At 36.9% G+C, this 137,348-nt stretch overlaps 8 protein-coding genes, 4 long non-coding RNA genes, 1 other non-coding gene and 5 pseudogenes across 13 annotated transcripts; 15 read left to right on the forward strand and 3 right to left on the reverse strand.

Moving 5' to 3' along the window:
- The first annotated feature begins 4,554 nt into the window (after positions 1–4,554).
- Positions 4,555–4,832, forward strand: LOC115228815. The gene is made up of 3 exons (XR_003883263.1): positions 4,555–4,653; positions 4,689–4,741; positions 4,774–4,832. It is a non-coding gene; the product is annotated as an uncharacterized LOC115228815 (long non-coding RNA).
- An 18,842-nt stretch (positions 4,833–23,674) lies between these two features.
- On the reverse strand, positions 23,675–24,141 carry LOC115228819. Its single transcript, XR_003883267.1, has 3 exons — positions 24,098–24,141; positions 23,964–24,063; positions 23,675–23,932 (listed from the first exon to the last, which is right to left on the reverse strand). It is a non-coding gene; the product is annotated as an uncharacterized LOC115228819 (long non-coding RNA).
- A 4,237-nt stretch (positions 24,142–28,378) lies between these two features.
- Positions 28,379–29,246, forward strand: LOC115228782 (60S ribosomal protein L12-A-like). Its single transcript, XM_029799271.1, has 2 exons — positions 28,379–28,681; positions 29,172–29,246. The coding sequence occupies exons 1-2, from the start codon at positions 28,379–28,381 to the stop codon at positions 29,244–29,246; spliced, it is 378 nt and encodes a 125-aa protein (XP_029655131.1).
- A 2,042-nt stretch (positions 29,247–31,288) lies between these two features.
- On the forward strand, positions 31,289–31,360 carry Trnaa-ugc. Its single transcript has one exon. It is a non-coding gene; the product is annotated as a tRNA-Ala (tRNA).
- A 14,131-nt stretch (positions 31,361–45,491) lies between these two features.
- On the forward strand, positions 45,492–46,008 carry LOC115228774. The gene is made up of 3 exons (XR_003883256.1): positions 45,492–45,691; positions 45,722–45,872; positions 45,904–46,008. It is a non-coding gene; the product is annotated as an uncharacterized LOC115228774 (long non-coding RNA).
- A 120-nt stretch (positions 46,009–46,128) lies between these two features.
- LOC115228773 lies at positions 46,129–46,440 on the forward strand. The gene is made up of 3 exons (XR_003883255.1): positions 46,129–46,228; positions 46,260–46,324; positions 46,358–46,440. It is a non-coding gene; the product is annotated as an uncharacterized LOC115228773 (long non-coding RNA).
- Positions 46,441–46,666: 226 nt separating this feature from the next.
- On the forward strand, positions 46,667–47,466 carry LOC118761254 (annotated as a pseudogene).
- A 4,992-nt stretch (positions 47,467–52,458) lies between these two features.
- LOC115228786 (innexin-11-like) lies at positions 52,459–54,559 on the forward strand. Its single transcript, XM_029799274.1, has 3 exons — positions 52,459–52,683; positions 52,840–52,859; positions 53,764–54,559. The coding sequence occupies exons 1-3, from the start codon at positions 52,459–52,461 to the stop codon at positions 54,557–54,559; spliced, it is 1,041 nt and encodes a 346-aa protein (XP_029655134.1).
- Positions 54,560–55,976: 1,417 nt separating this feature from the next.
- LOC118761255 lies at positions 55,977–56,507 on the forward strand. Its single transcript, XM_036499021.1, has 2 exons — positions 55,977–56,099; positions 56,130–56,507. The coding sequence occupies exons 1-2, from the start codon at positions 56,016–56,018 to the stop codon at positions 56,505–56,507; spliced, it is 462 nt and encodes a 153-aa protein (XP_036354914.1). The 5' UTR covers positions 55,977–56,015.
- Positions 56,508–62,949: 6,442 nt separating this feature from the next.
- LOC115228787 lies at positions 62,950–68,609 on the forward strand (annotated as a pseudogene).
- An 8,556-nt stretch (positions 68,610–77,165) lies between these two features.
- On the forward strand, positions 77,166–77,459 carry LOC115228789 (TBC1 domain family member 22A-like). The gene has a single exon (XM_029799277.1). The coding sequence runs from the start codon at positions 77,166–77,168 to the stop codon at positions 77,457–77,459; it is 294 nt and encodes a 97-aa protein (XP_029655137.1).
- Positions 77,460–77,907: 448 nt separating this feature from the next.
- LOC115228790 (mitochondrial potassium channel ATP-binding subunit-like) lies at positions 77,908–79,641 on the reverse strand. Its single transcript, XM_029799278.2, has 3 exons — positions 79,496–79,641; positions 78,447–78,755; positions 77,908–78,411 (listed from the first exon to the last, which is right to left on the reverse strand). Exons 1-3 carry the CDS (start codon positions 79,619–79,621, stop codon positions 78,094–78,096), a joined length of 753 nt encoding a protein of 250 aa, XP_029655138.1. The 5' UTR covers positions 79,622–79,641; the 3' UTR covers positions 77,908–78,093.
- Positions 79,642–94,535: 14,894 nt separating this feature from the next.
- LOC115228791 lies at positions 94,536–96,993 on the forward strand (annotated as a pseudogene).
- Positions 96,994–97,119: 126 nt separating this feature from the next.
- Positions 97,120–101,158, forward strand: LOC118760846 (annotated as a pseudogene).
- A 190-nt stretch (positions 101,159–101,348) lies between these two features.
- On the forward strand, positions 101,349–101,802 carry LOC115228820 (6-phosphogluconate dehydrogenase, decarboxylating-like). Its single transcript, XM_029799298.2, has one exon. It carries the CDS (start codon positions 101,374–101,376, stop codon positions 101,686–101,688), a length of 315 nt encoding a protein of 104 aa, XP_029655158.1. The 5' UTR covers positions 101,349–101,373; the 3' UTR covers positions 101,689–101,802.
- A 250-nt stretch (positions 101,803–102,052) lies between these two features.
- LOC115228792 lies at positions 102,053–103,003 on the forward strand (annotated as a pseudogene).
- A 3,911-nt stretch (positions 103,004–106,914) lies between these two features.
- On the forward strand, positions 106,915–113,814 carry LOC115228793 (39S ribosomal protein L3, mitochondrial-like). Its single transcript, XM_029799279.1, has 5 exons — positions 106,915–106,980; positions 107,982–108,202; positions 112,840–112,995; positions 113,369–113,465; positions 113,506–113,814. The coding sequence occupies exons 1-5, from the start codon at positions 106,915–106,917 to the stop codon at positions 113,812–113,814; spliced, it is 849 nt and encodes a 282-aa protein (XP_029655139.1).
- Positions 113,815–127,608: 13,794 nt separating this feature from the next.
- LOC115228794 (tyrosine--tRNA ligase-like) lies at positions 127,609–132,309 on the reverse strand. Its single transcript, XM_029799281.1, has 4 exons — positions 132,276–132,309; positions 129,905–130,153; positions 128,403–128,794; positions 127,609–128,304 (listed from the first exon to the last, which is right to left on the reverse strand). Exons 1-4 carry the CDS (start codon positions 132,307–132,309, stop codon positions 127,609–127,611), a joined length of 1,371 nt encoding a protein of 456 aa, XP_029655141.1.
- Positions 132,310–137,348: the final 5,039 nt, after the last annotated feature.

Below are 137,348 nucleotides of genomic sequence, written 5' to 3' on the forward strand. Positions count from 1 at the left end.
AATTAAGCAAATACTCGTTTTTCTTTTTATTTATGAGAAATAAATTCTAGTCAACAAAAATACCTCAAACTTAAAATATAGATTTGCTGGTCGTTTTAATTTAGAGAGCTTTTGACAAAATCCAAAAACCATTTTTAGTACTCAGAACAAGGTAAAAACAAAAAAAATAATTACATGATCCCGAGTCACTTCACAAGCAAAAAATTCATTTATTCTTTCAAGCAAAAACCTCTCCAAAATTTTTGTCATGGGCAAAAAGAGACAGTTTTAAAATACGAGGGGTTATTTTTAGGTCTTCCAGGTTGCTGCATCGACCTTATCTGTTTTCACAATGAAGGTATCACAGTTTGGTTGATAGAGTAGTTGAAAATAGCTGTTAGAAAAATATATCTTTCGTCACCAAGATTTTTAATAGAATAACTGAGAGTATGTCGTTTTGTGAAATGCAAAATATCCAACACCTCTTTCTCCGACAAAAAGAAAAATGCTGACTATTTTTCGAGTTTTCTGTTTGAGAGTAGTGTGTCAAATTTCTTGCGCTCCTTATGTGATATTTTCGCATAGAAATTGATCAAGTTATCACATTCTTTCAAACATACTTCTCTGCTCATGAGTTTCATTGCCTTTTGTCACGCGCCAAATAGCTTTATACACTTCTCCTGTTTTCCGATCTAATAACAGATTAATGGTTAGTTGTCTTTCCTAACATTTAGATCGAATTACGAAATGAAACCAAGATAGTTACTATGAATAGAGTTAAAAAATGTTAAGTTTTTTGAATTTTTAGCAATTATCTTGAGTGAGTAATTAGTGTCAGACTATGTAGGTCACGCTGGTCGCCAGCGTAGTTCGCGACATATTTAAAAAATCTAATTTAATAACACATCTGGACTAATTTCCTTAATGATGCACAAGTTTTTTCAAGTTTAAAAATATGTTACATTTAAAAATCAACAAATTAAACAAGCACCCAAACAAAAATGTAAATTTATTAAATAAAATAATTTTAAAAATGAGTAATTTAGAAGATATCTGGACACATGGACCAATCCTGTTTTGCCTTGGCAGTCCAATACCCGCCGATATATCGATACATTGAAAGTCCAGTCCACTCATCTGTCATCAATTTAAACCAAAGTGGACAATGTGTGTTCAAAGCTGCTAAATGCCAGAAAAGACTTACAATGATTGTTTCTCTTATCTCGTTGCTTTTGTTCAAGACTCAGTTTAATCTGACTGGCCAAATCCCAGTTTCCTTCCTCCATACTTCGCTGATCTGGCCTCAGTCGAGAGTCCGTCGGGGCCACTCCATTTTCGTGGGCGTTCAACTGCAAAGCAAAACGACCAAAACGGTATTTATTCTCATTTTCCGGCCTAACACTAACCAACAGTCACTCACGGATATCCGACAGCACTCCACAAATCAACAAACACTCCATTCCCCTGCTCCACCCTCAAATAACTGTCCCACTCCCCCTTTAGACGCATCTGCACCACTCCACTGGCATCTTTAATATCTCCCGTCACCTACCAATCAAAAACACACAAAATGACCAGTCGGGTTATTCGGGTAGAAAAATAACTGGAGGCATGGAAGGTCAGTTTGCATGAATGTCCAGTCGTGTGATTCACCACGGTCAATTCCCCGTGATTATCAACCCACATTTTCCCCACAATAATATTATTCACGTTGATTGGCAGTCTTTTCCACGAATATGAATTGCCGCTCATCCGAAAGTGGACAACCGAATGACCTGCCATGAACAACACAAACAACCAAGGGGGATCATCCTCAAATACTTGCCTCTAAATTTATTGGAGACAGTCATTTCATGGTAGTACAGCCACTCGGCTGACTGGGTGTGTTGGGCCATGGTTGGGGGGTGGTGGGAGACTTGTTCGGCAATTGTCCTCCACCCAAGATCAGCCAGACGGTCGAATTCGTAGGTCTCGGAAAGAAGGGGGTTGAATGGTTTGTAGAAACGGTGTTTGGTGGTGGAGTAGGAGGAGACCACAAAAGCACACAAATTGGCCATTTCCATTACGGGATCAGTCGGAAATGAGGCAGCCTTGTCCAGAAGGTGGCTATATTCTAACAGTTCTGTTATTCGCTGGAGGAGGGATATTGGCTCGTTGAAGTTTATTGGGAAGGGAATTTTGGTGAGGTCCAATTCGATGAATTTTGAGATTATTGGCCACAGTTTGACCGACATTTCCAGTCGATCAGGAATTGTGGACCTCCATTTTCTATTTTCAGTGGCCGGTTTTTCGTTGTAGAAAGAAATACCGTCATCACTGGAAGTAAGTTGAGATATGATACCCAGTCTTTAATTGACAGTCCATGTCTTTAGCTACCTGCGACATTTACTCAACAATAAAATTTTGGTCACAGGAAATAAAACTTTGGAAATACATTTTTGTACTATTTTTAATTTATTTTTTATATCAAAAATATTAATTAATTATTTTTAAAATATAATAGGTTCCTCCTGTACAGCGGAGTAAAGACGCCTGTGCTTGTTTTGTTCATTCTGTATTTTGACCTGAATTAAAAAATTGTCTTTATCCTTATCTATTATTCCATCTTTTTAATTGATTTTAATATTTTCAAAATAATTTTGAGCAATATTACAATTTAGTAATTAAATAAAATAATAAACAATCTCTGTTTCGTGATGCCTGGTGGTTCCGACGTGACACAAAACAGTGAAGAAGTTGAAATAAGCGTAGAAGAACTCGTCAGACGACTTTACATCGTAAAACTATATTGACCAATAAGCAACAAGTAAAAAGGCTTTCCAGAATGAGAAGTTAGCGCCTGAATTGTTGCCACACAACGAGGAACTTGTCGCAGCCCTGATCTCCCAAATAACCCTTATTGACCAGAATATAAAATCTGTAAGAACACGTGACCTACGAGTGAGTCTTCACCAACTGGAGGCAATCCCCACCCAATAATATCGTAGAATGAGCGCCTCAAGTATTTGGTGTCGTCATATCTGCGTTGTCGCCTCAAAAAAGTATTAATATGGCTGAGAGTGCAGATCGAGGACTGCATGGAACACTACCAACAACTCGGCAACTACCATGTGCTGTCTTCCTACGAATTGGACTTTCTGAAAGGGTAGTGTTTGTGTGGAGGGCAGTTTCAACGACTTGATAAAGGGGTATATTCGGTATCATGGACTGGCCCACTTGCCGATAAACATGCGGCACTTTAAGGAATGTGAGAAGGGTGGTGAGTAGTCCTGACTGTGCAGAGTCCAATTTCCCTAAGCCGTATTTGCACAGATTTGTGTATATTCGGTGTTTGGAGAATATGGGGCAGGTGGTGTTGGGAGATCAGACAACTGGGAGGTGTGGTGTGTGCTCTTATTATCAGGAATAATATCGTCAATCTTAGTAAGGACGACCAGTTCATTATTCGTTATGACCTCATCAGAGATCTTGTCCTATCCAACCGTGTTGAACTTATTTGATTGTTTTTAATTGCTACACTCAATGTCTAATTATGTCATATTGTGTGATTAGTTGGTTTAGTCAGGCTGAGAAAATGGCTAGGGATTGTGGAGATGACTGAGTGGGACTGTTCCTGTGCTAACGTAATAATCGCTTTAACACACGTTTATTGAGTGTAGTCTGGCAAAGGAGTAAATTGTCGAGGGAAATGTTCTTTTTATTGAAAGGCGATTTTAAAATATTTGACTTTTCCTGGAAATGCTTTTTTATTGTTAAATTTAGGTTTATAATATTTTGCCTATCTTTAAAATTCATAATTTATAGGCAATTATTATTTGTAAAAGTACAACTTCTACTCCTGGAATTGATCATTAAAATTTCATCTCAGAATTTTTTTATTGAGCCATTTTTTCAAGTTAATCAATTATTGTTATAAAATTAAATTCTAATTAATCCACGCTAATTCGTTGATTGAGAGGACGAGCGAATAGACAGGCAGTTTCTCAGAATTGAAGTGAAAATTGGTATTCATAAATCGATTTACTAATTCGAAATTTGCATTTAACTCAATCGCATAGCATTTTTTAAACAAAATAAGATTTTTTAAAAATCCTTTGATTGAAGGCAATCTTTGACATAGTGAGGTAGCGATAATTGACAAAGAAAAACATTTTTTTTAATTTTTAGCGTTATTTAAGGGTCAATAAGTGTTGTCAATATTTTAAGGATTTAAAATTATTTTCAGAATCTTTTGAATTTTTCAAAAAAAATAATTAAAAGTCAAAATACTTCATATTTTATGGGTAAAAACGTAAAATACTAAAATTTATTAAGTGGTGCCATGACTTTTTGGGCCCACTGTACCTAGCTTAAATTCACTATATAATTCACTATATAAATTTAGTTTGAAAAAAGTAGCTAAGGGTCCGCAAATAAAATTCATCGGGCTGCGGTTGAGGACCTCTGCTCTAGTCTATTGGATCTACTTTAAAAATAACAATTAAAATGGTATTTTATGAAATTAACATTATTTTTGATTCATTCAAATTGAAATAAGTTTTAATTTTAACTTTAGGTTTTTTGATTGAAAAGAATTGATTAGTTTGGTTAAATAAGGAATATTTGTTGGTTAACCTATAACATTGAATAAAATATTAATTATTCGACTATATCAGAAAATGCTTTCAATACTAGGTTTGACATTAACTTGTAATATTCTATATTATAAGGATTTCTATTTTTCATGAATTTGTCACAGAGTGCAATTACAGCCATTCAAGAAGTTAGTAATAGTTTAAATTGAATATATTTAAGGAATCAGATGATACATGCGCATCCTGCATAAATGGTCTTGCGATTGGATTGCAGTTTTACGTTTGTTCAACATGTAAAATCCTTAATAGAGTCAATACTCTCCTGATCACTTTGATCCAGTAATGCGGGCGACTCAATTTTGCATGGATAGTGGACGCTGCCCAGCAGATTATGTTTCTGCTTAATCAGCACAAATTAACCTTCTCTTTCCTCAATCTTAATTATTCTCGAATAATCAATTATCTTTTTAACCAATAAAAAAATTATTTTTACTTATATTTTGTGTTTGTCCAACTTTCGTATTAGTAAAAGTGAAAATTTTAATTTTGCTGTTTCAAAAAAACAATTTTTTGTGAATTGTAATTTTCTTATTGAATCTTAATTTCACATTAAATACTTATGTTTTTCGTGAGAACAGTTAAAGACAGATTTGGAGATATTTTGAGGTTACATTTTTTGTAGGCATTCAATAATTAATATTTTACATTTGATTTATTAATGTGGTTGGAAATTTTTATTCGATTTAAATAATGTCGGGTTTGTATCAAAATTTCTTGGTTATTTTCGTTTTTTAGAGTGCAAGGAAGATTACATTTTTTTGTATTTATGGCCCCTGATTAAAAAAGTTTGAGAATAACTAGTTTATACATTTGAGTTAATTATATATATTTTGGTCTAAGACTTTTTAGATAATGTAGATTACATCCGTGTGAACCATTATATTATTTTTTCGACTTCCTTATAATGAATTGAATTAAATTTTTTTTCTCTTTTCATTGAAGCTTTCAAAACAGACCAGCATTTTTCTATTGAGTTTAGCGCTGCACTATATGGACTTGCACGTAGTATTTCAATCCCATTAAATTCTTCTTCAATTGCTATTAATTCCAGAAAATATTTGAAAATTGATCATTTAGTGATCCAAGCATTCTTTTAACCCAATTTTGACAATCTTCTTTTTAGCTTCCTCTCTGTTTCTCCCAATATAAAAATCCATTTTGTGAAATGGCACCAATAATATTAATGTACTTCCCTTTACTTGTAGGAAATTTTAAAATGCAGCGCGACCCTTTTAGAGTACGACCTTGAGTCCTTATCAGAAAGGTTCACATTTGTTTCATCAATGTAAATTATGTGTTTTGCTTGACAAATTTTTTCATTTAATTTTTTAGCATAAACACGACGTTTATGTTTATTGTCTTCGGAATTTGCAGCCACGGTTTCTTGAATTATTTTTTAACCGTAAATAGTTTTTCATTTAAATGACAATGTACCGTATTAGTTGATATCTTTATATTTGTTTGGCGGAAAAATTTATTCATAATTTCGTTTAAAGTTATTGAAAAGTTTTCTTCGAAATCATAATTTTTACATGATCGTCAGTTATTTTCGATTTCCTATATCCACCTCTTTGTTTAGATTTATCTTCGCTTCGTCTGATCCATTGTTTGGCAACAATTTAGGCGCTAACTCATTTTGAAAAGCCTTTTTTATTTGTTGCTATTAATCAATATAGTTTTACGATGTAAAGTCGTCTGACGAGTTTTTCTACTGTTATTTTAACTTCTTCACTGTTTTCTATATCCACCCCTTTATTTAGGTTTATCTTCGCTTCGACTGATCCATCCATAAGCTGTCGATTTCTTAATTCCATTTGCCTCCGCAACGGCTGCCCAATCCATGTCTTTGATAGCCTGGGATATAATTTGTTGTTTTAGTTTTACGTTAACTCTTTTTTATAATATGATTGTCATGTTGTTCCTTTTTTACACCTCTTTTAACTGAAGATTCCATTGTTCCAGAAACAAGTTAAATACTGAAATTGAACCTCAGCATTTTTCAAAACCCACATTAAGATTTCTTTTGACAGCGGAAGTGGCGCTCATTATAACTTAAATTGACATATTTTAAATATAACTTGACATATTTTAAACTCATGTACATAAATTTTAAATCCAAATTAGTAAATTCGTTGAAGTGGAAAAAATATCTTATGAGAATTTTGGTTCCAACTTCTTTCTCTTTGGTATCGATCCGCCTCCTTCCGCCAGATTCATGGGCCGGAATACAACGTCTGTATCCTTGACAGGTTCCTCTGGTGTTTCGTGGTGACTGCTGCCTTCACTTAGTCGTTCATTGATTGCATGATTCACTGTTGTAGGTAAGAGTTCGTACTCCGGGCGCATGCTCTCCAGTGTTATTTTGATCACGATTTTTCAAACATATTCACACATTGAGTCATGGACTTGTAGGGAGTTTTGGTATTGCTTGTAAAATTTGGATCTTAACTTATTTTAAAAATAATTTGAGTTATTTTAATTTGAAAGTAAAAGGGTGTAGATTAACGTTACTTTTGCAGTTGAAATCATTAAGAATGGACCCATACAAACTTCATAAAGAATATAAGCTCCCCTTTCTTATCATATACAATATCAGTTTGAATATTATCTTCCAAATAACTGAACTGTAATAATAAATTAGCACAAATATGATGAGTGATGAATATCTTGGAATTCTTGCCAGCGACTTCGGGTTTATAAAGCTTGAAAAAAATCTCATTCTTCCGGAGAATGAGAAAAGTTGGGGCAACACTTGATGAACTTATTTCTGCTGTTAAAAGTAGAATCATATTTATCAAATCACATCTTTAGATTCCTATTTCCTTATTTTTGACTCGACCCAAACAAAAGTCAAAAAAATAATCTCCACAAGAGTCATCGAAGTAAACGGAATATTAACAGTATTGAAATGAGTACTGAAAAAGTGTTGTCGTGATATATGACAGTTACTTCAGGACCATTTGCTCACCCCCAATGGAATCACCAAGAGCTACTTGAGTGGATAGCAAATGTTCATCAGCATTTTTCGAAACATACATTAAGATTTCTTTTGATTTTCTTTTCAATTTTATTCCTTTCCAGCCTGTCTATTCTTTTATTTCACGAAATGATTTTCAATCATAAAACAGTACAAGAAAGTTGAAATCAAATCGCAAAAACGACTGTACCTGAAATACGAACCACGACCTTGTTAATAATTCTTAACTAGCAGTGTATTTTTGTTTTTGCCTATTGCGTGTTAATATATGCCTACTTGAATTAAATTTCTTTGGAAAATAAAACAAACCAATTATTAGCAAATAATAACCATTGAAGGAATTGCAGTCCATTGTCAGTGACCTCGAACATCGTCTTTGGGGTAGAAAATCCTTGTTAAAAATAATTTCAAAATCAAAATATCAAAGATTCAAATGAATTTGATAAATATTAGGATTATATCCTCTTAAATGTTGTGACAATAAGGATGACAAATAAAATAACAGTGTTGAGAAATTTTAAAATATAAAAATCAGATTATAGGAATAAACTCAAAAAATATCACATGATGAATTTTCAGGTAATTTAATCATTAAAAAAATTACATCACAGATTTTTACTTCTAAATCCATATAAATAAAAAATAAGAAGCGAATTAGACACAATCAGTTCCAATTTATATAAAAATATAATTTATAAAATTTATAAAAGATTTATAAAGGATTATTCAAACTACTCCCAAAGATTGGTTCTTTTCGAGGATATCGTTCGCGATATTGCGTGGGAAGTGCCTGTCTTTCTTTTCGGCGACCAATAGTAAGTGTATCCCGGTATGGTTATTCTAACCTGATTAGTCTCTTCTATTTATATTAAAATGCTATTACATAATCGTTGTTGCTTAATAGTTATTACACTTTTTATTATTTCAAACAAAAAAATGTCTATTTAGACCAGGGGTTCTCAATCTTTTTAGCTCAAGGGCCAAATCGATAATTAAGGTTAGCTTCGTCGGCCGCACAAAAAATATTTTATATATTTTTATATTTTCCATTTTACTAAATATTGATTCGCATAAATATGTAGATTCATATATGCATTGTGTGTTATATTTTTGAATTTGTCTTGAGGAATTAATTCGTAAAAATTAATAATGACGCATTTTTGAACAATGCCGCCAGTTCTATATCATGTTGTAAATTAATGAGTTCTAGTTGAAACTTTGCAGGCGCATCCTTAATTTCCACGCTGAATGGAGTTGCGAATATTTTCATTAAAGGAAGGAATTCTTTAAAATTCTAAAAATTAAATTTATATAAATGTACCCCAAAACGTGCTTCAAATTGATTAATGAAATCACCAATTATGGATATGTTTAACCTTAAGAATGAATAATTAAATTTAAACATTATTAAAAAATTAATAAAGTTAGTTACTCTAGAGGGGCCGCAAAAAAATCCTGGGGGCCACATGCGGTCCCGGGGGGCGCATTTGAGAACCGCTGATTTAGAAAAACCAAGCAGATTTGCCGTTTAATGGACACACCTAGTTACTACCACTGAGAGGTCTTAACTAAGCACTGAGGGGTCCAAATAATGAAATTAGTGATAAATCCAATGTTAATAGCTCAGAGCGCATATCATGACCACTCCCCGCATTATCCAGTAATCTGGCTTCTCCTAATTACTTAGATCTATCGAGAAAACAAAGTTGATGGATGTGGATAGAGTTCCTACACATTTCTCCACCACATGACTCACCAGCTCTCGTCAATGTCTTATAAACTGGATATACGTATAAGAAGTCGTCATAATTTTTATTTTCTGTAGGAATCAGCCAGATTAGAGACATTTCCACATACAGTTCCTTCGGTCTCGACTTCACCAAACGTCCCCCGTCTCATCAACTCCTCTCCATAAATAATCCCGTAATGTAACACCCGCTTGAAGGAGGACTGGATATATCCTCTACTTCCAACACCTACATGTGGTTCCGGTCATACTTTGAAGGAGAAACTTGTTTTATCGATTGAAATCACGTGTTTTTTAACATAGTTTTGGAGAGTTTGCGGAAAGAAACCAGAAATTTAAAACAACTAAGCATATTGCCTTTATGAGACCTTGAGAATTCCGCTGTTTATCCAATCGCCAATGAACCTCCTCTGGTCCACCAAGTCCGTCATCCAGGCAGAAAGTGGTTTGAGTGAGGGATATTCCTAAAAACTAAAAAACAGAGAATACATATTTTTCTCACATCAAACAGTGTTCATTGACTTTTCTTAAAGCACGGGGTACTTTGAGAATATTTTTACTATACTGAATTCTAGGGGGAGAATGGTGAGGATATCTCTGGCAAGTTTGTCCATAACCTCAATCATGAACTAATAAACAAATATTTTCAGAAGAGTTTTCTCCGCTGGATGAGCTTTGTGATTGTATTGTGATGAGGCGGTTGAGACTTCTAGCAGTTTCGTTTTGTGCGAAGATGATATCTGCATTCTCGTGCAGTCCGAATATCTCCTGACTATCATTGATAGGCAGGTCTCTTATTTCAGTCAGATAGCCCTGCCAACTGAGATCAGTAACCTCACTCTGTGGTCTGTCAATGTGTGAAGTTGAAAAAATATTTCTGTTTTGGAAAAAGTGTATTCTTCTACATAGCACTGTCGTTGCTAAAGTCCGCCAGCAAGTAGGCGACTGTCCTTCTTTCTCAGTCGTCGGTGACAAAATACATTAGGATGAATTGACTTAATGGAATTCAGGGGAGCATTGCTAAATGACAATATCATATTATCAAAAGCTAAAATGATTGTGGAAATGGAGGCATTATCTAGTTTTAGAGCAAGTGAGGTTGTTTTATTTTTCGTTTCATTTGAAGGCTGGTTAGAAAATTTTAAACAACAGAATGGTCTAAAATTTAGAAAATTGCAAGTGAAATTTCATCATTCAATGAACTCAATGAAAAATTTATTAATGATTTCTTTTTATGTTGAAAGATAAATTCTTAAAATACGGAATTGAAAATGTATAAAACGCTGATGAAATGTATACAAATTCCTTCAAAAAGTGTATACAAAGCCAAAAAATGTTAACGGATCGGTTACGCGCTAATTCAGACGGATCCGGCAAAAAGTGTCACTAATGATCGGGAAATACCAAAACCCAGATGTTTCAAAGAAAATAATATTGAAAATTATCTCACATACACAAATTCAAATAGAGCCTGGATGGATACAAAAGTTTTTAGTCAGTGGCTAATGAAATGAAAACTCAAATTAGATAAGAAAAATAAAACATTTTGTTAGTTATTGATCGTTGCCCGTCACATAAAATAACATTAAGAGAGTTGAAGTTTTATTTTTACCCGCGGGATCAACTTTACTTTTGCAGCCACTAAACCAAGAAATCATTAAATGTTTTAAAAGCACTTTTAACAACATAAAGTTCAATTACATCATTGACAAAATTGAAGCTGGCGTCGACTCTTTTAGTGCATATAAGTCTGTTATATTAATTGATTCAATATTTTTCATGGAAAAATGTAGAACCAAAATGTTGAATGTTTTAAGCATGCAAAATGGATTCCAAACTAAATAGATTGCCCAACTATAATTTCAAACAAAATAGAACACTTGGATACTCTTATACAAAAATTACAAATAAACGACCCATTGCTGAAAAAGACGAATTAATAAAAATGTCTCAACATGATGCATCTGAAAATTTCGAAACAGTTCCTCGCGATAAGGTTATTAAGAAAATTTAATTGAGACCAACAAAAATGAAAATGTGGATATTGTAAACTCTTTCGGTCAGGAAACAAAAATAGCGGATTCGAGAGAGGTTATTGTATATTTATTGCGAGTCTCTTATTTGAAGACTGAGCCAGTAAGATAAAAAACAGATATTGGAATGCGCGTATGATAAACAAAAGTGTCATTTTGTGAAATAAAAATTGTTAAAATCGAGTCGAAAACCAAGGAATTTGAGGTCATCGGTATCATTCGTCAAAAGCGAACACAAAAAAAACTTAACTTTCTCCTACCAATGACCAGAAGGCAACGCAACCTTGAATGTAAGGGAATACACGTCAAATCTGGACTTATAATCCGCCACGTGAATGCTAAACCTTCTCGCGTCAAAACCACATTCGCCCGTCTGCCCGAATAATAAAATCCCCAACCTTTTCACATCGGGAATACTCACCAAATGCCTCGGCAATAAGCAAGTTTAAATGGTGCTCAAACTGGACTACAATGTCGAATATACTTCTCAGTTCTCCCAACAACTCCTACAATCGGGACAACCAGGCACACCAGGGAAGAATCGTCAATGAAGGATCCAACCAGGATGGTCTTCAGAAACACATTATGAGCAGCTGCCAAGTCATTCAAGTCAACAACAGTCTCCAAACTCTGAAGAAAGGCATCCCAAGCACATTCCAAGACCTGCGAATTAGTGATTCCAACCCACCTCAAAGTTAAGATAATACTGAATCTGTGCCACAAATTGAATCATACTGGAGAGAAGAGTGAAACACACGTGCAGAACAGGTCTCAACTCTAACCCATCCCTCATCACTAAATCAACCCACAAGTTTCCTCAAACGACGGGAATTGTGGATTAGACTGAGCCAGGCTGCAGACAGAGTATACTCCAGTCGTTTGGACCTCCACAGAAAGTTAAAAGCACGCAAATACATCAGCATTGCGTCATGTCCTATCACCTACACCTCAGCACACATCAATCAACAGTGTTCAGAGCCAGAGGGAGCTCATAGTTTAGGGTAAAGACATCCCAGCCGACCTCATCATTGGCCAGCTGAAGAAGTCGAACAGAAAGTCTCTCAATTACACAATCGGACTCATATTGGGCACTTGTACTCCTGATTGCTGAGTCGAGAATTGAATTGAGTGTGTGTCTTTGCTGGAGACTGGCAGACTTGCTCAGTTCAGGTCTAAACCTTACCAATCACAAAACAACTCCAGCAAATCCATCAAATGCCGAACAAAGTCCCCTTGTGAGAGCAGCAGGTATCGGCGGATCGCACTTATGTGTTCCACAAAGCGATGAATCCTCGAAAAGGCCTTCAAAACGTGGCTATTCGCCATTTTGTGTATTTTGAACAGTCGTAGTTCAAATTCCTCGTTGTCTGAGCACATAAAATAGCCTGATTGCAATAATATTGTGATTGTACCGTCTGAGAATAATTTGGAGGTGAGTTGAATGAATTGTGAGGACTTGACCAACGTGGGGTCCTCGATGTAGCCCAGAAATGCGACACAACGACCAATCGACAAAATCTAGGCTAGTTCAGTCCACTTTACCATTTCTGCTTGTTTAATGCTCAGAAAAGTCGGAATCATTGACTTGCGAATTATATATTTGCATGTCCAAATCTCGTGGTCCCCGACTCCGGGATTCAACGACACAAAAAACTATAAAAGCAAAAGGAGAGCACAAACCTCTAAATAAGGGTCGTGAATGACACCAGATTGCACGAAAGTAAGAATGAAGCGCATCAGTGGTTCCAAAGTCAGTCTAAGCAATCTCTCCACCAACTCCCGAATGAAGGGATCACCACTACACGACCAATATTGGTAGATGTGGGATATCAGTTCTCCCCCCTTCTTGTCTAGTGGAGTCAGACACACTCCCCACCCAGACAACTCTCACTGATCATTCCCAGTGCTTTCAATGTCTTTTTCATATCGTAGAAGGACACCTCAATTCGAGTCAAACTCAGACTTTGTGTGACATTCTTTTGTGATATTTGTTGGTTTATATGTGAGGCCATGGTCGACACAAGTCCATAATAATCCACAAGCTCTTGTTTGAGGGAGTATTGGAATGCCTACTCAACTAAGCCAGTCAAATAACCTTCATAACTAAGTATGGAGTGCCTGATTCCTCTCGATTGCCCGACATTGCCTCCACTTTGCCAAACAGCCAGCCAATTTCCCTCAGTCGGGAGGCCCGGTCTGCCAATGGCTGGGACAACTACACCTAATTTAACCCAAATTCCTTCTCTGCAGGGCTGTACCCCAAATCAATGTCCTGGATTAGGTTTAAGGCGTCGCTGATTACGAAATCTTGTTCCTGTCTGTACTTTTCGACCACTAAATGATCATTTCCACACAACTGCTAGTTTTTGGAACAATTTGTCGTCCGACCGGGAGAATTCTGTTTCCCGAGACAGAATTTTGAGAGTTTTGGAGGAAAGTGTGTGTTTGTGGGAAGGGAGACCACATTTTTTGACAAAGTGGTAAATAAAGGCGACAAATCTTCCCGAATCATTCCTCGATTGGCGAATTCGTCTCAATAGTTCAAAGAGTCGAGTGATTTGGCGTCCTGGCCCATTTTGTTTCCTTAAAAGGTCAACAATTCTCATTTCGTCGACTCTTTCAAAATCAGAATTGCGATTTCTATATATATAAAGGAATTTAATGAATTGTGACTGATATAATGTATGCTTACTGCATGAGATGGCCAAGGCTGAATTTTATAAGGCTCTGTTCTGATCCTAAAAGCGTTGTTAACTAAAATAAAGACCATCATGTTGTTTGACAATTTTTTTGCATAGGGATTTACAAAGTTGTTCAAATTCCATGTATTTTGACTTTTCGTTGAGTCAATTTCCTATTTGTTAATATATACTATGATATACACACAACAACAAAAACAGATCAATGCCGCCTCAGTTTAAAATAATTTATTAATTATACAATAAAGATGATAATAAAATTTATTTTTTGATTTATTCATATTATTTTTCATTTTTACTAAAATTCTATAATTGTCTGTTTCTATAGACACTAAGTCTACTGAACTTGTAATGTCGACAGGAGATTTGAAAAATGTCATTTTACAGCTCGAAAAAATGCTCAAACGAGTCCAATACCCATATGATCCCGACTACGAATCGTTATTAGCATTGAATATATGTATAGCATTCTCATTGGAAACCCCAGCGCTTTTCTGAAAATATATAATTATGCTTTTTTGGAATACAGCAAGGATGTGTGGAACGAGTTGCTGATGCGAGATTATGAATTGTCGGGAAAGTCGGATTTTCGTTTTATGGAAACAGTATACAAGGTTTTGACAAAAATACACAATATCACATATTATTTCTAGAATGTCTATTTTTAAAAATTGTAGATTTTGATGCAAATGTTTGGCTACAAACCGTTAATAACACGGCAACAGTTTTTTTCAAAAATGTTTTCTGAACACAAAATAATTATGTGCTCGGAAATCCTCAGACTTGTCGACCAACTCGAGCAAAAACTCACTTTTGCAAAGTCAAAGTCAATCAACGACACTTTTAAAGTTAAAATTTGTATTTATCTGGTAGAAAAAATTATCCTCAGCACAAAAAATCAAAAAACTGTCCAAAAAAAGTTTCGATGTCATTCCTACCACTGGAAATGTGGAAATGAACAAATCAAATTGTGGCCGAGTAGACAAAAACCATATTCATGTTTAAGGTCGATGGAAATGAACTTGAATCTCGAATTTTGTGGCTGGAAAATCGTATCTCATCCATAAACACAAATCCATCAAAGTTGACTCTGGATCGTATCGAGGCCAGACTTTCAGTTCTCGAAAGTCGTGTCAAAATCCTGGAAGAAAGCAAAAATCTTGTAAAATCAACAATTCGTGACACTTGTTAGCCTTCGTCAAGTTCTATTGAAGATTTCTCCTGTAAAAACGCACCAAAAGTCCAACATGAATACGACTATGAAAGTCAGAATTTTATGGACGAAGAAATGGAGGTTGGACGTGAGGAAAACAATTCTGAGGTTGTGAGTAATACTGTTGAAAGATACAAAAATATTGATAAATTGTACTTTTTGAAATATTTTCACATTTAGGTTGGATGCGATTGAAGCTGACATTGGTCGTCATTAGTTATTGGTTAATTACCTGTTAAATTGTGACTTTATATGAAAGCTGATTAGTTTTCTGATGTTCTCAATCAGTTGACTCTTAAAACAAAATACTGCTATTCATTAGCTGACCGCATTACACTAATAAAACTATTTTTCACTACAACACATCTAACAACCTTAACTCAATTTATCGCTGAGGATTAAACAATTTTAAACCTGTCAAAGAACTTACTAAAGTCTTTGATCGCACTTTGAGACATGTTTTGAGTCAGGGGTCTCAAATTCACTTCTTTCGAGGGTCCGCGGGACAGACTATTAATTTTGCGATTTAACGGGATATTTGTTTCCTACTATGATTTGTGTAATATTCTGAAACTTTATTATTTGAAAGCATTTAACAGCAGATTGATTAATTTTTATAAATAAAATATGTTCCAGAAACTCGACATTTTTTTTTCTTGATAATAGCGTCAATGTCTGAGGTGAAATCCTGAGTCACCGTCAATATTAGAATCTCACTTAGATGAGTGTCGGTGAGTCTCAATCGAAATCTTTTTTTGTTATGTTCATTAAAGAAAAAAGTTTTCACATGTCCCTCCAAAAATTGACAAAATCTTCGCAGCTAAAACTGTACAAAGACTCATATGGGAAAAAATATACATTAATACAAATCGTCATTGGAAATGATTAATTAGTTGTTAATTTTAATAAAATCTGTTTAGGTTTAAATAATAAAGCGTGAAAGTATGCGGATAGTGAGACTAACTAAAGAAATTTTCAATATTTTACGAACTATCATAGAAAAAAATTCAGAAATTGAATTTCCAGGAAGCACAAGTCGTTTAGAGAGGTTCTGAATGAAGAAACTATTTGAAACATTTATATTTGAAAATGGAGTTTTATTCTACAATAGAACAGGTCTAAAATTGCGCTTTCTTGCGAGGATGAACTGGAACTGAAGCTAAAATTTATTGAAGTAGAATTTATCCTAATGTAATTTAGGCGGAACATAATCTTAATCACCTTGGATGTGACCGCTTATTCTCAAAGTGGGAAGATTAATTTATGGAGTCATGAGGGAAGAGATACAGCTTGTAATTTCTCGTTGTGCACCATGCAAAGTAAATTTGAATTTTCACAGTTAAAAAATTGTTAATCTAAAAAATTGTTATGCTCAAAGGCAACGATAACTCCGATAATTGCGAGTAGTCGAGACAGATACATTGCAATTAGACCCGCGAAAAAGCATACCTGAATATAATAAATTCCGGAGAAAATGATACAACGAATAAGGTGGAGATTGTATGAGGATGCCATTGAAATTGGGCCCAAAACTTTTAAGGTAAATATTTTTTAAAATTAATTTCAAGACAAAATAACGATACTAATATTCGAAAGCTTCTTTATTCGATGGAGTCGAAATAAGAAAATTCAGAGTTTTAGATAAATAAAACAATATATATAAGATCCATAGTGAAGATGGGGAAATAATCGAGGAAGTTCATCTTTGACACTTATCTTCTGAGTAATAAAATTGAATGATATGAGTGATATTCCAACAACTCTGAAACGTTGGCTAACAACTTTTTATTGGGTAGCATAGGGCAAAGAGGTCAGGAGATACAAGTCTCGCTTTCGATACCTACTGAATGGAGTCTTGCAAGGCTGACTGCTATTGCCAGCTTCCTTTAACCTGCAGTAAAATTATTTTTTACCACTCTTATTTATTTTGATCAAAAGGAAAATAGCATCTTAAAAAATAAACTTACATTGGAAATTGTATTTAATTTCCTAAATTTTCTTGGCGATTAAAATCCAAATTTGGTAATATTCCCATTTATTTATTAAAACGGCGAGAAAATATTTTTTAAAAACTTTCCTATTAGTTATATACAAATGACTGAAATAACTGATTTGGGGTATACTTAATTCTAAATTTATTATAAATATTTGTTAAATTAGTATTTAGAGTAACAAAGACAACTATTTTAATTATTTTAAATCATTTAGACAATCTCATATACGAGAAATAGTGCTTGAACGTTCGAGCACAGGAATTTTTGGTTTTTCTTTTATCGGAGGAACTGACAAACACGCTGGAATTTTTGTGTCCTATATTGTTCCCGGGGGTTCCGCTGATACAAATGGACAAATTCAGAGTGGTGATAAAATAGTAAAAGTATGGAACATATTGAAATATGTATTTTTAGGTAAATGAGTACAATCTTACCAATTTAATGCATTCCCAAGTCGCAAAAATCCTTAAAAATGTGTCTGAGCCAACAATTTTTTATGTGAGACATGAGCCCGAAGGTTCATTCGTTAAGTTAATTTTAGAATTTGAAGTCTTTCAAACACTAAAAAAATATGAGAATCCATGTTTAACTATAAAGACAACAGACAAATCCTCCACATATATGAAGGCAGAATTTTCATTCTCCTCTGAATCAGAACCAAGAATTCCAGGCGCTGGACTTTCATTTATTTGTGGAGATATTTTATTTGTGGTTAATGTGGGTGACGCCGACTGGTGGCAGGCAATTAAAATATCCCATTCTTCAAGGGAACAGGTATCAAATGCCGGATTAATTCCAAGTAAATCGAGGTTTTAAATTTTATTACTTTTTAGAGTCGAAAAAATATATTTAAACCGATTTAGAAAAGTTGATTTTCAATTTAATACTTTAAAAGGATACAATGTTAATTATTATTGTTTATTTTTAGAGCTTAGGACGCGCTACTAATACAAATATGTTTCATTCTTTAAAATCAAAAGGATCAAAGACAAACAAAGAGTCGTCATTTGACACTTTTCTTGATTACGTCATACCCTCATACCACGCTACCGTACTCACTACATGTAAGAAACAATTTTATATTTATAGTCAATTACTCACGACCTGTTTATATAATGGGAGTTGAATATGAAAAAATAACAAATGATTTGGGCAAAGAAAACCCTGAAAAGTACACAACAGCAGTTTTATGTAATATTTTTTGTTTTATAATTCTTTAGCCACAAGTCGTAATCCAAGACCAAATGAAATAGAAGGAAAATCATTTTATTTTTTATCAAAAAAGAAAATTTTGGAAATGTTTAGAGAAGGAGAATTCGTAGAGATCGGAGTATACAAAGACAACCTTTATGGAACCACCTTCAATGAAATCAGTTTGAGAACTACAAAACCGGTTTCTTATTCTAAAATAATATATTTTTTTGTAGGGAACGTATTGTTTACTTGATTTGAATCCGAGCTCAGTCTATCGTTTGATCTCTCTGGGAATTCATCCGATTGTTATTTTCGTAAAGCTGACATCACTCGAAAATACCAGGTTATAACAAAGTCTATCTAAAATTTAGTGCAATATATACAAATTGCAAAAGATCTAAGCATATTGAATTGTACGAAAAAATGAAAGGAATAGAAGAGAAATCTTGTCGACTTTTTACGAGTTTAAAATTTTTTGTAATATTATTTATAGCTGTTGTGAGTGGATCTTGTTACTCGGAGATATTTGATAGAGTCAAAGAGACTATTGACGTGATTGGTCATTCTAAGCAAGGATGGATTCCAGACGATTTCAGCATTTTTAATTGATTCTTATTAAAATAATGTTAATTTTTAAAACCAAAAGAGTTTTTCGATGGTCATATCTAAATTTTCTCAACGATTTTTCGTGTTTCATTAAACAGAGATCAACAAACGATAAAATAAACCGTTAAGCGACAAGTCTCCTGTAGGCAAAGACACACCGAAGTAGTGAAGAGTATATATCTCCATTTATGCACAAAATATGGAATTAAGAAATCTAGGAGATTGAAAACTTATTCTGTCTAGTCAGTAGTCGCAAATAAATGTGGAAATTCGTGTTGACACGACAATAAGTACGGATCTGAAGGTCGAGAATAACAACCCGGACATCTTCGTATTCGACAAATGAGGAACACAATCATGTTTATTGAGATTGGGATCACCTCTCAAAAAAACCTAAAGCAAGTTGAGGTGGAAAAGCTTTATAAGTACAACTTAGCCTCCACTGATACTAAAGTGGGACGGTGATGTGAGTAAATTCTACATACATCACTGCGTTCAATTGATCTCGAAGGACCCACACGAGCTTACATCCAGTCTGTGGTCATCTGGAAAACATTGAAGAGCATGCGTGCAGATTATAAGTTTGGGATTTACCCACCTGAGATCGTAAAATGACCCGGTTTGCAAAGGCAACGATGGAGGAAGTTTCCTCAAGTGAGATCATAAAATCCAAATAGAGAAACCACAAAAGTGGCCTTCGATAACATTGATTCGGACTCGAAGAAGAGGATCGACTGAAAGCAGACGTACTAATTAAAAACTAATTTTATCTGGACTTTTCAATTTTAGAATTTTCTTAAACTTCGCGTGCTAGTTTAAGAAAGATATGGCAACAAATACACTCTGAATTAATTACTAATTGTTGGAATAATTGATGAATGTCGTTTTCAAACTCTCTTATTAGTGAATAATGAATTGAAGAGTTTAAGTCAGTGGTTCTCAAACTTTTTTTCCTTGCGTACCCCTTGCCATCTAAATAATTTTTCGCGTACCCCTTATCGATTTTAAAAAATTAAGGAAAAAAAATATTTAATTAATGAGATGGATGGTGTTGTTTATCAATCACTAATCTATCGATTTCTGGATCCTTTGACGAAGACACACCCGAATATCATGAACAACATTCAGCCTCGCACGATGAACTGATTTTAAATTAAACAACGATGAAAATCCTTGTTCGCAGAGATATGTAGTCGGAAACAAAAGCAAAAAATCGATTATATAAAATCCAATATTGTGATATTTTGATGTCATTTTACACCAAAATTCAATTAATGGTGCAGATTCAAATAAGATTTTTGACTCGTAAGAATTATTAATTCAATAACTTCTTCTTGAATATTTGAAGGCAAAACATTAACTTTTACGGAAAAAGGATTGACAAAAAACTTAAGATCTACTTCATTAATTTCAGGTATATATTTTTCAATTTCATTCTTCAATCCAAGTAAATGGGAAGTTATTTGATGTTTTAAATTTTTATTTCATTTAATTTAGATGGAAAATGTTTTCATTCAACTTATCAAACATAGTAAAATTAGAATTTGTTGTATTATCTATCCACAGTTGGAGCTTCATACGAAAAGACCTACAATATTGCATTATTTCGTAAAAAACCTTGTTTTTTCTAAAAAGTCAACAATGGTAACTCCCCAAGCATAGCTGGTGCTCCATCTGTGGTGCATGCACTAAGATTTTGCCACAATAGGCCTATCATAAGTAAAAAATCAAAAATGTACCTTCTGTTTCAAAAAAACAATTAACTGCATCGAAAATATCAGAACCTTTGTGTTTAAAGGTAAGGAATAGTTGAACAAAAATTCTTCCTTAATATTTTCCATATAAATATATCGCACATAAACGAGTAACTGAGAGCAATTTGCTACATCTGTTGATTCATCCAATTGAATTGAAAATTTTTAAAGGCAGCACTTTTTATTTCAGTAATGACCTAATAATAATTAACCAGAAAATAACTTGTTCTTTTATGTTTTCGGATAGATCTCGTATTCTTCTATTGACGGTATCATTTGAACATGGAATTTTTCGAACAATATGCTCCAATTTATTGCCAGGGAAACATTCAAACATGTCCTTAATGCACGGTATAATAAGATTCTCGGCAATTGTATGTGGTTTTTTGGCTTTTGCGATCCGATATGAAATCATGTAAGAGAGTTTTGATAGTAAAAAATTAATGTCAAAATTGAAAGAATCGTCTATTTTCCGAATATTATCTTTTTTGTTCTTAAAAAAGTCATTTGGTTTTCCGATAGTTTCGAAATGATTAGAAACTTGATGCCGAGAAAGTAATGAAGGTTTCATGGATTCAGGGCAAAGAATCTTTTGGCAAATAAAACACTGCGGATGTGCACACCGTTTTAATCACAAAATAAAATCCATAGTTGAGATAACTATCGTTGTATTTTCGAATCTTGTTAACAGGTAAACTCATAAGAAAACTAGTAGCGTGGAGATTTATTTATTATTAATTATTTAATTTAATTATGATTTTTATTATAATTAGAATTAATAAACTTTTTATGTTGAAACGAAAATTAAATAGATTTTCAAAAAAATTTTCGCGTACCCCCTACAGAATTTCGCGTACCCCTAGGGGTACAGCGTACCCCAGTTGAGAACCACTGGTTTAAGTAAACCAAAATAAAAAACGAACACTACATTTTTCCTAAAATTTCCAAGAAACGAATCAAAAAAAATACTAAATAGAATTTTAACAATATATAAACAATAACTAATATTTTTATTTTGCAAAAAAATATATTTACCGCTTTTTGCGGCAAAAGTATAATCTGAACCAAAATAAAAAACGAACAAAATTTTTTATTTGTAAATGTTATTAAATATATGATTTTTTTAAAAAATTATTAATATTTTGCACGCTATAATAACTTATTATGGCCAGACAATTGAGTTTTGAAGAAAAGGGAACAATTATCGGTATTTACAAATGCGGAAAGACGTATTGCGAAATACAACGTATAACTAAAAGATCACTTGATACCATATCGAAAACAATTCGAAAATATAAACAAAATATTTCATGCACAAGAAAATATGGTTCTGGTCGTCCCCGGCTCCTAAATGAAGAAGATTTTAAAAAAATCAATAAGGCAAGGATTGAAGATCCAAATTTTAATTGCGTAAAATATGCGAAGGCACTGAAAGAAGAAAAACTGGGAAAATGCAACACCTGAAACAATCAGAAATACACTAAAACAAAGAGGTTTCAAAGCATTTCCGCCTACTAAAAGACCACATCTTACTAAAAAACACAAAGAACGAAGAATGGAAATCTGTCAAAGATGGAATATGCTATTGGAATCACGTTATATTCAGCGACGAATGCAAATTCAACTTAGTAAACAACGACGGACGAAGATTTGTATAAAGACAACAATCCGAAAAGTTTGTTTCACGTAATATTACTGAAACCGTAAAATTTGGAAAAGGAAGTGTGATGATATGGGGTGCATTTACGTCTGAATATTTTACTAATCTGGTTTGGATAAAAAAAATAATGAATGGATCATTGTATGTTAACATTTTGGCAAACAATTTGTTGCCATTTCTGGAAAAAATAGGATTATTGATCCAATTTTTCAACAGGACAACGACCCAAAACACACATGTGTGCTTGCAAAAATATTCTTTGAGACTAATAATATCGAATTGCTACCTTGGCCAGCGCAAAGCCCGGATCTTAACCCCATTGAACACGTATGGAGCTATATGAAGGCAAAAATAAGGGGGAAATCGTATTCCAAAAAAGAGGAACTTTTTGAAGAATTACAAACAATTTGGAATGAGATAGGAGTGGATTATGCAAAATCATTGGTAGAGTGAACGAATATTGTCTGTAATTGCGACACGTGGTGGGCATATAAATTTTAATTTGTAAATAAAATTTTGTTCGTTTTTTATTTTTGTTCAGATTATACTTGGCCGTAAAAGGCGGTAAATATTTTTTTTGCAAAAATAAAAACATAGTTATTGTTTATATATTGTTAAAATTTTATTTAGATATTTTTTTGATTCGTTTCTTGGAAATTTTAGGAAAAATGTAGTGTTCGTTTTTTATTTTGGTTTACTGTAGTTGCTGAAAATGAAATACAAAATGATGACAAGAATATATACGACAGATTAAAATGTATCTATTCTTATTTGCAACAGCGATGAATACACTTGAAGAGAACATTTTCATTTTGTTTCTTGAAGCTATGAAAGATTATTATAATTTCAGAATAATATTAGGAATGGAAATGAAAAAATCCGCAACCGGAGGGAAATTTCAAGTTTTTTATAGATTTTTTATTATAAATAATTTAACTCAGAATAAATCACCGCTTAGAATGGAGTGGATTAAATTGACTATTATAAGGTCTCTTCCGATCATCAATGACAGCAGTATCCACACTTGGCATTGGAGCACCACTTCGCTGAGCCAACAACTTTTGTACTCTCAGACTCTCCTGTCTTTCCCTTTTAAGTCTATACAACTAAAACAAACACAACTAACCGTTCATTCCGCAAAGTATCAATTGACTTACGACTTTGTTCTTGTTTCTTTATAGAATCATCCTTTCTTACAATCGACTGGTCCTTCGAGGTCGCTCTTTTTACGTCATTCAGAGGATCATAATAAGACTTCCCTTTTTTTCTTGCTCAGTTTCGGCGTTTTTTAAATACGAGGCTTTAAGCCCCTTTTCTTCGTCCATAAAAAAGTTGACGTGTTCCATCAGTTCAGTTTTTTTAACAATTTTTGAGTTTTCTGTCACGATTGAGGAATCTTTGGCGGCACGGGAACGAAGGAGTCTTAAACGATACTCAGAATCCTATTTTATTGATTGTAGGAATGAGCAATACAGCCAGGTCGATCTTTCGCTGCTCTTCCATTTTTTCTGCGAGAGCCTTGGCCTCATCTTCTCTCACAATGGCAACGTTGTGTTTATTTCGAACATGCCAGCTAATATAATTAATATTATTAACTAATAAATTACCTTTTCTTTGGATTAATATTCATCAACAACAACACAACAAAAACAACAACTGTTAATCGATATTAAACCTTTATTTATTATAATAAAATAATATTATAATTTAAATTAATAAATATCATAAGTATTAGTATAATATTTTTGGTCAAGAATTTGCACAATGTCTTTTTTACTCTTTTTAAACTGTTTACGCTGGCCTCTAAAGTCATAGAACTAACTAATCTCAAACTAAATGGGAAAGTGCAAGCCTGGAGCCCAAATGTATGCAGCGGTAGAGATGCTAGCGAGAAATAAGAAATCCGAGAATCTAACAATTCATGACAAACTCAGAAGAACCATTTATAACAATCAGGAATGCATCATAGCTGATCACTTTGAAAAAATATTTCAATTTTGAAAAAGAGGAAGCGCTTCATCCATTTGATGATGTCCCGAGAAAACTATCAAAAGAAATAACTTCATTCCACGTTATAAAGGCTGAGTGCAGACAACTCACAGCACCAGGCCCAGACAATGTTAATTCAGAACTCATAATATACGCTCCTGAAAATTTTCATAAACTCATTACTCATTTTCTGAACAAAATTTTTGAGAAACACTCTAGAATTAACATCGAATCGGAAAATTATTCCCTCTACATAAAACGGGAAAGGAAAGATGAAAGCTAAATAGCGTAATATCAATCATACTACTAAAATCACTGCGCAATATCTTGCTGCTAATCGCTCTGAAAAGTTGGAACAAACAAGGGCACCCCTCAGAGAGACGCCATATCCCCGGTTTTCAAATATCCCCAGACATATAACAGAAGTCGTCTACTCAGATGATATAGTTCTAACGACAACAGTCCACAAATTAGAAGGTATTGTCGATAAACTGGGAACACATTTAAAAAATCATTCCTAAAAATTAACCCTGAGAAAACAGAATATGCAATAGTTCGGCGATGAAAACAACGACACGAGGAAAAATGAAGGCATAAAAAGAAGCTTGGCCCTCTCTTAGGAGATACAGAGGACACAGTACGAAGAAAATCACTAGCAACATTTGCTCTTAGCTATCAACGTTTGCTTTTAAAAGACTAACCAATATATGGTTACGAGGTAAACACATTATACAACATGTTTGTGAAACCGGTCCTATTTTACAATTCTTCTACCCAATCTCTCATAATGTAAGAAATGGAAAGTCTCAACTCTTTCCAGCTCAGATAAATCTTAAGAATATTCCACTCAAAGCACATTCAAAACAAATACATCTACTCCTATTACAATACACATCCACTAGACGGAGAACTAAAGTAAAATACGGGGCCTCGCGATGGAACACTTTTACGCTTCCCATCCTGGACCGATCTTCAGAGGAAGACAAAATCTGTTTTACATCAAGACCTAGCCTTGATTAGAAAAGGGCTGACATTTATAGACGACCTTGAGTTTCTGAAAGAACTATCGAGGAACAGAGGGATCTAAAAGCGATTAACAAAACAGATCCAGGAGAGGGTGGGACAAGCGAGATAACTTTAATAAAGCTGTTTTGCAGTCTGCTTATTAATAAAAAATCGTAGAGGAAAATGACTGTAAGCATAGGTTTCACATACGAAAACGGATTTATTTTGTTACCATTATAAGAATTGATCACAAGGACTCTGTTTTGTGATTTCATACCAGTTCAATTCTGTTATCTAACTAAAAGAGACATTTTGAATTTATAAGTTTACAGAACATAAATCCAAGTCCTTATGAAACTTATGGAAGTGAAATTAAAAGGCATTACAAAATGAGTCCCTTCCCAATGATATCAATGTTTTTCATTCCAGACAAAATTCAATTCTTATACCCATTCTTATGCTAGGTCAAAAATACATATTATATTCCATTAAATAGAACTGTCCCCAAGACAGACTTTTGTAAAGGGAAGCCAAAGTTAAGATATTATGAATGGGCGCCTTTTATTTTTCTCTTGTTTGCTTTTTTTATCAAGTGCCTTCTTTCTTGAATGTCAAATAATGAGACCTCTGATTTCAACCTTCAAAATATTTTGAGATTTGCAAATCCATAGTATCGGCTGAAGACCAATGACCGGAGAAGGACGAGCTGGCTCTTTCAGCGCGTCTCGGTCTCAATTCTCCACAGCCCTTCTTTGTCGGACTGACCCTCAAGTTTATGACACTCTAGTTATTTCCTTTTCTTTTCATTAAATAAACTAATTTTTTTTTTTTTTTTGGCCTTCCAGATCCTGGTTTCCGATGGATTGTGCCATTCTTTTTGTATCGTTGGATAAAATTAGACACTGTGGCCTCATGTACCCCAACTTTCAAAGAAATTGCCCGAAATGTCATTTTGTTTCATATAAAGCAATAATTTTTCCTTTTGTAAAGTCATCCATATGCTTTTTCCTAAAATAGAGATATTAAATCGTATAAAAAAGATATTTGTATAGATAATATTTTTGAATCATTTTTTTTGTCACTGACATATACTAACATATTGTGTGTTGTGCTTTTAATTTTTCCAAATTAATGTAATTAGCAAATATTTTATTAAAATTAAATCATAATAATTACAACTAATCTACTAAGTTTTTGAAATTAGAATATTTATAAGATTTTCAAAGAAAAACTAAATATGAATTTTGAATCATTTTTTTTGGCGATTTGAATCATATCAACGCCTTACCAGAAATGATGCCAAAGGATTTGAAATTTCACTAAAAGAACCAGACGGGAAATATATCTTTTCTGATCGTATCCCGGAAGTACTCAGGAACCAACTCAGTCAGGTTCAAGAGGTCGAATCTACCGTTCCACGAGGGACTTATGACCGAATTGTGAAGAAGCTTGGCTCTTCGCAATTATCGGAGGGACCATTATGTGGGGCGATAACACAGGAAGAGGTTAAAAAGGCAATTGCTGGGTTGAAGAACAAGGCGCCTGGCTTCGACTGCATCCCTCAGATGTTGTTAAAGAAGGCCTCCGAAATCTTGATACGAGCATTGACTATGTTGTTTCACGCCAGCTGGACGTTCGGAAACCTTCCATCGGCGTGGAAGCATACGATTGTTCGAATGATTCCAAAATCTGGTAAATCGGCACTGCTAGCAGAGAACTACCGGCCAATTAGCCTCATTTGTACTTTCTCTAAGACAATGGAAAAGATTGTCTTAACAGACTCTCTGGTCATATAGAATCACAAAATTTGCTTTTACCCGAACAATGGGGATTTCGCGAAGGAAGATCCACAGGGACCTGCCTCAGGGAGTTAGAGCACCAATTATCCCGTGCTGACAGAAATGAAGCATGGCTAACTTTGGTGTGTCTAGACCTGGCCAAAGCCTTCGATAGCGTGTGGCACCTGGGCCTACTCTCCAGAGTCCATGACACCGGAGCCGGGATAAAGACCTATCGATGGCTGGAGAGCTTCTTGTCAGGAAGACAATCATTTGTCCGCTGTGGAAACCGCCTATCGGGGTGTGTGGAACTTAGAAGGGGAGTCCCGCAGGGATCTATCTTGAGTCCACTTCTGTTCAACCTCTTCTTGGCGGACATTCCTCTGCCGTCGACACGTACTGGCAAGCTCGTCATCTATGCTGACGATATCCTGGTCATGGATACCTCGAAAAGAATATCCCAGTCTTGGAGACGACTTAAATCATACATTGCAACGCTAAAGATGTGGACTATAGAGAAGGGTTTGACCCTAGCACCGGAGAAGAGCACCATTTCATGGTTGCGGAGAGGGAGTCGCTGTGCGGAGTCTTGTGCATATGCGATGAGTAGTTATGTGATGGATCTCCCGAAAAGGAAAAATCTTTCTTACCTGGGAGCAACCATCAACTGTCGTGGCTCGTACGCAGATCATATAGCAAATCAGAGAAAGAGGAGTGTGAGGATCCTCAAAAGCTTAACCAGGTTCCATCTGGATCCGGAAACGTACATCTACGTATACAAAACGTGTGTGCAGCCAGTCCTCACATATGGCTACGAGGGCTGGTACGGTACGGAGGAGAGTGACTACCTGATCGAACAGTTGGAAAAGACAAGACGTTTCGCTATGAAATTTGCTTACGGAGTACAACTTGACCGAAGGTTAAAAGACTCACATGAATCCTCTGTGTTCACGATCCGGATGGTCTTGGAGAATTGTTGTCAACTATGACTACAATTAGGGATACTCATGGAAAGAGACACTTCGGTGCCTTGTTTTTATCTCCCCGTTAATGATTTCTTCCTTGTTTTTCTTTTCGGTCAATAAATACTATTCTATTCTAAAAAATACAAAAATTATGGAACTATCAGACACGTGTGTTTGTTGTGATGTCCAAGTTCGATCCAACTGCAGTTCATATTGGTATATTTCACTCCGTGATAGTCAAGTCAAACTACGAGTAGTCGGTGGTGAAATTGGCGCAAGCTCTACAATTGCCCCAAGAATAGCCCCTCTGGGACTTCCAGCCAAGAAAGTGGCTGAAGACATTGCAAAGTCGACAACTGACTGGAAAGGAATAAAAATAGCAGTCCAACTGCGAATTCAGAACCGTCAGTACACCATGACGATCATCCCCTCCTCTTCTGCACTAATAATGAAGGTCCCTCATACAAAAAATGTGGCTAGGCTCTGAAGGAAACCCCCCGAGACCGGAAGAAAGTCAAGAATATAAAACACAACGGGAATATCACGTTCGATGACGTAATAGAAATCGCTCGTTCAATGCGTTTCAAGAGTTTGTCGAATTCTCTGTTTTGTGTAGTCAAGGAAATTTTGGGTATCAGTTTGAGTAATTGGAAGGCACGTGCATGTCCATTGGTTGCACTGTCGATAACAAGCCTCCCAAGGAAGTCACCAGATTGTTGGTTGAAGGGGAGTATTACGTCCCTGTTTGATATTCTAGTTATAATGCTTAGGAATGAGTCTACGTTTAATTTCTTTGTCTTTTTAATAAATTAATTTTTTCGTGATTGTTTACTTTTTTGTAGTTTTTTTTGGGAATAAGTAAGACTATATTTAAAGTGTAGTGGTTTTTGGCTGACCAACAAGTTTTCTTCATTTATTTGAGACAATTTTTGCTATATCGACAGATTGTTAACACGACCAGATTACAGGCCAAACTCGAAAGTGGAAATTCTTTGAACGTGAAAATGGAATCGATATAACCAGGACTTACTATATTTGGGACATGCTGTGAATCTGTGGTTATTAAGGGCATTCCAAAAACGAGGACATGAAGGTGACTGATTGTGTTATTTTTTTTATTATTTTATATGTTATATAATCATGAGACAAATTCTGCCAAGCTCCACTGTGGAACTTAATTAGTACAAAACAAGGCAATACGTATTATACTGTGAACAAAAATAAAAACTGAACATGCTTTTCTTATAAATTTACAATGGGACAATATTGAAAATATGTCTCAAATTTATTCTTAACATAGTTTAAAGTATTTTACATTTTTTAGTTTTTTTGATAAATATATATTTATGCCCTTTTTATGAAATCGAAAAATCAAAACCAAAAAAAACTGAACAAATTTAAATTATTAAATATATCAAAGAAAAAGTTTTATTTTTTAAAATTTGTTCAAATTCAATCATTTGTAATCTCTCTACATGGCTAGTCATTGAACATCTGAAGAAAAAAGCAAAATAATTGGCATGTATAAATCTGGAAAAACATACAGAGAAATACAAGATATCACCATAAGATTGCTCGGACGATATCGCAAATTATCAGAAGCTATTTAAATAAGCGCTAGACGGACAAAAAAGTCGGGTCTGGTCGACCATCGTTGCTCAATGGTCAAGAAATATTTTAAATTAAACTCAATTTCAACTGTTTTAAATTTGCCAAAACACTTACATAAAAAGCAGGGAAATCAGTAACCACGAAATAAGAAATACCACGAAAAATTTTGTCTGAATGCTTATCCGCCCACGAAAAGACCACTTTTTACCAAAAACCGTAAACTTCAATGATTGACGTTCAAAATATTTTAGGAGCGAATTATTTTAAGTGATGAAAGTAAATTTAATATGTACGATAGTGATTCAGTAATTTGGTTTTAATAAAAGAAAAGATGAGTGGAGGTTTATATGTTAACATATTAACAAATAATATTATTTCATTTCTGAACAAAATCGAACTTAAAGATCCTAGTTACCAAAAAGACAATGATCAGAAACATACTTCGGCAATAGAAAGGCACTTTTTTCAAGTAAATAATATCGAATTGCTACCATGACTTGCACAAATCCCAGATTTAAACCCTATAGAGAATGTTTGGGTTTTTATTAAAGAAAAAATCAAAGGAAGAGAATTTTTTGAAAAAGGAACATTTATTTGCAGAAATATCATCCATTTAGAATGAACTCAAAATAGAATACGCAAAAAGTCTTATTAATAGCATGCCAGGCCGAATACTAGATGTAATTAGAGCTAATGGAGAACATACTAGACAGTAAATAAATTTGTTCAGTTTTTTTGGGTTCTGTATTATCAATGAATGAAAAACCATATAAATATAATATTTTTTAGAAAAACAAAAAAATAAACAATACTTTATTTAATGTTTTAAATCAGTAGAAGTTATTTTTAGATATTGTTTCATAGTGCATCGGATCACGTGACGTTTGCTCGGTTTTTAGCGTGGTCTTGCTGATTTAATAAATAAATAGTAAATTCGTGAGAAAATGCTTGTTCAGTTTTTATTTTTCTTCACTCTATCTAGTTGCTTGAAATTTCCTACCACCTTTGCACTGGTATAAATGTGCTAAATAGAGTTTACTAAAGAATACCCCTGCAAAACAATAGTCTCCGGTCTTTGCTACCAAGACAGAAAAAACTCTTTATTTTGATTTTTTCAAATATGGCGAGTTTTTGGGCTTTCATGATATTATACATTTCTATTCTATCTGAACGCTTATTACTATATCACGAATGTCCGTTTAAAATTCCAACCTAGTTTAAGCTCAATAGGATAGGAACTCAACAGTCCGAGTTTTCCACGTTGATTGTACTTTGTCTGTAGTTTTGCTAGAGTAGTGATAGAGACTGTAGAAATCTTGTTAATTTATTTGTGCGTGTTATTAATTTAATTGTTAAACATTGGGTTACCTTAAAAAATCACACTGCTTCAAAACCATTTACGTTTATTATAAAGTTTTGTACATTCAGATATTCCTTTATTTTGAACTTCGGGGATGTGGTCTAATGGTATGACGTCTGCTTTGCATGCTGAAGGTCCTGGGTTCGATTCCCAGCATCTCCATTTATTGTTTATTTCAATTTTTGCTATCGGGAAATATTTCCAGTGTCGTCAAATCAGAGCGTTCTCAAACCATATGTGTTCTCGAAAAACACACTTCTCATCACATAGTTTTAGAATTTGGCTATTGGTGGGAGGCATCATTTCAAGCCCTTGAAAAATTCTTCAACTTTTGTCATAATTTTTCATATGTCGCTGTCAAACTCGACCATAAAACGGTTTTATTACCGTAAAGAAAGACAGAATTATTGAGGCCTCCATTAAAATAGGCTCTGAAATCACTCAGTTGTGGATCTCTACTTTTGCTGGCGAGCTTGCCTATTTGAACCAGTCCCCATTGATTCGGTCATCAATAACACATCTCGGCTAATCCTTTTTCACTATTTTTTAGACTAATCTCTCAGATCCAAAACACTCGGAGTTACCTGAGCTTCAAAAACTGCGACTTGCCTAACCTGCAACTTGCGATAAATTAAAAAAACGAAATTTACAAAACTCATTTGTAGGTTTATAGCTCTTTTGCCGTGTAAAATAGTGATAATTGTCATTATTTTAAAGAAATTATTGTATATTTATTAAAGAAAATATTCATCATAGACTATAAATAGTATAAGATCTCCTCATCCATCTGCTAAAATATGTATAAATATTTTTGAAAGAAATTCTCTTTTTAGGGTCGGGATGCCAGCATTTGATCATGACGTCGTCATACCATTCCGACGGGATTTGAATTGGTGTTTTTTTAGGAATGACGAGTCGTTTCCCCGACGTCACAAATGAAATAACTTCATTTCCCTTCATTCCTAACATGGGTATAAACTGCTTAAATACCTGAATAGGGTTCCTCTCCAAAAGTAGACAGTTCCCATAAAAAGACCCCATAAGACCAAACATCAGAACTGGAAGAAAAAATCTTTCGCTTAATAGCTTCTATTGCAGTCCATTTGACAGGAAATTTTGAATCTAAAAAATTTTATCAAATTGAACCTTGTCTATCAGGGACGTTAAAATTTGCCTTGATGGCCAATCCGAAATCGGCGATTTTACAAATCCATTCGTCGTTTATCAGAACGTTGTCAGCTCTTAAATCTCTATGAACCAAATTCTGCTGTGAAATGTAGTGCATTCCACTTGCGACCTAACAAAGACATTATTTTGGCTACAGAAATCAACTTGTAGAGCCATATGTGCTAACATATTGACTTTGATTGTTTTTCCTTTATCTCTCCGGATTACCCTTCCAACGTGTCCTCTCTTCATAAACTCCATAACCAATATAGTTTTATTGTTATTGAAGCTGAGACCAAGCATTTTTATGAGGTTTTTATGATTCAGTCCGTGAAGAATTTTAGCCTCTTCCATAAACTCGCGATCGTTTATTTTTTCGGGTTTAATCATCTTGAGTGCCACAAGTCCGTTCTTCCATTTGGCTAAAATAATATTCACTTTGGATACCCATATAAACTTTCCCAAAGTATCCCTCGCCAATTTCTCTTTTTTCGGATAATTGGTTGTAAGGAATTATTAAATCTTGTGAGCAAATGGAAGGGGCACATTTTTTCAATGGTGTACTAAGCGGACATCCGAGATTTCCAAAAACTGTATTAAAAATTAAAAAAACTTTTATAATTATTGACCAGAGATTCTATTGAAGGAAATATTTCATTTTCTTTAATGTAATAATTATTGACTTCTTTGTTGTAAGCAGTACAAATTTTAAAATGTTTGACGGCCATGTTAGGTCCCAACATGGAGAGGCTCAACTCCCCACCTGAAGAAGGTCTTATGACAAATGTCCCCGGAACGCCTTCTTTGGCAAAAAGGAGCCTCATTTCTACTTCCATTCTGCTGCTATTAATAAAATAACTAAATTTAATAAGTTGGAAATGGAAAACTCGTTAATTTCGGATTCATTAACTAATTCTACGTAGTTTGAGGGAATATATCCCCACTCTTCTGTTCCTTCTCGTGTAACGAATATCCAATTTTTATCTTCACTGAAGCAATTTTTTAATGGAAGATATACCTTGCAAATTCAATTATAAATCTTTCGCCGACATTAAACGATAAATCTCCGTTCATAGTGGAATTATATGGAAAAAGAGTTTGTACAATTTGCTGTTTTTTGAAACCGTCTAAATATTAGTTGCATCTTCTCAACTGGATTTTTCGGAGATTGTTAATTCGGAAAATTGCTGGTCAATATCTATATGGTTGGTTACCATAAAACAGACATACCCATTGCCAATTAATTGCAGGACATTTGTTTTATTGTTTATATACAATTTTCTATTTTAGGAAATGAATGTAATTCTATATTAAGAAATTTTTTTGATTTAGCAATTGGTTAGATTTTTGAGAAAAAAATAACAAAAAAACCGTTATTTTCATTTTAATAAATAATATAAAAAGCCATATACCCTTCTTATTCAGAGAGAAATCTTTTTTTGGTAACTATTTTTCATATTTATTTTTAAGCAGTTTTCCAGCTCGGAGTTGCGTTAGAATTTATAAAAATGAACATTTTAAAATTAATTTTTGTGATTAGCTAATGAATTCTTTGACATATTAGCTATGTATGGTTTTCGGTCTTTGTAAAGATAATTTTAAAATTACCGACTTGAAAAAATTTCATGTTCGTTTTCATCAAACTTTTTAAAGAATTAAAATTTGAATCTATTTAACTATTTTTTGAACGATTGATATTACAAATATAAATATTTAGTTCCTTAATATCTTTTAATATTAAAGAAATTATTTCTAAAAGAGGCTGGGATCACCTGAAATAGTTAATTATATTTATGACGGTGTTTTTGGTCCTAATAAATTATTATTATTATTAACGCAATCTCGCGGAATCAAAAAGTTAATTAAGATTCCACTTTTGCCATCCGACTCAGGATACGCTCTGTTAGTCGTATCCACGCTCCCCTGTTACGTGCGAGGCATCTCAGTTCGTCCAGATCATCGGCCGATTTCAGTTTCCTTTCAATCGACGTGAGTTCATGGTCGAGCGTAGTCGGTAATGTTGTTCTTTGTCGGCCCCTATATGCCGTTTTATTTAATGAGCAGAAGTAGGATTCCATGCTCTGATTGGCCGGCGTCATTTCCGAGGCTCTTAGGACATGTCCAAACAGCATCCACTTCGCGAACATCACTTTCTTTGCAATCTCGGATGTATGGGTGATTCTGTAGAGTTCATTATTGGTCATCTTTTTTGGCCAGTGAATTCCCAGGAGTAGTCGTAGTTGTTTTCTGTGGAAAGAGTTGAGCTGCTCCAGTTCTTTAGCGGTTAGGCCCCAGGTCCCCGCGTTGTAAAGCAAGATTGGTTCGACAAAGGAGTTGTACAGCTGAATTCGAAGGCGGGTTCCTATGTACTTGCGCCTCATCCAGATCGTCCACATTTTTTTGAAGGATGCAACAGCCAGCACTTTCCTTCGAATAACGTTCTCCGAGTCCCCAAGGAGAGATCCAACTTTCTTGCATGTTCTCCACTTCTCCTCGTTTCTCGTCCCCAGGCGGGATATGGTAGTTCTTTCCGTTTTGTCCGGGTTTATTACAAGGGACCAGTCCTCCAACGAATGAGGGATCACTTTTAATAAGTTTTCCAGTGAGTCCTGATCTCGGGAAACGTAAATTACTTCCATCACGTTGGTAAAGCATTTATTCCTCCGAAGAGGTCTTAGGGCTGCCTCCAGGTAGATTATGAATAGAACCGGAGATAACGAGTCGCCCTGAGGTACGCCAGTGTCGGTTTTAAACTTCATCGAGGTATAGTTTCCCACACGCACAAATAGCGATGTGTTGGCGAGTACGAATCTGATCATACGTAATGCATCCTCATCTAGGATGCCTTCCAATACATGCATCAGCTTTTTGCGGTTGATTGTATCGAAAACACGGGATAGATCAATTCCAAGGATTGAGATTTCTTCTTTGTGTTTCTGGCACATTGCACACAGCCATCTGTGGCTCCATACTACGTCTGCTGTCGACCTTCCAGGTCTGAATCCACTTTGACTCGGGTTTAGGAACTTATTTACAGGTCCTGAAATACGATCCAGCACAACAAGGGAAAGTATTTTCCTTAGCGTATTCATTAGCGTAACCGGGCGTAGGCTGTTTAGATTTCCTTTCTCCTTTCCAGGTTTCTGGATTGGGATTAAAGTGGCATTCCCCGCATTAAATGGGCTGTGACATTTGAACGTCCTGTTCAGGACTGTGCAGATCAACTCAACCACTCTGTCCGGCGCGTATTTTAATAACTCTGCAGTCACGTTGTCTGGTCCCGAAGCTCTGCCATTTTTCAGCTTGCTCAAGGCTGAAAGGACTTCATAGCGGGTGATGTTTTTATTAAGTCCTCTGGGTGTTCCTTCGAATGGTTCCAGGTGGTCATTGATATTTAGTCGTCCTTTGTAACAGGCTGCAATTTTGTTTGCTGATTCTTGGTCATCGATAATGATCTTTCCCGCATCATCGAAGATTACAATTCTTTCCGGTTTGGTATTCCGGGATAGTTTCTTGGCTGCAGCGAACATTTTTGCTCCATTTTTGTATCGGTCGATGTCCTTTGCCAGGTTATCTAATGTAAGCCTAGCTAGCTCTTTGACCCTTTTCTTTATTCTGTATTTAATTTCGTTGCGTTTTCTTTTAAGAGAATCAACGAGGCCGGTCGAGTTTGACGATTCAATTAGGAGGCGGAGTTTCCTTTGTTCTTTTGCAAGTTTGTCTATTTTTTGTCAAAAGTCCCCTTGAATCCCCTTGGACGATTTCCCAGTACCGTCTGTGCGGTCTTCTTAACTCTGATCGAAATATGCTAATAAATAAATAAAAATAAAGAAATTGTTCGATCATTACTATCATTTGATATTAGCCTTTATTATGCAAAGGTGAATGTCGTACCTTTGGTTATTACGTGGGATGAAATAACATCTAAATTCTCAAACACTACCAGAACTCCTTACAAGTCCAGGAATCTACGCGAGCTTATATCCATTCAATCGTGATCAAAAGAACATTGGAAAGCATGCGCCCGGAGTATAAACTCCTTCCTACAGCGGCGAAGCATGCAATTAAATCGAACTCGAGAACAACCACAAAAGTGGCCTGCCCTGTAAAATGGATAAGTGTACCCGTCGAAGACATTTGCTCGGGCTCGAAGAGGAGGAGAATTGACTGAAAGCAGACGCAATAATAAAAATCAATTTTATCTGGACTTTTCAAATAAATAAATTTTACTTAACCTTTATTAATAAAAAGAAACTAATAACTTTTTTTTTTTTTTTTTTTTTTTTTTTTTTTTTAATTTATACAAACAAGACAAAAATTACAGATAGCTAAGTTAGTTAAAGGCCTCACGAGACACCCGACCAGCCGCGCGAATGGCGAAGACGTTCCCTCGGATCACAGCAATCGACAGACGTTCCAGGAGCCAAGAAAACTCTCTTGGATCGTGACTAGTCCTTGAAATCCGTCGACCGAGCGAGCGAAGGAAGCGGAGTGTCTTGGGACCGAAGATCCGGAGGACTCCAAGGCAATTGGAGTAAAGAGCAGCGAGTTGGACAGGTGGCCGTACTTGAGAATCTTTCGCTCCTCGGCCTGCCTGGAAGCGTGCCCAGGATTGGCGGCGGACAGCGCGAGATTTCCCAGCGAGAACGTGTCCGAGCAGGTAGAATCCCAAATAAGGGATTTCCCCTGCTCGTAGGGGAAGGTGGACATGCCGTCAGGGCGTTTGCCATCCCCTCTATCCAATCCAACAGGTTCAAGGATAGACGGGATGCCTGCTGAGGCGAGGGCTCTCTGTACGACTGAGTTGAGTTCACTGTGACGGGGGGCACGACCGGCACTCCGCCGGCAAGCGAGGGGATGCAAACCGTACTCGTCAACAGTTCCCCACAACGGCATTTGTGCGACTGGCAGATTTTCAGCCCGACACGGAGGGAGATTGCAATTCTTAGGCATTCCTTGTCCAACAGGTTCCCGATGGAAGGGAGAGGGAGAGCCTTTAACCAGACACCGCTGCTTTCACAGCGACCTGCACGGAGGCAAGCGACACGGTGTTGATTGGAGACAGGAAGCAGGCCTTCGAAGATTGCCTGACAAGAGATTTCGTCCCATTGGCGCTGTACAGATTGAGAGTTGGGCAGCTTCGAACCAAACCGAGCCTCCCACCGACCACACGCTGCAGAGTAAACTTCAGACAATTTCCGTTCGGGGAGGTTTCTAAGAACGATGTCTGAGAGAGTACGAGAAGCGTGATGAGCGGATAGGAATGCCGGGAGGGCAAGATCGGAATAGGATCTCAAGCCAAGGCCACCCCAGCGCACAGGCAGGGATGCCTGAGTCCAGCCTGGATCGTCGAAAGCCAGATTGCAAAGAGAGCTCGTACCGAGCCTGAGGATATTGTCAAGGTCGGAAAGAAGGTCGCCTCTTTGAAAGCAGGGTGCACATCTTAGGGTGTAAAGGATCTTAGGGACGGAGAAGTGGTTTCGGAGGAGGAAAAAAGCCACATGAGGCTCGATGACTTTAAGCTTGTCGATCATTTGGATAAGTGGGAAATTTTTCCAGCGAGTGAGCATTCGAGGGCAGAAGGCCCCATGGGGGCACCGAGAATCGTAAGATTTGATTTGTCCGTAATCCGGACGTCTGAGAGAATGCCTCGGCACGTGGAAATTGAAGCAGTGAAGTCACTCGGATTTAAGGCAATGTTCACGATTTCGGATTTATTGGCGTTTATAGATAGGCCGATGTCCGAGAGGGAAGGGAGGATAGAACGAAGGTCGTCGAAAACAGCGTCGGGGGGACCGCAAATGGTTGCGTCATCCAGATACCATATGTTAACTGGGGATCGAACAGAGTGAGCGATACTGTTAACGCCCAAGGCAAAAAGGACAGGACCCAGGGGATCTCCCTGTTGGACCCCGGTGGCCGAAGAGATGGGAACATCGTCAAACATGAGGATACTCGGAGAAGCGTATGAGAGATGTACAAGGGGATAAGCGAACGGAACCAGTTCGCGACAGCACTCCAGCAGGTGGTCACGTCTGATGGAGTTGAAAGCGTTTGAGACGTCTAGTTTGACCATGATAGCCGACTGGGAAGATTCGATGAGTTCACGGAGAGAATGAACGGCCGCTTCGCAGCCGTTTGGGACACCGACCCCGAGTTGGGCGGGGAGAAACACTTGAGACAAAAAGGGGACAATTGCGTGGCACAGAAGTTTGGCAGAGAGCCTCCGAAAGATATTCCCAACGGCAATGGGTCTCACGCCGTTGTCCTTTTTCCCAAGGGCAGTAAGGTTGGCGGAAAAGAAAATATCACGAGCAAAATCGGGGAGGGAACCGGAGATGAAGCGGTTGCAACTAATTAACTAAGTAATTTTTCCAAGTTCAGAGCCTTCGAAGTGAGCAGAGGATTGCACTCCACGCACATCCTCCCCTTCTTCCTTCTCTTCTTTGGCAATGTAGACCTTCGAGAAGATGCAGTCCAGCCCCTCGCGGACTAAACGTCAGGAAAGGGCTGGATCGGCGAGCATCAAACAAGACACTCTCCAGAGTCCTCTTAAGAACAGCTGTCTTAAGTACCGCTTGTGGTATTTGGTGACCAGTCCTAGCTCGTTTGCAAGGAGGTCATACTTCCTCCTTTTCTCCACTTCCAATGTCTGCAAACGGTCTAGGCACGATCATTTGATATAAGAATCGAATAAATCATATTTTTGATGTTGGGACCAATTAAAACTTAGAAAAGTACAAAAAGTAAATTTGTTTTATAAAATAAGTTCGTAGTTTTAAAAAATAATTTTACTGCATTTAAAAGCAATAAAAAATCAGTTTCCTCATTTTTAGAAACAAAAATTCTAGTCATTTTTGAAGTTTTTAAAAATAAAATATTTTAATATTAAAAAAATATAATTATTTGAATAATTATTAAGGTTATGGGGAACTCAAGGCTTGTGCAGGTTTCAAATGTATCACCAATGGTCGATAAAGACCAACTAAGATCATTTTTTTCTTACATAGGAAGAGTATCCAGAATAAAAATATATCCAGAAAAGTATTTTCTGTTACTTTAAATATTCTGTTAGACCAACCAAAAAACAAGCCTTCAAAGTTGCCTATGTAAAGTTCATGGACGAATCTGAGGCTGTGATGGCTCTCCGACTGACCAAAACAATTCTTTACGACCACTCTATGCGGATTAACCTCATGGCTGACAGTATATCCCCCCTCTAACCAAGATTCGATCCCCACCGAACAAGATGCCTTCAAACTCGCAACTTTGGTCGATCCAACCGCCCGTTGGCCCAACTTTGTCAAAAACACTGTATTTTTACCTCAGTGATTTTCAGGTGATCAAAACAGGTGATTCAATATCCTTGGTGAAGACCCATGACCCACAGCTTGTCAAACTTAGACTCCCTGAATATCCAACTCTCTCCGCCCTCACCGACACTTCCGTGGTGGAGGAAATACGGAGGACTGTCCGTGTGTCCAATTTTAAAGTCCCGGTTTGTAAATTCCGTTTTTTATCGAAAAGGTCGATCGGGATTTGTTTTTGCAGTTTTTTATAAGGGCTGGAGACATTTTCTATGTTAAATTCCAAGAGAAGCCTCAAGTGAGTGCTCTTGTGGAATATCTCCACCAATCTTCTGTTCCGCTGGCTCTTAGTTACAACAAAGTAATATTCGAAGGTCTCCCGATCAGGTTTGTCTTTGTCACCAAAATAGCGTCACTCATTCTAAAATCGCAATTTATAAGAAACCGTCTGATTTTTCTCTGGCAAATTCAAATTCTGAACGTGAATTGTGGTGATGATTTGTAGATTCCAATTCCCCGAGTAATTCCAGTCCAATTCACAAGCACAGTAAACATAGGAAACGTTCACCCAGTCATTCAAAGTTAATTTTGTTTGTGATTGGTAGAAGGCGTCGATCGTCGAGTGGAGGCAGGTCGGGAAAACGGTCGAGTTGTGTGTTTATTGGTAGACACAAGTCATCGAATCACAACAAAGATGTGGATGTATTATAGAAAGACTGTCTTGACAATTTATTGCTCATTTCTTTTATTCTCTTGTTTATTTTTCTCAAGTTGATGTGGGTTAATTACAGATCCACATGATTAGTTAGGCAAAAGTGACTTTCGTTGTTTTTAATTTGGACAAAATTTTGTTTTTTGTTTGTGTTTTAAAGTCAGGTATGAACCATGATGATAACTTGCTGACTCTATCATGTCCAGGAGGGCAGATATTTTGATGTATTAGAAGACCTAATAACACGGAATGAATGTGTCTCGGTAGATTGGAATTCTCAAATAGGACTCGTGATCTTTTGGATTACGGATTCCTAACGGCCAATCAAGTTCTAAGATAATCTGAAAATAATCTGAAATCAGTGGAAATCTAATATTTCGAAAGTTTAGTTAATGTTCAGAGTATGAACAGGAAATCTGAGGACTATCAAATTTGACAAATGGAATGAACTATAGTCTACTGGGATAAATTTTCCGCCTCACATCCAACTTAGTGTGCTCAGAAGGCTAAATCCGCCGCAAAGAAGGCTGAAGATACAAAACTGACAAACTACTTCGGTTTTTCGGATACGTTTTGCGTGTAAACCAGGGGTTCTCAACTTTTTTTATTCGTCGAATTGTCATTACATGCAATTTATTTTTATTTATTTATTGAACCAGAAAACCACTGTCATAGCCAAAAGAAAGAAGAATTCAGGTGATCCCAGCCTCCCTCAGCAGTTCGCGCAGCCTCTCCCGATGTTCCGCCGTTGTCCCGACGCATTTTCGGTACGGACGGGGATTTTCAGGACGAACCTCTCGTAGATGGATTGCAGATGACTTTATGATGTTGTTCCAGGCTTTTGGGATAATCTCTTTATCGGAAAAAGTATTTAGCAGGTTTGCCGCTTTCAACCGAATTTTGTCGATTTTTGATTGATTGTTTGCACTTAAGTTTGTTCCCCAGATTCCGCACGCATAGCCAATCGTAGGTTCCAAGTATTGATTATATATGTTGTTTAGGCCATATAGGCCTTTGCATTCTCCTGCGTTCTTCAGGAAGGCATTCAGGAAGTTAATCTTTCTTGCACCCGCCATAACTACATTTTCGACGTGGGTTGAAAAGGTTAGAAAGGTGTCGAATGTAACTCCAAGTATAATTTCCCCGTCTAACTTAGCTTCAATTGAGACTTTCCCAAGCCTTCTGTTTTTCGTAAACAGAGTCAAAATAGATTTTTCCGGACTTGCCTCCAGTTCGTTTTTATATTGCCATGAAATCAGATTGTTGAGGACAACGATCTGTTATTAATATATGCAGACGATATTCCTGTATTCTATCCGTTGCTTTTATTATGCTCACATCCCTTGATGCGACGATAATATCGTCTGCATATATTAATAACAGATCGTTGTCCCCTTCTGGCTGTGGAATGTCGTTCATCATGAGATTGAATAAAAGTGGAGATAATGGAGAACCCTGAGGGACCCCATTTGGTAATAGTCTCGATATGGAAGATCTGTTTCCACAGCAAGCCCTTCCCCGACGGCCGCTCAGGAAATTCCCAAGCCATAGTTTTAGATTCGTATCAATATTTGAGGAATAGATCTTTTGTGTGAGTATTTTCCTTGGCACCGAATCGAAAGCCTTCTTTATGTCGATCGAGCAGACAATGGATTTTTCCTGTTTAGGTTTCTTGTTTAGACCGTCTGATATAAACTTCATTAAAGCATTTAGGTGTGTACAGTTGATCGCCCCTCTTTGAATCCATGTTGGAAACTGACTTCTGGGAGGAGGGAGCGAATCAAAGTCATCACCATTCTCTCTGAATGCACGACAGTTTCCATAATGTTGGAATGCAATGAATATCTGCTTTTTAGTTTTAGGAGGTACACAGATTACAACTCGGTTTGAACACCCACAAAACACTAATTATTTATTCAAAATATTATTTCTTAGTTCATTCATCTCTTCACTGACTTCAAGTTCTCCGCTTCTAAGCTGCTGACAAGCACTCTCTACAAATAAAAAAAAGTTACCCTAACACATAAGAGCACATTCGTGGGGTGTAATACACTTGCTGACATACGATACACCACCCCTTTATACCGCCCTGAAATCAGCAAAGTCATCTCATTCACAATATTAACAGGAGAGACACTTCTCCCACAAACACGGCAGCCTCACTTTACCTTGTCTCTAGTAATTATCTCGGCTCTATTCTTTAGGACGACTTCTTTATATACAAATACATTCAGACAACCTTTCTATCTCATCGTTCAACTTTGAGGTATCCAGTCCGAACTGGTTGTGAAGCAACTTCCTGACAACTCAATCAAAGTCCTCCTAGGTGTTTTACACTACTCTACAAACCTTCTTTTCAGTGTAGTATATCGAAACAAAGTCATTTCTCAGTGATAATCGGAGAAGTCATAATGGATAGAAGAATACTTCACGGTGATTCCTTATCACCCCAAATCTTTGTCGATATTGCTGAATCCTCCTATATTTTACCGCACGGAAATAACTCACCGAGAACCGAGGAGTTTGTGTTTCTCATACAAGACCGTAATCTATCTTCGACAATGCTGGAACATTGTCACTGTAACTCAGTCAGGAAGACAGTTGATCACTCTGCAACAAGGTGTGGTAAATGCTAAATAGTGACTACTTACGAAGACACAACGAGGTAGTAAAGTGTATACATTCTATTTATGCAGGGAGTATGTAATCCAAGAGGTTGAAAACCCTCTCTGTTCAGTTAGTGGCTCGAATAACTCTTTGGAGATTCGCGTTGAACGAAAATAAGTACGAATATGAAGGTCGAGAATAACAAGCCGGACATCTTCATACTCAACAAAATGAGGGACACAATCACGATTATGGAGATTGGGATCGCCTCTCAAAAAGGCCTGAGACAACCTGAGGTGAAAAAGATCCATAAGTACGATTTTCTGCTAGTGAACTAAGAGTAATCTACAACCATGGGAAAATGTTGTGAGTAAATTTTATAAACATCACTGCGACTTAATCTTCCTCTAAGGACCCATACATGCCTACATTCAGTCGGTGTTAATCCAGAAAACATTGAACATAAGTTTGGAATAATCCCACCGGAAGAATGTCAAAGGCCTCGGTTTACAAAATAAACAACGGAGTTTGTCAAATGTGGCCATTGAGTCGGACTTGAAATCGGCAACCGAAGAGGCCGCCCCTGTGAGATGGATACCCTGATTGGCTTTGACTCGAAAAGGAGAATTTACTAAAAACAGACGCATTAATTAAAAACAAAAACTAATTTTATTGTGACTTTAATTTTATATTATTATCACAAACCAATGTGTGCTTTTACTGCTTGTTTAGGGCAATTAAATTTAATTTTATGGAGAAGATTATCCTCGACATTATACAGACGAGAGTTGATAAACAACAATCCCAGGTACATCATGCACACCCCGATTATAAGAAACCTAGAAATGATGGGAATTGCTCACAAAGCAGGAGGTTGGGAACTGCAGGCGGATAGCAAAGGCTACTGGCATAAGTAAAAAATGCATGTTTAAGCATTCGTAGAATCCGATTAACTATTTCCAGACGAGACACAGTCGCCGAAGTACTCCACCACGGTCGGTGTGTGATATCAGCCTCCACTCAAGAGAGTGCCATTAGTTCGCAGATTGAAAGTCGCACGAACATCCACGCAGTATCCGTTATTGCCCAAGTGCTTGTACTCCGTTGTCTACAAAGTGGACTGTACTGTGCGCATGCCTCTATTCGCCCCAAAACTCCCAAAGTTAGTATCAGACTGAATATGTAGAATGTCATGTTTATGAACGAACTTAAAAAAGGAGGACTTTTATTGTCAGAGCCTAAGCCGTTTGTTCCTGACAGAATTCCTGGCATTGACTCGACTAAATCTCCTACTACTCCACCTGTCGACGGGCCGTACAGTCGGTGGGGTACTCTGATCTCCGAGAGCATGCAGAACCGAATGAGGAAATCCAAATTCCGTAGAACAAAAAGAACTCGTTCCATTCTGGAGAATCGGAATGTGGCCGATATTCAGGCAGTTCCATATCCTACTTTTATTGCTCAACATAATAAAAGTCTTTAATGGCGATTAGAATGCGTGAAACTATGTTTTAATAAAATAAATAAACTATTTCTGGCGAATATTTTTTCTTGTCACTGGTCAGGGAAAGGTGACTATCACTGGGACCAGCTTTTCTCCATGACAATATTTTCGTGAATCTACAGACTGATGAGCATAAGTAACTCTCGTCGATAATCTATTTCGATAACCAAAATGCAAATCGTGGTATTTACTAATATAAATAGTCACAACTTGAAATGAAAATTGTAAAATAAATTAGTTAAAATGATATCTGAATAGACAACGAATCAAAATAGTTGTTTTGTCATAGTAAAACTATTGCCATAGTATTTAAATTATTTGAGTGACATTTATTAAGGAATTGAATGCCTTCCGCAGGAGGAATTGCACCACCCACAATCATAGCGATGAATTCGAGAGGAGTAGTCTCCGGAAATAAAATAACTTCGAGTACTTACATAGAAATAACAACAGGCATATTCTCAATTGCATTAGCACACAGAGAGTTATGGATGCAGAATCTACTTCACTACAGATGGAACTAAACCACAGCCTTTATACTCGACTGCAGGTGTCAAAAATACTACTCACAAATACACTGCTCCTTTCACAATGAGGATGGGAAATAGGATTCTAAAAGCTGTCGCTGTAAACAAGTAATTGATGAATTAAATTCTCAAGAAAAGACAAGCGGGAGAGCTCGATAGTGACTCGAAATTACAAAGTCGTGGAATCAAAATCTGAAGAAAACTCGTCGAATTCTGATTTGAGCATCTCAGATTCGGACGATTATATGTTTATTCATAAAAGACAGCCTTACAAAAAAGTAGTATCGTGTTTTTGTATTATCAAATAAACTTTAATGATTTATCATGATAACTAATTCAAGTACTTGGAGCGAGACAAAGAAAATGCCAAATTGAGTGACGTCAATCCTCAAAGCAAACAAATGGCCAATTATACAACCCATCGACCTGAAAAATGTATTCTTCAATTAGTTTGTACTTCTAGTTAACAAAACATTTACAAATCCAGACGTTCCCTACAATTCAATCAACTACAGCGGGACCCAAATAAATATATGGGGGTCAACTCCTCAAAGTGCCATTGAAGAACTTTCACGTGGTTTATCAAGAAACTTAAATAAAAATCAGCAAATGTTTGGGCCTAATCAATCGGGGAATTACAATGGATATTTAACTGAGGAGATGCTGAAGGTATCCATTGCATAGTTAACAAATTGATAGAAAGCTGAAAATAGACAACTTCTGACAGTTGGAGACTTGAAGAATGCAATAAGACAGTGTTCTCCCAGAATTGAAGAAGTTCAGGAAACAATTCCCATTGAATATAAAAAAATATCCGATCCAATTATTTCCAACAAAAGTCCGGGAAACGGTAGAAAATAACTATAAAACACGTTTTGTAGGCGATTGGAGAGGCCAGCTCACGCACATATATGCACATTTGACGACACGTGCAAAAAAAGATCACGAATTTTTGCAAGATCTTAGTTATTCCAAATTTGGGAAGGTTCGATAAATCCGCTCACATAAAGGTCACCGATGCTGAACTGGTAAGCACAGAAGATGGTTATCACCTTCTGTTTATCTTGAAAATGCCGGTTAATCAAACTAGTTGATAATTATGAGTAGACATTAAAAAAACAACGGACAAAAAACCTGTCGAAAAGGATATACCCCGAAAAAAGTCACAAAAAATAACAGAAGCAAATTCTCCAATAAAACCTACAGGTTACAAAAATGCATAATTCTGAACTTTCAGCTACACAACCTAAAAAACAAGTTCCCAAAAATGTGGACCCTTACTACATGAATGAAAATTACGAGGTGATAGGACTTTGTTTTACTGAGTGTTAATAGCAATCAGGGACTGTGGTAGGTGTCGACGACTTTGACGCGGATCTGGATGCCTCAATATTGCGAAAGGCGATGAAAGGAATCGGTTTGATGACATTCTCATAAACAAAGGAACCGACGAGAAAAGTTTAATAAACATTTTATGCACTCGTACAAATATTCAGCGACAAAAAATAGCTTTCGCCTACAAATCAAGTTACGGTCGGGTAATTGTCGACTTGTTATTAAAGGATCTGAAAAATGATGTTCAGGGAGAGACTAGTGGGAACTTCCGAGTTGTTTTGCTGGCCTTATTAGAAGAACCAGTTGATTATGACGCCAAGCAGCTCAATAAGGCGATTAAAGTCTAAAACTGTAAAGAATGTTTTGACAGGGACTGGGAACAGACGAGGATGTTCTGATAGAGATTATATGCACGCGGACTTGTCAGCAACTTGAGGCTATCAAGAAGGCATATGAAAACTGTACAACGACATATTCTCACTTCGCAGTGTACAAAAGGACATTGGAAAAAGATGTCATGGATGACACGAGCGGAGACTTTAGAAGAATTATGGTCTCACTCTTACAAAATTCTCGGGATACAGGAGATACTTACGATTTGTAGTGAATGTCTATATTTTCCCAGAAATAAAGTCAAGGAAGACGTGACGGTTCTTCAAAAAGCAGGGACAGGGAAGTGGGGGACAGACGAATCTGTCTTTAACAAAATCATTGCGAACCGATCCTTTGCATATTTGCGAGCACTGTTTCAGGAATATCTTAAACAAACTGGGCAAGAATTTGAAGATGTTCTGAAAAAGGAAATGAGTGGAGATTTACTCCAAGCATTTCTTGCCATTGGTCCAAAATAGTATTTATTCGCAGTTCGGTGTATAAACGACAAGCCAGGATATTATGCAAAAAAGTTGTCTGATTCGATGAAGGGACTTGGGACCAAAGACGAGACTCTGATTCGGAGCATAGTATCGCGATGTGAAGTGGATTTAGTACAAATTAAGGAAAAGTACCACACACTAACAAATAAAACACTTTTGTTGTCTGTCAAAGTTATTTTTATATTTTATTGGACCAGAGCGAGACGAGTGGGGATTACCAGACTGCTCTCTTGACATTGATAGGAAAGTAATATTTTCGATAATTCAACTAACACTTTGAATTAATAAATATTATTTACACCCTCCTCTACTTTCGATTAAAGGATTAGTATTATTGGAAAAAGTAACTTATATGCCACAATTATCTTTTTTCATAATATAATGAGCAAATGTTGTCCTGGACTTGTCATCCCCACGACTGCATTTACACAACTTTCCACTGTTAGCACAGGACACGTGTAAAGGGTGGTGACAATTTTTACACTTTTTCACTAACCGATGACACGGCGAGTACTTGGGATTCTGACGAGGCAGTAAGAGAAATCCGTTCCCTTGCATTCAAGCAGATTCCGCAAATAAATCCACGCTGAGCACACACATGACACTGACTTACGTGGGATGAGCACATTTTGACAGCCTGTCGTATCCTGGAAAGAATTCTCCCACTTTTGACGTCATTGAAATCCTAATTAATAACAAGTTAAACCAACATTCACGGAAAATGTGTAAGGATTATAAAAGTAATACTCGGCAGGTCCCATCATTGACTTAATCCGGGAGGTTGTCTTTTCGTCACAGGCAGACACACATTGATACAAACCAGACAGTTTCACTCGAAGAGACTACAATTAAGCAACTGAATACCACGACTTTTCGCAGCTCGTCCACATGTTCGATTAACAGTGGGTTTAACTCGTTTATAATATAAACTGGGTCGGAGGCGTTTTCCTGGAGATATTTTGCTGCGTATTTGGAGACTAGATAGTCAGCAGCTCCCAATGAACCAGTGTAGAGACTCAAATCCCAATTGTAGACAATTCTGGCTGGAATCGAATATTTTTTGTGAGAAATGCATTCCGAACAGTAATAATGGGCGTCAAAAGCACATTTGATAAGATTGTGGAATGCAGACTCTACTTTATCAGAGACAAAACAAACCGATGTACTGACATTTCTTACACCCGCGACAACAAACATTCGGATAGCCAAAGCCCATTTCCTGTGCGATTGCAAACCTCAAAAAATCAAAGTGCGTATTCACCGTCTAGCAATGTTAATTTATCGAATAACTTACAAAAGGTCCACTAAGATATCTAAAATAGTTAAAATGTAAAAATACGTCGAATTGTCAGGACTCGGCCGGCCTCCCGCTTCACTCACCTCCTCCTTCTTGTCAGAAATTACATCGACACATTTCTCCAGATCAAAAGTCGAGTCCTGATTTGTTTCCGTAAAAATGTCCTCCTGAGTGAGGTTTTCATTTTTTAAATAAAGTTGAAGTTCGTCAGATTTCACAGAAATCGACTTTTCTATTAGCGAATGAGACGTCGAAGGAGAGACCAGTTCCGGCTCCGTTCTGAAATATTCCTCAGTCGTGTCATTAACAGTGACTGAACTCTCAAACTCGGTGGGGTGATATTCTTTACTAGTAGAATCTTCGTGACTTGTATCACTTGGTATTTCCTTTTCCTCTATCTCGAAATGCGATTCCGACTGTTTTTCAAAACTAGTCTTTTGAGAGGAAGCAGTTTTCATTGAACTGTGCTCCTCAAATGATAAGGAATCTTCATTTTTTGTCGGAATTATTTTCATTAAACTGTGCTCCTCAAAGGATAAAGAATCCTCATTTTTTGTCGGAACTGTTTTCACTGAACTATGGTCCTTGGAGGATAAGGAATCCTCTATTTTTGTCGGAATTGTTTTCATTAAACTGTGCTTCTCAAAGGATGAGGAATCATCTATATTTGTCGGAATTGTTTTCATTAAACTGTGTTCCTCGGAGGATAAGAAATCCTCATTTTTCGTTGGAATTGTTTTCAGTAAACTATGTTCCTCGGAGGATAAGAAATCCTCATTTTTCGTTGGAATTGTTTTCAGTAAACTGTGTTCCTCGGAGGATAAGGAATCCTCATTTTTTGTCGGAATTGTTTTCATTGAACTATGCTCCTTGGAGGATAAAGAATCCTCATTTTTCGTCGGAATTGTTTTCATTGAACTGTGTTCCTCGGAGGATAAAGGATCCTCATTTTTCGTCGGAATTGTTTTTATTGAACTATGCTCCTCAAAGGATAAGAAATTTTCATTTTTTGTCGGAATTGTTTTCATTGAACTGTGTTCCTCGGAGGATAAGGAATCCTCATGTATTGTCGGAATTGTTTTCAGTAAATTATGTTCCTCGGAGGATAAAGAATCCTCATTTTTTGTCGGAATTGTTTTCATTAAACTGTGTTCCTCAAACGATAAGGAATCCTCACTTTTTGTCGGGTTTGCATCAAAAATAGACATACCAGTAGCCTTTTCCACAACCCCGTAATTTGCGTGACTCAATAAATCTTCATGCCTCGTCTGCTCGAAAGAATTAAGCAGCTCCTGAGATTTGAAAATTGAATTTCTAAACAACCCCTTCTATCACTTTTTGAAACCTTTCTATTTGAAAAGTTTCATGCAAACACACAGAATGTCTTCTAATGAAGTCTCTTGTGGGTAATTTTTCCGTTCTCGGCACTGCCACGGACTTGGTCAGATTAATCAGACTTTCTTCAGACTCTTCGCAAAGATCAATGACACGACTAGTCGGAGTTCCCGTGAGTGACTGGCTGCTTTCCGGAGACCCCATTTCTTCCACGTGAGGCGAGGCATGTTCCAACTCGGGTTCACTTTTATTAGGCAAATCGGAAGTTATGAGTGACTGATGGGACTGGGAGTGAAGGGCCTTCACCTCACAATCTGCGATTAGACAGGACGACCGAACTTTGAGAGTCGAATATGCCAAATCGCAGAAAATCAGTAATAAAGTTGTCCCACACGTCAAACATGGAGTTGTTGACGGAAAGAGAGAACCTGATTTGATTTAATGCTAGCGATTAAATTAGACTGGTCACATATCAGGTGTTCCATCATCGTGTTAGAATAGTCGGGATTTGCCATGAGGGCCGTCGAGTTGTAGAATTCTCTTGGAATGTACACGAATAATACCTTAATAATCTTTCGTCGAGAATAATGTGCTGGATGTAGCAGTTCGTGGTCTGCTCGTTTAGGGAAAGACGAATAAAGGCCTGCATGTTTATTTGGACTCACCTGGCATTTCCCCACGGGAGTTTGAATGAAGGACAGATTGTTGATTTCGGTTATAAACGATTCTGGAAGAATTCTCAAAAGGCATTTCCAAAAACTCTGAATGTCAATATAAGTACAACTAGGGATTCCATTCTGCTGCAATTCTAAAAATAAAATATGCAGGTTAACCAGAGTCTTGAGTCCATCTAAGAGAAAAAGTGAAATACACCAGCAAACTCTTTCAGAAATAAAATCACTAAAGTTGGTGAGCTGTAATATACTCTGCCAATTCAGTGAACGATTCTGAGTACTTTTGTGAGCAGAGGCGCACCAGCTCCCCCAATTTCGTACAGATTTGTCCATTCATCGACACAACCAAATTAGTTTACCTAATTAGGAAATATTATTAACAGTTTAAATTTTTTATAAAATAAAATCCAATTAGGGTCTCAGAAGTTTGAATCACTTTCCAGGACTGTTTGAAGCAGGTCGAGATTAAGAAATGTCATAAATACGACAAGGAAACAAAACGAACGAAGAAAATGAGCTAACGATGTCAATGTATTCCATTTTGGTGCACCCCTAGTCCTTTGCTAAAGATACTTTTCTTCCCGTTTGGGCATTAAGATTGGTTTCACAAATCTGGAGATTCAGTGAGTTAAGAAGCCTGGGACGAGATGCTTCTGGTGTCTTGTTACGTACACATTTCTAGGTTTTGTAAAAATCCTGTGAGATGTGTTTTTTGTGGAAATTGAAGTGCAGACAGAAGAGACAATTGGAAAACTTGAATCATTTTCAGAAAGAAAGCCGGGTATTCTATCCTCTCTGACCGTAAAAATAAAAGTTGGGATGACCCGTTTTTATAATTGAGAAAGAAGATTGAAACTCATGGAGAGAATAAGAAACTTTTTAAAAAGTCCGAGAATTTAGTACAATTTTAGTGCTCAAAAAAATGGTTGTGATCTTACTTAGTATTGACGAATGTAATCACACTGATTATGGTCGCTCTTCAGAAACATGCCCAGTTTTTATCAACATGGTCAACAACCAGTCTATGATTGTTATTGTGCTCAATGAAACTAAATTGAGATATAATCAGTACATTGAATTGGAAGGATATCATTCTGTTTGCAAAAGAGTTTCTTGAAGCGGTAATAAAATAGGACCTCAATTATAACTCTTACACTTAATCATAATTTATCTCTTAACTCTTACCATATTTTTTTAGATTTAGAAAAGACCATCGAATTAAGTACGCTGAAACTAACAAGTCGATAGGCTGCATTGAGATTTTAAAATTCCGGGAAGTGGTCTAAGATCTTATTCTAGCAATTTTTTCAAATTTTTAAAATACCATTGAATACAAAATATTGAAACTAATTACTCTTTTTTTAGAATCAGTTCGATTGTACACATAGTAAGATTTCGAACTTGATTATTGTCGAGTTTCGATTACTTACGACGGCATAATGAAGTAGTGAGATGTATTCACTTACATCTCTGCAGACAGTATGGAATAAGAAGGTCAAAAAGATTGAAGACCCATTCAATCCAGTCTATATTTGCAAATGAAGCAGTTGAGATCAGAGTCGATACTACTATAAGTACTGACACACACGTTCATAACAACAAGCCCGACATTTTCGTGTGGGATAAAATTAAGAATACGATTACACTAATCGAAATTGGAATAACTTCGCAGCAAATTCTTAAAAAGTCGAAGTCGAAAAATCCCACAAGTATGATCTCTTAGCAAGTGAATTGGCTTTAATCCACAAAGCAAAAGTGAATATAGTACCCATAGTATTAACGTGGGATGCCATTGTCAGTAAATACTACAAACAATACCAGAATGGTCTGAAAATTGAGTACCCTGTAAGAGCATACATCCAAACTATTATCATAAAGAAGACTCTTGAAAGTATGTGCATCGATTATAAACATGGAATGATGTCCCAAGAGGACGACGGTTTTGAAGAAAATATAACTTTCCTTGATAACAACATAAATCAGAAACTCGACGAAACCGACTTAATGACGGGAACATTTGAAAAAGAGTCCTACTCCTATAATAACATTAATCGAGAGGAAGAGCGATGGAACTATGAATTGGAACCTGATGAAAGTCGTCTCATCCGGGAAAAGAAGAATGATCCTTTAGATTGCCTAAAAGAAGTTTGGAGACCGGTCAAGGTTGTCCGTGTTGGGGCAAAGAGGAGGATGATCTATTGAGCTCGAAATTCGTTTAATTAGTTTAATATTACTTTTAAACCTTTAATAACTGTCATTGTCGAGTTTGATCTATGATCTTATTTTTGTAATTTTTTCCAGATTTTTTTACATAGAAAATTGTAAATTCTTAGTAGGCAGCCTAATATGACTTTTCGGGTTTTTTTCTTTCGGGACTTTAAAATTTCGTTTGTCAGATTACAAAGACGGGTATTATGTTGACTTTAAACTTTGGCTGCCTCAGCCAATCTCAAAAACATTGGGAAACGATCGTTTCGGAGTAGATCGTAGCCAATTTAATATTATCTCTAGACCAACATTGTTTCGCATAGCATTTTATGTCTATTAACATTGATAACATAACCTTGATCTTAATGTAACTGAAGTTAAACCTTGTTAATTGATTTTTTAAAATGCTTTCAGTAATTTTATCTATTATCAAAATTCAAAAGGCTAAATTTGTTTATTTGATAGAGGGGCAAAAAATATATAAAATAATGTTTTCCTAATGCTTTATTTTTATCCAAAAATGTAAAAATTAAAATGGCGAAACATGAAGTTCAATTTTCATACTTATGAAAATCAAGCAAACTCGTCAAGACGGCATTAATAATAAGCAAAACACGTAGAAACCATTGCTCGTGATGGACTTGGTTGATATCATAAAAGGAAATGTTAACCAAAGAAAAGATGATGATTTTAATGACCGTTTCAATCATTCCTACACAACCACAGTCCTCATTTTGTTTGCAGTAATTGTGACTACAGAAAACTATGTCGGGCATCCAATAAAATGTTGGACGCCTCCCCAATTCACGGGTACTTGTTTTATTGATGTGTAGACAACTTCAATTCTTATACCCATTCTATATGCTGGGTCAAAAATACATACCATATTCCATTAAATAAGACTATCCCCGAAACAGACTTTTATAAAGGGAAGCCACAGTTGCGATATTATCAATGGGCGCCCTTTATTTTCCTCTCGTTTGCTTTTTTCTATCAACTGCCTTGTCTTTTTTGGAGGTCAAATAATGAGACTTCTGGCCTCAACCTTCAAAAGATTGTCGAGATTTGCGAAAAGTATCACGATGCCGAGGATCACTCTAAAAAGGATGAGCAAATCAAGCTCATTACAGCACATTTCAATCGTTATTTCGAAATAAAGCAGCATTGGAAGAGTCGGTCAAAAATTTTTCTTCAAAAATCTCTGACGTTAACATATCTAACAACAAAAGTGTTGTATCTTCTGAACGCAGCGACACAGTTTTTACTCACAGATCTCCTGCTATCTAACGGAAAGTTGGGACTCTACGGCATTTCCTTGCTTACAAATTTTGTTTTCGGGACTCCGACGGACTTGGGTTTTTTTCCGAGACAGACCTTATGCGACTTTTATGTACGAGAAATAGGAATGGAAATGACTGGAATCAGATATACTGTCCAGTGCGTTCTGTCCATCAATCTATTTTTGCAAGCTATGTTCTCATTTTATTGGTTTTGGCTGGTTATCGTTGTTTTCTATAATTGTTCGAACACGTTTCATTGGATGTCACAACTCCTTTCCAACAAGAATTCAGAGTATTATGTTCTTAAACACATCCGTCCAGAACTACAATCCGATTCCAATGAACATGGAAACTTTGAAACGAGGGACTCACTAATTAGTAAATTCATCAAGCAGTACCTCCAAACTGACGGAATCTTTGTACTGAGACTGATTTCTATGAACGTGGGTGATTTTGTCTTGTCTGATCTCACAAGCGCCCTCTATGAGAATTTTAAAATCATAGAAAGTGCCTATGACTTCCAAGGCAGTTGAAAATGTTTGAATTCTTGGTTTTTCTTACTTTTTGAGGTCAAATTAAATAAATGTTTTTTGTTACTTTTACAAACCTACTGTTGGTTTAAATTCCAATGACTCGCGAGTGTCAGTTAAACGTCAATAAGTGACAAGACATTTGTTATATGATACAATGACGTGATATACTTTACTAAATAGCGTATATTACTTGACGAATACTATATATTAAATTAACGGATACCTAAATTAATTTTTCAATGAGAATTAAGATTGACGGATTATATTATGAACCTTTAATTGAATACACCCTACCAGTTATAAATGAATGTACAAAATGCAAACAAACTATAAGGTTTTCTAAATGAAAATCAGCTTTAGTAATCTACAAAATAGCGTCATATTAGAGAAAAGGAAATACCATTCACATTGCTTCAAATGTGTCAAATGCGGAGTAAATCTGGTAAAATCAGGTTTCAATTCTTAATTAAATATTAAATTGGATACTTTGTTGTGAAGGGAGAAATAATGTGTAAAACTCATGCAGTAATTTCGACAAGACCCATTGGTGTCGGGAAGCACAGATATTTTGTTTCTTAATGTTATCCGTAGTCACTAACCATTTTGTTTATTAATCGAATTTTACAGAACCGTAACAAGCAAATATTTTTCCATAGTTTCTCTAAGTTAGACAAGTTATAAGTAATAAATGAGTTGTTAAATGAATCTAATTTCAGAAAATTGACAAATGCGTCATCAATCATCTTCTCGATAGCCTACACTTTCGAGCTGGTAACTCACGTAGGCATTGCTGGTCACTTCGTCTGGGTTTCGAAAGGCTTTTTAACATATCCAAATCGACGTCAATTACAAAACAATTAGTTTATTGAATCCTAATTAGTTTATTGTGCAAAAGAATTGGTTATCAAAGAATGCCAATCGAATTTTGTTGTTTCTACTTTGCATCAGCACATAAATGATTCTTTGCTTTTCTTTAATACAGTAAGCACATTGCTAATTCAAAAACACGAAAGTACCCAAGGTTTTGCTTGTGCTAGTCACACAATTTTTCAAGTGCAAGAGAGAGAAAAAGTTAGTTATTCTAATTAATTCTGAATTAAGACGTGAATTAGTTTTTCTTGAAGTTTTTTATTGGAGTGCAATTGTAGAATACTAAGAAGCTCATGACATCTTATCGGGAAATCCATCGTATGTGATGAGATGTCTATGACGACGTTTTTTTAATAAAAAACCAAATTATCAAAAAATAGAGTTTATTGTTTATCTTATACAACAAGTTTTTTTTATCTACTCCAATAAGATTCGAATTGTCGAACCGTAGTGTCAGTATATAATTTGTTCTTTTATTTGTAACAATATGACTGAACTCGAAGCATTGTTGACGCACACTTTAAATGCGCCATTACCATGGGAACATGTTTATTAGTGTGGTTTACGTAAATAATTTCATCTTTTAATGGCACCAAATAGTAATTGCAGATATCCTTGCAACTGGGTTTCCAGACCAATTCTGAAAAACGGTGTTTATGTCGGTTGTTGGGTAATTTTATAGATGTTTAATTTTATTTAGTATGTTTCTGCCTATTCTCCTCAAGTGAGCCAAGTAAAAATATTGTACGGAAGTGCGACTTTGTCCAATCATATCAGAAATAATAAAGTATTACTTAAAACAGGCATTCAGACCCCTTCAAATAAAATAAGCAAAAAAATTGTGTCTCAAGGGACACAGACTTCTATTAGACGAGAAGTCGAAACAGGTACTTCGAAGAATGATGTCACTCCTGTCAAAAACAATGACGAATTCAAGTTAAACTCGAACAGTGCAAAAAAACACAAATGGGAATTTAAAGGAGTCCAAGTTCCTGTGTTCAGAGAATCTACCCATTCTTGTCTGCAGTGGGTTAAAATACCACTTCCAAGGACAGCGACAAAACACTTGGCTTTTTGAGATATTTAGTTATTTATGAAAAGTAATATTTTTAATTCTTTTTAATTTTTTCACTTGCTTATTGCACGATTGACAGGAGAAAAATGTACCAATGAACTGAATTTAATCAAAAAAGAATTTTATTATTCTTAACCAATTAAATAAATTTACAGATTTTATGCACTCAGCGAGGCTTATAGAATGAAAATCGCTCCGTTTTTAGTAATTAATTTACATTTTGTTTAAATTTGAAAGGTTCCATTGAACCTAAAAAGCTTTCAACCGTCTTATGTCAATTTTTTGGAGAACTGATTTCCTCAAAAAAACCAAATTCAGAATAATCTCCAAGTTAATCAAATCACAGAAAACTTTTAAAACTTTTGATAAACATTTACATAAACATGTCCTCACATATAATTGTGTGTGACTTGGAGAATTGCCAAGGCAAACTTAAAAATGCGTGCTTGGAACTTAGTTGAGTTTTGTCATTTTCTTGATATTTTTAATTCTAGATGTTTTGTTTGGAAATCTAACAAATAATAGTATCGCTTGTTTTTTCTTAAATCAGATATTATTCGAGTTAAATCAGGCTAATCTATTCAATTTACATTTGTCCCGATCTGATAATTCTCGAAATAAAACTTGAAGAAATTGATAAAACACAGAAATTCAAGCAAAAACTTTATTACATGTTCGAAATCATATTATTAAGCCTATGAGAAAATTCTGAAAAAGAAAAATTGTTGATAATGTGGGAGCGTGCATTATTTTTCATAATATTTAACAATTCTTCATTGCATGCTAGTTTAAACATACATTGGGCAAAGGAATCGGCAGTTGGCTCGCACAGAAACCCAGTTTCACCATCAACAACAGTCTCGACTGGCCCCCCCGAATTAACCGCCACGACGGGACAACGGGAGTACATTGCCTCGAGCGGAACTATACCAAAATGTTCCCTCGAAGGAGTATAAAGCAGGCAAGTTGCATTTTGCAAATAATGTCGCTTTGTCGAATCGGATCCGTTCTTTATAAAAACCACCGAATCCTGTATTTTCAGCCTTCGCACTAAATTGCAGATCTCCGAGTGATAGGCCACGTTGTCCTGCAGTCTCTCGTCATACCCTCCCATGAGAACCAGCTTGTAGGAAGTACATTTATATCGACTTGAGAAAATGGCTGAAATTGTCAGCCTCAAATATAACCAAATGCCTCGACAGCGAGAGTAATATTCTTTTTTCTCTCAAATCTGTTGATTGAAAGAAAAAATTGGCCAGTCTTAATTTCACCGTCGTTTTCTCCAGGAAGGTCAAGTCCGTCAGTGTTGGGGACAGGATAGAGGACCGCCATATCTCTCCGTGCGAGGGAGAGGAAGGTCTTTTGAACAACACTCCCTACAATGTTGTGACTGACCAGATTACTAGTAAATTTGGAATTGACGAGTATTTTGTCGGCCATTCCAGTGGACAACTCCTCCAGCTTATTTAATGGAAATCGATAGACTTTTTTAAAGAAAGCAACAACGGGAGAGTGATTGTGTTGGCCAGTCAGTAGCATGTCGGGGAAATGGCAGTAGAAGACCACTCGGTGGAGTCCGAAGAGTTTGACAAGTAGCACAATTAGTGAAATTTGATCACAAAAAACAATGTCGAATTGTGCTCCATAAAACCATAGAAAATAAAAGGTCACGACGCTTATTTTTATCATTGCACATAACGCACAAAATATTCCCAGAATATGACGGGGGAGGTACTCTCCGATTTTATGTATTGTCAGAGATCCGTCATTCGTCTCTGGAAATGAGTTTCGGGGGTCGTGGTATCCGGTGAAAAAGTCGACAGTGTGACCCGACAGTTTCAAAGCCATGGCTGCGTCGATTACAGCCCTTTCTGCTCCTCCAATTCCTAGATCCGGGTGTATGAACGCGACCCTCATGACGTTTTGTAATCGTCACAAGACTGCATAAATTTTATTCATTAAAATTGAATAGTCACTATTTATAGTAAATTGTTAAAATTATTAAGAAACAACATTTAATTCGCCCACAATGACGGATATTCTTTATGCTGGATAAAAAACTTGTGAGGCTTTTTCTAAGTGATTGGATATAGAAACTCAACGACTTAATTTTCAAGTTAGATGACGATACGAAAGAAATATTGTGTCGGTATGTACATAAGAAGGGTGAGGATTATTATGTTTGTGCTCAGTGAATAAAAGAGCATAGAATGTACATTTTCGACAAATAAACGAGTAGCGAAGGCGAAGGATATAGGCGCCGCAAATATTCATGGTAATATTCCCATGAATTCCTTACATGCACAACTAATCATTTATTGATTATGGAGATCAAAAAATGCTAAAAATTAGCCGAAAAAGCACAGCTACTTGATTGAATGGACGATTATCAATATCTGGCGACAGATGAATTAGTTTGTCTAAAAACCAAGTAACTTGAAGGGACGTAAAGAAGAGAATCAGCAATCTGGTAATTACTAAATCGAGCAGCCTCTATCAAGCAATAATTAAACATTCCCTGCGTAACTCAATTAGGAAGAGGATTAATGACCGTTGTCCAGAAAGGTAAAAAATCTCTTCAGTTGGTTAACGACTTTGAAGAGAAGTCGTTTCATGTCTAAGAAAAGGGGATATTTTATGTGGGTAAAATCAATAAAAACATGCTCAAAACCGTCGAATATCTTAACTGTACATAATTGAAGATACAGTCAAATTCGTCTAAACCAACTCCTTGGTATACCGTAATTCTATCAAAACCGAACTAAACTTCTGGTCCCAATTCACCTCATAGACCATCACCTCTATTTTATTTTCGATATACCGGATTTCCTCTATTCCAAATCCCGCCCGTATTTGTGGTCCCAATTTCAATTTTCTTGTAGTATAAACAAGCTTGATGACATCAATTTTTGAATTAATCCTACTAATTTTCTTTAACCTTGAATTGAAAAAAATGATAGAGATATACTCGACAGAAAATCATAAACTAAAAATCATACAGCCTCGGGATCAGAAGACTACTAATGACTCAACTCCTTGCCAAAATGGACACAGAAATCAATGCGACACTGCTTTCAAAAAATGTATCTCGTAGATGCAATTTGGTGGATTAGCACAGCTTGGGTGGACGTGAAATCAAACAAAATCTTTCTCTGCTTTAATAAGTGTGGCATTCCAGACAAAATATATCTTATAAACGACAACCCTGAAAAAATTTACTGTTTATACCCTTCATGAATAGACGAGTCGATATTCTAATGACAGAAGAATTTATAAATTTAGATTTGGATTTACATGCTGAACTACCCAATGATTCGGGTTCGAACAGAATCAAAACATATAAAGAACTTAACACGTACAAATGTTCAACATTTCTGGAACTCAAGACCCTCCGTTACTCGTCAACAGAATGATTTATCAGAACAACAAATCGATTGCTGAATCGAGGCTAATTCTTATTGACAAATTTTTATTAATTTTACTGTTTCACTTTTCGTTATAAGTAAATTAAATGACTTGTTCAATATACCGGCCTCCTCTCTATGTCGGACAATTCTGTAAAACAAAAATTCCATCGCTATGGTCTGGAATCACTTAGTTAGCTAGGATTTTTCTCTTTTCCTTATCACCCGGTGATCCTGGGACAATTCTGTCGTTCCAAAGAGATGTCGGTTTAGAGTGGTTTGACTTTAGTTATAATTTATCGACAAGTGTTTTATAAAAGAACGAGAAAAAACGCCTTATTAAAATTAGTAAAAGAATATTCTTTAACAAAGAGGACCCTATTGAGTCTTCAGAGTAACATAATTCTCCCCTAAGTAAACAAATGCTATTATTTAATCAAATCGGATTAATGAATAATTGTATTTAAGAAGCAATAAACTAGCACTTTATTGAGTCAGCTTCCATTCCTTCGTTATATTCGTGGCTCGACGTTTTTTAAGTTTACTCTCTTTTTATGTCAGACTTTATAAATTGTAAAATATTTCCGGGAAATTGATCAAAAATGATTTTTTGAATATTCTAATTAAAAATCATCCCACTTGATTCCTAGCCGACCAATCTATTGTTTGTAATGTCACTCCACTCTACAAATCGGGCTGTGAAATGTCTATAGATTTATCACTCAAATAAGAAACATAGAAAAGTACAACTAGGACATATTACTAAATATAGCATAATCAAAAATTTATGGCGTAAAAATGTTGGTGAACTAGGGATTTGACTTGACATCGAATGTGCGCAAGGACTTTCTAGTAAATGACAAAATAAATTAAACAGAATCTTGTGAACCCAAGACTTAGTTTCGGTGGCATTGAACGCCCTCAGTTGATATGATTTGCGACGAGATTTGACTACCAAGTAAGGCGAACCCTCAACCTTTGACGACCGTGCCGTCCAGAAGTATTTTATACAAATTGATGAGAAGTGATCTGGTGGACACGATGAGAAAACAATTGGTAATTGAAGGATGGAATTTGACAGTCATGTCCCTCAGTTGAATAATCTTGGCTGCATCGCGGTCCTTGAATAGTGAGGACACTTACAGTAGAGTTGTAGAAATAGTAGAGAAATCCCCCAGCAAGGACAAACCAACGGGAAACGGGGAATGGGTAGAATGTATTAGCTAAGATTGTAAGTATGAGGGGACACTCGCCATATTTTAACAGCCACCCCTCCTTCTCCCGCTCGAGTGGGCTGTGGATTGGGAATTCTACGTCGGGGTATCGGAAAGGTTCCCGTTTGATTGACTTGAAGAGAGACTGCCCAATCAACACAACCCCCAACTGACAGATATGCAGAACTGAAATGCCCAGACTCATCAATTCGCTGAATACTCTCGACGAATTGGTCAGAAGTCGGCTTGACTTTGACATTGTGGTTGTGGAGAGACGTGTTGAGGATCACAAGGGAAAACACAAGCGAATAACACAACTCTGCATTCCCTCACACATTTAACCTTCGTCGGGGAAATCTCCTTCGTTCTGTGAGTAGTAGTGCTTCGAAAAACTGGCCAGAATCCGGTCGATTTGCTGGCTCTCCGGCGGCAGGACGAATGATTGGAGATAATGTCTACGTCGACAACCATCCTACCTCAGGCCGACCAGCAAGTCCACCCGCTGCAGGTCAAACAGGCGACTAAATTCGTCCAAAACTGCCATATTGAACGAATTCCTGGACTAAGAATATTCGAATACATTTCCCCGAGGTATTTCCCAATGTTCCGTTTTGAGAGACGTTGGGATTGGTCAACAAGGAAGGAGGCAACTGACTTGGAGTCACTCAACACACGTCGGTTGATCATGTAGGCAATTCCCTGAATTGTCAGGGGAGTTGTCACCCTGTTGCAGTTCCGGTTGAATTTGCGTATTCCCGTCGTTAGTTTCTTGGTTGCTCTGTCGAATTAATTACTCCAATACATTGAATCAGTTCTCATATCTTGATTGTCATTATTTAATTGTTTCTGAGGAATATGACTGAGAATAACCAACTGATTCACGTCGAATGTTTTCTTCGTCGGTATTCGACTTTATTGGGACTTTTACTCGGCCAGGGGAGTCATTTTTTGTTGATCGGGCGTTCATTTGAGGTTTAATTGTATACTATAATTGACATAAAAACAACCAACATAAATGACGACTGTATTTGTAATATAATAATGACTTTATGTTTTATAACAATTCTTAATCGGATAATAAATTTTTTAACGTATTAATTTGTGAACTATAAGTGGGCAGCACCAAAATGCTGACAAATTCTTCTAATACTTTCTGTATGCGAGATCTACCCTTAATGAACAAACTTATTAGAAAACACACTTTAGAAATTAAATCGAATTTATTTGAGTGAGTGAATTAAAAAGAGTTATTACGCAATTGTTAAGCGTGTTTTTTATTATATGCTGAATATTCCAAAAAGTCTGAGTCTGACACGCGAGAGGTCACAGAAACGTTATAAAATGATAATTCTAAACTTATTGTCACGAGAAAAATAGTGGCCAGTTGTTGTTCTAAAAGACAACGGGCAGCTCAAGTCTTAAATGTTTTGAATATTGGTTCAAACTGAATATAGGATGCTTTATGTGAAATAGGGAATCAGAAAAAACCAAAGAATCTTTCTTGCATGAAATTTTTTTAATTTTCCAAATGGAACACAAAAAACGGAACAAATAAAGTCACGTGATCCCGACTTGCCTCTAGTTCACCCCTCCGTGACCGTAAAGACTCTTTTCAGGCTCGCCAGGAAGTTAATTGATTCCATTCCGTACAAGGAACAAGACAGAAACATTCAATTACGGGGTGTTTTCCAATAGACATTTCCAGACTTTACTGTTAAGTGAATCAATATTTATTGAATAAATCTATAATTATATTTTAAATGGTTAACGTCAACCAAGTCTAGTACAATAATTGGAATAGGCACGCATTTGTTAAATTTGTTTACGATGGATGCAATTACTTTACTGAGTGGCTCTTCTTGCAACAACTTTGCTACACGGGTGTGCAAGTATCTGAATGTGTCTCTGGGAAAAGCAACATTGGACAAGTTCATGAACGGGGAAACGAGGTGTGATACATTACAACGACTGGGTAGAGTGGAATTGCATGAATGTTTGCGGGGGAAACATATTTTCATAATCCAGAGCGGCAGTGGAGATATAAATGGAAATATTTTGGAAATGTTAATAATGATTCACTCCTGCAAGATTTCCTCCTCCAGAAGGATAACGGCCGTCATCCCCTGCTTCCCCTACGCCCGACAAGACAAGAAGGACAGAGTACAGTCGGCTACTAAGAATGTAGAGCCGAGCCCCCATCACTGCTAAACTGATAGCCAACATGCTCACAGTAGCGGGAGCCGATCACATTATTACTATGGACTTGCATGCCTCACAACTACAAGTACACATTCAGTCACATGTATAGGGATTCTTCGATATTCCTGTCGACAATCTGTACGCTCATCCCACTTTTATTGACTACGTGAAAAGTCACGTCTTCGGAGATTTGGTAATCGTCTCCCCGGACGCAGGGGGGGCCAAAAGGTGTTTTGTGTGGTGGATGGTTAGAGCCTCTTTCTATGCCGACTCACTCAATGCAGACCTCGCCATCATCCACAAAGAACGTACAGTCGTCAATCGTGTCTCCAACATGGTCCTCGTCGGAGATGTCCGCAATAAGGTTGCCGTGGTCGTCGATGATATTGCCGATACGTGTGGCACTCTCACTATGGCTGCAGAAAAGTCTTTTTCTGTTTTATTCTCAGGCTTGAGGAAGCGGGGGCTTCAGAGGTGTACGCACTTATTACTCATGGAATATTTTCTGGTCCTGCCGTCAGCAGAATAGAACAGTCTTTCATCAAAAAAGTCGTTGTGGTCGACACCATTGAGTTGCCTCCAAACGTGCTTGCCTGTCCAAAGATTGAGGTCCCCTTTTTTCCGTTAATATTAGCTTCTCTCTGTGAGTAATGTCTTTGCTGAAGCCATTCGCAGAATTGTTACCAATAAATCTCTCAGTCCGCTATTTACAGAGTTGCCTCCTATCCAAAACGGGGCGAATTAATTAATCATTCTTTTCTAATTCTTATTCATTCTAGTTTTTAACTAATTATTTTGACTAGGGGGGTCTGTTTAAGTAATAATTTATGCACTCCTTATTTGTTGATTTAACTAAGATTATTTTAATTATCACTCGAAGGTCCTGGACGATAATTCAGAAACAGGAATTAAATTTTTAACCAGTTGACGTAATCCAGACAAATTAAATAAATCCCATTTTGTGGTTTTGCGTCATTTGACCATGAAAAATAACTAAACCACTTTTTTGAAACGAAAATCAGTTAATCGGTGACAGGTCACTCATTTTCCTCAAAAAGCTGGGTCGTCTGATTTCTCGCAAGAGAAACGACAGTCAACGCAAGTCGCATTCAAACTAAACCACTTAAAATTTCATCTTTCTAATCTAATGATAATCATTTGGAAGAAAAGTAAAGTTAAAAAATCAATTAAGTACTCAAGGCATTTCTCAAAATTAGTTTCTAGTCACTCTGCTAGTTACTTTCATTCATTCCAGAAGTGGAAAATCGTATTAGGAATGGAGAATTAGTAAAGTATGACTGAAGAAATAGTCTACGCGTAATAATATTTTATTTAGTTGACCAAAGAACAGGGTAAACCAGCTAATTATAATCCCCGTGATCCCCGATACAATTCGCAAGTGACGGAGATCCTTCAGGAAGCTTCGACCATGCGCAAAGTGATGGTCCTGGGAGGACGATATCTCCGATGTCAGTATTCTAGATGTCCTTTTTTGGAAGGCATTAGGTCCTCCCTGTGCGTTTCTAAATCGAATTGAACGTTCCGAAAGTTCCAACTGACTTATAGGACCTCATAACATTACGCTACGGTCCGGACAGATAGAAGATCCCATTCAACAAATGTGTTGTAACTTGTCGTCTCACGGGCAAAAAGGAACGTCGACAAGACTTGACCTTCAACCTTCTTGAATTCAAACCCACAACGGCCGTACCCAACATCTATTGCAATCTTTTCAGCCATTAGTCTTTTTTCGCAAAGATCAATTCTTTTTTCGTTATTTTTCACTAGAATAGATTCCATGTCTAAGGAAATTACTCCTTTTGTCTTCAAACGCGGATCCTTCTTAGAATTGCTTTTAGTTGCCAATATTTACAGTTCGGGCAGACCACACTTTGTCACTTTTTGGAATCACAATGGGAGAATCTTCGTCAGCCATGACCGCCTCTGATTAGTTGTAACAGTATAACCTCCATTTGGGGCATCAATTTTGAAAAATTGCCCCAAAATAGAGGTTTCCCAAAAATGGAGGTCTGAAATTTTCTTTATTTTTATAAAAATTTTAATAGTTTTAGCATATTTTTCATTAATTTATAAATAAATAAAGTATTTTTAAGAACATTTAAACATGTTTTCCACTAATTTTATGATAATTAGAGTATTTTTCAAGTAGAAAAAATTTTATTCTATTATACACGAAAAAATCTGTTATTTTGTTTCCTGTTGCAGATTCTTCATATGTATGCCCAATATTTTTCTGAAATTGTAATAGTCTTTTAACGCACGGGAAACAAACGGTGAATATTCTCTTCAAGGTTATTCATTGCTGTTATCGTGTCCAAGTGTGAACAGTTGCATTCAGTGGTCATATATTGACTCATCATTATTTTCTTCTTCATTTTCAGCAATTACGTCTGCAATTATCGTGTCCAAATTTCTTTTCTCACTGTTAACTAAAAAATTTGAACTAGGAATCTGTTGCCGACAGTTATTAATTGTTCCCAACAATTCGTTATTGTTTCAGGATTTAAATTTTGCCATGTTTTTCCAACATTATTATGACATGACGAGATTTTATTTTTTTTTAAATTAACAATTTGTAACTCAACGTCCTCAAACTCAACGTCCGTCCTCAGTAAGATGTTTATTTTCACTTAATTCCTTGGCAATTTTGATCTTTAACTCAGACTAAGCTTACGAGCCATAACAACAAGAATACAAAAATTACAACGAGGCTTCCAAATGAAATTTTTATATAATTAATTTTAATTTTAATAGCAAATATGTATATAAATTAAAAATCCTGTGCCCCACTTAGAGGTTCCGGTAATTTCTAATTTGGAAATTACCGCATAAAAATTATATCTTTTCAAACTACCCCAAAATAGAGGGTTTTCCCAAAAATAGAGGTTCCCAAGCAGAGGTCTGCCCCAAATGGAGGTTATACTGTATTCAGTTTCTGTATTTTTGCCTGAGGAAGCTTTATCATTTAACCCAGAGGAGTATCATTTTATGGATGTGATTAACACCCATCTAACGCACGCAGAAAATAGCCACTACACTAGACCATTCAAAAAGAAACAGAACATTAAATATATTATTAAAAATATCATTTTTGTCGTGCAAACCGACCAGACTTGTGATCTCGCACTAAAATGAACGCAGAACAAACCATTGTTGTCCTTCCCAGCAGTATTCGATATCAAATTATGAAAAAAAGCAGAAAGATGTGCCTCAGAATTCGAGTATTCGGGACTCTACAAACTCTCACCACCACTACAACCTGTTTCCGCACAGAGCCAGTCTCCAAAAACGAAGAGATTCCAGCCCGCATCTAAAATGACTGAACGAACTACATTCTCCGATGGAACACGACACTTTTGTTTCTCCGACAAAAAAGACTGGAAATCCCGCGTCCTCACCACTTCTGGCACTTTCGACGGAATCTAAATAAAAAACAACTCCCAACACAATGCCCAGTCAGCGGGGGAAAGTCCTTTCCAGAAATATCAATTTTATCGAGAGTGTCCCATCCAGGCGGACTAGACTATTTAATTGACAGTACATGAATGTGGACTTGTCCTCCACAACTTGCGGCTTGGGGTAATCCCCGCCTTCCAACAGACACAAAAGTGACTGTTTTAGCAAATCAAATCCTCCGTGAGCCTCCGTCGTGGAAACACACACCACCGCGGCCTCATCTGGAATAACAGAAAAAATGACATTTCAGGGCTGCGAGTCTGACATGGCGAATGAGCTGTCGAGAAGTGTCCCCCAAACAGTCACTCTACCCTCCAAATATCCCCCAACCTTCGAAATCACAAAAACAAGAGGAATGGCTGTCCCCGTTCGGTCAGTGAGTTCTTCTACCACGGCCAGTTGGTTTTGGAGTTGTTGAGGGACATTCCACGGGGTTTCCGCGGATATGAGGACCACACAAATACATCGACCAGATCTGAGAATTCTTGGGAGTACACTTGTGTAGAAAACATTCCCGTTGTACACCCACATTTGGACACCACATTCTGTATTGATTGCACAGATGTTACTTTCGCTGAGTGTGACTGAGGAATGTTCGAGAATTGAGCCCAATCCTGTCTCCGAGTTGGACCCCAGTGATTTGGCCAACGTTGACTTGCCTGTCCTGGAATCGCCTGGATGTCAATGTTGAGTGGAGTACCAAGGACGAGGAGTTTGTTGTCAGAGTGGGGATCAGCGGATGGGTGTTTGAGTGAGGTCATTAATTCATTCCTGTACAGTTATTATTAGTACTCTGCCATATGTCTGAGTTCTGCTCGAATTGCATTCGGACAACACGTCGGATATATTTGTTTAATATTTTATTTAAAATAGTCTCATTTAATTCGTTAAAGCAATTTAATTGGCAATCAATTTTTGAGAATTTTATGTCAACTCTCTCAGAATACTTTCCGAGCTACTCGCAATTTGTGATGAAACTAAGTTTTTTGACAATTTTTATTTTTTTGTTTTTCTAATAAGACTTTCCGGAAGATCGAATGTTTCAACGAGCCTGGGATCGAATTAGATGCAAGCAAACTTTCAATCTGCTGCTCGAGTCGTCCAACCAGCACCGCCGCGCTTGCCTTCTGTCGGCAGCATCCCCGGCTAGCGGAGCTTGGCTTTGTGCATTCCCGAACGCCCCATCTGGCACTCTCCTTGACGATGAAGCGGTAAGGATCGGAGTCTCTCTGCGACTCGGACTAAGGCAATGTGTCCCGCACACGTGCCGCTGTGGCTGCACTGTTGACCCTTTCGGTCTGCACCCTTTATCGTGCAAGAGGAGTGCCGGACGTTTTCCGAGGCACTCTGCAATGAACGACATCATACGGAGGGCCCTCGACTCGGCGGGATTTCCTTCGGTCCTCGAGCCACCGGGCCTTGACCGCGGCGACGGGAAACGTCCTGACGGGATGACCCTTTTCCCCTTCGAAGGCGGAAAAGGCCTCGTTTGGGACGCAACCTGCTGCGACACCTTTTCTGCTTCTCACTTAACTTCGTGTGCCCTGGAGGCCAAATCTGCAGCTAAGAAGGCTGAAGATTTAAAGCTTTTAAAATATTCTGCCCTCTCGGAGTTTTCCGTGGTGCCGATCGCGGCTGAGACGTCGGGTGCTCTCGGTCCAAAAACTGAAAAGTTCCTTCGCAAGCTCGGAGCCAAAATCTCAATGCGCACCCATGATCCTCGGGAGGCGAACTGGCTAATGCAACGGCTCTCGATTGCCATTATCCGGGGAAACAGTTTGGCAATCCGCCAGGCTACATATCCACCATAAACATAATTCTATCTTTTCATTGATTATTATTGATTCCTATATGAAAATATTGATACATCAAGAATTCTTTTTTTGTTCGGATTTTGCGGTTTTGAAAAAAATCGATTACGGATATTGGCGACTTGTCTCTTTAATTATGCCTGTTTGTATTCGTTTATTAAAGCATTTGTTACAAGTTCTATTCACTTGGCTTAATTTATTAAATTAATCGAGTTGTTTAAAATTATTGGCTTTTGTAGTTATGGATATAATTTTGGATTTGTTTGACCAGAATTTATTGACAGAATATGTATACCCGGAATCGTGGCCCCCCGAGAATCCTTGGAGGCAGTTTCTATCTCTCTTTGCTATCGTGACAATCGGCGGATACATTCTATACATCGTCCCTGCATTCCTCAACTATCTTTTCATATTCGACCACCGACTGATGAAACATAAACTATTCCTGAAGGTACCCATCCACATCCACTTTCCAGAACCAAGTTCGTAAGGAAATTATGTGTTCCCTCCAGTCCATTCCCTTCATGACCTTGATGACCACTCTTGTGATATTTCTCGAGGTCCGCGGCCACTCCAAACTCACCGACTCTTCCAGATCAGGTGTCGGGTTGTTATTAGTGCAGATTTCCCTTCTCTCCTTCTTGATTTGGTACTGTTTGTACTTTTTACGGATTTGCTGATTTATTGGTTCCACAGAATACTACATTGGCCTTTGGTGTACAAACATGTGCACAAACTCCATCACAGGTGGGTCATCACGACGCCCTTTGCCAGCCACGCATTTAACCCTCTCGACGGATTTGTCCAGTCCCTCCCATATCACATTTACGTGTTTATATTCCCACTCAACAAAGTCATGTATCTCGGTTGTCTATTCTGCTGATTTGCAGTTTTGTTTGTCTTGGTGAATATTTGGAGTATTTCTATCCACGATGGATGTTTCAAAGTGCCTAACTGGCTCCATCCTTTCATTAACGGTTCTGCCCATCACATGGATCACCACATTTATTACAATTACAATTTTGGGCAATATACAACTTTGTGGGACAGACTTGGAGGGTCATTCAAGGAGCCCTCCTCTTGTTTGGAGGATGGCCCATTAGCCTCTGTATTCAATGATCAGTGATTCACTTTCTAACAACCATCTTATTAATCATTTTCTTAGTTATTTCTCTGTGTTTATACTTAATAGTTTCTCAAAATAACGGTACAAGCCAAGTTATGGCGTCTATAAAATTACTGTCAGGAAAACTGTAGCTTCTTTGGCAAGCGCCCTGTGTAATTTTCGCTATGTTCTGCCACATTGAGATGCCAGTAAAATGTTTCTAGTTTCAACGGCGTGCCTTACTAGATTACCAAACTTGTTTTTGTAGATAAATTATGTCGTTTTATAAGTCGTATCAAAATTATGGGTTATGTTTATAATACCATGGACTGGACGCAGAAAAAATGGTTCAAATTAGGGATGGGCTGTTCTTAGCCTCAAACTTGAAATTAGATATGCAAACTCAACAGAATTGGGCTTTTCAACCTTTTTAGCTCGAGGGCCAAATCGACAATCAAGAGTTTATTTTCGGCCCACACAACAAATATTTTATGTTATTAAAAAAAGGAGAATCAATGTAAGACTTGATTCTGTTTGGCGTCTATTGTTTTGGCGAAAAAAGTAAATTTTGAATTGTTGAATGAGGTTTTCATCGGTCAGTCGATTTTGATATTTAGTATTTATTCCAGTGTGCTGAAAAGTGCCTGCACGCATACGTTGATTCGAGACTGATGCATTTTTGAGCATTCTCGACCAAGCTCGGATATTTCCATTGTGGACTTCGACTCAAAAAATCCATTGACTTAAATATCGAGGCAAGTTGTAAATCTGAATGCATTTAAAGTACCTTCGGGTTATATACGAATGGAGGGTTGCAGCGTCTGTTTTCATAGGTGATGAAAATAAGAACTTCTTTAATTTGCAGATTTTCTTGATGAAACCAAATCACAGTACTCAATTTTCATATATGAGTCCTTGAAACCCAAGTTTTCCATTCAACCATACAAGGACATCCATTTGTAGCAATTTTAAACATTTTTGAAAGATCCTAATGTGCCTTTTTGAGCCAAACGCAAAATAAAAGTATATATTTTTTATAATTTTAAGAGGCTCAGAAAAAACTTAAAAGAAACTTATGAAATCAGAAATAATTAATTACAAAATATTATAACTTTATATATATAAATCATTTGAGGGTGCTAAAATTGTCGGGAATCCAGCCGTGGGTTGCCTGACCAAACAAATCAATGGCCTCTTTGACCCTTTCGTATATCATTGAGTAACAAGATCCATCTACAACGGCTGAGAAGTTTAAAATTAAAATTGCCAACTCGTGAAAAGCCTGCAAGATCTCTCTTCGATGGCCTTCATTTTGTCGAATATCTCCATGTGCTCGGGTCTCTTGCAATGTTTGTATATTGCACTAACATTGTCAATAATACCAAACCAGGCGTTTTCGACCGATGTGAGTCTTATAAAGATGACGATCGGGCGTATTCCCAGAGAGATGAGTCTGTCAATCGAAGTCGGATTTAAATTGAGCAGACAATGTGTCCCCTTCGAGAGAATGAGCCACAAATGTGACCAACCGGGACTTGCGTCTTGGAACTGATTTCTTTGAAACTGGTTCCATACAAATTGTCCTTAAACACGCCAATCTCCACGAACTGTCCTTCCCTGAGCATTTCCAGCATATTCTTTTTGGATAGAAAATAATATGACTTTGCTTCGACCTCATTCGGCCTTGGACTGCGACTTGTGCCTAAAGATAAATAAAATGAAATAATCACATGCAACTGCGGTTGTGTACTTGCTGGGATTTTCTGCTGTCAAGTCATTTGTTATTTTGGCGTACTCAGCCCCCATTATGAAGACAGGTCGGGAGTAGTTGACTACAATACCAGATTGGTGTCTTACACGTAGTGAGCACAGTGACGTGATATGAGGGCACCACGTAGTCCACGAGAGTGTCCACTGAAGCCTGCTTGTTTGGCTTTGGTCCTTTTGATTTCAACGAACAAAATAAATTAGTTCGAGAACCTCCTCGCGTATTCTGAAATGAACAATAAATATAACATTTTCCAAATTATCAAACTGAAATTTGACTTTTCTCAGTCTATTTAAATACGTTTTTTCAACTCTAAAATGACCACAACTCAATACCTGGTTTTGCTCGGAATGAACCCGACAGAGGACACTCTATCATTCGACGAAGGGGATATTCTGACGGCCTGCCACCAGTCGACGTCCCCCATGTTGACCACCAGTAATATATCTCCACAAATGAATGACAAAGCAGGTTTGGGGATTCTTTGATCAGACTCAGCAGAGAATGAGAATTCTGTCCCGACATATGTGGGAGACTTGTCCGTCGTCTTTATGCCTAAACATGGCCTTTCATAGTTCTTTAGTAATCTTAATGCTTCGAATTCTACGAATTAGTCCGAATTTTACCGATGGGCTCATATCTGACGTGAAAAGTGGTTGGTTCGGCAACATTTTTCAAGATTTCTACTGCTCGGGAATGCTCTACATTGACAAGATTGTGATCATTGACCTTGAATATATATTTGTGGTCTATACTTGTACTATTTTGTCCCCATTCCGCAAATGTCCCTCAATGTCAGCAGCCCCTCCGGGAATAATGTACGATACGAAGATTCCCCCACTTTGGTCACTCCCCCCAATAAAATAGAAACCAAAATTTTGAGAACTCGAACGTCGAAGGACAATTTCCCTTATATCCGACCCCCTAGTCATTTAGGAATAAAAAGACTATCGAATTAGACGGGATTGTGCAGCTGTAATTGGCAATCAATCACGCATAATAATCAATTAATAGAAACGGCTAATTTATAGTTGTGTGGATGCTATTAGGCGGACAATACCCTGTCATTTGGTTGGGAAGATTGTCGGGACAGTCGCCTGTTTAGTTATTATTAATTTATACAATTAGGGAGTTTTGATTGAATGGGCTGAGACGCCACAAATCCCTGCGAATCAAAAATAGAACATGAAACATTTTTTGGACGTGAACCACTCGTCGATACAGGTCTAAACAGAGTTATTCCTGTATTTTTACAAAGCGGTGATTGTCCTGTTATTGTTGTGTTCTGCCATTTTATTGAGTGCTGGTTTAGCTTAATAATTTAAAGAAAGAAATACGATCGATCGTGCACTCACTGCGGCAATTCGGGAATTTATTTGATTTTTTGGTAGCCGTTACAGTTCGAGGGCAATCAATCTTGAGCTATAAATATAAATTAATAATTTATATAAGATAAAACATTAAATTTTTGATCATTGTGTGGTTTGCTTTGAAATTTGAAATCAATCTCTTCGAGTTGTGCTAGAGGAGCTTTAGAGGACATCTAAAACAAGATTAATAGAAGTGCGAGTATATGCCGAATAGCTGTATGTTTTGTTCACTTGGCTACTTAAATCAATACCGCTCCTCAATCGACTAAGCATTCGAAAGAAATGTGTCTAATTAATCACACTAACACGAGTATTTTGAGGCAAAAGCGGGGTTTGGTGCATAGAAATATTTTAATGAGTACGCGCAATACAAAGCATTATATTGTGTGGTATTTAGTCAATACAATTGTAGCTAACAGCTGTAACGAGGAAAACCAATTTTAATGTTTTATTTACCTTGACTTGTCCGGACAGTGATTTAGTTGATTCAGCCGTGGCCTTTCTACTAAAGCTGGACGAATGCAAGTTTATTAATGACACGAGTGAATCGATAAATTCTCGAAATTCACCATTTTTTGCATAAATTTCACTTGTTTTGAGTTTTTTATAGTAAAAATGAAGATCTGCATAACCATTAGCAGCCATGGCTTAACTGTACAGCTGGATAATCTGGTAGTTCATTCAGTCACAATTCCAAAATCAGCGACTGTCAGTTGAAAAGAACGGGTTAAGTGACCACTGCGTCTTTTTATTAGCATTAATTAGGAATTCAATCGATTTTACTTTTTTGTTCACTAAGCACACACAATTTGGCCAAATTACTACACTAATCTATTAAAACGGCCCATTAATGGACTAACGGGTATAAATTTACTCCAAAAAATTTCCCTAGATCAACTGGTGTGTGTCGGAGAGTAGTCCAAGAAATCTTGAAAGATCACAAATATAAAATTTTCGTGATGCGCATATCAGATTAATCAATTATGACAGAGGACACTTCCTGAGGGAATTGATTGCAATTCATTCAAAACAAATAAACGGAATTGTCTAAATTCATTATCTAAAGTGTACATGTGAGTAAATGGTTGTGTCCATGTTCCCTCATTATAAATATCGGGTTTTTTAGAATCATGGTTTTATTTTATGGTTACTGTGCACTAATTCTCTTCCAAACTATACTTCCGATCTTTGTTTCGCCGTTTATCTTATTCAGTTGAATTTTTTTTTTTTCAGAACAAGTATTTAATTACAAGTTTAATTAATAAGGCTACATGGGCGGGAAAGACGCGATCGAGAAAGAATTAGAGGTACTATCGCAAGGGATATGCTCAAAAACATCTCGATTGCGGCGTCTGTGATGGCAGACATGCGGGATCCGATTTGAACGAAGTGAGCCTTACTCCCAAGGAACGGAAGTCTCAACCGCGAATGGAAGGAATTGGAAACCGTAAGTGAGGAGTACTTCCGCATCTTTTTGCTTCCGCGGTTGTGAATGATCCAGGAGCGGAGGCGGACATCAGAGGTCTGAGCCGAGAAAAGAGTCCACATACGTGGAATCCCAGGGAGATTCCCCCTGGCTTAGTTGAATTTATATTAAAATTCTTACAAGAGCACGAGATGTTCTTGTAAAGGAATGGGCTCGATAGATGAATGTTGTGATTTTTAAGTAGACTTAAGAACAGGCTTGGATATTGTACTTTGTCATCTCAAAAACATCCACAATACTCACGAGAGTGTATGAATGTTTTGAAATAGCAAATTCAACGCTTGAGATTCAAATTCTTAGGATAAACAGAGAAGGCGAAACGAAGAAACGGAGTGGACGGATAACGACCCCTGAAAAAATAGCGAGAAATTGGACAAATAAAGTCTTGAAAAAGAGGCTGGGCGAGGCCGAAATGCCAGCAAATTTGAATTTTTGATAATTAAGCGACAATTCTACTCACATCAGCAGCAATCTGAACCAGAAACCCACCAATACAAAAATTGACAGGTAAGGCAATGAGAATGATCTAAAACTGGTAAACGAAAATTCAAAAACTGGAGAGTCTGGAAGCGTATCGTGGTCTTGAGATCAATAATATTTATAAACCTCAAGATACATGGATGGGCGTTATAAATTGATTAGATAATTAAGATTATTAGTTAATTCAGTTGATCTGATGATATTTGTGGTCTTATTGGTGTTAAGATCACTGTCGTATTCTCAATTCATATTTAGTAATTGGTTAATATTCGCGGATTCGATTCATTCCTGAAAAGTGTTAGTGAGGAGATTACATTTCTCAAAAGATCAGGAAAATAAAATATTCGACTCTGTTCATATTAAATCGTATTGAAATATTTAATCAAATTAGTGTTTGAGGTGAGAATAGAGCGTGTCAAATGAATATATAGTGCTTGATCGGGTTCGATTCTCGGATTCGATTTGGAATGAGTAACTTTGACCGATGGTTGTTATTAGCAAATATTTAGTGACATCAGGGTGGAGTAAATTGAAGACTGACATGAAAATTGTTCGGACGTTCTCTGCTCTTCGTGCTGATAAATCAAGCTATACCATATGTAAGGAATATGGTTACTACGCTAAGATCTTTAACAAACACATCTCTCCAAAAACTTACATTTAAATTTATAATTTCGTTTATATAAATTGCCTTAATTGATAGGGGAATTACACAAAATGTGACAATAAATATCATAAACGACAACTGGAATTATTGAGCGAGCGGAATCGAGTCATATATGCAGTCATGTACTCAATGTAGGAATCAAAGCCAAGTCTGGACATTGCAGAAATGATGTCCTGTCCGTTTATAGTTTTGCGAGTCTCTTCAGCGCATATATCCACGGCCCTTAAATAGGAAAACTCTCCCCAACTCGTCAGTGACGAACCCCATGAATTCCGTCGCGAATTCTTTTATTAAATTTTTCGCGTCTTTGGAGATTTTGATATCCTGATCAACTGCCAGACGAATGACTTTGTCGATATTTGCCAGAGGGAGAAATCGGTCCTGTTCTCGCACTTTAGTCGTCGGATGTTCATGTAATGCGTCTGCAGGCAACCCATCAGGTACGTCCATAAACTAACTAATAAACATTTATGTAAATATTTAAAATAAAATTTATAGAAATCATATTGGAGTAAGCCAAAAAGGGAAAGGGTCGTGTTTGGGTAAAACAGTTTCGAACTTCCAAACTAGAAACATTAACTGTGGAGTTTGTTTAACACACCTGCATGTAACTGGAGGACACTCAATACTCACAACAAAAATGCTTGGGACCGTGTTATTTGGAGTTTTAATTTCAGTTAAAGTATTTTGCAACAAGTTTTTTCCAAAATTAAAATAATATTTTCAGCAGCCACAAACAAATTTTATGTCTGCCCTTTACCTACTTTGATGTTGTGCCGTTGATCGTCGGAATCCTTGTCGTTGAATGTGCTGACAGAATGGAAACATTTCCTATTTTTATTTTTCTATCAATCTACTGTCTGTACTTAATAAAGTTCATAAATTTTTTAAAATGTAGAGACAATCCCATTCCAAATAAAGACAATCCGACACTTTCAGCAGTGTGAATTAATCGTAATTACAGAATGTCATATTTGTGCAGTTCTCTGCAGATTTAGATTATATATTGAGGTGACTTGAATGACATATTCTCTTTTATTGTAGAGGAATATGTCGGCCTTGTTATATTTAGGTCAATTGAAATTTTTTAACATCAAGACCACTGCAATTCTAACCTATATTTGCAAAAATCACTTTGACAACGATAAAAATGATTTCCAATCGTTTAGACTTTTACGAGTTTGTTAAAAATTATAAGAATGCCAATTAATTAATTTAATAACTCATCATGTGGTGAGACAGTCAATGGCTTCGAAAAATAACCAAGAAAAGCGTGTTCTGAATTCCAAGACTCAGAAAGTGAGTGCAATTTAGTAATCCCAAAGGCTACAGCAGCCGACATAATAGAACATGACAGACGCTCAGGAGGCACCCCATTTGTGGAATGTTCAGTCGAATTGAGTAGACTGGTGGAATCCAGCACCGTATCCCCGAGTACTAAAATATGCTAAGTGCCAGAACAAGTGCGTCGACTGGCCTGGAAGGGAATCCCCTCATCTCTAAGACAGCGCACATGGCAATTGCTGCTTGTATTGCCAGCATTATTGAGTGTTAGAATTGGAATCACGACCCATGCGAAAGAGGCAAAAACTATTGGCGACTGGTAGAACAGTATTTTCCGACACACCGACACAACAAGGACATTCACCGGCAGGTTAGTCCCTTCAACCGAGTTAGATCATGGTGGACATTCCTCGAATGAGCATCCCCCTGGACGACGTGGAAGATGTACTGGAACGAGTGCTGTATATGTGGGCAGTCCGCCACCCTGCCTCGGGGTACGTTCAGGGCATCAATGACCTGGCTGTCCCCTTCCTCTGCGTCTATTCGGGTCTCGTCGATTTCGAGGCAGAAACATTCTGGTCACTCACCAAACTGACTGAAGGAATCCAGGATTACTACACTCCTGGACAGCCTGGAATATTCCGCAGTCTCGAACTCATCGAACAAGTCATCAGACTTACTGACAGTTGAGAATGCCCTTTCACTCACAGGCAATCTCCACCACAAGATCACATCCCTCGGAATTGACTTTTCTCACTTTGCCTTCCGTTGGGTCAATAATTTATTGTTGAGGGAACTGCCTCTCCACTGCAGAATTCGACTATTCGACACATATTTGGTTTGCCTTCTCCCACATTGCCAGTGTGAACTCGATCGCCTACAAACCTTCCATGTCTACGTGTGTGCTGAATTGCTGCGGTTCTTTGCTCCCAACATTACACAACAACACGACTTTCAGGTTTAATGACATTGCCAATCAAGTCGCTATTGCTATTCCTTCAAAACCTGCCCACAGGTGACTGGACTGAGACAACTATGGACGAGTTACTCGGGAGGGCTTTGTGTGCCATGTCCGCTTGTGATAATTCTCAATATTTTTAATAATCAGAGCAGTCTAATATTAGTTGTTCGTTTGGATTTGAACCAGTCGTCGGTATATTCCATTTTGGGCCATCAACTCTCCGTGAGTCCCTGCCTAAAACATATCCACCGTGGCAACCTCGACGACACGACCCTCCCCGACAACGTAGATCATATCAGAGTTCTTTATCGTGCTTAGTCTATGGGCGACTACAATAACAGTCCTCCCTTCTAATAGCACAATTTACAGACCTGCAGAAATATTCTCAATCGACTTGAAAATCGCCTTCTCTGCCTCAGAATCGAGAGCACTGGTTGCTTCGTCGAATATAAGGACAGAGGGGTTCTTAATGAGTGCACGTGCAATCGCAATCCGCTGCTTTTGTCCCCCGGAAAGGAAATGACCCTCCTCCCCGACCATTGTGGAGTACCCATTGGGGAATGCGGTTATGAATTCGTGGGCATCCGCCATTTGGGCAGCCTGGACGACCTGCAAATCAGTTGCTGATGGGTTTCCGAAACGAATGTTCTCAAAAATAGAAGTAGCGAAAAGACATGGCTCCTGAATACTGACTCAGTGGATTTAACCTGACTGACATATCCAATGACTTGTCCCCGCAGCCACTTTAGGTCCAAATCCTTGATATCACAGCCGTCGAGAGTCACAGAACCACTGTCCACGTCGTATAGACGTTCGATTAGACTGACGATGGTTGATTTGCCTCCCCCTGACTCCCCCACCAAGGCCACCACACTCCCCGCAGGAATATTCAAAGACAGATTTTCAAACACTGCCTCATTCCTGCTCGGGTAGGAGAAAGCGACGTGGTTCATGGTGATATTACCGTGTAGTTCGTAAGGGGGGATGACACGTCCTCCGCCAGGCCATTCCCCTTCTTCGAGGAACTATTTATATTCACTTCCCGATCACCGGAATAAAGCACGAAGCAGCAGACTTTGCTTTCACTATTTTCCCGAACAACAGAGAAAGTGTAGCCAGAGACCTTAGGGAATGAAGTAGAGTGGATATACTTCTGGATGGCTTGGAGTGAGACCAAATATGACGTCAAATATCCGGGGGTTATGTCATTGGACGCAAGGAGGATTCCTCCGTAGAATATCACTCCCAAAGAGAGACCTGGAGTAGTCAGAATGGAATATTCCACTATTCAATGCAATGTTGGACAGTCCTTGCAACACTCCTATTCCCAGTGCCAGTTGTTCATTCAATTTTTGCAAATGTGAGGTCTCCGAGGAATATTGACTTGGGTTAGACGGTCACCCAACCTGATCCCCGATTCCTCCATTGACAGAGTTTTGAGTGTCCGGATGTGGCGAATTGCTTCATCCGCAGTGACGAGGCACTGAGATGACTGATCCTGACATTTCAAAGAAAGTCCTTTGACGGCCATCGTCAACAGAAATCCTGCAGATATGACGAGGGGCACAGTCGTGAACGTAGCCAAGGCGAGTTTGCTTGATAGTTGGAACAGTGTGAGGAAAGATCCCATAATCTGGACTTAGGATAACACCCCACCTGAGTCACACACTTTATCCCCGTGGTTAAACAGTGTTTGAACAGACTTTTGAACTCAGTAATGTCCGAAGTGGCCCTCAAGATGAGCCAAACACGAAAACCTGCTGACTAGTTCACCCGATCTGTTCAAGTCAAAGAAGGCGGTTTCGCGTTTTAAAATATTGGCAAATACACAATGTTTTAATCTATAGGCCAAACGCTCTGCATAACACCCGATTGTGTAGATGTACGACATTGTGGCCACTCCTTGCAAAATGTACAGCAAAAGGAGTGTCCGCGCGGGGGGAATCAAACAGGCTACGATCGAAGAAGGTTGCGACAACATTAAATTCACAAAAGCCCCGATTCGTACGGGGATCGCCACATTGATAATCACTGCGACGACTGCCAACAGGACTGCGAATACTGCCATCCACAAGTCGTGAATTATATGATTGAGCAAAAGTGTCCAATTTTCAGTTTTGGGAATTTTTGCATTCTCGTTTTCAAGTTTGACTGGATTGAGAAAGAGAGGGGATAAACATAACACGATTCCTCCTCTGATAACACCATTGAAAAACGTTTTTTTAACAGACAGTCGAAAATCGTTGGGGAGTGAGAAGCGTTTACAGATTGCAGGTTTTCGACTAACGTATATGAGCCACACTTATGCTCACATTATCAGAAATCGTTTGATTAGTCTGAATTGGAGAGAATAGTTCGCTAGCATGAGTGGCATTATGTGAGGCAATGCAACAAATCATATTCAATTAAAAATTATTAATAAATAAGAGATATGATTATAAACATTTTAAATATTCTTCCATACAAATATCACTCAGAAAGGGGTTCCCAACCTGAAATTCAACTACAAACACGCAGATTGGGTGAAATTTGCCCACTACATTGACAAATCACTGATTAACTTTGATGTAAACTATTTCGATTCGGTCGACAACGCCCTCAACCATTTCAACCGAACAATTTTGATTGGACAAAAATCATTCTTAAGAATAAGGAAAATTTATCCAAAACCAGTAAGAAAATTTATTTCGAGGATTCTACCTCTAATCAAAAAACGGATCTCATTGAAAGATCGCTTACATCTTACAAGAGACAACCGGCATCGGATCAGACTACTGAATAAAGTCATAGAACAGTCTGCAAAGGACAAACGGCACGGGAGGGGTGAAAAGTTCGCCAGAGTACTAAATGCGAAGGTCCCTCAAACAAAAGTATGGGCATCCCTAAGAAGATTCACAAACTCGGAGAGATTTAAATCCGGTGAGGATAATGCGGCTCCCTTCACCAACAAATTGATAAAGTTCTACTGGGATCAGCAACATCCCGCACAGGAAATATGATGGACCATGCTTGAAGTCGTTGAAACCTCGAAAATGTCGGGACATGATAATCCTCACCCATGAGGAAGTGTCTCAGACTATCAGAAATTTAAACAGTCAAATTTATAACTTCTCTATAAACAACAACTCAATACCCACATTGAGGAAAATGGCACACATTCGTCCTATTCTGAAACCAGGAAGACCAAAAGACAACCCGGCGTCCTACAGGCCAATATCTCTCCTCTTTGTCCTATCCAAAGTTTCGGAAAACTTATACTCAACCACTTCAAACAATATCTCCAGAATTTTGATTTTCAACATGGATTTAAATGTGGTAAATCAACCACTTTGCCCCTTGTCACTTTGACGAATTTCATCTCAGATGAATTGCTATCTGCCAAACCATATAACCAAAAAACGGTTATGTGCTCAGTGGATATCCATAAGGCTTTTGACTCCATTCCCAGGAAAATACTAACCAGGAAAATATACCTTAGTGGAATTCACTCAAAACTGAAAAAGTGGCTAGCTAACTTCCTCAGCAGCCGAAGAGGCAGGATCCAACAAAACAATATCACTCCACTAGAGAATCTAATAAACAAATCGATCTAGTCAGAAATAGCAAAAGATATGTTGACAAGACATCTATTTTAAAATAAATTTTTAAGTAGTTTACAAAAGCACTGAAATAAGCTGAAATGTGAGAAAAGAATTGGCAATAAAATATAAAGAGAAGTGAGAATAAATAACCAAATGAAAATAAATTATATCAGCCCCGTCTTTTCTTCCACTTTGTCAGTAGTGTATTGGAAGACGTATTCCTATCCATCTCGAACTCATTCAACTCGGTAGTTTCCTTTGCCACTCACATAACAACCACCAACTTTAAGACGTCGTTGATTGTCGCGGAAAGTAGCAATCGGGTCGTCGTACTGTCGATAGTACTCAATCACTGGACGGACATCACTCACATTACTCATAGCAATCACTACAATCAAAAACCAGCCATACATTTCAAAAAGTCTCCCAAATCAAACAAAGTCGTGTCATCATCTTCTCCCTCCCATTTTTTAAGTTTAAGACAATTCTCCTCCTGTCCAGAAATAGCATCGGCATTCCAATCGACCATAATCACTTTGGACAGGTCGCGATTGAGACAACTCAAATCCTGCCTGAACCACTCAACACACCTTTATGTGCTTCCCTTCACATAACGCGTCGAGTCCCTGAAAAGTCTGTACATCACGCACTGCTGCTTGTCCACCGAGTCGATTAAGGGGAAGGCAGTCTAGGAATGACCCTCTGCCATACCATGCCCGACTCCTGAGTGAAGACCACCACTTCGAACAAGGAGGGGGCCACTTGCTCAAAAAAATAATCCACGCCGGGTCGCTTCTTGAACCGCCACCCCGTGTCGAACTAGAAATGCGGAAAAACACGGACAGTCCAGTCGGGACTGAGGAGGACTCCCGTCAGTTCAATCACGAGGGTGTATGGAGGCTGGTAGTACGGCGGAGGGAGGGGGTCGGGGAGGAGTCGGGTACTTGTGGGGTCTTCAATGCTCTTTGATCGAACAACTCGAAATACCTTTTTAAAGCGAAGGGCAGCGTTGAGTGACCTCCCAATGTACCCCACCACTCGATTGCCTTACTCAATAGTGGAATGTCTTACTGTACTCGTCGGGGATCTGCCAAATATATTATAATTATACCTCCTTGCCTTCGGAGTCCACTTCAGGGGTCCCTAAATAGGTTTCTCGTGTCTATCAAACCCATTACGGAAATAAACCAGACTCCGCCGCCCAAAATTGTCAGGGAAATGAATCCGAGGGAAAACTTCCATCCGTCTTTGGCAAATGTAAATTTTTTTGGATCGGGAGAATTGGCGTTTGTTATTCGTCGAATGAGAGGAGTCCGAAAAAAGTTGGAAGGAATTAGTGGCGTTATACAGTTTTGGGGAACACAAGACAACTTAAGGCAAGCACGCGAAATCATCAATAATTTATATTAAAATTATTAATATCATTTTTATTTATATAATCCTGTTAAAATATTCCAACAAATTGGAGGATTATATTTTTGACAGTATAAGATATACCGATCGAATGAGACATGTTTTGACTCAGAGATTATTTTGTAGATTATATTAACATTATTTAAAATAATATATTTTTGTTTCCAGGGTGATTGATGGACAGGGATGTAATAACAGATGACCGATTGATAAAAGAACTCCGCACTCTTGGCTATGACAAAGTCACAAATCAACAACTCGATCAAATTCGTTCAGGTTGCCTACAACAAATCCACTTTCTAGCACTGAGTGGTCTATTTGCAGATTGTGAAAATTCATCGGACAATGTTTCAAGTCAAAAATCGAAGAGTAAAGATTGCCAAGTGTCCGATTTGGAGAGTGTTCCCTCAACGGTGACGAGTTCTCGCCAATACATCAAACGAAAGACTGTCAGGGAAGAATAATTCTCCCTATTGACAGGAGGAACGACGGACAGCCTAGTTACATTGACGAATCGTACAGTGAGTGTGGAGGAGAGAGTGACGAGACAATGTCAATAACTTCAGTCCAGTCGACAAAACTCTTACGAAAACCGAAAAGTGAGAAATCAAGTTGGATATCTGATTCTGCCACATCAGGAAGAAGTTCAAATTGTACATTCAGTATGAAAGGGAGGGACCAAAGAGTGAGAACGGGCGGGACGCTCAAAACGGATCCAGTGAGTCGATATCACATGTACAACGACATGTGGAGACGGAGGGAGAGACAAAACAGTCTGGAGCAGAGGGAACTGCTCTGGAATATACGACTTCAGACTTTCTACCGAAAAAACACAGTCGTTCCTCGTCGGGTTATTCTAATTATTATTACACCGCAAATAGGACGAATTTGCAGACTTTCACGATTTTTTCGAAGAATATTTTGCCACCAATTAATTTCCTTTTTGAGTAAAAATTCAATTTATAGACACCTGATTTCTTTGTTCCAAGAATAATAATTTGTTAGAAATTAGATGGTTGGGAACTATTCAGGAAATACAAAAAACAACAATTTGAATAAATTCACTTAAATTAACCAAAATTAGTGTTAAGATGAAAGTATTCTACTTAAAAAGACCATTCCAATGATTGGCAGATTTCTGATCATACTTTTTGCATAAGCATATGTAGAACAACGACACTACTCCACTTGCAACCAGGAAAAAGTATTTGTACGTAGATTTGACTTGATTATTTGGTGCATCGTTTTGGAAATGCTCAAACCATTCTTTTAGACACAAACTCAGGAAGATGGCTGTGAGCACTGTCGTATAAGTAAAAAATATTCCAATTTTCTGAATTACAAAATTTGTTGCAATCATTTTTCTTCTGTATTTCAGGGAGATGAGTGCACACAGAAACGAAATGAGTATTGCTAGTGACATGGGTAGAAAGGTGAAATACAAAAGGAGATCGGAGTTCTTTAGGTGGCACAAATCCATTCCACTGTACATATAAACAGCCCCAGAATGGACGGTGGCTAACAACCAGACTCCGAAATGCAGGAATATTTGGAAAGAAGATTCATAGTGGGGATTTACATGAAAGAAATAACAGAAATATGTCGCCAGCCACCACAAATTCCCCGCGTGAAGGAAAAAATAAACGAGAACGAACCTGAGACTGCAGTAAGTCGTCGAATTAGAAGGGTTGTCGAGAATATTGACGACCAGACCAGTAGCCATAACAGCGTAGCAACAAGTCATAAACAAAATGCAATGCTCAATGTAAACGGAGGACATTGAGTGAAGGAAAGAGATGGCGATTGCGAGGAATATTGCAATACAGATTGTCAGCAGCAACTCAATTCCTTGGAGTATTTTTAGAAAATGATTCAATTTTCCAATAATGAGATTGCTGTTTGTGTCTGATTTGTTATTGGAATTTTGTATTTCATTCTCCGGAGATTTGGCTGTGGTGCTTTGGATTGATATTTTTTCGTTGGAGTTGAATGATTTATTCATTTTGTCCACACAGACGTAGTGGTCTGCTTCAACGCTGGGAAGTGACAAGCAGTCCATATTTGAAAAAAAAGATTTCCACTTATTAATGGCAGTGGGATTCTTGTTTGAACATTTTTGATTAATTCTTAAACACATTTCTCGGCAAGGATAAACTGGGAACTGGTAATTTGTGGCACAGATGGGGTATAATAGAAGACAAGCAAACAACACACTTTCTTGGTCACATTCCACATTTAGTTGAGTCAGACTCGTTATCAGTTCAGTGCTGAATTTATTTGGGAACATTGTAAGGTTGTATCCAAACGTTTGACATATTTTATTGTCCACAATTCGACAGTTATTCTTGATGTATTCTCTGTCACTTAGAAAAGTATAGAAGAGAAGGATAATTACTAACATTTAAAATAAATGCGTATTATACGCCAGAATATTAGAAAAGCGTGTGTATACTTCGTTCCACGGTCAATAGCGTACATGTTGCCATCAATTCTGTCATTAGTCTTTCAAAATCAGCAATTTGAACAAATCAAAATGCAACTTTGAGTCATAATGCTTCGACAGTCATTAACAAATGTGACAATTCAACACGGAAACATGCAAATTCGATCAGAAAATGACAAGAGTGATAATTGGTACTTAATCAGACATACTAATTGTTAGTCAGTGGACACGAATGACAGGATAAGAAAAGAAAAGCAAGATAGCCATCATTAGCATGCCCACTTGAGCACACTTGCTAATTATCAGTGGCTACTACTCAATTGAACATTACTTGGCTTGCTTGTCAATAGTGGAATATTGATTCATCTTAAAATATAATTACATATTATTTTGAAAACCGACATGTTAATATTGTTAAGGATTTTTATTGAAGGTAATCTCGCAAAGTCTGCTTAAACCCTAACAGTCTGCAAACTTATATTTTTCGTCTCAATATTGATACCCTCGAAAAAATATTTGACAAGTGAAACCAAAAATTACGGGAATATTTCGCCTTGTTTTTTTTCTCTCAATAGACTTTGCGCTTTCATTGAGTTGATATTAAACTTTTGAAAACATTATCATACTGGATAAAACATTTTTTGAAGGAATTTAGTGTTAAATTGAAAATGTAGTAATTCACACTCATTAATCATTATCATAATAGAAATCACAAAAATGATCAGGTCAACTAACATTCGACATACATTCGACATGTATATTTGTTATTCTTAAAATATTTTCACTTTTCATGATACTCCACTACACTCATAGTTGTCGAAAAATATTTTCTAACGCCCATCCGCTCTTCAATCAAGGCACGAGTACAAGGATCAGTTGGAAGCCGTGTGAATGATCTGGTGCAAGCAGAGTTCGTTAGTAAACTTCGTTTCAATTCAAATAAACTTCTGGTTTAAATTGGAATCCCAAAAGTTACGATCTCATCAAATGATTTCCAACCCAAATATAGAGCTGAAATATTCATTTTTTAAATTGTTGAAAGGTTGACTCAACCTAAAAATGTTCCTTTGCAGTATTTTAAAGTTCAACTATTCTGAATTATTCAATTCTAAATGGAATAAAGAAAGAGCCTGAACTGGAATTTTTTTAGATATTTTGCGTAAAAGGGACAATTACCCAATGAATGTAGATTCCCAATGCGTAAATTTGATGAGTTATAAATGTAAAACTAATTAAAGATGGCCAGTCTTTATCAAACAAATAGTCAATAATTACTTTCGATTATCATAAACAAGTAAATATCATGTCGTGCCATATCGTTAGGAAATCAAATAATTGAAATCCTGATCTCATAAATACTCATATCACAATTCGCAGAAAACAGCTGCCTACTTTCATCTACATAGGAAAGTTGGAGAAAAGTTATATTAAGTCAGGAGAAGCGTATTCTTGGAATCGCCTTTTCCGTTAGAAATAACAGATTGAGGAGTTTTATATCAATTGGATTTTCTTTACTCTGTTTAAAGTGAGAGAACAGAGCATGATTTATAACAAATAGATTAATCATTTTACAGCAAGAATCAGACACTTTGTAAGCATCTTTCTGATCATTGTGAAGAAATGTCTAAAACCAAAAGAATGTTTTTCTTCAAGTCAATAAAAATAAACGGCAAAATAAGGATATTTTACGATACCTAAGATTTAACCATTAATATATAATCCCCCATAATTTAATTTAGTTAAGATTTAAGCAATAAAATTTGGTATAAGAATGTTAATTTATTGTTAGTAAATAATTCGATATCATTTGTGGGAATGCTGCTGTTCTGGTCGTTAATTTCGATGACCGAGTGCTCCCAGTCATATCTGATTGTGCCACACGGAAGCACACTAACCCTCCAGATCCTAAACCCGACAATCATTCACAGGAAAAACAAAAGAATTGACCTCTGCAGTGACCTCGACGACGTTCCATCTGCCTCATGCGGGTTTCGAAAGACAGTCAACTCGTCTGGCAAATTCATCCACTTTTCTAACATGTCCTTCAGTGATGCCGGAGTGTATGAAATTGAGACGGGCAGTCAACTCACACTTGTAAATGTGCTTGTAATTGGTTTTTGTTCGAGGAATGTCATTTTTAGGGGGACTGACCCTCCACTGCTCCCTTCGGAACACACCTCTACTAGTGGAGGACAGTGGGAATGTTATCACATGTTCCCTCAAGTACAATCAGCCACAAATGACCACAAATCCCATCTTCCTGGCCAAATTCTCCTTGGCGGGGGTAGACTTGGAGAAACGCGTCGATGAACTGAATTCCTCGAGTTATTCGGAAATCAAATATGAAATCGAACTGAGGAGGTTTGGAAGAGAACACAGTCACGGTCAATTCGAATGTCAGTGCAGTGTGGACTACATGACTGTGTCGGTGCCTCTGGGATGTGACCACGCCTACCACTTGTTCGGTAATGGGAGTGACCTCACATTAGCCCCTCCTCTTCTTCGGAAAATAGAGGCACTCAACTACACCACGGAAACTGTCCGATTTGTCTGTTTGAGTGATGGAAGACACTATCCTCCGAGACTACAATTCTCTTGGCTACTCAATGGAGACACTCTTCATCCTAAATTACTCAATTCGGCCGGAAATGATGTCCTTGTTGGATACTCGTCTTTCATTCATCACAGAAATCTGACTTGTGTGGCTCGCAACTCTGCCGGCCTGTCTTCGGTCACTTTTTTGGGTTCAAATTGGACTGATTTAGGCCTAGTAAATCTCCCAGTCGAGCCCGACTCGGTTTCGTTGTCAACGTCGAATGGTATGTTTGGACTAAACTATTTCAGCCGGACTGATTGTGAGGATAACCTCATTTATAACTCTGGTGGTGGTCGTCGCGTCTGCAATCGGTCTAAACTACATAGGTACGGACAGTAGAACTGGTCATTTCGCAGTCAAAGCTGGCTCTTTCGAAGAACACCAACATTTTATCCAGCGCTGAAATACACTTGTCTTGTATAAATCATTTTAACCTGTTAATAAATGACGACATGTTCTTATATTGCCAATCTTAATATATTTGAATATATTGTGTTAGTTGTAGTGCAATGCGACAGGGAATCGACAAGGCTCTCGACATAATTCGGGGCATGCCTCGCATTGCCTTGAACAATCTCAGAGACGTGCCTGCAGCCGCTGCCCTCAAGAAGAAACGGGTGCCAATAACTCAAACATCTTTAAGGAAAAATTACGTCGGGGAGTCCGGGCTGGGGCCAATCGTGGATATGCCAGCAAAAATTCTTCCCACGGAACTTTGTTGCCCCCCTACGGATACGAGGGACGGCAGAATGCTCTGATCTACACTACTCCCAACGAGCCCTACAACACGGACTTGACGTTTGGCTAGTTCTAATGCTGTGAAGGACTCGGAAACAATATATTCCACTCTCACTTCTGCAATTGCAGAGAGCCATCGACCTGGGCTTTGTGGACGCTGCTGAACCCATCGATCTGGCCTATTTGTGTGCCCGACTGCACGTGAGAGTGGATCCGGATAAATGCGAGTACGGGATTAACCTGACAGAGGAGGTATGAGTGTGTCTGATCTGTAGGGGGATGACATATTCGAGAGTGTAGTTAACATTGAAGTGCAGTTTGCCAGTCCGGCCACGATTGCAGCAGTCGAGCGAGTGGGTGGCACAATCACTACTCGGTTTTATGACAGGCTTTCTCTTCACGCTGTGACTAATGCGGAAAAGTTCTTCACCAGCGGTACTCCTATTCCACGGGGAAAGCTTCCTACTCGTGATGTGTTGGAGTATTACCTCAATCCTTCAAACAGGGGATATTTGGCAGAACGGGATGAAATCAAGACTAAACGGTGGTTTTACATAAATATAATAGATATGAATTGGCTCAACAATTTGGTTATTCATTGCCACCGGACAGTCACCCGATCACCAAACATCCAGCACAAATATTCTTTGGATTACAGCCGGGCTGGGTGGTTGATTGGACTGACCAAGTCGTGCTTAAACCTACGTCTAAATCACACACTGATTATTACCAATGTTGACTTGTTTATTTGCTAACCATCTTTTTCATTGATTGTGACATTCAGTAAGGCGTTGTGCATTCAATGTTTTGATAAGTCTTTTGTATATGCTTGGACGCTTTCTTTAATCTGAAAAAGAGAAAATAGAAACATCTTATGACCGCATAATCATTAAATAAAAGTTTAATCAATCATTCAGTCAAAATGTAAACCGATGTGACAAAACCGATATATAATTGAGAAAAAGACTGTTTTGAAGAAGCTGAATAACAGACGTGTATTGATTTTAAATTATTGGGATCTTTATTAAAAACTACACAACTGTAAAATAAATGAATCAATATTTCAGAATCCTCCGCTGGGCGTAACCAACCCAATTAATTTGTTGCCAAGTGCAGAAATCAAAATTACAAAAATAAAATTACACATGTTAGATTGATCCCAAAAAATAGTCAAACAATGCCTTCAAAGTGTACTCATCATAAATCAGATGTCTCACTTACCTGTGAAAACTTCGATTTACGACAATCACTTTTTATTATAAATTCAAAAAATAATTATTTAGCAAAATATTACTGTTTTTGAATTCAATCAAGCACTTAATTTGATAGACAGCTCGGGATTAGTAAACATTTTAGTATCATTGTACCGTTGAAATGAATTTAAATAAATCGAGAATTGTATTTTCTTTATAAAAATAACGTTTATTTCAATGATCAAAATATCTATTTATGTTGAATGTTTAGGTCAATTACTTATATTTTATTTTGAATTGGAAAATATAATTGAGAATAAAATATTTGTGCTTAGTTATTTTTCAATTGATTTTTGTAATATTAAAAATATCACGACATTAGTTCGGAAAAGGCGTTTAATGCCTTCAAAGAATAAGAAACACAAATTTGAGGGAGCCGACGGTGTCCCGACATTTCAAAACACGATGGACTATGCAGTGCATATTGGCATAGACCCTGCGACTGAACCCCACCTAATGCACATTGCCCACGAAGGAATGCACTCTTGTTTACCAGAACAGTGGAGTCCGATGTATATGTCATTTATTCATGTTCTAGTTTTCAGGAAAATGGACAAATCTACTACTTTAACTCTGAGACAGCCCAGTGCAAGTGGGAACACCCCTGCGACGAGTACTATAAAAACATGGCCGACACAGAACGAGCGGCCCATCAAAAAAAGACACGTTTTTCCGACATTGAGGTACACAAAACATTGCAAATTGCTGCTGTATATTGACACTACTCTAGACGAGTGTCCCCACCAAGCCAAGCGGAAGGCTTCCCCCGTTGAATTACCGTCCAAAGAAAGTGGAGGAGTACTCCCGTCTGGTCTCCCCGCCAGCCAACTCGGAAGCCATGGCGACGTCAGAATCATGTGCAATGTTGTTGTAATTATGAACCACCGATATAGAAAAGACTTGTTTAAAGGATTAAATGTCCCCGATATGAGGAAGGATGGGTTCTCCAGTGTGTCCCCAACTCCTGCCAGTTCGTTTAATTCAATGTAGTCACTTCCCTTCATTCAATAGGCCCGGAGATGTCCCCACATTTGGTGTCTCCACAGTCCCTCCTAAGGTGATATTTACAAATAAATTAATAGATTGAAATCACAAATGCTGCCTCATATTGCTCTAGTGTCAGTTATTCGGCCAAACCTGTCGACTCACATCCATTGGAGGTATACTCGACCTTCTATTGCCAGGAAGGGGAGATTGTATTCACGGAATCCACGTTTGACCTGCCCGACCCCCACAGTGGACGTTCTACACCAAACGTGGCACACCCTCCATCAGTAAAAAACGAACCTTCGAAGGAGGCATATTATTGTGTGACTAGTGACAGTCCTTAATGGAACGAAGGGACCAAGTTATAGCCCAGTTGATTGCAAGCAGAGATATTCCTCCACTCCATTCGACTATTCGGGTAGAGGATAAACTGGTTGTCATTATTTCTTATTAATAGGACACTCTCCTGGACAAACTATCGACTTTGATTGACGTGCAGACGCGAATGCATAACAATGTGCTGAGAGACAGCAAAGACCAGGCTTGTGACACAGGGGATGAATACAGATCGGGGGAGGGACGTCACAATGTTTGGTTGTTGTAGTTATGTCTGGGGGATGATGGAGTGCCACTGTGCTTAGACCGTCGTGTTTCGGAGTTGTGTTTAACGGGTAGTCTAAGCCAACTTCCCGGAGGCAACAAGACGAGTTACGACAGTCGTATTCCCATGACGATGCTCAAGAGCTACGAGAGAGCAGAACGGGCATTGGAGGCACGGCAGTTGGAATATATGCAAACTGGTATGCGTGTTCTACCATAGTCAGGCAAACCTCCGAACAGACGGGGGCAGCAGAAAAACGTGTACAGTCACCGTCGGTGGATAACTCAAATACAGAATGAAATTGAATCGCATTTGAACTCGTCGAGATAAATGAGTGAATGACATATTTATATTATAATTCTGTGAGTTACACAATATATTCCTCCTCCCCGTAGTAGTTTGTCCAGTCCACGTAGTTCGGTCTCACTCCAAATATCCGCACATTGAAATAGTCACACAAATTCTGCAGCATCCTTCTCCACGTTAGTCGGGACGGTCTTCTGTGGTGCCGAATGTCATTTTCACACAGAATCTGCCAATAAACTCATTCCACAACCCTCCTGGCCATGCATACTGAACTAATCACAAAGTAAACAGACGAGGATCCCGAAACGACCAACAAATTAAAATGGACATAGTGCAATGTGAAAAAGGCAAACAAATACGACTGCTCAGAACTGACAGACTGGAAAAAAGCTGAAATGGTGAGAAAACACAACCAGATATTCCACAAATGAGAGTAGTAGTGTTCCAGAGTGCCAGGAGACAGACCAAAGCTACATAAAGTCGACGATTGTTGAATCCTACAGCTTAAACAGCCCAGATAACCCAAATCAGCCCCCAACCAAGAGCAGTGACATTCAAATAAAGGAACACATCGATTACACACATCACAATGTTTCATTCCCCGAGCCTTCCTTCTGAGACACACACTGCAGAGGTCACGACTATCCATTTGGTTGTTCTCGATCAGGTATAAAAGGGACTAAAATGATTATGGAAAACACTTTATGGTGACGTTCCAGAACTGGAAGGGACATTTTGATCACTCTGGAAGCCAAATAGCAGATCACGGAAAAGTAGAGGAGGTTGATTAGAATAGTGAATGGAGTCCCTGGAATGTTGACAGACATTACCGTGGAATATAATCCACATTATAAGATGGTTGATACTCAAAGAGAAGAATAAAGATTTGAAAAAGTAGTTTTTCATTTCCGCATTCCCACAAAACAATCTAATCATGAAAATCCAGTCCAACGTAGTAAAATGGTAGGAATTAGACAAGGTGAGGGTCACGAAGATTGCACGGAAAACGAAGGAATTGAGGGCGGCCAACGAGAGGACGAGGAGAAGGAGTGTCACGGGGGGTATTCCCAGAGACATCCACTTTTTTGCGGTCTCCCAATACAACACCAATCACATACCTGACTGAGATAAATCTTCTCAGAGAGATCTGCTGGTATTACTCCTCGGGAAATGAACATGTCCCGCAAATATTTATAAAATTTAATATCGTTGGTGGCCTCCGCCAGTTGAAGGGGAGTCAATCCCTAAAACGATCACAAAAATGCTGACTTTGACATTTGTAGCCAAAAGATAGCACTTTCCATGATCCACAAGCACATTTGCCGCAGCATAATTACGGCAGATGGCAGCCCAGTGAAGAGGAGTGTTCCCATCCACCGAATCCGTCGAATTAACATTGGCACCGTAACCCAAAAGGAGGTTAACCACATCAGAACTATCATTTAAGGGGACCGACAACCTGGCACCACGAGAGCAGGCCAAATGGAGAGGAGTGTAGCCATTTCGGTCAACCCCATCGACAGGAATCCCCCTTTCAAGGAAGTAGGCGACGAGAAGAGTATCGCTGACCAACGTAGCCAAATGGAGACAGTTATGGCCTAAGAATGGGGGACAAAAAAACCTTCTCGGGTGTGGAGGGTGACATCAGCATTGCATTGTGAGGCCAAATAAATGACAACCCGAAGACATCCGTGACTGGAAAGTGAAAATAAAGGCAAACTTGATAGCACAGTGGATGGGGGATATCTTCTTGTGTTCGTCCACACAATTGACGTCAGCCGCACGTGCCACCAGCAATCTAGAATGTACGTCAGCAGAGTACTCTATCGTGTCCAGGCGATTGTTGATGGCAGCCCAGTGGAGAGCAGTGAGGCCCTGGGAGTCCCGACTGTTAACATTCACTCCTTCGTTTAGAATATTTACACATCTAATTGTGGTGAAGTGTAATCAACTGAGAATAATTTCCCTGCCGGATTGCTGTTATCAAACAGTCGATTGGGAGGGGTTCGGAACTTGTCCCTTCAGAGTCGAGCAACTCAAAACTGTAGCTGCTCACCTATTAAGGAATTGAGTTGTCGGATTACTTTCGATTCGTTTTCTGAATCCATTTGTTATGTAATACTTTTAACCTCAGATTATTATTTTATTAATAAATAACATTTCAATTAATGTATATTTATATTATTTACAATCAGTAATATTTTATATGAGTACCTCTATTACCTCTTTATCGTTCATGTGTCAAATTTGGTTAGTCGATACATCATTATTTACTGATGCCCTAAGACGACAGTTTACAGACTAAAATATTAAAATAACACTATTTAAACGTGTTGAGTGAAATAAAATTGGCTTGCTCTTCTGAGTTTAAACGGGCTCAGATAGGGACTAATGGAGACTGTGTTTTCCATGTTTTCTGGATAGATTTTGTGTGCTAAAATTAAAAATATATAATTAAGCGATGTTTTAATTATTTTTATAATAAATATATATTTTAATTAAATCTATTGTATCTTGCTTTGTTGGTTTGTTACCTTTTGTTATTTCTTAGCTAAATTAACTAACTAATTAACTAAATTAATTAATGATGGATAATATTTAGATATGACATTTTCCGAAAACTCAGTAATAATCCTAAAAAGCACTTCCAAAATGAACTTGGACGAACGGTTGGACAATCTCTAACACATTCTATAGCTTCTCTCTTCTTCAGAAAAAAGGAAAGCAGGCGGGAATTATGAAGCAAAGATCCCAAAAGAACATTAAATTGCTGCAGGAACTGGAAAATAGCAATCCCAGCATAAATTGCACGTTCGGTCCCAAGCCGCACGTGGAGTCCATCGCCGCCCCTGCCCAGTCAGTCAAGTCCCGGCTGGGATCGAATGTGATGAACAGACTTGGGTGGAGTCCTCAGACTGCCAGACTACAGCCCAGACTAAACGGAAATCGGCAACCACGTTTAAATGGGATTGCCCAGAGAAGGCAGGGATTCGATGCCAGTCGATTGGGGCCTGTCAATAAGGTCGTCCAAAAGGCACCGTTTAGGAGTCGTGCAGTAAAGAAGGTATGATTGTCTATTCTGAGGGTTATTAGGGTAAATCTATTGCTGAGTTGGATTCGCAGTTGGACAACTACATGAAGGGAAAGGTTCTCAATAGTTAACATTCACTTTGTTTTGTGTTCTGGCTTTTTATTTTTGTCGTACTTTATAAGGGAGTGAAAGGGTTTTAATATTCTGTCTTTGTCGATTAATTGTCTATTGGTTGATAACATATTTGAGAATTTAGTTTTCTGGCATTGTTTGACAGCAATTATTTATATTGAAAAGTTATTTGATAACGATAATTGTTGTGTTGTATATTCGTCAAACCATGAATCTGTTTACACTATTCTAGAGTAGAGTATAGTTAGTTAGTAACCCATGCTTCACTAGCATGCTGGCTGCAATCAGGTAGAGCACCCAGAGATCTGATTTTTGGGTTTTTTACAACCTGAATTCTTTCACCGGCCACATAGAGGGCTAAGTTTAGGTTGAATTGTCGTTTTCATAGGTAAAAACAGAGATAGACGGAAATTAGTAAAATGCGACAAATTAACAATTTGGCTATGAGTAGACAAAAAACAGTTTTTGAATCGAAATGAATACGTTTGGATGCTTTGGATTCTTAATAATACTTAAATACTTAATAATGAGTCTGCCATTTAAATATTAGAATAAAATTGTATAAATTCATATATGCTAATAAGACATTTAGTGTAACATACAGAGTGGCCATATTAAATCGATGGAAGGGTATATCAATTGATGAACAGTTTTGAAATCGCTAATATATTCTTTAATTATACAAAAATCATATAATTAAAGAATATGAACAAATTTGTTTAAATAAATGTATAATTTATATCATTTTAAATTCAAAAAATTACTCTTAGAAAATAAATATTTAAAAGTATTAATCGTCACTAATTCATGTCACTTGCCTACCACTGCCTTTCCGTCGAAGAAATCGCAACACGATTTAATTCCAACCTAACTTCTGGAATAACAGAATCTCGTGCGGAGGATCTGCGTAGGGAATACGGATTCAACGGTATATATTATTATGCATATTTTAGAACTTCCCCCAAAGCCAAGTAAGCATTAGAATAGACATGACTAATACTCCCAAGATATGCCTAATCATGGCACTATCCAATACTACTAATTATATTAATTGATAATTTAATCATATTCAGAGCCAGCCATTCTGAAATTGATTTTGGCACAATTTGATGATCTGCTTGTAAAAATATTGATCACAGCAGCCATAATTTCATTCGTAAGACCCCCCTCTTACCTCAAAGGCACTCGCACTCACCGAGGAGTACCAACTGTCGTCCTTCGTCGAGCCACTCGTCATTGTGGCCATTCTGGTAGCCAACGCAGTCGTGGGGGTCTGGCAGGTACTCCATCTCCCCATCGGTCAGGAATTAGACGCGGAGAATGCAATCGAGGCACTGCGGGAGTACGAGCCGGAAATGGCCAAAGTCCTTCGCCCGACAAGCAGACGACCTGTGTTGATGAAGGCCCGACTGTTAGTGCCTGGGGATGTGGTGCAGTGCGACGGTTGGCTGTGATGTTGAGTGTCAGTGGGGGACAAAGTGCCCGCAGACCTTCGAATAATTCAAATAAAGTCCTCAGCCCTCCGCGTAGACCAGTCCATCCTGACGGGGGAGAGTGTGAGTGTCATCAAAAATACAGATGTGTTGGGGGATGTGAATGCTCTCAACCAGGACAAGAAGAATATGCTTTTCTCAGTTGTTGTGTTGTGGCATGGCAGGGAACTGCTGTGGCCGCCGGACAATGTGTGGGGATTGTCGTCCAGACAGGACTCGCCACGGAGATTGGTAGGACTTGTCTCCTCATTTAAGGCAAGATCTTCCAAGTCGTGCAGGACATTGAGCCTGAGAGGACTCCACTCCAACTCAAACTCGACCAGTTCGGGGAGCAGTTATCCAAGATTATAAGCATTATTTGCGTGTCTGTGTGGATTGTTAATTATAAACATTTCTCTTCTCATGGCAATTCCTGGCTGAAGGGGGCAGTCTATTACTTCAAAATAGCAATTGCCCTTGCGGTGGCTGCCATCCCAGAAGGACTCCCGGCTGTGATCACTACCTGTCTTTCCCTTGGTGTCTTCCCTTTGATTATTCCAGGAACTCGACGAATGGCCAAGAAGAACGTGATTGTGCGGAGTCTCCCTTCCGTGGAGACTTTGGGCTGCACGTCGGTGATCTGTTCGGACAAGACGGGGACACTCACCACCAACAATATGGCAGTCACGAGGGTTGATTGTGGGCCCTAATATGCAGATGTTTGTATTGTCGGAGAACGAGCCGATGGTGTTTGATGTGGAGGGAATAACCTACGAACCAGTGGGGGACATGTAATGTTGTGATGAGAGTAATCAGATCATTCGACGGCCGGCCAGTCGACTTTTCTCATTACGATATTTATGACGAATTTGCTGCAATCTGCTCGCTGTGTAACAATTCCAGCATTGATTTCAATCAAGTTAATGTTTGACTGATGGCAGAGTTCGGGGGTGTATGAGAAGGTGGGGGAGGCCACAGAAGCCGCCCTGGTCACTCTCGTTGAGAAATTGAATCTCTCACTCACGGAAGCCAAGTCCACCCTCCCCGTCAATTCAAACATTCTCGCAAAATGGCAAAAGGACTTTACACTCGATTTCAGTCGGGACAGAAAGTCGATGAGTGTGTATGTGAGACCAATGAGCGAGATGGACTCCCCCAAAATATTATGCAAGGTTATCCCCCGGATGACAGAATAGGGGGCACCAGAGAGTGTGTTAGGACGCTGTAACTACTATCGTGTGGGCAAACAGCGATACGAATTGACAGAGGAGATGAGACAGATAATCCGCAATCGGGTGACAGAGTGGAGTGCTGATCTGCGTTGTCTCTTCTTTGCCACAGTGGACTCCCCTGTGGACTCGGCGGACATTAACTTTGAGGAGTTTTCTATATTTGACAGATATGAGGTAGTGGATGGGGTATATGGTAGTCGGACATGACGTTTGTGGGATGTGTTGGAATGCGAGACCCTCCGAGGAAGGGAGTGTCCCGTTCTATTGAGGTGTGTCGGTCTGCTGGGATTCGAGTGATTGTGATCACTGGGGACAACAAGGTGTTGGTTGAATGTCATTTTAGAACACGGCCGAGTCGATTTGTCGTCGTATTGGAATATTCGGGGAGAACGAGTCAACTGAGGGACTGTCCTACACAGGAGCAGAGTTCAATGCCCTTTCCTTGGAGGAACAACGCAGATCAGTCCTCACCGCTCGACTGTTCTCGAGAGTGGAGCCTCTCCACAAGTTCCAGATTGTGCAGCATCTGAAAGCAGGGGGAGAAGTGTCAGCAATGGTAATATTCGTGTTGATGGTAGACGGGGGATGGAGTCAATGATGTCTCCGCTCTGAAGGCTGCTGATATTGGGATTTCGATGGGGTCGGGGACTGAGGTGGCCAAGGGAGCCTCCGACATGGTTCTGGCCGACGACGACTTCAACACGATCGTATCGGCTGTCGAAGAGGGTAGATCGATCTACAACAACACCAAACAATTCATTCGATACCTTATCTCGTCCAACATTGGGGAAGTTATCAGGTTGGTCAGTCTGCGGTGATGCCTCAGTATATTCCTTACTTCTGCTCTCGGTTATCCTGAAGCTCTCATCCCCGTCCAGTTGTTGTGGGTTAATTTGATTACCGATGGTCTGCCTGCCACTGCTTTGTCCTTCAACCCTTCCGATCCCGACATTCTACAAAAAAAGCCTCGGAATCCGAAGGAGGCACTCATTAGTGTCGGGTTGATGTTGCGTTATGTCATAATTGGAGGTTGGTTGGTCGAGTAATCCTATTTCCAGTTTACGTAGGGTTTGCTACCGTGGCGTCGACGTACTGGTGGTACTCCATGTACAGTCACGGTCCTCGCGTGGATTACTATCAACTTGTATTACAACCAGGGTTTATAATAGACAAATTACATGGAATGTGAAACAAATCCGTCCAGATTCACAGTTGCCAGTTGCACAATATTCCAGTCTGACGAGGCTCAAGGAATGGCCCTGTCGGTGTTGGTCCTTATCGAAATGCTCAACGCATTCAACAGGTAGTGTTAATAAGCCCATTGATAGTTTGAGCGAGAGTCAGTCTCTGTTGGTTGTCTATCCTTGGCGTAACTTGTACCTCATCGGTTCGGTGTTTATTTCCTTGTTACTCCACATGTTCATCCTCCACACTCCCTTCTTCGCGGTTACTTTAATGATTGTATTGTTAGAGTGTCTTTCAAGTGAGTCCTCTCAATTTAGAACAATGGAGTGTTGTCTTCATGTTGTCATTTCCTGTTCTTCTCATTGACGAATCCTTTAAATTTGTTTCCAGAGGATTTTCAACGAAGGAGTTTATTATTTTGGTCGGAGCGTGGGGTTTGTATTCATCCCTGGCTATATTCTTTATGGGATTTATTTAATGTTTATTTGTTCGCTAATAACTCTCCCTTTTAAATATGGTTTTCTTTTTATAATGTCCATTTAAACGGCAAACAAACAGAAATACAAATATAAAACGTCAAGAATTCGAACAAAACTGGAGATTAGTTTGTTTATAATCTCGATGACTGTCGTCGTTAGAAAATACAAAATACTTGAATAATTTTTTAGTGAGGTAGTTCAGCTGGTCTTGTAGCAGACGACATCGATTGAGCAATTTTCGTACATTGAGGAAGAGTGCATTGGCGTGTCCCATTCCATATGTAACCAACACACCCCCGGACGCACTGCCCACCAATATTGCTAAATAATGCAGCCACAAATACCCAAATTCCCCGACAATACATTCGAGTTGACATAACGATAAAGAAGAGTACAAATAAACAGAAATGCCACAAAACGGACAATCCTGTGGAACCAACGAATCACCTGAGAGGTTGTAACCCACAGAATACGTTCAGTTTGAATAAAAGTCGAGTTATCTCCAAGGAGGCACTGTTCAGTCGGTCTTGGAGGTCATCAATCTCGAGGAGGGCAACACGAATACAATTATCGAATTGACGAGCAGAGATTGGATCAAATTCATCAGTACTGAGCATCGTGGATAATATCTGAGGAATGAAACACAAATCTGACCTGAGCAGCCTCGTCAGTCACTTTGTAGATGGCAGGAATGCGTAATTCGACCTCCCCCAGAACTTTCTCGATGTATTCTCTGTCCGTCTCCACAAAGTCGATGTAATGACGGACATCAAACCAGCGGAGTGCATATTTGAGAAGAGCAGCACTGCCAAGCATACTCCCCACCTCTGCACTACACAAACAGTACAAACCAGCCAGACTAGTAAAACCACGACACACCGTCTCATTCAATTCGAGTGAGTGCTGGTCAATGCCTGTGTTCGACCGTTCCAGCCAGAGAAGAATGACATCAGCCACATCGGTGAGGGAGGAGAGGGTGATCACTGCCCTCTTCCACAGTCCATCATTTGACTTGGACTACCAAGTGTCCCCACCAATCAACCTCACTGAATATCTCGTCATAACAGGAGGACATTTCCTGTGCCATCGACCTCAGCAACCGAGCCAGTAGTTTGACGTCCTTCTGACATGTGCTGAGGAAGAAGACTCCATCGGAAGGAACATCTGCCAGAGGGAGTGCACTGAGACACATATCCGTGGGGGTGTCCGGAGTAGTCACACAGGACGATGTACGTTCTAATAATAGACATAACATATACTGCCTATATATTGCTGTGTCCCTGCCTCATTCATGTGCTCTTCCAACAAATCCCGCAAATGAGGATACTCCTTCTCCAGTGCCGTCTCCAATGCCTATATGAGGGGTAATAACTCACCTCGAATGCACGTGGGCCACACGTCACGATTGTGGAGAGGAGAATTCGGGCAGCCTCGAAGCGGCCGTTTGTGCGTCTTTTGGTTTCGATTAATTCTCTTTGGTGGTCTGTGAGTACTCCTGATTCGTAGAGATATGGAATTATGAATGCTGAGTCAATGTCATCCAAAAGAGAAACGTGGCACATTCTCAGAACTTGTCTGTGTTTCTTATCCATTTCTCTAACTACAAATACACTACATATTTGGGCTGTTATAGTATTTATAATCAACCACTAAGGACAAGTACATTTAAAGAGCGGCAAATATGTAATTAATGTTTACAAATTTTATTGTTTTATATATTATTTACAATTTAAAATAATATTAGTATAAATATTATAAAAATATGAAATAATCACAAATAAAGTTGTCAATGAGATCTGAACTTTTTTAATTTATTTAAAAAATATAGGAATCACTTTTCAGCAGAGCTTGATTGAACCTCATCAATCTTCTCTGATTATTTTCAAATGTACGTCATTATTGGATTTTTGTTATTCTCATTAATAATTATTTCTTATTTTTAGATGTCAGATGACGAAAGAATTCTCTATTTTGAGTAAAACTGCATTTAAGGTCGTCCCCAGTAGATATTTGATCAAATTTAATTTATTATTATATTAAAATATAATTAATTATCATTAATTGATATTTAAATTAATAAATATACATTATATAATTAGTTGAGCAATCATTGTGAGCATGACTCAGGACAATTCACTGTATTAGGAATATATGACATCCCAGAGCTGACATCGGCCTGATTGGGCTAGCAGTAATGGGTCAGAACCTCGTCCTCAACTTGAACGACAAAGGATTCTCCGTTTGTGTGTATAACCGCACAGTGGCCACCACTCACCACTTCCTTGCCAACGAAGCCAAAGACACAAACATAGTCGGTGCTGACACCCTCGAACAATTCACCACCAAATTACAAACTCCACGAGTCATATTCCTCCTCGTGAAAGCAGGGAAACCAGTCGACGACTTTATAGCCAAACTCCTGCCTTTCCTCACCCCCGGAGACATAATCATCGACGGAGGGAACTCGGAATTCACGGACACAAATGTGACCCCTTATTCCACAAAGTAGATGAGATGTCGGTCAATGGAAGAACGAGGACTCCTCTATGTGGGGTGTGGAGTGAGTGGAGGGGAGACCGGTGCTCGCTACGGACCCTCCCTCATGCCTGGAGGCAGTTCGGAGGCGTGGTTGGTCAGGATTCTTCATTCCCAGGCCTCGAATAAGGCCATTTCTGACTGCCATATCCGCCAAGGCCGACGACATGGAGCCCTGCTGTTGTTGGATTGGGCCACTGGGGAGTGGACATTTCGTCAAGATGGTCCACAACGGAATAGAATACGCGGACATGCAGGTTTGGGGAGTTGGTGGAGTGTAGCTCATTTGTGAGGCGTTTGACATCATGCAGAGAGTCCTTAGTCTGTCCTGTCGAGAAATGTCTAAGGTTTGTCTGCTTTTGTATGGAGATATTCGAACGGTGGAATTCTGGGGAGTTGTCTTCATACTTGATTGAAATCACTGCGAAAATATTTGCATATAATGACCTGGAGGGCAATCCGTTGTTGCCACAGATCTTGGATAAGGCCGGACAGGTTGGTCTCTTTCAGTATTGGATAGAAGGGGACGGGGAAGTGGACAGTCCACCACACACTGGACTATGGGCAGCCAGTCACTCTGATTGGTATATTTGTGTGTTTGAGGGTAGCCGAGGCTGTTTTTGCTCGGTTTTTGTCGTCCTTTGTGGAAGAGAGGTCGATGGCCAGTTCGATTTTGGAGGAGGATTTGGTTGAGTGTGATCTCCTGGACAGGGAGGAGTTCATTGAGGATATTCGTCAGGTTGGGGGGTTGTGACTACCCAGGCCTTGTACGCCTCCAAAATCGTTTGTTATGCGCAGGGATTGATGATGCTCAGGTCGGCGGAGGATAAATTTGGTTGCAAGTTTGACATCGCGTCCATTGCTCGGATATGGAGATCGGGTTGTATCATCAAGAGGTTGCCATTTCGGTCATTTCTCAGCTCCCTTCTTTATCAGATCGCTCAGGCCTATAATAAGAATGGGGACTTGAAAAACCTCATGCTCGATCAGTTTTTTACTCAGGCTTTGGCTAAGAGTCAGAAGAGTTGGCGCCGTGTCGTGTCGGTGGCTGTGCAGCGCGGAATTCCTGTGCCGTGTTTCTCGGCCTCCATTGCCTTCTATGATGGCTACAGAAGTTCCCGGTTGCCGGCCAATTTGGTACAGGCACAGAGAGACTTTTTTGGAGCACATACATATGAGTTGAGAGGTCGCCCAGGGGTGCCTGAACACTGTGACTGGACTGGTTGTGGTGGCAAGACGACTGCTTCCACATATAATAATTAATTCTCACTTTATTTGTTTTTCTGTTTCTCCATTAATAACAACTTTTTTGTCACAACTACAGGCTGGTGAAAAAAACCGGTTTTGCAGACTGTTTTCTGGCGTATAGCTATTAATTTTCCAAATGAAATAAAGAGTTTGAATATTATATGTATAATTTTTTTTACTTTTAAAAAATTTAAATAATCGACGAAAATTTAAAAAATTTGAATTTTAGCATGTGAATAAAAAACCGGTTTTAACAAAGAGTTAACAAATTTAACAGTTAGTATGTTGTGTGGTATCCTCGATTAATAAATAGCTCATATGACCTTTTAGGCATACTATCAATTAATTTCCGAATATTTTCAGATGCCAATTCGTTCCAAATTTTCATTAATTTGACTTCGAGATCAAGTTTATTTTTTGCAGGATCTAATGAATACTTTTGCTTCATCATACTCCAAACATGTTCCCAATCAAGAATTGGAACTTTATTTTCTTCAAAAAATTTGGTTGCCAACGGAGATTAATGACAGGGAGCCAAATCTTGTTGGAAAGTGAACTGATTTAGTCCCATTTTTCGCGTCGAAACAAAAAAATTGTTCGTTATTACATTTATAGGGTTTTCGGATCAATATAATAATTTTTCGAACCAATATAATAACTTTTCGAATCATATAATAATTTTTCGAACCAATATAATAATTTTTCGAATCATATAATAATTTTTCGAACCAATATAATAATTTTTTGAATCAATATAATAATTTTTCGAATCAATATAATAATTTTTCGAATCAATATAATAATTGTTACAGTAAATAGAGATACCAGGAAATAGCGATCCGAAGTAAAATAATTATAAAATTTTATATTGTCCAAATAGAGAAATCTATAAAGACAAATACTGTGCAGGACGATTTTTTCGTTAATTTGATAATTTTATAAATTAATAAATAGCTTACTACAAAATCTGCTTTAAAATCGTACAGGAATAATGAAAATATTTGCTTAAGAATAGATTCGTTTATTGTTTGAATTGTTAATTTTTTTAAATGTTTAAATGACGCTTTTTGTTAACAATTTCCCCCAAAGAAAGAACAACACTTCGTATCCTCGGTATCACATCAGCCGAGTTCTTTGATTTCAGTGCTGAAGTCCAACAGTATTTCGTAAACGAGTCCATTATCACCAGCAACCATTTTTCGCCACTATTTTGATCGCTGTAATATCTTAGGTCCACAAGATCGATAATCAGCCTTTCTCGTGAAAACTTGGCAATTATTGGAGTAATTTGTCTCCTGGTTGCGAGCGTACGACGAGCTATGCAAGTTGTACATGCACTTAGAACATGATTCACATGTTCTATGCTAATTCCATATGCCAAGTTCTTCATATGATTGAATAATTTATCTCGACCTGGATGCCCCGTATCCAGGTGACACAACCGGACATAATCATAAAGTTGTTCTTGTTCTTCAACAGTAAAAAATCGGACAAAATGATCAACTCCACGTTTAAACATAAGATTCGGCGGAAAGTGAATAAACTTACTCGCTGAATAAATTAGTGAATAAATTTATTATTTTTTGCAAAAAATAAAAACATTTTCAAAAATAAAAATGATTATTACTAAATAGACATATAAATTGCTTAATTTATTTATATTTGAATACTATGCGCTCTATTTACTACGGATCGCTATTTCCTGGAATCCCTATTTACTGCGACAATAATTTTTTAAAATTTAAATTTTATTGACCTGAATTTACTGTAATGGATTCACATAATCAAAATGCTTCTGAATATTCAATCGAACCAGTGATGGTTCGCCGACAAATAGTATCTAATGATGTGAGAGAAAGTATAATAAACAAATCTTTGGATGGATATTCAACCAAAGATATTGCTCAACTGTTCAACAAGAAATACCAAACCGTTAACAGTATTTTGAAAAAGTTCTTTAAAACGGGGGAAGTTATTCCATCTAAACGTGGTGGAGATAGAAGATCTAAGCTAACAGACGAAATGAAACAAGAATTAGTTGAATATGTTGATGAAGATTGCACCAAATCTTTGAAGGATTTGAGCGAATGGATATTTTTCAAATTTAATTTAAAATTATCACTGAGCACCGTGGCCAAGGCTTTAAATTCTTTTCATTATACTCTTAAAAGAATTACATTAATACCAGAAAGAAGAAACTCAGTTTCAACTATAGAAAGCAGAACAATATGCAACAGATTTTAGAAATCTGGAAGCTTTGCATAATGATAAAGCTTTAATATTTTTGGATGAAGTTGGCTTTAAGGTCGTTACAAGACCTTCTCGAGGAAGAAGTAAAGCTGGACATTCGGCATATTTATCAGTTTCGGCATCCCGCAGTCGAAACATATCGGTGGTAGCTGCAATGAATAAATATGGGATGTTATTCCATAAAATTCATGATAAGGCAGTTAACGGAGAAGATTTCAAAACCGTTTTACTAGAAATAAAAGCATTATGTTTATCGAAAGATATTACTAATCCTATTTTTATTATGGATAATGCGAGGATTCATCACTACCGTGGACTGGAAAATGATACTGAAGTATCAACTATAATCAGGAGATTTTTGCCACCATACTGTCCATTTTTAAATCCTATTGAAAATGTTTTTTCAGTATGAAAAAACTTAGTAGTCCGTGGTAATGCCAAGAATGAAAAAGATCTTAGATGCCTAATTACATCTAAATTCAAAGAAATAACAAGTGAACATTGCGGATCCTTCTACAGAAAGATGTTAACGTATTTGAATAGATGCTCAAATTCTGAAGTGATTCAAGAATAACGATAATTTACTCTTTTTGATCTTTTTTTCTTTGAATTTCTTTGAATTTAAAAATTATTATATTGATTCGAAAAATTATTATATTGATTCGAAAAATTATTATATTGATTCGAAAAATTATTATATTGATTCGAAAAATTATTATATTGATTCGAAAAATTATTATATTGGTTCGAAAAATTATTATATTGGTTCGAACAATTATTATATGATTCGAAAAATTATTATATTGATCCGAAAACCCTATATATATTTAGCGGAATTGAGTGTTCAATTAACAAAAACTAAACTGCCCACTCTTTGATAGGAGATACAGCTCCAAACCATAACACTACCTCCACCAAATTTTACTGTCAGCGTTATATGGCTCAATTCATAATATGAACTTTTTTTCGATAATATTATTGCCTTTTTTTAGTATGAAAAATCTGAAAAGATGCTTCATCAGAGAATATAATTGTTTTCCATGCGTCATTGTTCATCCTAGTAATTTTTGACAATTCATATCTTTTTATTATGTTTTTCTTCGAAAGCAACGGTTTACGTTGACATACTTTTCCGAAAAGAAAATGTAAATTTAAATAAGTTACAATTGTCTTTCTACAGTCACTTACCAATTAAATGTCTTATTTCATTCCTCAACGTGTCAGAAGATTTTTTGGATCGCACTCAATAAGATGTAATAGAATTTCAATGTCTGTTTTCTGAAGATTTTTAGCACGTCCGGAATCAGGAATCGTATCAGCAGTTTCATATTTTTTTAATTTTCGAAGAAAATTTCCGATTTTCGATTTTGGAGTATTTAGATGTTTTGCGATATCGTTTATCGTCCAATTCAACTCAAAAAGAGCATGGATATTTCCTTTAATTATTGCATTTAACATTTGCTTTTAAAACTTAAAATTCAACAAATAAAATATCACTCAATAAATCAAACCGGTTTTTTATTCACACGCAAAAATTTAAATCTTCAAAATTTTAAACGATTGATGAAATTTTTTATAAGCAAAAAATTATAAATCTAATGACTCCAAAGAGTTCAATTCAGTTGGAAAATTGAATGCTATCCGCCAAAAAAAACTTAGTAACTGTAAAACCGGTTTTTTTCCACCAGCACTGTATTGTAGAATGAGGTCTGTACTTCACAAAATACTTTTTTTGCTGAGTAACTCAATATTTGTCAGTCGTTTCCTAGTTTGGTTGATTCCGAGAATTCACATGTCTTAAATATAGATTGAACGATCTCTCACATGTCAAAACTAAATAATCAATCACTCATACATTATCAGAGAAATACAATTAATACTGACAGAGCATATGGTAATGCTACTTTGCTTGCTGTACTTTATAGGGAGATTTATCTCAGTCCGAGATTGACGGTGAGCATCATTCAGTTATGTGTTGATAGATATAAAGGAAGTGTTTGATCTGTTCGATTTTTGGGATGGGAGAGACGGGGAAGTCGACGCCTTCAAAGTGGGGGATGTTTTGCGTTCTCTTGGTCTAAACCCGATGAATGACACTGCCATCAAATTGGGAGGGACTTGTAAAATGGGTTGCCTCTCAAAAGAGCCCATTCCATAGGCGAAAAGGCCTACAAATTCGAGGACTTTCTTCCAATATATAAAGAAGCCCGCAAAGCGCAAGACACTGGCACATTCGCTGACTTTATTGAAGCATTCAAGACCTTCGACCGAGAAGGTCAGGGTTACATCTCGGCAGCAGAACTTCGACATTTACTCACGAATTTGGGTATTTCAAAATATCGCATTTATTAGGCGAAAAACTTTGGGACGAGGACGTCGACAACATTCTGAAATGCACGGACGTTACCATCGATTTGGACGGGAATATTAAATACGAGGGTACTATCAGCCTTTTAGTTCAGAATTCATTCGCAAAGTGATTGCCGGTCCCCACTAATACAATCACTCTCTTTAATTAGCGCTAACCACCCTTTAACAGCTTCTTAATAACAGAAACTTGTAGCACTCATAAAATTGTCATCTGTCACTTTCACAATAATCAAACTCAGTGGACAAAGGCCAATATTTTTAAAAACTAGAACACTTATATTCCTGACAATAAAGGTGAGAGGGATTTGGATTTTTCATAAGCAACGTTTTTACTGTGGTCTAAACAAAGAGTATTTCGAATCAATTGTAATTTTTTAGATTATTTTCAATATTTTGTAGAGTAGGCTTCATCAACTCAAATCCAGTGGATATGCACGTCTGAGCGCAGGTCTCAAAGTTGCCCTTTTCATACTCGCATCCCTCAAAACAGTGTTGCAGTCGTTTCTGAAATTGCCAACCCCAAACTACCGAAAATTTATTAATTTCGCTTTCCATAAAATTTTTAACATTTTCAACTGGCCGAGTACAGTTTTCCGAACAATTCTCGACCTGCCTTTGAGGTAGATCCGGCGTTTCAAAGCATCGTGCCATGCACATGTACATTTTCCCCTTTATTTTACTCAACCGAGAAATACCATCATTTTTCTAACATAGGTGTTTTCCAATTTCGATATCTCAGATTGAAGTTTGTTGCTCAAATTTAACTGCTCTTGTTGCAAATCCTGCATTCCACCTGACTAACAGAAAACGTGTCAATAGAATTGTTCATAACTCAAAATAAATAACTAAATTATCAATTTAATATTAAATCCAGCACTTTTAAACGCTGAGTGCTGGCTAGTCAAGCAAGTGTCTAAAGAAAGCAAAAATTAGCCAAAAATGGCAATAATTTATGGTCAGAATATTAGTGATGTGAGTGATTCTCCTCTGAGAGAATAACCGAGATGGTGGAGGTGTCAGAAGTGTCGTAATACGGAATAGTGATGGGGTCATCCAGAGCATGTGGTTGGCTTACTTTCTTCTTCCACGCCCGAATGTTGGACAAATCTGCATGGGACACTTCCTTGGCAAACACTTGGCGAATATAATTCTTAATATATATATTGTCCACTTGCATGTCCATCAACAATGCCACTTGCCTCTTCTCTTCCGCACAGAGGAACTTCTGGTTAGGCAATTTAGTGAACTGATCCTACAAGAGTTGAGGACTCCCAACTCACGTGACTGAGAGGGTGGTTGTGCATTTCGTCCAGCCGAGTGACTTCAAGCAACGTCCCATCTCGGGTGGCATACAGTCTGATCTCCGAAGTGCAACCCTGGCGATATGAGGCCCTACAAATGAATGTCCCCCCCACTTTGAAGTCCCCCTTTTGCCCTGAGCTCTCGACCGAAACTTCTTTCCACCAAAAATGCAGGAGTAGCGAACAAACCCCACTTTGAGAAGAGGATTGACCGACCGCTTTCTCTGGTTGTTGACCGACCAGGAATCACGGACAAAGTACTGCACAAAATTGGCTTTCTCGTACTCCCTCAACTTGATCCGCCACTCCTCAAAGTCACCAAAGCACTGTCCCACGTGCAAAATGCTCTGCCAGTCAGTCGGGTGGGGAACCTCAGGCGGGGGGTGTGCTTGGAGGATATTCCGACGAGTGCAGTGACGTTTTGTGGTCACGTGTGTCTCCATTGCTTTTCTGCTGTGCTGTTCCAGACTGCATTGGCAGATGCGACACCAGAATTTGCCTTCGATTGATACTACTTCGGGGGATGTGTCCTTTTCTGTGTCGTCGTGGTTGTGGACTACTGATATTCGATAGCAGCCCTCGACTTTCTGCAGTATGGGGGTTTAATAAATGCCTTCGATGTGATTCGGAGGGTTTTGGGGGCTTGTTCTTCTTCGGGTGCGGTTTTGGGTGTAGAATGAGGGTTATTGGGGGACATGCTCTTATTTAACTGGATCATTGAGCTGAAATTGGTCTATATTAGTAAGATCAATATATATCGAACCAAAGTATACACCACAACAACTTTGGGATTTAAAAATTTTATTTCAGAGCTACTAATTAAGTATTTCTCTACTGAAAATACTCACATAGTTTAATTTTTTATAAATCTAAATGCACCCTCTTCATCAAGAATTAACTTTTTTAGAAACTGCTTTACATCGACAGACCCTCTTTAACTTTCGAGGAAAGTTTTGAGAACAAAGAAATGTGGGTTATATAGCGGGTTATGTAACGAAATAACTGTACTGGGTTATATAACGTGGGTTATATAACGAATTAACTACTATAAAAACATGATTTTCTTAGTTTTCTATTAGTCCTTTCCTGAGAGAACGGGTAAAACAAGTTAACTATTTTCCATGGTCTCATCCAGTTAGTACAATATGTCTTATTATCCCTACTACTTTACCGAGCCAAACACCCAGTCATATCCCCGCCTGAGGACACAGTAAAAACCAAATTCTTTTCGGTCGATAAACAAACCGCATTCCTCAATAATAACTTATACAAACACCCAATAAATTACCACTCAATACATGTTTTTACAAAACTATTAATTTAGCAACATAGACAGACAATAATAATAAGAACAAAGAAAATATCAATCAGAATCATTGCCATAATAATTATAGGAAACAGGCGCCTCTTGAGGGACATCTTCCTGTTCATCCTCAGAATATTCATCATCGTCCTCCTCAGTCTCCTCACTATTGGACTCTTCCTCATAACTCCCATCTTCCTCATCATCCGACTCTCTAACAAATCGAACAGTGTCGTCCTCCTTCGCTGTCTGATTCTCAGTCAGGACTACACAACTCACAACACTCAAAACATGAATCAGGCAAGAGTTTTCTCTTTCTGAGTTCCTGGACTTCATCATTGGTGTATTTGAGGACAATATCCCCCACGTCGTCCTGATATTGTCGCAAACCAACCAGGACAATGTCATACCGGATGACCCACACCTACCATGTGAATAATCCCCACCTTCTTCCTCATTCCTCCGCGAATAAAACACAGACGGACTTTTCCATCTGCACATAGCACTCGAAGACGACAGTTCCCCAACATTTCCTGCACAAATCCGAATTCTGTCTCCCCTTCTTTGGCCAGCAGGAGTTCCCTTACGAAATCATCGACCTTATTCTTCCCCCTCTTACGGTTCTTTCCGCCCTTTCCTGACATATAAACACGAGAGGTCAAACAAACCTTTATTTTTTGGCATGCAACAAGACTACAAATAACTTGAGATTTATTTAACGTGCAAAAATAAAATAATTATAAATTAAATTAACATTTAAATATAAATCATAAAATTGAGTTTTTAAGCCTCATAAAGTAATTGTCATCAATAGTCACCAGTCGTGTGATAACAGGAGTACATGAATCATCAAATGTGACCACCATGAGGCAGGAAAGACTGATAATCCTCTTCTGACAGTCCCGCAATATCTATCCATTAACCAAGCCCTCAACCCTGGTCAGAACATCCCTTCCTTCCTTACTGCAACGCTGACTCTACAGAATAGTACAACTCAATACTTCTGCCCAGGAAGCAGAACACTCAATCAATGACTCCAAAACCTACAATTCAATCAGGTGGTCTCACTTGATCTGCAAACTCACAATCGAGAGTGCCACTTCCGTCATTAATCCTCACTCGCAATGACCAGTGAGTCCCCTCATTGCTCGAAAGTCTACTCAACAATGTCATTATATGACACTACACTATACTACTCCACTCATACACGAAATGTCCCCTCCTTCCCTCCTCCCCCCGAAATGTATTCAAACGGGGCTGCCCCACTGACGTCATTCGTGGTGACGTCATCATTGGTGGCGTATTTAAACGGGGGTGATCCTATGACGCCATTAGTGGTGACGTCATGATTAGCGGCGTGTTCAAGCTGGGGTGCTCCAATGACGTCAATAGTGGTGACGTCATAATTGGCGGCGTGTTCAAGCTGGGGTGGTTCAATGACGTCATTAGTGGTGACGTCATTCATTTGTTGGGAGGGAGTCCTGTAAATGGTGAGTGAGTGGCCAACAGGAGATGTTTAAGGAAAGAGGAGTATGAGTAGCCATAGGGGACTCCCCCGCCCAGAATAAGAAGGTTATCTCTCCTGAGCATCATAATGCCATTTCTGCACAATATTCTACCAGATATCACCACCTATGAATGTTATATGGACTGACCTTAGTATTGGGGAGTAGGTCGACAGTCAGGGCGGGAATATAGTCACATTCAGTAGCCCTAATCTCCCCAACTCCGTCAGTCAGCCCAATAACTATTTGTTTTTTGTGACTCTGCTCAATCAGGACTGATTATTACAATTGGGTGGCCCAGATCAGTCAAATCTTGGTCAATCTCGTCAATTATGGTCATTTGTGAGTAAAATGACTTGCTGACATCGAGAACAGACATAATCTGAGGACAGGACAAGGAATTGTACTTGCAATGGGAATATTCCTTCCAAAAACTGTTTGGGGGAGTCACATTGAGGCAATGAGGGGGTAGTCGAGTACTTTAGACTGGAATACAGCCATTGGTCGTATGTGAGGAGAAGCAGTTGGTCCTGGTCTAATCGGAGTGGCTATAAAATGAAAACAAATTGGAGAACAGAACAAGATTGGAGCCAATCAAGGCAGTCTTTGACCCATTTTGTGGACAATTTTGCTCCATAATTATCGAAAAAATAATCAACTATTCTTTTTAAATCACAGTCCATGTGACACGTATAAAAATATGTTTCCCTCTAATTAATAATAGTTTTAATATAAAAAAATGATTAAATAAATATAATAAAATCTAATTAATTTATATTTTTTTCAATGCTGGAATAAATTTAACTTTGTAATAAACCATTTTAACCTTCACTATATAATAAAAATAAGAATGATATGTTTTGTATTTTCTATATAAAAATAAATATTTTAAATACATTTTTTAAATAAAAGAATTTTTTATATGACGTGGACATTGTTAAAGTTGTGTGAATACTAAATAAGCAGACATTCAATCCGCTTGGCAAGTGGAGCAAAGAGGATCCCTCAGGCTCCCCCATACCATAAATTCATGACAGTAAAGGACAAACCGACACCTCTGAGTCCAGAAAACGAGGAATTCCTACAAAAACTAATCTCAGACCACAGCACTAGACAAAACAAGAGACAGGGAGTTCCAATCACTCCAGGCCAGTGGACCCCTCGGTATTTTGTTGGTCAATATCGAGAACTAAACGGTGTGGAGTGCTGGCTATAAAAATCGGTCTGCTTCCCCAATGGCTGAAAAGTGGGAAACAAATCTACACGACAGTCCTTCAGGTGTCCACCACAATCCACATCCACAGGTCCTCGATAATCACGTGATTGACTACAAAAGTCCAGAGGACTGCAAAGCCCACACAAAGGAGAATATTCCCCCCTATTTGTACAATCGGTATGGCTTACAGACCGTCGGGGCTCTTTCCGCGGATCCTCGACTGGTTTATTTAACCGGACATGTTTAGTTTTCTGATAATTATCGGAGAATGTTTGACAAATTGGACATTCTGCCGAAATATCGAGTCACTCGGTTTATGGTCACTCCCGAGGCTGCTCTCCCGCCAGGTTTTTTGGTTTGTTTGTGAGGGCAGGGACACCACTGAGGGCCAGTCATTTCCAGGTGGGACATTTCATAAACGCGGAGGCAGTCACGTTAGTTTTGTGGGGGTGATTGTGCAGAGTGGACAGAGGGTTCCAAGGGGTGATGAAGAGGTGGGGGTTTTCGGGGGGTCCTGCTGGGCATGGAAGTACAAAATTCCACAGGAGGGCGGGGGCGGTTTACAGAGGGGTTGGAATTTATATTTTATTGTTTGTAGCCTGGAAAGATGTTGAAGGGGACCAAAATGCCAGGACATATGGGGAATGAATTGGTGACTACGTTGAGTCTTCAAATTTGGCGAGTCATTCCCGAACATGACATTCTTTTTGTGTCTGGACCTGGAATTCCTGGCCCCAATCATTCATTCGTTCGAGTCTGGGATTGTTGTGGAGCCAAAACTATTGAGAAAATTGTTGAGAGCAAACGATTTCCTCATGTCCCTACTTATTCGTCTGATGACTTGTGTTTAAATGAGGCTTTCGATGAAGCCATTTCTCAATTTTCTGAACCATCGATTGTGTTTTAACACTTTAATAAATTTTTTATATTGTTTTACTGTCATCATTAGTTCTGGTAAGAATTTCTATCATATTCGTATGCAAGTTGTCAATTATGAAATTAATTTAAGCATTTTCCAAAATTTGGAGATTTTGATCATTTTTGTGCATCTTTTGTGCTTTCAGCTCTGTTTGGTTTTTTATATCTGGTTTAATCATTTGTGAGTCATTGATTCCTCTTTGTAGTCCTTTTTTAAAATCTTTTACTAAATCTGCATTTAACTCGAATTTAAATCTATAAATTCTCAATCAACTAAATTTTATTGGATATTACTTTTAGTACTTTCCCGGCGATTTCTTTTGAATTTTTTTTGCAAACCAATTCATTTTATTTTAATTGTAATTTACTAGAAGTTTCTTTTGAATTGTAAATAAAATAAGAATGATTTTAATTTTGGCAAGAATTTTTTTGAACAAATAATTTATAATTGTTTTAAGAAAATGGTCGAATTAAGGCTCATCCAATTTTCTGTGTCGAGCACTCTATATAAGTGATAAAATGTGTCAATTTTATTATTAACACAAACCAAATTTTACTAAGGCTACAGTATTTAATTAAGATTTTCACACTTTATTGTTTGAAATCTCTCTCCTCGTTTAGGGGGGAAAATTGTTACTAGGTCCTCCCTTTTTATGCTCCCCATCCCTCCGCCGGACAAATTTGTTATATGTCCCATAGCTTTAATTGACATGTCCCAACGGCATGCCAGTTCCACAAGTTGGTTGGTAGCAGAAACGTATTCTTTATCAGATATCTTCATCCTATGGTTATGTCGAGATTTTATTTCTGTACAACAGATTGGATGTAATTTCGAGGAAACTGTGTTGCCCGGTCTTCATATTCTGTAATTTCGGTTTTCAAACACTCCTGTATATATAGATTTGTAAGCTAAGGCCTTTCTAAATTACTGAGAATATTTTGTAGTTACAGGCCATAGTTTGGTTACTGTCTTGTGGTGCCTATTCTGGTCTCATAGTTTTTTCGTTTTCCCAATTCCTTTGTCATTCTTATTTTTGAATCAATCTTGATTATTTTACCAATTCTTATCCGATATCTTTCATTTATTTAATTTCTCGCCTTAATAATTTATTTGCCATATTCAATAAACTAAATTGTATATTGACAATCTTACAACTAAACTATCGAGAAGATTAAACTTTTTAAAGCCCTTTCCTGGTTCATGCACAATTTAACACTATATACAAACAATATGCCAAGCCCCCAGTAGGTTATGCTTGTGGTGCCTGGAGATCATATCTGACCCTAACAAATCTGCAAAAAATCTCAAACCTACAGCGGACGACTAGAAAGTCTATTTCTAGTTTCACTAAACGGCTTATAAACCCAACTGCTTTCAAAACCCTTGTAAGGACGACAGGTTCTGAGTTCCATGTTGAAACATGCTAGCAACAGTCCAGACACTTGGATCCTCGTCCAATCAGAAGATGCGTCGGATCCTTAGCTAAACACAGAGAGAAGATCCGTAAATTGATAAAAAATATCACTTAACTAATTTTGTTCTGGCTTTGACAAGGTGTTCTTGGTTTAAATAAATAAAATAAACTAAATTGTCACTTCCAATGCTCATCTCTGTTGTTTGCTCTTTTTAAATTTGTGTTTTTTCCACATATCTTGTGTCGGTCTGTCAAAGGTCAACACGAACCTGATTACTCAATGAAAATGGTCTTGAATGCCATTTTGTATTATATCATATACCCAGTCAGTGACTCGGGCGTTTCTTACACGAAGCGTTCACCAATATCCGGAAAATTTTTTGTTGTGTTTCGTTGTTCATCTTTTGTACTTGCGCGGGTACCAAGTCTGATTGTTGCCAAAACACTCGAACCTCAACAATATACTCAACAGTAAATTCACGGAAGCAGTAATTCCGCAGGTATTAAAACACTGAGTCTGAATTATATCTTTCTTTTTTTACTGGGCTTGTATTCTATTTTCTCATTTTATTTTGGCGATCTATTTCAAATCACTGAAGAAGTAATATTAATCAAATTATTTTCAAAGCAAACCATTTTCAAAAGATTAACAAATTCAACAACACTGACAAAATCCTTGCAATGTTATCTATAACAATTGACAATTATCTTCAAGCACGTTCGTCTGATTAGAAACAGTCCATGTTACATCTACTTCGTAGCAACTGCTCATACATTTCTCTCAGGTACTTGGTCACCAGAATTCTATTCTTATTGAGCTTAAATTGCTAATTTTCCCTTATAAAATACTTTTTAAGGATTATTTTTAGGCTTTATGGTCATCAAGTATTTTTACCATAAATTTGCCCTTAGAAATTAATTTCCGCACGATTCTTTTTGTGCTTTTGCAAGAATTTGCTAATGATTTTGGTATGTTTTCTTGAAACCAGGGTTGTTAAAAATCATGATTTTTTCAAAAAATCAAAAATCTGATTTTTTTTGATTTAATCACGATTTTTTTGATTTAAATCAGATTTTTTTTGAATTAAATGATCTTTATTTCAAAACGACCCTTTCCACCTGGCTTATCAGAGAACCTCTCTCTTTGTACATAAACACTGAAAAACGGCCACGCAAACGATCTATCGTAGTTCCTTATGTCCACCGGGATCACTTAACTAGTTTGCATTACGCTTTCTCTTTGGTCTTCGGGTTAATAAATAAAAATATTCAAAGCGAACTAAAATAAAAAACAAAAACAATGGAAATCGTTTTTATTTATTTAAAAGCTTGTAATGGAAACAAGTTTGGCTGCTTTTTCGATCCCCCCTATTGCGTACATTTGAATGTAGAAATCCGAATGTTGAAAAGATTCTTTCTATTCCACCTGTCGAAGCAACTGCTCCAAGAATTTTTTTGCATAGTGAAATTCTTGTGAGGTAACTGGTATGAATTCGACTCCCACCAAGCTATAGGTGATACTTTACTCAATAAATTCGGAGCAAACTGTATTGTTTAAATGGATCAGCTTTTGCTCTGAAATTAATCAGAGTCGGAAGTGCATATTCATAATTTTGAGCACAATAACTCAATGCAATTCAATCTCAACATTTGAAAGAGATTTCCCACTACATGTCGGGTCGATCAAATTCGCAAGTAAGTGGAAAGGTGTTATGCTTGTTTTGCTCGAATTCTCACTTTCCTAAAATTTCGTACATCCATTGTCAATATATGTCTGTTCAAGTTCTTTCCAATTTCTACAGCATGACTAATCGTGTAGAATCATTCTGATTTTATCTAAAGCGACAGCAATTGTTTAATACATCATATTCTTCAACGCGTCGTTTTAGGGAAATATTTGGACTTGAAAAATCTCTGTATCAATATCCGTTCTGTGTTCCTCACAAGTTCCAAAATAATAGACCAATTATCCAGATAAGATTGAAAACAGTCTGATAAAGTGTTCCGATAGTTTCAAGTTGAAACTATCTACATAGTCCAATTTATTGAAATGGCAGAACTCAAAAAGGCAAGCTTTAATCTCGAATGTATGTTTGTCGTCGCCGATTATAATCTCCGTTGATCCAATCGAGAAATAAAATTTCAATTACCTATAAAAGTTTGAGGCCGACACGGATCAACAATGAGGCACTGTACTGAAAGTGCTCTTGCGACCTGTGACCTGGGATGTGATGGAAGGTCAATGGAAACTGTTTGGGCATGTCATACGTTTGGATCCGAAGTCTCCTGCAAATCTGAGAATGGAGGAATACTCTGCCTTAAATGAAAAGAAATATTGGGACGCAATGAGGAGTTTAGCATGCAACAGGAGAGGATGGAAAAGGATTGTCGAGAAAATCGTTTCAAGTACCGCACGTGTGGAAATAATTATGTTTTTACGGAAGTTCCCAATAATAAATGTTTGAATGAATAACGTTTTTATTAATGATTAAAAATAACTTTCCAATAAATTTATCTTATTTTAAACGTGCCGGAACATATTATATTTTGTGTTAGACTAGGAAGGCAATTATTACATTCTATATTATACAAATAAATTATTAATACCATATGCTTCTTCTGTTTGAATTTGAACATTCTCTATTACGATTTTACCAGGGGAACTGATATTCGTATTAAAATATAATACTTGTTATAAATGTGTATCGGCCAAGCTTCACTTTTTGACTCGATCCTTTAATTGATTATTAAAAATTTACAAAATTGGTTGTGACTGCCAATATAAAGCACATGCTTTGGTAACATGTAATCTGAAAATAAAATTCACTTAAACTTACGACACTCTATTAGATTGAGAACCAAAATTAAATATGATAGCTGTAAAATTAACTGGCATTACTCTAAGATGTATATATAAACGAATAAAATATACATTGATGTCAACGATGGGTTTTCAGAAAAAGCGTCAATATTTATATAGTCAAGATCAGAACAATCGTGAAGATTTCTAGAAATTTTATAAATAGACAAACATTGAAAATAACTCTAATAATCCTCTGAAGGTCTCGTTGGTTATCGTGTTCAAAGAATGACCACTGCAATAACTATTTATATTATATTTAGAAGAAATACAATTGTTCTAATTTAATAAGGTTAGTAAAGATTGGCTCATAGGAGAATGTTACATTTTCAAAAAGACGAAGAATATGGACATTTGAATATATAGTTGAATTATTATATTCACATTCACTCAAAGACCTAAAATTATTATTTAATAATCATGCAGTTGTTTGTTCAATGCCAAATTGCAGTAATATCCAAGTACTAAATCAAAGAGAATGACCCAAATGACCATTAATAATTAGATATAGGTCAAAATTATATATAATTTATTTAAAATTGGATTTTTTAATAATAATGTATCCAAATTAATTGAGTTTATAATAGCAAATCAAAACGTTTGGAAAAGAAAAATCTGTCAAACGCATGTGGAATGCTCTCAAAAAGTTCAGACCTGCCAACCATTACACAGACTCAGAACAGAAAAGTCAACCTGAATTGAGTAAACTCATGAAATTCTACGTCGGAATCAGCAACAAGAATCATCTAAAGATAAACTCATGTAAACAATAAACCAAAGAAATTAAGCACACCTACCTATATATCCCCTGCTGAAGTTGCAACGGTGATTACCAGTACGAAATCACCCCTATCCTGTGGACCAGACTTGATTCCAACAACCTTGCTAAAGCACCTTGGTCCCATCGGAGTTGATGCAGTGACAAACTTTTTCAACTATTCCGTTAACCAGAATTAAATACCAAATATATGGAAAAATTCTTTTATACCCCTAATTCTTAAGTCGGGCCGACCGAAGAACGTCCCCTCCTCCTATAAACCCATCTCACTTTTATGTTCAATTGCAAAGATTTTTGAAAAACTAATTATCGATTTGATCACCCCTATTCTCCCCCTTACATACATCCAACATGGTTTCAGGAGTAATTTCTCTACCTCGACAAATCTTAGCACATTAACCCAGTTTATAATGGAAGGTTTTGCAACTAGACCTCATCTCAAATCAACTCAAAAAATATTTGTCTTATCCATCGATTCTAACATAAAACTCTGGTTTTCGAATTTTCTCAGCGGAAGGAGAGGGCGGTGTATGCCTGAGTGGAATCAAATCAATCTCAAGATTGCTTCTAAATGGAGTTCCCCAAGGCTCCCCCCTTTCTCCTGCTTTATTCAATTTATACCTATCCGACATTCCCTACCCTGAAATGGAAGACTCAATCATTCTCGCCTATTCTGACGACCTACTCATTGGATCACGTGATCAAGATATCTCGAAAGCTTCCAAAAAAGCATAAGATCTCTTATTACAAATTTGAACTTGGCTATATCAAAACAGGATGAACATCTCTCCGAAAAATCGTCCACTATCCTATTTACGTCAGACAAGAGACTTGGAATACGTAATGTTTATCTTTTTCTTGACAACGAAAAGATCTCATTCACGAAGAAACCTAAAATTCTGGGGGTCACTTTTGACACCCACATGTGTTTTACTGCCCATTTAGAGAAGGCCATCGAATCCAGTCAGAGAAAGATTGGACTTGGCGGACTAAAGAAACCATTCCCGGCTCTCGGCATTCTCTACAGACAATTCATCGAACCGACAATTGGCTATGCCTGCGCCCCATTGGGAATTAATTTTTCATGGTCCAACCGCCTTAAAATTGAGACTACATTATGCCGAGCTGCGGCTAGCATAATGCATATTTTAATTTGAACAATATTATTCCAAATCCGCTTGACCACCTAATAAAGAAAGAGGGAAGAGCTTCTTAGCCATTCAACAGGACCAACTGTCAAAAGACCATCATATGTCAATTAGTAACCAGAAGCACATCACCCCGATTCAATTCCTTACAAAAACTGTTCCTTGTCCGTCCCGCAATTGCGTTGGGTCCAGAGTCCAACATCGGGAAAAGCTGAGAAAGATCTTCAGAATTGTTGGAATCACCTAATTAATTACTCTAATTAACTGTTGGTGATTTTTGGGTTAAATAAGAAAAATTAAAGAATCAAAGACGCAACGGCAAAAGAAAATAACTTTCAATTTTTTATTATGCCTTCTAACATAATTCCTATGTAACATCTTCTTGCATCTATAGTCCCACAGTGGTCGCCAGTCTTTATCCATTTCATGCAATTTGAACATATTGAGTTATGTTCTCCAAAGAATAGATTTGTATCTTACACAATACAGAATAAGCCTTTAGACTTGGCCTTTGTTTATCTAGTGACTAGAGTTTTTAACATTTACAAAATTCTCTATAACGCTTTTTTTATAAAATGGAATGCAGACACTTCGACACCAACCACCAGTTTTTTGTCAAATAAAACTGATTTCTCAAGTAAATATTTGTGCTTTAAGTATTCTCCAATAATGGCTAAATGAATTTTTTCTAACATTTCGAGCTGCAGAATCGAGAAGCTTCTTTTGCAGGGACCAATTCTATTTTTTAAGACCATAAGGAATTTAAAAGCATACGCTCACTCAAAAAAGAAATTAAACCAATGCTCTTCCAAAATTGTTAACAGAAAGATATAATTTCTGTTTGTTACAAGGCTTTCTTAACATAGATTCACGCAGAGTAGAGTTTGTAACCGTTTTCTTTGTCTATCTTTTTGCTCACTGATGCTTGTTTCTTCCCCCTGGCACAATTTTCACGTTCCCAATAGATTTTCTGAAAGAAGTTTAGAGGCTTTAAGAAATTCGCTAAGCTTGGTATTTACATAATTGATCATTAGTTTATAGAGAGCTCAATCTCCACAGTCTGATCAATGAACTGTTTTTTCGGTTAAATATTCTATTCCGTCAAATTTTCCACATTTTTTGATATCCACTTGAATAAGGTTTTTGGTTCTGTTTTTTCAGTCCTCTATCAAACTCAAATGTTTATTATCTAGTCCGAATCTCTTTATTAAAATTTATTTAACCTTGTAATTTAGTTAGTTAACTAATTAACCTGTAAAAAATTGAAATTATCAATTTTCAAAGTTGTTTTTAAATTTTAGAAATCCAATGTCTAGAAAACTAAAGCAAAGTGAAAAGATCAGAGTTCGCAAGGATATACAGTCGGGTCATAAGGATAAAATGACTTATGAAGGATTTAACATCTCTAAAGAAATTCTATACCAACTCAAAAACAAAAGGGAAGGAATCCTAGCTCAAAGCTTTTCAACATCCGAAGAGGCAATTGGATACGATTCTTAATGCAATGCCTAGATGACAAAAAATATTTTTCAAACTTTGGTTATTTTGATTTAACGAAGAAATGGGAGAAAAAAGAAATAGCATTGTTAATTGACAATTGATACCGGGATTTAGGACACGTATTAATATTTTAGATCACAATCTTTATCTTTATTGATAACAAAACAATTACAATAATACAACAAAACTTTCCATGGTGTTTCTTTCAAACTCTAAATCGTCGACGTAATATTTTTTCAAATAATACAAATTCTTTAATTTAGCCATGTGACCAAGGTAAAAGACATTTAAGAATCATTTCAATAACTTAACTTGAAAACGATTATCTAGAATACAAATCCTGCAGCGCAAATAGATGAAGCAATAAAGGGAATCACAATATTAAATGTTTTTTCATGTTGAAAATTGGCCAATTCGGAGTCACACTGTAATACTCCAATTATAATTTTCTTATTATTTATAAAATATAGCTTCTAACATCTTTTTTCCTTAATTTTCATGATTAGAGCCTGGCTCGGCAGCAAGAAACTTAAACCTCGCAAAGTTACAAAATACTCGTTCTTGGCCAGAAATCAATTTTTGCTCCAATAGCCGTGGAAACATCTGGGATCATCAATTCGGAATTGCTTTCTTTCCTTTGTCGGCTGGGGATAAAGATCGCTAAGAAAAGTAAAAATCCCAAAGAAACTTGTCATCTTCTGCAAAGAGTTTTGTAGGCGATCGTCCGGAAAACTGTTAGGCCATCTTATGCCCCAGCAGTTTAATATAATTTTTGTCTGTGTTTTTTTTGCGTCAATAAAATGTGTTTCATTAATAAAAAATTTTGATACTTCTTATAATCACATCTAATTGATTTTATTATGGAAAAATACAGCCTGACAATTCAAAAAAATGAAACTATATTTTCCATTGCTCTTAATTTCATAATTTATGATTTATTAATTGAGACTTGAGTGTACTAAAATTTTTAAAATTTTATATTTTCACTCCAAATTAAACCAAATCTCCTGATAAGAAGATACAATGAAATTTAATCCAAGCGGTTTTTATTCAACATTTTAATAATAATTATAATTATGAAAAAATAACTAATTGTCTAATAATAAAACCGCAGATTATCTATCAATACATATATATTTTTTATCTATTCTCTTGTCTCAATTATTGTTAATTCTGTGGTTAAAAAACGAGACGGAAAAATTCTATGGTAGAATACGATGGAAAAATATTTTGAAATAATATAATCAATTCAAAATTTAAAAGAAAATACATAACTAATATATTCTTGTTTTTAATAAACATAGTGATCGAGTTATTAAAACAGCAAATCAGTCTTAATACTGTTAGATAGTCACTTTAAAATAGTCACTTTTATAAAACTTTACAGATTATGTGTAAATACCAAATGTAAGCTAAAATGCGATTATTATTATTTAAACAAGACCACCGTCTAAAAACCCAAAATAACTAATCAGGTCCTTCCCTTGTTCCCCCACAATTTCTGTAGGGTCGCTACGGGTGTGTCATTAGGAATGTCTTCCTCCCATTTCTTCGCAAGATCTCCTTAAAAGTGGTAACATTTAGTTTCTCGTTTGGTTCTTTCAGAGTTTTGCAGATTCTTGATTGAATTTTCGTAATTTTTTCCCGATTGCGATTAATTAAAAAGCGGAAAAGCGATATATTTAAATAAATTTTCGTATTTAAAATTGATTTATTGCTAAATGGACTTATGGAATGGTTTGTATGCTATTCTAAAGTATTTAGTTAACCTTTTTCAAGACAATGATGGAAATCCAATAAACAGAGTGTTAGTACTCTTAATCAACAATAAAAAATTTAGAGACAATAGATTATCATCAAGTAGAAAAAGAAATAATGAAGAAAGACAAAATCGAGAATTTTCCTTTTCTCAAAATGAATCTAGCCGCAATGACTCGACTACTTTTAAAGAAATATGGAGCTGGGATAATATAAGTAAAAATTCTGAAGTGAATAACCCCGTTGGATATTCTGCATACAATAAGTTATATAACAATGTGATTTCTTGGTCTGATAAATGGGACGAGGAAAAGTTTTTAAATTTATTAAATTAATTTAGTTTGAAGAAAAAGAAGTCATCTAAAGCTAATAAATATTAATCTCATATAATCTTTATTTTATTTCTTGGCTTTAATTTAATTTCTTTTTTTTATTAAGAGTGGAAATTCTGCTCTTGTCCTTAAGTGCACAAATAAAATATTAAGAATTGATTTTTGTTATCCTTAAATAGATTAGATTGATTATATCGATCAAATACCAGGATTTAGGACACGTATTAATATTTTAGATCACAATCTTTATCTTTATAGATAACAAAACAATTACAATAATACAACAAAAATTGCGGTAGAATTTTTATAATTTTATTACACGCCTGAACCTTTTTTCTTAGTGAAAATAATCACTTTTTGATCTTTTTTAAGTAGTTAATCCAACCTGAGGATTTAATGAAGGTCGTGTTTACGATTTCATAGTGATTAACGCCACTTTTGACAAATTTGACAGAATTTTAACCGACAATTCTTTCTAGAAGTTTAATCCTGAACTTGAAATAAAAAATCTTTCGAAATTTAAATTTATCTGATAAATAAATGAAATGTTTTGGTTGTTTATTGATTTTTTAGAATTAAAAACAAAATCACTTGGGAACTATTTTTATAAAACCTACATATTAAAAATGACCAGCAGTTATACAAAATATAATAAATAAATTTACTTCATTTTGTACAGACATATCAAATTAACTTTGTCTAATAAAGATTTTCCCAGAAATCATTCAGGTCACGTCATCTGTTTTCGACGAATTGCACCAAGCTATCAGTTTGGAATGTCATATATGTTTTCATTTTTCGCGCGTATATTGGAGTAAGATAAAGACATTCCCTGAGGACACCCGTGCCTAAAGTAATGAATTTTGCCTTGAAGCCTCTGAAAGCGACGATCGATGAATACTTAAAAAACGTAATTTATAATTTATTATTGAATGATAGAAATAAAAAAACCCTTGATTATCGATGCCCGCGTTGGTTAAAATTCAAAAATGGAAAGAAGACTATGTTAAATATGGTTTTACGAAGATAATTATTGAAGGAATCGATAGACACCATTGCATTTTTTGTGATGTATTTTTTCAAGTTCAAATTGTTAACCATCAAAGTTGGACAGACATTTTAAATATATTTACCAAAGGCGAAACTTTCAGGAAATGATTTTGAGTGTTTAAAAGCCAAAGGGGATATCAAGGAACGCTTCCAAAATTTGAATTTACCTGCATTGACACTCTGTTACTTTTGGCATACCTGGATTGTCAACATATTTGGTTTCAAAATAGAGAAGAGTGGGGATAGAGAATAGGCTAAAGACAATTTGATTGAAATGCAAGCATGTACATTACTGTAAATGTTGAACAATTCAAATTCTGCGGAGGTTTTATGGTCCAGTTTGCAAGTTTGGTTTCCCAGCCTTGTAAAAAAACACTGAAAGTTCTGGTTCTATTTTCTACAACTTTTCTATATGAATCTGCCTCTTCATTTCTACTATATATAAAAATAAGTACAAAAAAGATATCAGAACGGCACTAGCAAATTTAATTAAACCTAAAAGGCCGAAAAAGTTCCAAGCAACGTAATTAATTTTTTTACATAAAATCTGAATTCTGTTAGATTTAAAATCGTGAGTGAAAGCTCAAACGTTTTAGAATTTAAAATAAAAATATTTTTTAAAAACTCCAAAAAATCTATTTAATTGTGATTATTCTCTTGTTTTAATATCTGCAGCAATATTATAGCAAGTAATTTTGTCCCAATTAATTGTTGACTTTGTAATTGGAAGAATGCGTCTTAGTGACTTGAAATAAATCTGAAACGTGTCATCAAAAAATGAATTTGCTGAAGCTTGAAACTTGGTTTCGAACAAAAAAATTATTGAAACGACAGCCTCTGCGAGTTTTGGTTGCTTTTATATATTAAACAAAAAATACGTTTCTTATTTTCTGTGTAAATTTCTTTTCCACACAAAGCTGAACATTACCGTCCTCCATGTAATGCACCCTTCCATTTATATTTCCTTCAAGCACCCAACCAACTTGTTCATTTCCTGCCAATTCCCACTCAGAAACAATTATACCACTCCTTAAAAATCGATTAAAATTTTAAAAACCAAAAATTTCTTAAATTGACTCGAGATGAAGAAATACAAATATGGAACTCAGTGCCAGTAAAAACAACAAGGGATGCCCCCGAGTCATAATGGGACTTGACGTACCCCTGTACTTGTTTTTGTAGGGATTTTGTAAGAAGACACTGGTTGCATTTATGATGACTGACTTTGCTGACTTTGAGAGTGAGAGGGTCAACACTAATTGATTTTTAGATCAAATTGACTTAAAAGATTTCATAATCGTCGGATCGAAGTATCGTCCTTCTTTGATTTGATTATATGGAGACAGCACGACTTTAGTTCCCTCCACATTTACACAAGTGAAATGTTTCTGATGAAATAAATCGAATGCTCTTAAATAAAAAAATAAGTCAAAATACTTTTTTAAGAATTTTTCAGTATTTCGATTCTTCGAGAGCTTCCGGAGGTCTATATGTTATGGGACTAATGGAAAACCCTTTAATATTTGTTCGGATTGACCAGGAGGACTTAAAAAAACAAGGTTGTAGATTATTTCCTAAAATGAGTTAATATAAGCATATAAAGACATTTGTTATTTTTATGATAAAAATACATGTTTTAAAGTTTTTTTGTTTAAATTTTTTGAGCAAATATGTTTTAAATATCTTATTTTTGAATTTAGCTTTATAACAAGTTTATGTAAAAAACCTTTAATTCTAAATCGTCCATTTAACGTTGTTGAACAAAATATTGAATATTAATTTATCTATTTATTTTGGTAAACTATTATTAAAATAATTAAATTAATTAAAAACTTAATATTTATAAATTATTAATATTACCAAATTGTGTTCGACATTTTTTTGACCATCACACTCCCTATTTCAAAATTAAAAATTGAGTGACTTCAGATCATGTTTGAGCAGCTTCTTTATAAATTTTCAGTATGCGCTAACTGAATAAAAGGTTCGACTGAATAGCCTTTTTACTATGGTCCCAGGGAAAGTGTTTTACTTAGAATTATTACGAATCTGGTTTCTATTCATAGTGCCTAGATGGTCTATTTTTTTAGTCAACGGTTTACAATGAGGGCACTGTTTATTATGACCTTTGAAAAGATGCTTCCATTTTGAAGGAAGGAACACACGCTTTAAATTTTAGGGATATATTTCCTTATTAGAGATGTTAAAAAACTCAATTAAAGCAGCAATTTGTCAATTTCCTCGATTCTACTTGTTTTAAATTTACAGTGAAGAATTCTGTGATTGTGAAAATTGGTATAATTATTTTCAATTTTATTTTAAAGTCAAAAACATTTTCCGCTTTAAAGTCATAGTGACAAGTACTTTTTGAGGTTATTTCTTGGCGAATACCATTTCTTTACACGAGGCCACAGCTAATCTTTAAGTACGCGTATTGCTTCTTTACAAATTTATCTATTTTCTCGAGCCAAAATGATTCCAAATCTGAAAGACCAATTTAATCAAGCATTGAATAAATAGATCGACTGAGTTTAGTTTAGTTCTCGATAATCTTTCGATTTTGAATTTCCTTATTAATATTTATGAGTACATTCCACTGAATTACCTAACTGGATGTGTCTTGTATTACTGCCAAATTCATTTGTTTGACCATTCCTCAATAAATAGCAATTTTGGCGGATTTCACAAAATACTCCTCCAGTCAATTTTGACGCAAATTTCAAATAATTTTTTCTCATGATTATATAGCGTAAAAAAGATCATAAACTATTTCTCAAATATTAAAAAACAAAGTTTAATGCTAGCTAGAATAAGTGACTAAAATGATAGTCAAAAGCATAAGGGTTAGCTCAACGACGCAACCCTGCGTATTGAATGGTAGTTTCCGCGGATCAGGGCGACCAAGATCATACACTAAATAACACAATTAAATTTAATAATTTTTATTTTGTCACATGATCGAGCATTTCAATATAAAAAATGTTCTTTTTACCAACCCTCAACAAATCTCCGTGACACAACAAGCGAGAACTCAGCTGAGATGAACTCAGTTTATCTCCGTTAACTCTTATACCTCCAGCATCAGCAACACGTACAAGACCACTCTCTCCATAGTGATTTGCGAGACGATTTTGAATGAATTCACTCACACTCATTTGTCGTTCAATCACACATTTTATGGAATCCAGTTTGGGGTTACGATTAGAAAATGTCTCCACAAAATAATCCAATTCCTCGTTGGCAACTTGGTCTCCGTGATACCGGCGAGTAATTTCCTTAGCTAACATCAATTTGGCATCACGTGGGTTCCCTCCCTGTGTGATTTGGTTTTCAATGTCCTCAATTGTAGTGAGGGACATGGTTGTATAAACACGCAAATATCGGATTATGTGTTTGTCGTCTACTCTCATAGCCATACCAAACATGTCCCTTGGACTGAGATCAATCCCAATGTAGTTCCCCAGTGACTTGCTCTGTTTGGAAGCAGAAAGTCCTAACCCCGGGGTTATTGGAGTGAGGATGAGTGTCTGTGGTCTCTGGTTGTGCCTAGTCTGTAAATGACGGGCCATGTCCTCGTTAAAGTGTTGATCTGAGCCGACAACAGTAATATCACTCCCGAGTACGACGGAATCATATCCCTGAGGAGTGGATATATCAGTTCACTCAAAACAATCTCCTTAGACTGCTCCATCCTCTTCTGAAACATATCTCGTTCGATGACTCTGGCATGTGTCACCATCGAGGTTAGTCGAATAAAGTCAGGAACAGTCATTTTCTTGTACCATTCGGAGTTCCGATGCACACGCAACTTGGAAGAGTTTGTCAGAAGAATCTTGTCAATTTGTCTCAGATACGACAATATTGTATCCTCAAGACAGTCTCCGCCACAACGAGAGTTTAATTTGTCGGTAGGATCACCGACCTTTGTGGTGAAATCTCCGAGAACGAGATCTACTGCATGTCCTCGTTCTTGGAATGCCCTTAACAGCCACAGATTCACGGCATGTCCCAAATGTAGAGAAGGGCCAGTTATATCAATTCCATATTTCACGTTCAAAGAATTTCCACTTTCGAGTTTGGCTTGTAATTCTTGACGTGTAAACAATCGGTCGATATAACGGGAATTTTCTGAAATAAACGAAGAAAATTTATTGGAAATTGGGCGTGTGTGATGTATAATAACTTTGTTCAGAAATCGAACAGTTTTCCACATGTTTAATAAAACACGTCCAAATTACTTTACTTAATTTAAATTTTCGATATTAATTTTTTAAAAATTAATTATCTTATGAGGTTAAATAAGATTCCTGTTTTGCGTTATTAAATAATTCCAGTAAAGCCATTTAAAAGGAGATCGACAGGTTAATTTATGAAGAATTGTTCACTAACAGAGAAATATAATAATCAACGTAAAAAGAAATGAGGACAAATCTAGAGGGCAGATCGCGTTGAGATATTTTTTTTCTTTATGAAAACCAAAAAATTCAGTATTTTCAGATTTACAAAAGTAAGTCATAATAAATGGAATCTATAATTATTAAAAAAATCGCATTTAACTACAATACTGGGAAAAATAAATAAATATAACCAATTGATGATCGAGAAAGGACAGTTAAAAAAACTACCATTTAGAAAATATTTCCAAATCAAATAAATTCAGATGTAAAAATGGAAAAAGTTTTTCTCAAAGAATGGGAGGAAGATCAAATTATCTCTACCTTATGTGGCTCAAATAAACATGGGTTTTACTCCAATTCTTCATCAAAATAATGTCTTACTATCAATTCCGCAAGTCAGCTAAAGACCATTTAGCCTTTATAAGAAAGAACTGATTTATTAAAAAGAGAAAGAAATTAAACGTAGACTCATTCCTAAGCATTATAACTAGAAAATCAAACAGGGACGTAATACTCCCCTTCAACCAACAATCTGGTGACTTCCTTGGGAGGCTTGTTATCGACAGTGCAACCAATGGACATGCACGTGCCTTCCAATTACTCAAACTGACTACCCAAAATTTCCTTGACTACACAAAACAGGGAATTCGACAGACTCTTGAAACGCATTGAACGAGCGATTTCTATTACGTCATCGAACGTGATATTCCCGTTGTGTTTTATATTCTTGACTTTCTTCCGGTCTCGGGGGGTTTCCTTCAGAGCCTAGGCACATTTTTTGTATGAGGGACCTTCATTATTAGTGCAGAAGAGGAGGGGATGATCGTCATGGTGTACTGACGGTTCTGAATTCGCAGTTGGACTGCTATTTTTATTCCTTTCCAGTCAGTTGTCGACTTTGCAATGTCTTCGGCCACTTTCTTGGCTGGAAGTCCCAGAGGGGCTATTCTTGGGGCAATTGTAGAGCTTGCGCCAATTTCACCACCGACTACTCGTAGTTTGACTTGACTATCACGGAGTGAAATATACCAATATGAACTGCAGTTGGATCGAACTTGGACATCACAACAAACACACGTGTCTGATAATTCTATAAATTAAATCTTATTTTTATAAAATTAAATAATTAATCACATTTTAAAATATGCAGTTTAAAAATAAATTTGATTAAAAATAAAATGTGCGACCCACGAAAAGAATAAACAATTGACAAATCAAGACGAATAAATACATTAAAACCTTTTAGCAAACTTGGCGTTTCTGATCTAAAACTATCTCAGGTGAGGGGACTAAACATAAAGCACACTAATACTTATTTTCTCCCGATAGCTTTCAGGATATATCTCAGAAAAGTTATCCGGTCATCAACAGCGTTTTCATAATTCTTTAGTCCAATTAATTATCTTAACGTTTTCCCTGGTTTTGTATAATAATAAGACAGAAGGTCATCGGGGGCATGTTACTGAGAGATTATTGAAGAAGTATATAATCTTATGAAGAAGGCGACAAACTAAGTGGTCAGAAAAGCTTGTTGAATCAAGTTTAAAGACAAATAAAAAACATAGAATGGGTTGAAACGTTTTAGACCGGAATGAAATGTTGTCTCACAGCCGTTAGTAAAACCTACAAATTGGTGCAAAGTTAGTTCTTCGGTCAAAAGAGAACCTACACAATATTTCTCGAAAATAAAATAAATTCAAGCCATCTGAAATCTAAAAAATAGATTACGAAAACAAAATTAATAAAAAAAAGGTACTGGGAATTAAAACCAGGACCTTCCGCATGCCACTAGACGACATTCCCTTTATCCGAATAAGTTACACTTTTAACCTCCTAAACAGATAAATTCAATTGATCTAATTAAGACAAAATAAAAAAACTACTCGCCTGACTTTTGTCAAAGAACGTTATAATTTTTATATCCTAAATTGGTCCTTCTATTAAAACGCCACTGCTTATTCTTGCTTTTCTAATTAGTTCTAAAAAATGGTTTTTGAAAATTGGGTGTAACTTTGATTAGCTATATCATGCGATCCATAAAAATTATTTCCATGTGAATAAGTAATATAAGAATAGTCTGATTTTATGCAAAACAAAAATACTCAAGTGATAACTATTCCGTGAAAAACTGTCTTTGAAACACGGGAATCAACAATCGTTGGCCACACGAAATAATCAATTCTATCTCGAGTGGGATCAGCTGTGGAATGACGAACATGGCGCATTGCACAAAACTCTTGATCAGAATATTTATAAGCAAAAAAACGGTGGCACACCTTTAATCTCCAACTGAATCTAAGGCACCTCCTGATGAATTCCCTCAACTGCAAACAGTCTCCGACTTGCTTAAAATCCACCAAACTAATCAACAGTTTGTCAGCTACAGCCTTTTCGAGTTTTTCCAAATTAAAAACTTTGGAGGTATCAGTTAGAAAGGACGTGATATGTTGCTGTAAGGACTGGATCTCCTTATTTTCTTCGATTTGCCAGTTAGTAGAAACTGGTAGATACAACAGCTGTTCTAAACTTGTCATGATCCCTTCGAGGTGTTGAACAGTCAATTTATGAGACAGAAGTAAGATCGTGATCATTATTTTGTCCTGGAGTGCAATTTGACCATCCAGTGCGGGCATTTTTCTCAGTCCATCCATCACTGTTGCACGTGAAAAATTATACAAATCACGATATTCGTCCACGACAGTAAAACAAGATCGAGAATTCATTTGCATTGATGTTTTTCTTTGATAAATATCCTGAGGTTGTTTCCTGTACGACTCATCCATACAACTTATTTTTCTGATGCTTCCCATTCCAAAACAGCAAGCAAACGTAGAATGTAAAGCCGTTACGTCTACGAGTTTATATATTATCGAATTTCACAATAATTGTTCGTATTTTACGAACAACTAACAACTTAAAATGCATTTTTTGCACATTTTAACTAATTTGTGGTTAGTCTTTTATGTGGAGTGATATAAAATGGACAGCATTCTCTCTAGAAAAGACTAAACAGACCCTTTTTGTTCATAATGTGATTTATTTGAATTAATGTTGATCAATACATCGATTCCCATTGTCTGAGTTGCTTCGTTGTCAGCATATGGATTTGAATAATCATCAATATTTGAAATTTTTTTGAAATTATTCCAATACAAATAAGCAGTATTTTCATAATCATCTAAATACATATCTTCATTTATACATTTTTTTACTTTGAAAGCGTTCAGTATTAAGGTCTTTGATCATGAGATTTATTTGTAGCAGAAAACCTAAATGTATAAATTTCTAGTAAAACTCAAATGTTATTTATTTTAGATATCAGCTGAAAAATCAAAAAACCATTATTTAAAGATAATAATATTTTAATTCTCCGATTTCAACATCACCTATTCGAAACTGTATTCCTTGTCCCGATATTGCTTACTGTAAGACGAAAATGTGAATATAGAAATCTCAATTGGTGGCTTTGGAACGGAAATAAAAATCGTGTGTGGGTCATTTGATAAATGTGGGGAAATTCTTAACAGCGATTAGAGATAACAATGTGATGCATTCACTTGCATCTCTGTAGGAAGTATGGAAACAGCAAAGTAAAAAATTCAAGGATACTTAGTTAAGTCAATTATATCTACACAAAATGTTCGAATACGCGTCGATTCTCAAATAATTACAGAAAAAAGTAACAAACCTGATATTTTTTGCGTATGAATTCAAAGTAAAAGATGAATCTTAAGCAAATAAAATGTTAATTAATTAGTTTTAAATTAACTTCCATAAATCAGTTAAAAATAAAAAGAACCTATTCACACCTTTATCTTCGTTTTTTCATACTTATTGCAAAGGGGGATCTCATCAACTTGTTATGCCTCCATGTATAATCATGGCAAAGCGTACTTTCTTACTTTGTGCCAAACTAGTTAAAAGTCATCACTTTGCTTTTACAGTGATTATGCTGTTTCTGTTGACTATTAAAAAGGTTTCTATTCTTCAAATATTATAATAATCCGTTTGATCGGGGAGATTTATTCTCATATTTCAGCCACGTTGATGACGATGAGTCAATATGTAGATTGTCCAGTCTGCTAAAGAGAGTTTTGTGTAGGACTTTTAAGATGATCTTATTAATTAGGGAGTTCCTTTAAAAAACTTAGTTCACGTCCGTATATTCGCGGGACAGGTATAATCTCTCCTTACTGCTAGCCAACATGTGGTTCTCTCTTAGTAGTCTTCGGAGAATAAAGTTCATTTCATTGTACTCACTCTGCTCAAAAAGATGTCATTATATTATTAAATATTTATGTAAAATCAATATAAAATAAGAAGAATTGTTTTGAAAACCACGAATTATGTAAAATTCTGAATCATTTAAAGCACTTATCATTAACATATTCCAAAATTATAATTAATAGTTATTCCGTTTTCGTTATTTGTAGTGTTTTATTCCATCAACCTTATCCTCTTAGGGCCCACGTTCAGTGCACGGATGGGCAAATTTATGTCAACGCGCAGTCTAGATTCAGGGGCTACCTCTTCAACAGGCATCGATAACCCGTGCCTTGTCTCGGCTTGCATGCTTTCTAAGGTCTTCCGCAACACCAGTGTCTGGATGTATGTGCCAAGCACCGCCAGATGGTTTTTGAAGTATTTTGACACTATTCCTTCCCAGGTCATGACGACAGGGACGACCTTTACGTTCGCCCGGGATTAACATATTAAATAATCTAAATACATGAACAATAAAAAAACAAGTTCAAACAAAAAATATTGAAGTATGCTTAAAAATTAGCGAAAAGAATTTGTCTCCGTTATATATTCTAATTATAGGGACAATATCATTAATTCACCGAATGATTAAATTAAAGAACATTTATTGAAAAAACTCAAATAATCTAAAATTATAACATAATTTATCAGATGGCTGTACCAGAGATTATCGTTAGCAATCTTGTGAGATAACTCGCTTGCTATCCGCGGTGCGGCTACTGGCGAATCCTGATTTTCAAATTATCAGTTACGATTAAAACATTGATTTGAATTAAGAATGAAAAAAATTGTAAATGTTGAAGCATCTATCCAAAACAAGTCTTTGTGTAATTTTTAAGTCTATTTTATAAAACATCTTATCCGAAGTATAATTGATTTCTTAATGAAGATAAAAAGGTGAAATTTGTTAAAATAGGAAAAAAAAGTTCAAGAAACGCGAAGGCTTATTTTCTGATAAGGTGCGATATTAGAGTCGTCTTTATATATTTCCTATTTATTTGTGGTGTAATTTCTATAAATCCGTTTAATCTTGAATACATGAAACAATGAAATTTAATTAATAAATGAAATGATAATCGCTTTCAATGAAAGAGTCTGAGTAAATACTTTGTAAACATTCTTCGTGGAAAGTTTCATTTGTCTAGGCAATTAATCACTTGATATTGTTGCTTAAAATTAGATCCATTAAAATTAATATAATAAAGAAATACTTCAAAAGACAATTATTGTTATATAAATGGGATTTAGTCATTCTACTAGTAATTAAGAAACAAATCCACTCGAACAGTCGTGAAACGAGCTGGTTTTTTAGCGGATATCGTTTGCGATATTACGTGGAAATTGCCTGTCCATTCGCTCGACGACTCATCTGATTTAGTTAACTTTACTTTGTAGAAATTAACAATTATTATCCAAAAAAAACAATGATCGCAATTGATTCTTTTTCATATTATAAATAAGTCGATTGAGAAGCAATTTCAGCCACAAAATTTTAAAGAACCAAAAATGACCAATTTATGCGAGTCGAGTGTAATAATACAAGTTCGGCAAAGGGAATAAAATATTTTAGTCGTTGTTTTTAACATAAAAATTGAATAATTTTGTTAACGTAATAGCCAAATAGAATTAAGGTGTTAACTGGCGTAAACCCATTAGGATTAACTTGATATATATTCTGAAAAATATCTGATTTCAAATGCACAAAACCTGTAAATCCATGTCAATCATAAACATTCATCTTTTTGCGGTTACACCAAATAAATTAATGTTTAGATTTTATTCCTTATGTCTGGATACATGGTTTGGATTATATATTCTAAAAAAATGGGTCCATTATACTTGTTCGAAAATTATATTTTTTTCTTTGGAGGAATGATGCTGTTTATTTTGTGTGTCACTATTTTTGGAATATCTAGTGGAATCTTATTCATTTTGAAAAACAGGAAAGTATACAAAAAATTAGTAATACATTTATAATATTTTAAAGTTTTACTTTTCCATGCTTACCATAATGAACTGTATTGCTGGAATGACTCTGGGATATTTTACGCTTAAAGAAATGGTAAGCATAGAGATTTGACATTCATTATAGATACTTTGGTTTATTGATTATAAATTTACAACAGCAGTAAATAATTATACTAATAACTCATACGGAGTCGATTATTGGCAGAAAACTCTTTCATGTTGTGGGGCCAATTCAAGTCATGACTACAAAATTGCACAAATTCCTTTCTCTTGTAATACATCATCAGAAATATTCTCATCAGTTAGTTTAAAATTATAATTATTCCTAAGGGGTGTGTTGATAAATTCGCGAGACTGGCTAATGGAGCTGATATCTATATCCTAATCGGGAGTAACATATCTCTCGCCAGTTTTGTAATCTCATTTGATTATTAAAGTTCATCGGATTACTATATGTTGTAAAAGAAAAAATTGGTCAAGCACCTAAGAATTATCGAAAATCAATAATATATGTCGAGGACAATGCGAATCCAGACTCGTTAATTAACTTTTTAAAAATATTTAGACCTTCACAACCTTCCAAAGGCATGTTCCTCAAATCAGCTCTTTTTGATACTAAGGTTTCTGACGTATTGCCAGATTGCCAAACATTGTATGACGATCCTATTAGAAAGGAGACTTTAAAAAGCTATTCATCTGGATATACTGAGGCCGAGCTATATGTGTTCCATAAAAATCCTCCAAATTATTCTCGAAAATAAATAGGAAACATTCCTCCTAATCACTAACATATCTTTGGGATAATTTTGAAACTTTATAGGTTTACCTGTTCTTAAAAATTCCATATTTAAGTTTAAATAACCTATTTTTGAATTTTTCTAAACAAATTATTAATTAGGCAAACGACAATTCAGAATTATTGTATCTTGTCTATTCATACTACTTATCTACTCTTGTAAGCTGATAAAATGTGTTCAGGGGTTAAATGTACAGATCCCACAGGACAGTTTTTATGTTAGAATGAATAGTGAATAGATTCCAAAAGTTCGAGAGTAAAATGGAATTTTTTAAAACAAAATATTTTTCTTTTTTAAAATTTATTTTTGCAGAATAACCATTTCTTTTATAAAATTTAGTGCAATAAAAGCAATAAAAGTCGTGAAAAAAAGAATTTGCTAATTCTTTCCGAGCATCACATCAGATTCATATTACGTCTCTTTTTTCTTTATGAACATCATTAAAAGTCATTGAGGCTCTTTTATTCAATCTTTTTCTTGCCAGGTCACCCTCTCTTGTCTTTTTTTGAGATACTAATATTTTTTTTAATTTAATATAACTCCTTCTGTGTTAAATCGTTATCTCGGCTCAAATTTTAACAATTTTTGCTTTTATGGCATTATTGTTTTGTGGAGCCGGTCCTCTTTTGCAAAATAAAATTTTCAAAACAACGATTTTATTCTGTTTCAATATATTTAATTATTCCATAAACACGAGACATTTGCTGTTTAATTATCGGACAAGGTTTTTTTACTGCTCAAAGTATTTTTATTTTAGTAAAAAATTTTCTTATTTTTTAATAGTTTCGATTTAAATTTTTAGTCACATCTAAAGTACAGTAAAACCTCTGGTGCTCTCGCCATTTCGGGACCAAAGAAAAAATGGCGAGCAATAAAATTTGGCAAGCATTGAAATAATCAATAAATTTTTTGACTTTGAAATTTTGAAAACATCTCGGTTTTCGATACTTTCCGATCATAAGTGAGCCTTCCAAGTCATATTTGAGTAAAGAACCAAAGAGAATCGAAAGAAATTAAAAGGAAAAAATTAACTAAAAATCTTTAATAGTTTTTTAATTCAGCCATATTTCTAATACGGTGTCGTTAGTTTCAACGAATTTATATCAAAAAGAAAATTTTGATAAAAGAAATGACTTTATTCTTTTCAACATTTTCAAAGCCTCTCTAAATTCACATGAGATTCGTCATTATGATATCTTCATCGTCATATTTTTGTGGGAAAGAATCTCCAGCAATATTAAGGTAATCTTCAATTTC

This window comes from Octopus sinensis, unplaced genomic scaffold (assembly GCF_006345805.1).
Source record: "Octopus sinensis unplaced genomic scaffold, ASM634580v1 Contig10970, whole genome shotgun sequence".
In the NCBI taxonomy this organism is placed as follows: Eukaryota; Metazoa; Mollusca; class Cephalopoda; order Octopoda; family Octopodidae; genus Octopus; species Octopus sinensis.

Coding starts and splice junctions, on each gene's coding strand:
- LOC115228789 (XM_029799277.1), top strand. CDS start 77,166: ATGGTGGACATTCCTCGAATGAGCATCCCCCTGGACGACGTGGAAGAT.
- LOC115228793 (XM_029799279.1), top strand. CDS start 106,915: ATGAGGTCTGTACTTCACAAAATACTTTTTTTGCTGAGTAACTCAATA. Junction 106,981..107,981: donor TATTTGTCAGTCGTTTCCTA/GTTTGGTTGATT, acceptor AATATTTTGTAG/AGTAGGCTTCATCAACTCAA. Junction 113,466..113,505: donor TCCACAGGAGGGCGGGGGCG/GTTTACAGAGGG, acceptor TATTGTTTGTAG/CCTGGAAAGATGTTGAAGGG.
- LOC115228786 (XM_029799274.1), top strand. CDS start 52,459: ATGTCCCAAGAGGACGACGGTTTTGAAGAAAATATAACTTTCCTTGAT. Junction 52,684..52,839: donor CTTTAGATTGCCTAAAAGAA/GTTTGGAGACCG, acceptor AATTTTTTCCAG/ATTTTTTTACATAGAAAATT. Junction 52,860..53,763: donor ATTTTTTTACATAGAAAATT/GTAAATTCTTAG, acceptor TCTTTTTTGGAG/GTCAAATAATGAGACTTCTG.
- LOC115228794 (XM_029799281.1), bottom strand. CDS start 132,309: ATGATCAAAGACCTTAATACTGAACGCTTTCAAA. Junction 128,795..129,904: donor CCAACTGCGAATTCAGAACC/GTCAGTACACCA, acceptor CGTTTATTTCAG/AAAATTCCCGTTATATCGAC. Junction 128,305..128,402: donor TTATTCGACTAACCTCGATG/GTGACACATGCC, acceptor TCCACTCCTCAG/GGATATGATTCCGTCGTACT.
- LOC115228790 (XM_029799278.2), bottom strand. CDS start 79,621: ATGTCGTACATCTACACAATCGGGTGTTATGCAGAGCGTTTGGCCTAT. Junction 78,756..79,495: donor TGAACAGATCGGGTGAACTA/GTCAGCAGGTTT, acceptor GAATATAAATAG/TTCCTCGAAGAAGGGGAATG. Junction 78,412..78,446: donor GGGGACAAGTCATTGGATAT/GTCAGTCAGGTT, acceptor GTCAGTATTCAG/GAGCCATGTCTTTTCGCTAC.
- LOC115228820 (XM_029799298.2), top strand. CDS start 101,374: ATGGGTCAGAACCTCGTCCTCAACTTGAACGACAAAGGATTCTCCGTT.
- LOC118761255 (XM_036499021.1), top strand. CDS start 56,016: ATGGCACCAAATAGTAATTGCAGATATCCTTGCAACTGGGTTTCCAGA. Junction 56,100..56,129: donor GTGTTTATGTCGGTTGTTGG/GTAATTTTATAG, acceptor AATTTTATTTAG/TATGTTTCTGCCTATTCTCC.
- LOC115228782 (XM_029799271.1), top strand. CDS start 28,379: ATGGAACTATCAGACACGTGTGTTTGTTGTGATGTCCAAGTTCGATCC. Junction 28,682..29,171: donor CTTCTGCACTAATAATGAAG/GTCCCTCATACA, acceptor CTATATCGACAG/ATTGTTAACACGACCAGATT.